Genomic DNA, 144179 nt, shown 5'->3' with positions numbered 1-144179 from the left:
TTCATAGGTAGAGGCCATTTTAGTTATGTCCATTGGGTCTTTTCTACCTTAATAACCCTCACTCTGAGGGTCAGGTAACAAGTGTGTAGATTTTGCCAGTTACTGAGTAGGTCTACTTTAATTACGTGTTCTGGAACTGGTTGGGTTTGGGGAAGCACTGGGTCCGCCATCAGACTGATCTGAACTAAATCTCTATGTATGGCCTGACCTCCAGAAGCCCCTGTTCTGATTGCTGGGCCACAGTGACATTTTGGCTCCTCAGGAATTAGTTCAGTTCAAAGCCAGTGTCAACTAATCTCTGAAAAGTCTAATTATATCCCTTTCCCCAGTTCACAGTCACAGTAGGCCCCTTTGGAGAAGATTGAGAAAAAGACTAAGAGTAAATTTTGGGCAGTTTAGTGTGTTGCTTCCTCAAAGGGAGTCATCCCTCAGCTTCATCCAAGGTTCTGGGTCTTAAGACGAGAAGACTTGGAATTAAATGAGGGGCTGTGACTATTCTGGTGATTCAGGTCAGACTTCTATTTACTAGGCCGAGAACTCCTTCGCTTACACAGATCAAACAGGAATTTAGTAGGCTGCCCATCGATTCCTTTTCTAGAGACTCTGAGATCAATTGGCCAATGCTATAGGTCTCAGCCAGCTGGACTATTTTGATTACTGCTTTGGTCCCTCTGCCCAGTACAGTAACCATGCCCACATTGTCATTGGCAATTAAGTGCCATCTCTTGGCCCCTGCCACTCTGGGATCCCATGATCACATCGTATTACATTTCCCACTGTAAGTTCTGAGCTACAGAGAAGAGCAACCACAGAGCTCTCCAAGGATGCTGCGGCTCTCCACCCAAATTGATCTCTCACTATCATGGTAAAAAGTATGTTCTCTGGTCCCTTCCAAGGTGGGTGAGCAGGATTTTTATGGTAAATCCACTTTAACATCCCAATATTGCTAAACCTTTGAATACTTTCCTCTACAGTGTAGCAAGGCAGCTCTGGCATTTGGCCACCTTTGGTCCATATTTCAGTCAATGAACCAAATGGAGCTCTTCCTAACCCCTCAAGCTAAAACAGTGAGTCCAGAATTGTGCTTAGTGAGCCCGTCTTAATAATTTCCACCTGATCCAGCTTTGTGTTCCTTCCATTTTGATCCCACACTCTTAAATCCCTTCCCACACACATTCCCCAGTTTTCTGTCTATATAAATTGGAAAGATCACACAGTTCTTTTGGTATGTATCACACCTCCTCACATATTGGACCCCAGATAGGGGGAAAATAGCTATAAAGGACTTCATTAGGATATTGATGGAATTTGACTATGAACTCTGGGTTAGCTAATAGAATTCTGTATTACATTTTTTGAGTTTGATCCTTGTGCTGCAATTATTTGTGTTCCTTTTCTCAGAAATACATACAAATCTGGGCAAAAATAGCCTACCGATCCTTTAAAACATAGCTAAAAATAAATTTCACATTTACACTTCAATCATAGCATTACTGTTCATGTGGCCTCTAAAAGAATTTTGAAAAATTATGTTTCTCTTCCTACCTTTTTAAGTTGACATTTAAAGTGTTTCATCCTAAGTTTTACTGAGGAGAATTATCCAAAACTTGAAAATAAGATGATGATTATGTGATTTTTTAATGTTACTAAGAGCATTTTCTAACAAGCCAGTTTTAGGATATTCTCTTTCTGGGAATGTAAATTTGACTTCATCTTGTACTTGATTAGGGCCGAGTCTGTTAAGTTAGAGGTTAGTTTGTAGAAAAATGATAAAGTGTGTTGATTTTTCTTCTCTGTCTGCTAAAGCAGATAACCTTGAGGGTTATGATTTTATTGCCCCTTAGCACATTAACCAGTTTTGCTTCTAATTTAGCAATCTTGTTTTAACATTCCTTCTTTCACTGACTACATACAACCCAATTTCTCACATCCTTTTTAAACTGCCTTTATCTCATGTGGGTTCCTTCAAGGGGTTAACTAAAACGTTGACTCATCTATTTGTATAATATTTAACTTCTATTTGTATGATAATTATGTATTTAACATTTTGTGAGTTATGCTTTGAGAGCTCAAATAGTCATAAAGCATGTAATTATAGTGTATTGTAAAAATTTAAAATAAAACAACTAAATCACTCTTCTGATGTATCCAGATGAATCCAAAAACCATGATGATTTAATACCTACCATCACTCATTTAAAAAATACAGGAACACGCAGTCAGAAACTTTAAATCACTGCTTTTCCTCCCTAAACTCATGCCCAGCATTCTCAAAAGTCATTTATTAATAATCCATTATACTTCTTGGCAAAAAAGTCTATGTGTTCACATACATATATGTAGAAAATGTTGTTTTAAAAAATTTCCTCTGACTCTGAGGCTTTAAATGTTAAAAAATTTTGGGTTGATTTATCATTATAATCGTTATGAAGGCACAGTTGATCAAAACAACAGTTATATATTAGATTTTTGATAATTATTAAGTATAGGAAAGTATTTTATTGGAAACGCAACTCAATAAGATTAGTGGAGCTATATACAATTTTTATATATTCATGGATGAATATTATTTATTGCTATTTTAATTTTTATTTATGTAATCACATCAATAAGTAGTTGGAAATGGAATGAATATTATTACAGTATTGTCCTTTAATTCTTTGAAATCCTTTGAGTTATATGCCAAAAATTACGTAGTAATTTATTCATCCAAAATAATGTTTAGTGACCTAAGAGCTAATGACTTCATTACGTCATCCTTCAATTTGGTTGACAGTAAAGAATTGGAAACCACCTAGCTTACATAAGGATTTTTACTTAGTCATTTCCCTTTGCTGATGGGAAGATTTTGAATGGATCCTTTGATTTGCACCCAGAGGTTTGTCTACACGAACCAATATATCCTAGTGAGATTAGGGACGGGAGAGCAATAGGCCTTTCTTTTATAGAGTGGGGAGGGAGATAGCGAAAGGGGAGATGGGAAAGGAGAACCCATACCTGCAGTACCAAGCTCAGAGTACGTATGCAGGTGCAGGTCCGGAAATGGATTCTGTTAAACATCCATGACCACTTACACGGCTTGAAGGCTGCTTCTCTAGAGAATTTAGCTCATGATTTTGTGATGCTGCAAAGTAGGATCCTTTTAGCTACCAGTGCAACTGTTCAATGGGTTTAAATGACTTCCCAGTACAGGTCCCTGAACCCACCATATTAGCTGTGTAATTGACCCAAACATATCTGCCAAGGTAATTCCAAAGAGAGATTCATAAAATGAAGAAAATACAATGTAGAAATTTGTATCAGCATTTGACAAAATTTTTTTGAGGTTAAAGTACTTGAAGAAAGATGAAAAATACCCCCATATCATCAGAAGCTAAAGGTAATATTTTATTCTCATGTATCAATACAGGAAGTTGCACTGAGTCACTTGCCTGGAATTAAGATGCAGAAACATCACATCATGTCCCCAGTGATATGAAGAAAGGCGATCAACCGAAGAAAGTGAGCAGAACATGCCAACGTGTGAATAGTCTAATCAGAGATATCGTCAGTTACTGGATAATCACTTCAAACAACACAAAAGGGGAAAAATATGTTTTCTCCTTTGTCTCCTTCTTTTTCTAATAAGCTTTCAAGGAGTTTATACTTAAATTTCAATAAGTGATCAGAGTGTAATCCTTTCTTCAAAAACGTAAAAGAAATAGGGTTTGATATTCTCTTGTCACAATTCATTTCCAAATAGTTTCATTCTATAAGCTCACTTGGAAGTCAGGGCTAATTTAATTAATTGGAAAAAAGCAAGTACATACAAAAACCATATAAAGCTCCCTAAACTCATCCTAAGGCACGCTATGTTAACTTGTAGACTAGCCCTTGCTAATGAGGCAATGCATATATGCCAATATTTCAGATTCTAAGACTTATCTGCTCACTGATTTTATGAAGGTTATTTTAATCAAGAAGACTAAGAGGTTTCCCCAGCACGGAACAGGGTTCACTGCCAGCTACAGACAGCAGCCTCCAGCGATGAGGGATTAGTGGTCAACATTCTCTCACGCTCTTCCTTCTCTTGTTGGGACTCCCTGGTCATCACATCAGCCCGGTTGCGAGAGAAAAGAGGCGATGCTCCCCCTGCTGCCTCTGTGATGGGAACTGGTGTGAGGTGCAGATGCAGGGGCCTGGTGAAGGCTTCACGTGCCCTGTGGCAGAGGTGAGGCAGAGCCATCGTCATGGCTGGGACTCCACAGCGAACACCCACTCGTCCATGCCTTTGACCCCGGGAGCAAGGAAGGAGGGAGGCGAGCATTTAACTTTTCAAGTCTGTCAGAGTGGGTTCAGAGGGAGAGGAGGACAGACGGTTCTCGTAATTCTTGTTTTTCACCACTTCCAAATGGACTATTAAGGCAAATGATCCATTATCCCCAACCTTTCATTTTCCCAACTAAGTGAACGGCTTGGCTTGGGAAGAGGGTGGAGGATAAAAAAAAACCACAACCAAACAATTTGCCTCAAAATATTTTTCCAAATGCTTTGGAAATACAATGTTTAAAATAAGGGTTCAGGTGAGGAAAAGCAAGGTTTCTCTTTTTCTCAGTTAAATGTTTTTGTTTGCTTCATCTGGCGTTCTGAAGCAGACCGCTCAGAGCGGAGGAGAAGAGGTGATGTGAGAAGAGCAGAAGCAGTTGACAAGTGTAGAGTTTCAGCTCGAAGAATACCTTCCTTTATTAGTTAACAGATTATTTTTTCGTGCTTCTTCAGTTTAGAACTTTATGTCCTCTACTCAATGATCATAAAGGTTTCCTGAGTGGCTTTGAAGAAATACAGAAGCCCAGGCTCATCCTTGGAGAATCTCAGACAACAGGTGTGGGATGGGCTCTGGGCCACTGTTGCAAAGGGAATTCTCTCTATTTGGCAGAGACTGACTTCTGGAGATGTACTAAGTCCCTTTGGTGCTTTTCTAGATGTGACCTGGATGGCAGGTAGGGGTACCTGCTGTCCGCTCCTGGAAACTTGAGTCCATGACCTGACATCATATCAGGCGTCCAGTTTGTGTTGGGGACTTTTGCCAAGCTTAATAGTAAGAACGTCTTTCTCCTTCCCTTCTGGAGTAGCTCCCAGTTATGCTGGGAATAGCAATTATTTCTCCTAAGGTCATAACTTAGGAAATACTTTGCTTCCTGTTTTTCATAAATAAGAAACATCTTGTATTATTTTCTGATTATAAATGTACATATTCATTATTAAAAATTCATTAAAACTATGAATTAAATGAAATTAAATGAATTAAAATTATTTTAATGAATTAAAATTAAAAAATTATTAAGAATGATAAAGTACATAAAGATGAAAAAATATGAAAAAGGTAAAAGATAAAATCACATGTCATACTTGTAGAAACCTGGAGAAACTACAGTTCATATGTGTTGTGCAAGACATTATTTTATGTTTGATTGAAAATCAGGATCACATGGTTCGCAGTACTCACAGGTTTATTACTTGATCCCTTCACCTAATAAAATATCAGGGAAACGTTTAAGGTCAGCAAATGCATACATACACACAGGTGTGTGTGTGCTTACTTTAATGATGGCATAATATTCCACCATATAAATAACTATAACTTATTCAACCCACATCCTGTTGGACATTTTGATTATTTTCAATGATTAACATCCTTGCGCAAATAGTTTTGCACAGCTTTCTCATTATTTTCTCAGGGGAAATTTATAGTTGTTAGGGAGGCTTGTGATTTATATGGCTAGATTGACCTCGAGAAAGTATACCAATTGGGACCTCTAGTTGCATTTTTTAAGTGAACTCATTTTCCCAGAGATCGCCTGATTTGAGCATTGATTGGTGAAATTTGTGGTTCTGTTTATTTACTGATTATTTATATTTCTTGTTTGTGAATTGCCTGTTCATGACCTTTGCCATTTTTCCATTGGAGTATATATTCTTATTAATTTTTTATTAATAACAACTCTTTGTTCTGGATGTGAATTGTCTATCGTATATGTTGTAAGTATTTTTAGCAGTTTAATGTTTAATATAAGTTATGGGATTCCAATTTTGTAACAAAATTTTCTGTCTTTTCCTGTATCTTCCAGATCATCTGTTTTTATTGCTTGTTTTATCTTTTGATAATCAGTTATTTTTCCTGTCTCCTACCATGCCTGGTATTTTTTGATTGAATGCCAGACATTTTGTATGAAATATTATATCAGCTGTGGGTGATTTTATCTTTCCCAGAAATGACTGAATTTCTCTCTAGATAGTAGTTAGACTAGGGGCAAAAAAATTTGGTCCAATCAGGGTTTAAGATGATTCAAAGGGGATTTCAGGCTTTCTGAGGGCTGGTCTTTCCTCTCTCTGTCCTCACATCTGGGGCCTGGCACTTTAGGGTTCTAATCTGAAAACCTGAAATATTTACCAGGGTCCCTCCTCCTTGTCTCATCCAGAAGAGTAATTTTATTTCCCCCAGCTCTGTTAGGTTGTGAAAACTCTGCTCCATCATGTAGCCACTTAGAAACTATTTTCTCCTTAATTTCTTGACCTCTTGACCTAGAGGAGTTTATGTTGTGGCAAATTCCTTGAGGACAAATGCAGTAAGAAAGAATGCAGAATGTTGGGCTCACTTCTCTGTGGTTTCCTTTACTTGAGGATCTTGGTACCTCAGGTCCTGTCTGCCTTATTAGCCATATGTTCATTTTTGCCTCCCAACTGGAAAAGTCTCTCAGTGGCTATTTTCTGCTCAGCCTCAGTCTGAAAAATTCCCTGAGGAAAAGGGGGACAAAGAAGGTCCAGCTCACCCCAATACATTATCCTTCACTCTGGGCTCTTAACTCTTCATATTAGTGTTCTTGCTGTGTAACAAATTATCATAAACTTAGAGGCTTAAAACAACACACATTTATTATTTCACAGGTTCTTAGGGTCAGGAATCCAGACAAGGCCTAGCTGGGTCCTTTGCTTCCAGCTCGCTCATAAGACTGCCATCAAGGTGTTAGCTACAGCTAGGATCTCATTTCAAGGTTAGACCAGGGAAAGATCCACTTCCAAGCTCACTTGGTGGTTGTGGGCAGGATTCAGTTCCCTGTGGGCTGTTGGCCTGAGGGCCTCACTTCCTAGCCAGATTTTGCCCATAGGCTGTCCTCAGTTCCTTGCCCTGTGGGCTACTCCAATATGGCTGCTGGCTTCGTCAAAAGTGTACGAGCTGAGAAGGCAAGAGAGAGAGTCTGCCAGCAAGATGGAAGGTGCAGTCTTATGTAATGGAATCAAAGAAGGACAGCCATCACCTTTGTGATATACTGGCTAGAAGCAAGTCACAGGTCACGCCTACACTCGAGAGGAGGAGATTACACAGAGGCATGAGTACCATGAGGCGAGGACTGGGGCCCCTCGTGTCCTGCTTCCTTGGCCAATTGTTCATGATTGGATTCAAAAGCTCTTTTTTTTACCTAAATTTTATTCTGTTTTAATAGTTTTCCTTGGTGGAAAGTTTGGTTTAATATAAGCTACGCCAACAGTGCTGCAAGCAGAAAAACAGTACCCGTGTACTTTTTTTATTGTGGCAAAATATGCATAACATAAAATTTACCATTTTAACGATTTTAAAGTGTACAATTCAGTGGGATTTAGTACATTCACAGTATTGCGCAACCATCACCACTAATTCTAGAACATTTTCATCACCCCACACGGAAACCCCACACCCTTTCAGCAGTCACTTCCATTCTCTTCTCCCCCAGGCCCTGGAAACCACAATCCACTTTCTGTCTCTATGAATTTCCTTATTCTGAATATTTCGTATAAATTGAATCATACACTATGTGGCCTTTTGCGTCTGGCTTCTTTCACTGAGCATAACTGAAAACAAGGCTAATCCATGTAGTAGCATGTGTCAGTATTTCTTTCCTATTTATGGCTGAGTAATATTCAATTGTGTGGATATGCTGCAATTTTAATTTTCACAAACATGTTCTGCTATGGATCTCATTATTCTTATTACTGTTCTGACTCAGCTCTTTTTTAAAGTTATTTTCCTTGAGGTATAATGTACATACAAAAGAATTTTCCAATCTTACATGTACATTTGGATGAGCTTTGACAAGCATATACATTTATGAAACTACCACCATGATGGTAATATAGCATATTTTTGTCTCTCAAAATGTGGCCTCGTGTCCCCTTATTGCCAATTCCATCTGCCCGCCAGAAGCCCTGGGCAGCCACTGATCTGCCTTCTGTTGTGAAAGGTTCGCTTTTCCTAGAATTTCATATAAATGAAACCGTTAAGTACAACATCTAGTGAATGGGATTTCCATGGATAATATAGAAATTGGAGGGGAGAAATTATCAAAGAAATAATTTTTAAAAATCTTGCAGGGCTGAAAAGAGACTTGAATCTTCCAATTAAAAGGTCCTATTGTGTGTCCACCAGCCTGGGGTCTAGTGGGAAAGATTCAGCACTCTCACCACCGGGGCCAAGGTTCATTTCCCCGTCAGGGAACCACACCACCCATCTGTTGGTTGTCACGCCGTGGTGGCTGCATGTTGCTGTGATGCTGAAAGCTGTGCCACCGGTATCTCAAATACGAGCAGAGTCACTCAGTGTGGACAGGTTTCAGTGGAGCTTCCAGACCATACAGACTAGGAAGAAGGACCTGACCCCTTCTGAAGAAATTGGCCATGAAACCCTGTGAATAGTAGGAGAGCACTGTCTGATGTAGCGCCGGAGGGTGAGAGGATGGTGCAGAAAAGACCAGGCAGGGTTCCGCTCTGCTGTCCACAGGGACTGGAAGTCAGAATTGACTCAAAAGCACTAGCAAATTCTGTGTCTAGGACAATAAATAATAAACAGAACATAATAAAGCAAAACATAAAAACCTCCCACACTTAGACAGAGCAGTGTGAAATTTAATAGAACCAAAGATAAAGATCTAAAAGATCCATGAAGAAAACCACAGGACTCATATTAAAGGGAGTGTCAACTTAGAAGAAAGAGGCAATTGCAAAGAAAAGGAGAGCATTTATTTGGGTTCTTAGAATCGCAACCCAGGGAACACAGTTTATAGTGACAACTGGAAAAGTGCCCCCCAGAGAAGTAAAGGTCAGGAGTTTTTGTTAGCAAAAAGGAGATCCTAGAATAATTACCTCAGTTGTTTATTAGGGAGGATAAATTTGTGTTACAGTTCGTTGGCTTACTCAGGGACATCTTGTTGCTACCAGAAAAAGCATATTTTTTGCACAGTCCTTCAGAAAGTCCTTTCTCAGCAAATAAGTCCCTTTTAGCAAGTCAGCAAGGTCAGCACAGTTTCTTATTTTTTTAACAAGATGGAGTTCAGCGTACAAAATAGAGGCTCTGTTGTAACTTGTTTCACATTTTCTCCTTTTGCTCGTGATTTTTCTGGAAGAAAACATCAACAGAGCAACATTAGTCTCTTGAGGCCGGATGGCTGGATTACCTGCTCTGGTTCCGTCCAGTCCCTTGGTGGGGGTCTTGTGAAAGAATCAGCAGCGATTTCCTCTAAACCTTCTGGTCCACTAAATCCATCTCGATGAAGAGCATCTCACATGGTCATCAGGGCAAACAAGCTGGTAAACAATGACCCAAATACTTCAATCCAACGATCCTTCATGTCCAGCCTCCCAAAAGACCTGTGGGATGCTTTCTAGGCTAAGATGCCAAACATAAACCCATTCTTGGAATTCTTCACTTCCCATAAAGAGATCCACAAGAAGGAGTAGGAAGATACAAATTACAAATAGATGTCTTGTGCTTTCTGTACGTGGAAGAACAGACAAAACAGTCTCCCAATAGGATGATTGAGGTTAAAGTACGAAAGGAATAATAAATTATTCAGTGAGAAAGGACATGAAAAACATACAGGGCTGGTCCAGAATCTTGGGAAAGCTGTCTGCTCCGCTATCGCCTGCTTCACTTCCTGGAAATCCTACTTTCAGGTCGCCAGTTGGTGTGCAGGTCTAGTCAGGGTTTGGCGCTTTCTTTAGATGTAACACGTGAATCTAGAGTATTTTTTGGAGAAGATATTTTCAAACCATATATCAGATAAGGAGTTAATATCCAAAATATACAAAGAACTCATACAGCTCAACAAAAAAAACAACAATCCAATTAAAAAATGGGCAAAGGATCTGAACAGAGATTTCTCCAAAGAAGATATACTGATGGCCAACAGGCATGTGAAAAGATGCTCAACATCATTAGCTATCAGGGAAATACAAATCAAAACTACCATGAGGTATCACCTCACTCTGCTCAGAATGGCTATAATTAACAAGACAGGAAACAACAAGTGTTGGAGAGGATGTGGAGAGAAGGGAACCCTCGTACACTGCTGGGGGGAGTGCAAACTGGTGCAGCCACTATGGAAAACAGTATGGCGTATCCTCAGAAAATTAAGAGTAGATCTACCATATGATCCAGCTATCCCATTGCTGGGTATTTATCCAAAGAACTTGAAAACCCAAAGGCATAAAGACACTCGCACCCCTACGTTCATTGCAGCATTAATCACAATAGGCAAGACTTGGAAGCAAACTAGGTGCCCAGCAAGGGATGAATGGATAAAGAAGATGTGGTATTTATACACGATGGAATGCTACTCAGCCGTAAGAAATGATGAAATCTGGCCATTTGTGACAACATGGATGGACCTTGACGGTATCATGATAAGTGAAATAAGTCAGAGGGAGAAAGTCGAATACCACATGATCTCACTCATAAGTAGAAGATAAAAACAATGACAAACATATAGCAGTGGAGATTGGATTGGTGGTTACCACAGCAGAATGGGGGAGGGCAAAAGGGGTGATCAGGCTCACATGTGAGGGGATAGGCTATAATTAGTTTTTGGGTGGTGAACATGATGTAATCTACACAGAATTCGAAATATATTATGACGTACATCCAAAAGCTATATAATGTTATAATCCAATGTTACTGCAATTACAAAAAAAAAAAGTGTATTTTTTGGAGTTTAGCAATGCAAGGGTTTGTTAACAGTGCCTGATAAGTGCCTCACCTTCCGGTGAGAGTGGAGGGAGTGTTTCTAAAGGTGTCTTTTCAGCAGACGAAAACTCTGGGCTGCATATTATGATGACCGGCGTTTTTGTCTCTGGAATGCGCGCTGTGGAAAGATTGTTCTACCAGAGTACAATCATTCTCTGTGGATTTGATTAGGCCTTTGCAAAACCGAAGTACGTCCTCTTTTATCACCTGCAAATCAAAGGAAGCTGGGGCCAGGTGCTTTGGGAATCCTATTATAAAGAGAACAGATCCTCATTGAATTTATGCAAATACATATATTGTCATAAAAATAAGAATATTTAATAAGAGCTGCATAATTCTGGAGAGATCAGGTAGTGAGAAAAAGATAAATGCTTCAACCTTTGTTGCAAAGGTACAATTTACCAAATTGCTGTAAGTTTTAGAGAGCTCAAAGAAGAGGAGAAAAAGAGCTCCTTTGAATATGAAAAACAAAATGTCAAAGCAATCAGTTTCCCATTAGGATTTTAGAAATTCCCAGCCAGTTCAGTGTTATGATCCTAAAGTTATCAAAAACCTGTGTTCTGGAGTACTTGTCAAAGTCTTTTCTATTGGCCCTGAGCTAACGTCTGTTGCCAATCTTCATCTTTTTCTTTTTCTCCCCAAAGTTCCAGTACATAGTTGTATATCCTAGTTGTAGGTCCTTCTAGTTATTCTGTGTAAGACGCTGCCACACCACGGCGTGACGAATGGTGCGTAGGCCCTCGCCCAGGATCCAAACCTCAGGCCTCTGAAGTGGAATGCGCGAACTTAACCACTGTGCCACCAGGCTGCCCCCAATGAAGTACTTTTATAGGCACAAGTTTTGCCAAAGCATCAGTGTAAAATAATTGTCTGTAAATGACAAAAGACTTAAAAATGCCCATTATTAAAAATCTGATGAGAATTCACTATAATGCCACTGACAAGGGAACTATGTTGTTTTTGTGACATATAATATTTTAAAATAATAATTGGAGTTATGATCAATAACATTATATTAGGATATATCAAATTTTCAGGAACTTTAGATAATTTCTGAAACATTTATAACATACACCTATACAGACACGATATAAAGAATGCTTAGTATTAGTTCTTATTTGATGATGCTTTTCATTTAATTTAACATATCAAATAAGCCTTATTAATTTAATATCTCTAAGGTCAAAAATACTTTATTTAGAATTTGATTTTTGGGAAGTTTGTCAAAAATATGAAAAAGGTTTTAAAATATTTGATAAAAAAGAATCGCATATTTTTATGAAAAATACTTAATTATCCATTTTGCGAAAGTGACAAAGAGATTGTAAAGGCAAATACAGAAGGTCACATAGTTCTAAGTAAAATCCAGCTAATTTAATATACTTAATATTGAGAAAACTCAGCTTTTCAAAGTAAAGACTTAAAGACAAAACACAGAATCTTTGTTTTCTAGGCTGATTACGTTAAAGGTAAAGAGACTTTGTTTATAATTTCTTATTACGAGCAGAACAATAATCTGAGAAGACTTTGTCCTTTTAATAGAGAGGAAAACTAAATTCTAATTTTGCACCACTGTAATTTGATGTTAAAATTTATTATTATGTTTTTAAGATTTTATTTTTCCTTTTTCTCCCCAAAGCCCCGCAGTACATAGTTGTAAATATATATTTTTTTAGTTGTGGGCCCCTCTAGTTGTGGCATGTGGGACGCTGCCTCAGTATGGCCTGGTGAGTGGTGCCACATCCGTGCCCAGGATTTGAACCGGCAAAACCCTGGGACGCTGAAGTGGAGCATGCGAACTTAACCACTTGGCCACGGGGCAGGCCCCTAAAATTCATTTTGAAATAAATTGATTTTACTCTTAACCAGCTTGACCACACATTAAAATTTCTGTTTAAAGATTTTTTTTTTCACAAACCTCCCAAAATTTTCTCTATTTAGATTTTGTCCTCTTTTTTCTTTCTTATTTCAGAAAAATCATTTTATTTTAGGACAAAATTACTTTCTTGTTTTCCTTTAACAAAAATACATTATCATCTTCATTCTTTCTCATACTGAAAACATATATCCTATTCTCCTTGTCTGTTTTTCGTGTACAGTTGTTTTCTTAATTTCAAAAACTTACAAAGTTTGTCTAGAAAAGAAATAATGGAAGGCAGTTGTAACAGAATAATGACAGATTTACTCTCAGAAGATAGCGTAATTGCCTATGCATTACATTAAATGTATATAATCTCATTCTACATAATACAGTTAAAATAAACCATATGCTTTGTGGAAATTACCGTATGAGATTCATTTGCTCTGCCAAACTGGGGATGATAGAACAGGCAGAGGCAGCAAGGTCCCCACATTGTCTGTGAACAGGGCTGCTCTAAGTGGAGTAGGCAGAACAAAGATTCGAAAGATGGAACAACTTCTAAACTGATGGCAGAGCTATAAAGATCTGGGAAGCCACCACCAGAATTCTCAGCCTTGCAAGTAGTTATAAGAAATGGGGAAAGTTTTTTTAAACAAAAATTGCTGCCTGGCTGTAAGCCTGAAAAGACAAGGCAAATAAAGCATGAGCCAATCAGAGAGTGAGTACAGCCTGGCCTTGAGGAGTTGGCATTGTGTGTATACTTGACAGAAGGGATGGTGGTTCTTGTGTTGGCCTCTCCATCTAGCTGCATAGACCTTTCTATCACTCAATTTACTGTGCTATAAGAGCAGTGGCTTTCAAAATATGTTGGATCATTCCACAGCGAGAAATATAGTGTACATTATGGTCTAGCATATACCCACATATATAAGACCATATAAATAACTGAGAGAAAAATTTAATAAAGACACATTTTTTATTTTTAGTATATGCCATATGTGCATTCTATTTTTCATTTTATAAGATTATTTTCTTTTGTTTACACATACAATAAATTTATCTATGAATTACAAATAAAATTAAAGATATATTATCCATTTATCTATATTGATAAATGTAGGCATCATGTACATTTTCTATTTAAGGAAATGTTAATTTTGATTTATCAATAGTCTGTAGCCATAGTTTGAGAAGTAAGAAGTTACAGTAAATCCTTCCACAGGAGAAAGCTCTCATGAGAGCTCCGTTGCGTCTCATTTTTCACAGGGGCACCTGCTGCTTTGCCTGTGTTCTCAGCATCAAGCACACAGTTTGGATAGAGGTAATTTACGTTTATTGCTTTAAGTATTCCGACATTTTCTCTTGGTTCATTTTGTATTCTCAGCTCTTCTTTCAACTTTTTAAACTATTTGTAATCTTTGCTTTCCAATGAAAACTAGGAAACAGGCAATCGTGAACTGTCTATCATCTATCAGCATCCTATAGTAGATTAGCAAACCTATAAAACACATTCTATAATTTCTAGAAGAATATTTCTCTTTGCAGTAAACGTTTCATAGTGGCACAAAACCTGTCAAAGATTTTTTTTCACTTATTTGCATGCTGTAAGTACCCTTTTTAGAGCTGTTTCTGAAGTCATTTTGTCTTTCAGAAGCTTCTGTATACCAATCAAAGAATGCATTCCATTGTCTCTGGGAGGTTTGGAATCCTCTCTTTTAAGGATGCCCCTTAAGGTGGACTTACCTGAAACAAAGTTTCCTCAGAATGGCCATTACAATTCCAAAGTATCCAAAAGTTCACTCGTTTCACTTGCTTAGTTTTAGAACTCTTGTTTTCTAACCATGCATGCAAATAAACTAATTTAGGTATTTCAGATGAGCCCCACTGGGGCCAAGCAAGTTTTAAATCATCCTTGGTATACCAGTGCCATTTATCTAAAAATCTATATGCAGAGGGCCCATAATTTTTAAACATCATTCCAGCAGGAGCCCCAAATGGGGGTTGAATTCCTGCAGCAGCCCTAGACCAGGCACTTCCCACTACAAGTAGGTACTCATCCAAAGAGGAAGGAAATTCCCTTAAACTGGTTTCAAAAGACACCCAGAATAAAAGCTGGAACCTCACCCAAGGTGGGAAGTTTGGAACCAAGATGCCTCACCACCTGGGCCCTGGGCCACTGGGGAGACAACAGAGCACAAGAGGCCCACACAGATGCCTTGCTTAAAACCAACGGTGGCACCAGAAACAGGCAGAAAGTTGCTTTGAATCTTATGTCCCTGATGCCAAATATGTCAACTTAGAAAAAAGAGGCAACTGCAAACAAAAGGAGGGGTGTTTATTTGGGGTCTTAGAATTGCAATTTGGGGAATACAGTTCCAGCAGCAGCCAGAAGTTTCCCCCTCAGGAGCAAAAGTCAGGAGTTTTTATTAGCAAAAAGGAGAGCCCAGAAAAGCTACCCTAGTTGTTTGTTAGGGAAGGTAAAGTTATTGTAACCACAGGCCCCCTAGGACCAGTTCGAATGACCCCATCTTATCAACCGGAGGTTTTTCAGGGGCAAGCCAAAAATTTGTAAGTCTTGTAGCTAGAGCATGCACAGAGGAGAAAATCTTGACCTGAAATGATCCCAGAACCAAAGATTCTCCCCTCCATGGAACCAAAGCACTGGGCCATGACTGGAACTTGAAAGTCAGACTCTTATTAGAAGCGAGAGGTTCATTGTCTAGGAAGCCCCTTCCACACCTTACCGTGAATGTTTGAAGGCCTCCACTGAAAGCTGCCCTGTCAGCATTCTACATACCACCCTGTTCTCCCCAACTTCTTAAATTGTTCCCCAAACCCTGACCTGGGGAGACAGATCTGAGAGCTTATGCCTCCCGTCTCCTTGCAGATCCATCTCACAATAAAGCCTTTTCTTTTCTCAAAAACTGATGCTGTAATAATTAAATCTTAACGTACATCAGGCAAGAGAACTGCAATTTTGTGCCATAACATTATGTTACAGTTCATTAGCTCACTTAAGGATATCTTGTTGCTACTGGAAAATGTATATTTTTGCACAGTCCTTCAGAAAGTCCTTTCTCAGCAAATAACTCCCTTTTGACAAGTCAGCAAGGTCAGTACAGTTTCATATTTTTTTAACAAGATGGAGTCCAGGGTGCAAAATAGAGGCACTGTTGTCAACTTGTTACCCTGACCCCTAACTTCATAAGACGTTAATCATGCCCTGCTCAGAACAAGCCTAAAATGTTGCCTTTAGCCTATGGGAAACCACAAAGAGAGGAAAGGGGAGAGGAGATGGTTGAGACATATAGTTGAAACCAGTTAAAACCAGTGGACGGCAACATGGCAGTCTGACTTGAATTGACATAGACCCCACGGCTCATTACATGCTCACTGTAATACGTTACCATGCTACATAACACACCCACTGGTGCCATGACAGTTTATGACTGCTGTGGCAATGGTAGGACATAACCAAATAAGGAAAGAAAAGATGTGCCACCTTTGTTCCCCTGAAAAGCCTGACCAGTTCCCCAAATAACTATGAATATTCCTCCCCTTCATTACCTTGACCCCTTATAACAGCTACTCAGCTGCCTCAAGAGCTGAAAGTTGATTTGTGAGCTTAGTTCCTGCCTATCCATTCTTTGGCCATTGAATAAACCTTGTGGTATCAAATGCTCAGCTTCGGTCTCCTTTCAAAGTTACCACACCAAACAGAGAAAGAACCCCCAAGAGGAAGGGCAAGAGCCTCTTCCTCAGGTCTCTCCCCAGCTGGGGAGAGTGTTCAATTGGTAACAAACTCATTTCACAGGAGAATAAAATGGGCATTAAGCTATACTAGATGTTGGAATCAAATGGATCAATACCTTTAATGTGCTGAGAGTAAGTGATTTAGAACTTGGAATGTTCTGCAAGCCAAGTTATCAATCAAGTGTGAAGAGCCAATAAATATATTATTAAATATGCCAAGATGCAGAACTTTTATTGCTTATGCACTATTCACTACTTCTTAGGAAGTTACTCATGTTCTGGCCAAATGTGACAGTAAACAAAGAAAGGGACCCAGAAAACAATGGCTCCTACTCAGTTGAACAGTATGAGCCCCAGAGTGACAGAATGCAGGGGCTCTAGAGAACAGCCAGACCAGACTGCAGCAGGAAGATGGACACTCCAAGAGGGAGCTTTCTTGGAGAAAAAGAGGATTCATAGACCATATAGTGCCACCGAGACGCTGGATGAATTTAAGAATATGATAAATGGAGGAAATGCTAGAAAGAAGAAAGGCAGTTAGATATTTCAGACAACAAAAGCTTTAAAGGGAAGAAACATCAGCATGACACATACTAGCTCTGCAATGAACAATTTTTACATAGGCATAATGATGTACGTTATTGATATTTAAAACTTTAAGAATCTACCTACAGCAAAGAACAGAAAAATTAATTATTTCTACAGAATAGCATTTAAAGATTATAAAAGTAGAAGGGTGTATGACAAAAGTTGGGAGGGGTGTAGAGTGTGGCAGAGAGGCAAAGGAAAGGGCAGGAAGGCCGTTATCGCCGTGTTACCATCTGAAGCATCGAAAGGTAATATCTAGAGTTGATGCAACAAGAAACAGAAATTTAACTATATTATTTGAAGTTAAAAAAGGTAACCAGGGGAGAGATAAATAGGTGATATAACTATATCGGGAGGAAGTGGAGAATGCCGGTAAGGGGATCCCTATAGTTGCTAAATAAAAAATGATCGTAAAGGCATATTGTCTAGAAAGATGCTGGTAAACACCAGGATAATTAGAAACACGTGATGAAAAGTGCTTACCCTGGGCACCTGGACTAGGGGAAGAAGGGACTGGGAAAGAAGTTTCACTTTTAATTATAGGCCCTCTGTATTACTTGATTTTTAAAACCATGTATATGCATTATTTTGATAAAATATGAAAGCACAAATATCTCAAAAGTGGTGAAATTAAGATGGTACTGATTTGAGAACTAAGATCCCGATTTATGAAGAACTTGGTGGATTGTAAAAAGTAGTTAGATTTTGTCCTGGGTGATGGTAACACCTAGAAGAATTTTTATCAGGGGAAAGGCATGTATAATTTGCATATTAGAAAAAGATTTTGAGGGATTGACTGATGTGGTTTAAGACCAGAGAGAGATAACAGTAAGGATGTTGTTGCCCTGGATTGAGTAAGAGGTAATGAGGGCCTCCACCAGAGCAGTGGGAACAGGTGCTGAGGAAGCAGGATGGCTTGGACAATGGGACTGTGGTGGAGCCATCACCTGGGGGAAAGAATAAAGGAAGCCAAGCTGGTTTAGGGAGGAGGAAGATAAAGCGTTTAGATTTGGTCACATTGCGTTCGAAGTCCTGAAGGATGTCCAAGTGGAGACCTCCGGAACACCATTGGGCCAGTTGGAACTATGGGTGTGGAGCTCTGGAGAGATGTTTGGGGCAAAAACACAAATCCCCCTGGTGTTTGTTGAAGCCTTGATTGTGGGTTAAATCAGCCAGACAAAGACTACAGGAGGAGGAGCCATGGGCCAAGAGAGCATCCCCCTAAAATCAAAGTTAGTATGGTGGGCAGGGGCGCATCCTGGGGCCTGGGTGCCCTCAGAAGACACCTGGCCCGCCCTGATTCGGGCGCAGCTCTCCAGGCCTAACTGCCTCTTTCAAGGTTAAGGTTTACTCTTTGTTTCAGAACTCTTGGCTCAGACACTGTTTGAAACACTTTATTTTTACATTCTGTGTCACAATCTTGTTAAGTGGCACAAAATTACCATTATTGAGTGAGAAACAGAATACACAGGCTGTGGAAAATAAGCAGAAAAACAAATGAATTTTTTCTTTCCTTTAATTGTTATAGAGTATAGAATTTTAGTTGGATAAATAAGTGTAGTTGCTCTCAGTCAGTACATTTACCGGTACTTACCTTCCATGCGGTACTGGGCCGTATTGTCTTAGCTATCTATTTCAATTTAGGGCAAGTGTGTCCTTTCTTCTTACATAATAACTTTAAAAGGAACTCGATATTTGGAAAAAGTAACAGTCTAGACAGAAAATCCACCTGGGAAGTTTATTGATACATTTATTGAACAATGTATTGATACATTGAAACATGAAAACAAGTAGAATTAAAGTGTTCACCACACCACAACATGCAAAGAGTGGTAACGTCTCCATGGAAAGCAATGCTGCTCCACTTTCTTGTCCCACCAAGATGGGAAGAACTGGGAACATGAAACCCAAAGTAAACTTTGAGTTGACAGATGGGTCATGAGTATCAAGTGTGTCCTCTCAAGGGAGGCATGAAGTCTCCTGTAAGTTGATCTATCTCACAAACACATGGGCCCATGGCTTCCGTATGTCAGATATGCTCTAAGACGGCTTTACTTCTCTGAACCCAAGCTCAGCATCCAGCCTCATTACTGCAGGCTAGCAGTTTGATGAATGATGTTTCCTTCATTATTTCATAGCACTTGATTTGTGTGTTTTTATATGTTTTTCCTTTTAAATGGGCCCACAGAAATTGTGGTTTAAGTCATTTTGTTGACCTGAGGTTGAATATGTCATTCAAATCTACACACACTCACACACACAGGTGCGTGCGAACACAAACTGATAAACAGCAAGCTCAAAATCCATCCGTAGCTAGCGCAACCATCAGCAAAGAACCCTAGCAGAAGCTCATTTGGCGTTAAGGAAGCCAAATTTTCCTAGACGGGAACAACCATTTTTCAAATCGATATATATTGAAAAAAATAAACATTCTGACTTTGTGGTTTTGAGTGGCAAAACTAAAAGAAAAAGCCCATGAAAGAGGCAGTTGGAAGTACAATGTTGGTCGAGAATTTTGGTCTTCAGTACTGATCCAGGAATCTCTTTCGGGCTGACTGGGTTGCCAATGAATTTTGAAGAACGTAGAATATGTAGCGTAAGAGTGCTTTTAAGACTGAACTTTAAACATTTTATAATTTCACAATTAAAGGGGACATTGATCTGTCATGGTCTGGATAATGAGTCACAACTTTGTATAGTTTAGATAGTGGAACAACTAGAAATCAAAGAATTCATTTTAGAAATCCCCAAATATTGAGCTTATTTCCTCATGAAACCAGGAACCATTTCAGACATATGAAAGATGTATTTGGAAAAGAAGATGCAATCAGATTCAGTGAGATCATCGGGTTCTGCATTTTCTGTTAATATCTATTTGCTATGGATTCGTTGGATTTGATCACCATTGGCTTTTGTTCACAGGTAAGCAGCGGCAGCTTCCACATGCATGAACACGATTAATGGGAGAAAAATCTTAAAGAAAATATTTCAATTCATCTATTTTTTCCAGTTAATTGGGAAAAGGCTGCTGTTAAAATTTGAGCATTTGAACGCATTAACCCATCTCATTGGGAAACTCTTTGGTAGGAGCATGGTCTGAGAATCACCATTTCAGCTGGTACAGAAAGCAGCGCAAGGCGTCAGAAGTGTGGAACTTACTCTTGCCCTTCTTCACTCAAGTAAACATTTGCTTAACTCACTTCAAAAAATTATTGAGACCTCAATTTGTCATGTTGACTCAAAAGCCAGCAAATTCTTCTGACTGTATTAAACGGTTGAATTAATAGAACAATGCATCACCTTACTCTAGAAATTCAAAATCTTTTGAACTATTGCTGCAACTTAAAGTAAGTAAGTAAAAATTGCCATCGTTATGCTCAAGCCTGTTTGCAATATCTGAAATTCAGTTAAGAAAAGAGGTATTGCAAATGTCAGCATATAAAGGTTAACATAGTGGATTTCAGGTGAAATCCCAAAGAAAGCTGGCAGTGGGAGAGCAGAAGGAGTAGAGGATGGGAAGAGGACTAAAAGGGTAGGAGAGAGCAAAATTAAACAGGGGACCCCCAAGCTTTAGAAAGAGATAATGGGAAATTAGAAAAAGACATTTTCACACAAACATGACCCCATTTTGTCTCCCCTCCAAATCTGGCAGGACGACGAGAGGTGGGCGCGTGAGTTTGGATCTAAAAATTATGGAGTCACTGGATCAGAAATCAAGCCCCAGAAAGTGCAGGCTGAGAGAAGCTTACAAAATCCATGCTAAGAGAGAGATGCAAATTAAAGACAAGCCGTCTGCCGTGTCCTCCCTCCCCTCAAGCCCTGGGCAGCGCTGACACCCAGGCCTTCCCCTTGCTCTGTCAGCACTGGCTTTGCAGTGCACGGTGAGCGACTCCAGCAAACTCAGCCCAGGTCAGCCAAGATCTACCCCCATTCCTGTCTCTTCGAGGGAGAAGCTTCTAGCTCTCTCCGGGGATGCACTTTGGCATAGGAATAGGTCCAGTGTTCTTGTTCCTGATGGGAAAAAGATCTCCAAGCCTGGTTGATTCTCACTGGCTAACCTCTCCTAAAAGCTTAGCCATCCCTTTGGTCAACCCCTTTGAGTGCACTTAAAACTCCGGAGCTGTTCAGAAGAACTCAGGCCAGCTGTGGGCTGGGAACACCCACGCTGATTTTTCCTTCCTCTCTCTCTTCCTTCAACATAGCTATTTTGAGTCCCTGATATGTGCCAGACCGCAGTTTCTGGCACTGAAGATGGTGATGGGAGCTTTCAAGGAGCTTACATTCAAGAGGAGGGAAATGGAAAATTAACAATTCATTTTTCAGATTTTCCCAATTTCTGTGAAGGAAATAGGATGATGTGGTACAGAATTACTTGCAGGGAAGTGGTCAGGAAAGACCTTTCTGATGAAGTGACAAGAATGAAAGTGGCCCCACTGTTATAACAGCCCCATGAGAGTGGGAACCTTCTTTGTCTCGAGACTTAGCCTGCTGCACTTTCATGGATACTGACAGAAGACACAAGATGCCAGGTCAGAGACAAAGGACTTTATTTCTCATGGCTCAGAAAGTAGCAGGAACTTCATATTCATGTCAATTCCCCCTCTCCCCGGATCCCACAGGGGTGATGTATGGGTTTGCATCACAGGTGAGGAACTTGGAGCTTAGGGAACCCCTATCTTTTTAATGGGGTCCAAGCAAGCTGGCCCATCTGTTACCTCAGAAAGACATAATCTCTATTATATTGGACAGTAAACAAGCCTGCCCCATGCTCCAGAATGAAGCATAATTTCTATCCGTCAGGGCTCTTTGCTGTACAGACATCCTTGAAAAGATGGCCTGGAACGAAAGCTCTCAGTGCCTCTGCTTGTAAGACATGCAGAAACAGGAGAGCCCTGGAGAACTGTCTCCCAACATCATGGTTCTGATTAGTGACGTTCATCAGTGGAGCTAAGCTTCCTGGCTCCCTCATGGTTGGGTGGGCCATGTGACTACTCCCACCAATGAGTTGTGAGCAACCATTGCTCATATGGAACATTCCAGAGCCCTCTTTTCACTCTGGCACAATGACTGTCATGTTTGAAATGGTGGTTCTTCAGTAGGCCCGAGTCTTGAGTTGCTATGATGAGTAGAACTCTCAGCTCAACCTGTGATTAACACAAGTTAACAAGTAGGAGTTTAAGCCTTTATTGTGTAAGCCAGGGATGGGCAAACCACAGTCCACAGGAAAAATCTGGCCTGCTGTCTGTTTTTGTGTGGCCCACGAGCTTGGCATGTTTTTTTATGTTTTTAAAGTGTTGTTAAAAAAAAGCATAGAAGAATGAGGGACAGAGTCCTATGTGGCCTACAAAGGCTAAAATATTTTCTATATGGCAGTTAACAGAAATGTTCCCCAGTCCATGGTTTACCTAGCCAATCTGCCTGATATGTAGGAAAATAAAGAAAATATGTTATTGGAGAACCAAAATAGGAAGTGTTTGAAAAAGCAGTCAGTGTCAAAAGCCACCAAATTAATTGGGTAAGGTTCTGAGAAAAAGCCATTGGATTTGAAAACATGGAAGTTACTGAGGACTTAATAAGTCCAGTTTCATTTGGAGAGTCAGGGACAAAAGCCAGCTGGAGGGGATGAGGAAGTTAGAAAATGAATGCGACCATTTCAAGAAGATTGCTGTGGATGAGGACAGAGAAATGAGAAGATGGCTGGAATGGGCTGTGGGGTCAAGGGAGGTCTCTTTTTTTAAGATGGGAGCCACTAGAGCCTATGAATGCACCAATGGGATCAATCAAGTGGAGAGGGAGCACTGATACCGGAGAGCAGGAAGGAGAGGAGATAATTGAAGGAGTGAACTCCTGGAAGAGAGTGGACATGATCTGAGTACAGTGGAAGGACTCACCAGTGTTAGAAGAGAGGGCCTTTCTCCCACTGCAACAGGAGAAAAGTACGTCTTCAAATGCAGGAGGACCTGTGGATTTGATTGCAGGAAGATGAGAAAGTTCTTGTCTGATGACTTCTATTTTTCAGTAAAATACAAGGCAAGTAAGGGAGGGAAAGGGCTGCCAAGAGGAGGGCATGGAAGGTTTGAGAGGGGAAGAGAAAGTTGAACTGCCTCCGAGTGAGGGAAAGTGAGCTTATGATAAGGGAAACAGTAGAGTCGGTGGGGGAGAGTTGAGTATCCCTTTGAGATGAATGATCATGAGTTTAAACTCAGTATGACAGTCTGGGTTTGTGACATCCCAAGTGGAGAAAGTGACTCTTTGGGTGTAAACAGATTTGGAGTGTAGCCATTTGAATGTGATGGGAAACAGGGTGGCTAGGCTACTGTGGGAGTTTTTAAGCGCTGCCTTGAGGATCCCGTCCAAAGACACTCTGAGCTTGACCACCATATACCTGACTTTATCAGTGATTAAGAGTGTGTGTTCTGGAGCCAGAATGCCCAGGTTGAAATCCAAGCTCTGCCACTTGTAGACCTCAACCAAGTTATTTAACCTCATTGAGAACAAGGCTAATAGTTGGATCGACCTCCTATGGTGGTGGTGAGAATTAAATGAGCTTCATTCTAGTAAGGTCTTTAGGACAGTGCCTGATACATAGAAAGTGTTCCCAAATGATCTTCGCATCCGGATGTATGCCAGAAGTTTCAGGTAATCTAAGAGCCAGATTAATAGTCCATTTGCCAAGGTCTGCTTAGGGAGCACGTACTGCCCTGCCTTAATTTCTCCCAGCTTTTCTTCCTCTGGGGAATAAGAATGGTGCAAATATGTTGAGAAATGTAGGTGTTCCCTAAGGCTTATCTCTATTTTTATATTCTTAAGCCATTTGCAGAATCTATTGCTGGATGAAAATGTTCACACTGAGTGCTGTAAGTTTGGCACTAGAAAATGAGAATTTGCTAGCATTTTACTGGAAAGCAGACTCTGAAGGTGCTAAGGGGAGTGAACTAGGGGCAGCTTGTGATGGTGAGGTGGCCCGTCAGAGGCATTCTGCTGCACAGCTTCCTGTGGTAGGTGGTGAGGGAAGATGCCCACTGGAAGGTGCCGCATGTTGCTGACCCATCTGGCACAGCAGAAAAAGACCATTTGCATGTAGCTGTCTAATGAGATGAATATATTGGAACCAGGAAGAGAAGGCCCTTCCTCCTGCAATGCCTCTCTAAAGCACTTGACTGACAATGCTTAACATCACACTTGCTGCAAAGGGGAAATGCTTAAATGGTCCAGCTCCAACATTGCAGAACAGGTAATGAAGGGTGGATTGGAGCTGAAAGGTGATCAACTGATAACCAGCACTGTTTCCAAAGGCTTTTGGACACCAGAAAACATTGATAGCACCAGTCCAATTAAGGCCTAGAAATGACCCTCTAAGAAGTGTCTAGCTGCTTTTTCTGCTCTATCTGCCCTGTAAGAGGAGAGGTAGGAAACCAAACTTAAGCAGCCTACTCTACAGTTCAACGGTCAAGATGAAGCTGAGAGGCTGTTTACAGAGGAAGAAGCAAGCACACGTGAGATCAGTGCTGAGGGGCTCCACATTCAGTCATTAATGTTAGGCCTTGAGATTCAATTTCATTTATCGTTCTGTTATATAAAAGAAACAAAGATATATAAAGGTCCAAAATTGCTCTTCTTTTTTCCGAAGATTGAGCAATATTCTAGCTGCCAGGATTTCCTCTTCTGGCAACCTGCCCACCATTACTTCTTATCTCCTTTGATTCCTCTAATCTCTTAGCCAGATATGGCTTCAGACAAAATATAAAGTAGGTATGCCTCTTTCTAGGGCAACTCCTAAGGTGTCTGGGGCTATGGGAAAATCTTTTTCCAAGGCACTCATCTATATAAACAATTTGATTAAACAATATATTACAAAGTTCACGGACCCATGTGAGTTACAGTGATTTATTGATGAAGACTTAGGATGATGGGTAGAGAAGAGCTTTGTTTATCTTCCAATCAGTGCATGTGAAGATCTTTTGTCCTGTGTCCTACATGAGTGAGAGTCACCCAAATCAGTGTCTCAGCACTATTCTGGTGGCCTGATTTCATGTGATCCTGTGAAAGAACTACTGTGCAGGCTAGTGGGAGGAACTGCCTCTAGGCTGCCCTCCTGGGACTAGGTCCTTCTATGTGGCTGGGGCTGACTCCACAAGCATGGGTTCTAGAGCTTTTGCTCTACCCCACGTATGAGGTAGAGGGCTGGAGAGTCCTCTCGAGAGAGGAAATGAGGACTGGGACCCATGTAGGCCATGATCTGGGCTTGGGACACCAAGTGCAGATGGAAAGGTTGGCCCCAGCAAGTGCCAGGCTTCAGAGAGGGACTTCCTTCATGGAAGGCACTCCAGAGCACTGGATCCTGAAGCATGGGACCAGTGGCAGGGATCTGCTTCCTTGATCTAAGGGCCATGCTGCCTCTTTCGATAGCTGCCTCATTATATTTTTGATCGTAGAGATCACTCACTAACTCTTTTCCTTTTAACTGAACACATGCAAAGTGATTGAGCCATAGCCCATCACACAGTAAGTTGGTGATAGTGCCTGGGCCAGAACCCTGGTCCCCAAGCCAGGGACCATTCTTTTATGCCACATGCCTTCTGTATGATTTTCTCTTGCTCCTTCTCTTCAACATTCAAAATCTCATGTATTCCCTGGTTGTGGGGTCCCTGGTGTTATGGAATGAATGTTTTTGTCTCCCCAATATTCATATGTTGAAGCCCTAACCCCTTATGCAGCTGTTTTTGGAGAAGAGACCTCTAAAGAAGTAACTAAGTTTGAAGGAGCTCATTAGGGTGAGGCCCTGATCCTATAGGAGTAGTGTCCTTATAAGAAGAGACACCAGGGAGATTGCTTCTCCAATGCACCAGCACCAAGCAAGGGCCAAGTGAGGACATGGTGAGAAGGCTGCCGTCTAAAAACCAGGAAGAAAGGTCTCACCAGAAACAATCTGCTAGCACTTTAATCATGGACTTCCAGCCTCCATAACTCTGAGCAAATAAGTTTCTGTTGCTGCGGCTTTTGTTATGGCAGCCTGAAGACATAAAAATACTTGACTTCCCAGGAAATGTTCTTCCCCTTCCAAAACTGCCTTCCAATCTCTCTTTGCAAACCTCCTTCAAATTCTACGCCTTTGTCATCTAAATCCTTCAGAGATTTGCTTTCAGCTAGGACCCTGGCACACAAAATCTTTAATGACGATTATTAATGTTACACATTCATGCTAAGATATTTGCTTTAACCAGGACCACTTCTGGATAATTCCCTAATTCCAAAGAATGATTTTAACAGTGGGCTTTCAAAACACTGGGACAGGCAGGCTGAGGAATTCAGCTTCACTTATACAGGTCTTTAAGTGGCCCTTAAATCCTTCCATGAAAGCAGCTGTCTTCTCACTTGTGAATAGTACTAACCTTAATCTTCAGGTTAAATGAGTCCTTTCACTTTCAATATCCAGGCAGGGAATACTTATTTTCACATAAGGAATAGGGAAAATAATTACATTTAGAAATATCAGTTGTCCATTATTGTATCATTTATTTGAAATGGGACTATTACGCATCATGTGTTCATATTTTAATATTTCCTGATATATTTCTCTATTTAATTTGAAAGATAGTATAGATCTTCTGAGTAGGAATCATCCTGTGAACTTCTTTTAATACTGTGTTAAACAAAAGCTTAATAAAACCATCGTGTATACTACAGGTATTCAACAAATCTGTGTTGGTTATTGAATTACTGAAACAGAATTGAAGTATCTGTTAGCAATGCATTGAGTTACAAGTAAATAATTAAACTCACAGACTCTTAATAAGGGATATTTTTCTCACTTATAAAGTGTTCTTGAAGTACGTTTCTGGCTTTAGTTTAGCTGCTCAAAAATGCCGTCAGAGACTCACTCTCTTTATGTATTTTTACCCTGTCATGCTTAGTCTGTTGCCTTTTGTTCTCGTGCTTGTGCTTCATGATCAAAAATGACTGCCACAAACACAGATATAATGTCTGCATTCAAGGCGAGAAGGGGGATGCATCAGAACGGTGTCCAGTGACCACTAGTTGCTAAGGAAACTTGGAAAGTGGGTATTTAGTTTAGTTTTTTAACCCAATAGTGGTGATGAAAGGGGAAGAGAATTAGAAATAGTTGTTAGGTGAGCCACAACTGGAAGAAATTACTTTGTGTTTACAACTACTGATATTTTCAAAATGAATCTTTAATGCCAAAATGTTTGCAGAAATTTTTGTACATGATGTATCTTGGAAATTTTATGTAAATGAATACTTTTTTTCTTTTGAGGAAGATTAGCCCTGAGCTAACATCTGCTGCCAATCCTCCTCTTTTTGCTGAGGAAGACTGGCCCTGAGCTAACATGCGTGCCCATCTTCTTCTGCTTTATGTGTGGGACGCCTGCCACAGCATGGCTTGCCAACCGCTGCCATGTCCACACCCAGGATCCGAACTGGTGAACCCTGGGCACCAAAGCGGAATGTGAGAACTGAACCACTGTGCCACTGGGCCGGCCTCATAAATTAATACTTTTGATTGAGAATTACTTTCTTTTCTCTGATCATAAAACTAATGCACATTTGACTTTTGCTTCTGGTTAAGATATAGAAAGTGGCAGCAGACCATTGTTCCTACCACAACAAACAGAAGAAACTAGATGAATTATAAAATGACATATTTTAAAAATGGCTGTGGATACTGTGGATAAGAAAGGGTATAGAGCAACTGAATTCCAGAGTAGAAAGATCTTTTTCTACATGAATGTAGATCTGTAGCTGTTTTCCTCTTTGAGGCATTTGACAATGTGTACATGAGCTGAGAACTGGACTCATCATCGCAGAGGAACTCTGTTAGGATAAAGAAAAACGGTAGGACTTTTGAGGTCTGTTGTGAAAGATTCAAATCTGGGGGATTCCTAAGGACAAAGACAGTTTTCTCTGCTGGTTTCTTCACATGGCTTTTTAATGAGTGCATTGGTAATGAGAGGGGTGCAAGCTGGACTTGAAAGGGAGAATAAAGTGTGTTGTAGTCTCATGGAGCTTAGTAGCCAAGATCATGTCAGAGAGAGGAGCCTGCAATAAACCAAGCACGCGTCTCATCTTTGAGACATTGAAACTGGAGGTCGATGGAGTCTAACAAAATCTACAGCCTTATCCCAGCTCAATTGTTCGTTGGATCATGGTGATCAGTAGTATCCTACCCTGTCTGCCTGATGAAGGAAAGGGCAAACCATCTCTGGGAAAAAAAGCACCTACTTCAGTCTTTACACAACTCTTTTTCACAATTTCTGGGATACAAGAAAAAAGTTAGAATGCATTTTAAAAAGCAAGAAAATGTGACCATAATTAAGAGAAAAAACCCAGTAGAGACAGATTGATGACCCAAATATTGTATTGAACAGACAAGGTTTTACTATGAACAAAACTGATGAAAAGATGAGAATTGCAACAGAGAAATGGAATCTCTCTCTCTCCAAAATGGACATTCTAAACTTGAAAATTTCAAACAGGTTATTGAATGAGTTTAATAGAACACTAAACAAATGAGGAGACAGGATTAGCGAACCGAAAATCAGATCAATAGTAATTATCCGAATCTAAGCACAGAGAGACAGAGGAATTTAAAATTAAAAACCAGTGGGTAAGAATTGTGAAGAACACTGTCAAATGATCTAACATATGTATGTGAGGTCCTAGAGGAGAGAGAAAATGGGACAAAAGCCATAGTTGAATTTTCTAAATCTGATGAAAGACATCAATGCACAGATTTAAGAGTCTCTGCATCCCAAGCAGTAAAAATACCAGAAGTCAAGTCTAGATACATCACAGTGCAAATGCTGAAAACTAAAGATAGAAAAAAAATCTTTAAGGTAGCCAGAGGAATAAAAAACACATTAACTTCAAAGGAACAACAATTACCTTGATAGAAAACTTTTCAATAAAACTCTGGAATCCACATGACAATGAAGTATCTTTAAGGTGCTAAAGGGAAAGAAAGAAGGAGAGGAAAAACCCTACCAACCTAGAATTCTTAATCCAGTGAAAATATTCATTAGAAATGAAGGTAAAATAGACACTTGAAAACAAATAAAGATCTAGATAAATCATTGCCAGCAGACCTACAATTAAGAAGTACTAAAGAAAATTCTTCTGGCTGAAAGGAACAATCTGTGAAGGAAACAGGACTGAAGAAAGGGATGAGGAACACTGGAAAATGTGGCTGAATATAAAAGAGCATTGACTACTTAAACCAACAATAACAATGGTGTCTTGTAGGATTAAAAGCCTGTATAGAAATGAAATATATGACAGCAAAAGTACAGAGGGTAGAAGGGAGTAAATGAAGTTATACTGTCATAAGTTTCTTGAGTTATTCACGAAGAAGTAAAGTAGTAATTTATGGTAGATGTAAATAAATTAAGAATGCATACTGTAATTTCTAGAGTCATCACTAAAAATAAAACAAAACTAAAAATCTAGTAGAAGAGAGAAAATGGAACATTAAAATACTTCATTAACGGCAAAAGGAATTGGAAAAGGAAGAAAATATAACAAAGAACAGATGTGACAAGTAGAGAGTAAACAAATAGACCTAACTCCAACCATATCAGTAATTATCTTAAATGTAAATTGACTAAAAATTTCTATTAAATAGCAGAGATTGTTTTACTGGGTTAAAAATTAACACCTAACTTTATGGTTTTTAAAAGAACACACTTTAAATAAAAGGAAACATAATCAACATAGTATCAACATAATCAACTTGCTATATTAATACCAACAAAATAAATTTTGAGGCAAAAATATTACTTGAATAGTGGGAAACATTTCACGATTACAAAAGAGGAAATTTAACAGGAAGACATAACCATTCTTAATTTGAATGTATCTAATAGTAGGTTTAAAATATACAGCAAAAATCAAAAGAACCAAATAAAAAGTCCGTAGCCAAAGCTGAAAATTTTAACACAACTCTTTCAATATTTTATAATACTAGCAGACAAGGAAATTAGTAAAAATTCTCAGAAAACTAGAAATAGAAGGCAAATTTCTTAATATAATAAAGAATATCTACAAAAAATCTACAGCTGTCATAATACTTGATGTTGCCAAATTGAATTATTTTCTAAGTTTGGGGAAAAGACTAGGATTTTAACTTGCACTACCTTCTATTCAACATTGTTTAGGAGATCCTAGTCAGGGCAAGAAGACAAGGAAAATAAACAGAATTGTATAAAGAATGGAAATAAAGAAGTTAAATTATATTTGCTGATGAAATAATTCTATACAGAGAAAATACAAACAAATTTACTAGGTATCTTATCTAATAAGTGAATTTACCAAGATCACCAGAAATAAAGTTGATAGAAAAAATTTTAATTGTATTTCTGTGTACTAGCAACAAACAATGGAAAATAAAATTAGAAAAATGTCATTTACAATAGTACACAAAATATCAAATGCCTGAAAATAAATTTAATGAATAGTTGCAAGACCTCTACACTGAAAACTATAAAATTTTGTTGAGAGATATTAAAAAGAAACTAAATAAATGAGAGATTTATTAATTCATTTACTGCAATATTCAATATTGTTAGGAGTACAATGATCTCAAATTGATCTGCAGATTCAGTTCTAATCAAAATCTCAGTAGATTTTTTTGTGTGTAAAAATTGACAAATTGTTTCTAACTATATATGGAAATGCAACGGATCTAGAGTAACCAAGCCAATCTTAATGAGAAAGTTTGATGATTTACTTTACCAGATTTCAAGATTTCCCATAAACCTACTATAATGTGTTTTATTATCATGAAGATAAATTGAACAGAATAGAGAGTCCAAAAGTAGATTCATATATATATGGGCATTTAAGACAGAATCAATAAATGCAATTCATGAGGAAAATGATGGTCTTTTCAATCAATGTTGTAGAGAAATTAGATATCCATATGGAACAATATGAAGCAGCCATACAAACTTGGGTGGAGGGCACACCATTGAAAGCTTAAACTATAAAGCATCTAAAAAACTAGTTCTCAGTTGAGGGCTTTTTGGCCCCAGGAGACATTTGACAAGGTGTTTGCTTGTAACAACTGGGGAGGAGGCGCTACTGAAATCCAGAGGCCAGGATGCTTTTAAACATGTTACAATGCACAGGAGAGCCCCCCACAACACAGAATTATCCAGCCCCAATGTCAATACTACCGACGATGACAAACCTTGGTCTAGAAGAAAACATAGGAGAGTATCTTCATTATCTTAGGTAGGCAATGAATTGCTAAACAGATCATAAGAAGCACTATCCATAATAATAAGTGGATATTTGATTTTATTTGAAATAAAACCATTTTTTTCTATCAAAGAAAAGGAAGAGGCAAGTTACAGACTGGGAGAAGATATGTGTGATATATGTGTCTGACAAGGACTCTGGCGGGCAAACTCTAAAACAGTCCCCATAATCCCTGATATTCACACCCTTGTGTAATCCTCACCCCTTGAGTTTTGTTGGGACCTGTGGCTTGTTTCTAACCAATGGACTACAGCAAAGGTGATGGGATGCATGTGATTAGTGTATGTGATCATGTTGCATGGTCCTGTAACATACATCTTGAGGAGACACTCTCCTTGCTTTGGGAGACAAGATGTCATGTTGAGAAAGCCCACATGGCGAGGAGGTAAGGGCAGCCTTGAGGAAACAGCCAGCAAGAAGCTGAGGCCCACACGCTGACAGCCCATAAGGATTTGAATGCTACCAACTGTAAGCTTGGAAGCAGATCCTCCCCCTTTGAACCACAAATGAGATCATAGTGCTGACCAACGCCTTGACTGTGGCATTGTGGGAGACTCTGAAGTGGAAGGGCCCAGCTAAACCAGGCTCAGACTCTTGATCCACAGAAACTGTCAGATAATGAATGGATGTCGTTTTATGCTACTAGGTTTGGGGTAATATTGCTATGCAGGAATAGATAATACAGATTCATAGCCAGGATGTCTCCTAAAAATCTGAGACAGACACAACACAATCAAAAATGTCCAAAATACTTGAACGAGTACTTCACAGAAATTCAAATGGCTAATAAATACATGTATAGTTGTGTTCAATATCTTAATATCATGGAATCACAAATTACAACTACAATTAGATATACCACACACCTATAACAATGGCTAAAACTAAAAAGACTGACAATTCTAAGTGTTGATGAGGATGTGAAGCAATTATCGAATTCTCGTAGAGTATTGCTTAGAGTTTTAAATGACAGGCACTTTGGAAAACGATTCAGCAATTTTTACTAAAGCAAACCAAACATCTGCACCAGGGTTCAGCAAGCTATAGCCATGGGCCAAATCTAGCCCACCATCTCTTTTTGTAAGTAAAATTTTGTTTCACAAGCACACCCATTTGTTTATGTATTTTCTATGGCAGAGTTGATTAGTTATGGCAGAATGTGTTGCTTGCAAAGCCTAAAGTATTTATCGGCCCTTTACAGAAAAAGTTTGCTGACCACTGGTCTACGCCATGTCTCAGCAACTCCTCTCCTAAATGCATAGTTCCACAAAATGAAATATTCAAGAGAGCTCAGAGAACTTTTATTGTAATAGCCCCACACTGGAAAAATCTATATTTCCACCAGGAAGAAAATGGATACATTGTGATATATCCATACAATGGAATACTTCACAGCAATTAACAGGAGCAAACTATTGGTAGATGTAACATGAATGATTCTCACAGGTACCTTGAGCAAAAGAAGCCAGACACAAAAGAGAACATATTATATAGTTCTATTTACATGAAATTCAAGAACTGGTAAAAGCAGTTGATAGAAGTTAGAATAATGGAAACTTCTGGTAGTGGAGTATAAACAGGGAAGCCACCTAAAGGAACTGGCTATGGTGTTGGAAATGTTCAACTTCTCGACCAGCGAGTATATGCAAGTAAGAAATCAAGTGGTACACTTTGTGTGCTTTATTATGATGTTCCTCAATTAGAAAATATGTGTTTATTGTAGAATATCTGGAAAGTGTAGCAAAATTTAACAAAACATTAAAAAAATTAGGCATAATCCCAGTACTCAGAGGGCACCTACTCTTCACATCATTTTGCTTTACTTTCTTCAAGCCTTTCGTTTTGTTTTGTTTTTAATGGTTTCAAACCTACTGAAAAGTTGGAAGAACAAAACAGTGAACTTCCTCATTCCTTTTACCCAGATGCCTTCTTACCACGAGATATTTTGGCATGTACTTCTCCCAAACAAGAATACTCTCCTACATTGCTAACTGTGCAACCCTCTGAACATCAGGAAATCTACATGGGTACAACATTACCATCCAGTCCATAACCCCATTCAGATTTCACCAACTGTCCCACCAGTCTCTTATTTTCCTTTCTAGTCCAGTATCCTATCTAAGAAAATGTGTTGCATTTAGTGGTCATGTCACATCAATTTCCTTCAATCTGGAACAGTTTATCAGTCTTTTCCCATCCTCATGTCCTTGCAAAGCTTAAAGAATACATGTCTGTAGCATGACTGCCAATCTGGGTTGGTCCTATACTTCCTCCTGATCAGACTCAAGCCACGTATTTTTGGCAGAAAGAGCACAGGAATGATGCTCTTCTCAATGCATTGTGTCAGGAAGCACACGACGTTGACTGGTCCCAATAAGATGTTAATCATGATCACCTGGGCAAGTTAGTGTCTCCCAGCCCCAAGTAAAGCCAGCATTTCCACTCTGTATTTGATCAGTGTTTTGCCAAGAGATGTTTGGAAATTATCCTGTTGCTCAAACCTCCATCCTCCAAACCTCACATCCATTGACAACTCCTGCATCACTTGCTGCTGTGATGCTTGCCAAGTGGTGATTATTTTCATCATTCCTTCTACACATTTTGTTTGGCATTCTATTTTAAATAAAAGTTTCCCTTCTCCCTTTTGTATTTGTTATTTATATTAATATGGAGTTGGGGTCCTATTTTATTAAATGGGTTGTAATCCCATATTGTGTGCGTATTTAAAAACAGGAAGGTAGTTGTGAACTCAATCCATTTGGACAACTTCAAAAGGTGCAGTACTTTTCTTCATTTACCAGTGAAAGAAGTTAGAAAATAACTTAAAAAATAGCAAATGGCAAACAAATTTCCTTGAAAGTCGTAGTCACATTTTTGGTACATCCTAGAAAAGAGGGGCATGAAAGTTTCATCCACTTTCCTAAGTTTCCTCAAATACTGGACCCACTGAAGAGTGGAGAGAGAAGGCAACTTTCATAAAAGAATATGTTATTAAGTGAGACATTGACTATGCTGCTTCTTAATAGCACCAGATGGGGAATATGGTTTCCAAATTAGATCGAGGCAGTGGAATGAGCAATCAATCCAGCCTCCTCTGCCAAGGGCTGTCCACTGGTTAATTAAAAAACAAGACCAAATAAAAAATGCTTCATACATCCCCTCAAAGGGAAAAGCAAAAACAAAAAAAGCCCACTAATATGTCCCAAATTACTCTCCGTAGTATAACCAGGAAGCATTTTCAACAATTTGAGTCAAGAATTTATCTATCATGGAGTCATCACAAGTGTGCCTTCCTTTTAAACAAACAAAATTTCAAAGTAAACAAAACAAAAATCGGTACTGATCACTTCTCTTACAATGCACAGTTACTCAACATTAACTAGTATTTAAATTGAAGTAAGAAGGGAAGGGGGCCTTGTCTCAACAAGAGTACACATGGGTGGGTGCAGGACATTTGTCATCATTGCAAAAGTGAGTTTTAATTTTTAATCTTCAGTTTGATGTACACATTGCTTTTAGTAGCATGCCAACACCGTTGGACCAGAAAGGGCTCTGGAGGGATGTTCATGGCAGCGTACACCTGTCACTCTTCTGTTCTGGAGGCTACAGGGCAGCTAATGAATAGCATTTTGTCAAATGCACTCTTCAGACCTTCCTGGATGAGTGCAAAGTGCTCCATACTCTTGATAGCCTTTAGGCCATGGACCTGCTTTTCAGCAGTCTTCAGGATGACAGGTTTTTTGTTTGTTTTTAGCAAGTGTCTCAGTAGTAGAGGGATCATCTGGGGTCATGTTGGTCCCAACAGGCAAGAAAGGAGTCTTTGGACAGTGGTGTCACAAGTACCCACTTTTCATATTTCTGCATGAAGACAGAGGGCACTGAAAAACAGACTAGGGATGCCTCTGTTTGTGGACTGGTGAGAGGTCATAATTTCATAATCTTGCCCCATAGTATTAAAAAGTCCGAGAGCATATGGCTCTCTACCAACACTTACTGTGCCTGCAGACCTGTAGGGTATGGCTGGCACATATTCAGATGGGAATTTACTTGTTGAAAAGACTGTTGGATGACCCTTCCTACCAATGGCTCTTTCACAGACAACACAATTCTTTGCATTGCTAAAGTATTTTTCACCTATTTTAGTTTACAAATTCAGTATTGGCCTCAAATTCTCCACCAGGGCATTGGCAGCACTTGTGTGGGGTCTCTGCAGCTGCTAGACAGTGATGCCCATTATATATTTAGATGCTCAAATTGTTCTTGATTTGGCCAGTGGGGGCCCCTTCAAGCTGGTCTTATTCTTTTTGTTCTTGTAATTCTTTGAGCATTTTTGTATTTTCTGGCAAAAAAAGTTGTGCCCTTCCTGACCCAGTGATGGAATCAGCTATTTCTCTGAGGAGTTCTGGTTCCTTTTAGTGAAGGATGACATTTAAAAACCAAGTTTGATTTGAGTACTCAGCATGCTCATTGCTACTGGGCTGTCATTGCTTCTAGGCTCCGTCAACAGATGGAGCTGAAAATATTAATATACACACATATACAACATCTATAGCTATTTCTATGTCTGTGTATACATGTAGTGAAAGTTCCTGAGTTAATACCAATACATTTAATGCCAGTTCAATATTAAAGTTATTTCAAGTCTTTCCCTTTTCCATGTTGGTAAATCCCTTCTCAGATCTGATAAGAAGGTGTTTTCAACTGAGATTTAAGCTGGAGGTAGAAAAGTCAAAATTGCAAGCTTGGATATCAGAGATGCAATAAATATCACATGGAAAAAAATCATTATTGGCTTTCTGTAACTTGTTTCTGTAAAGGTCACCTTCTCTAAGTGTAAGTACTTACTGAGACCACAATGACTCAGAGTTGCATTGTTGTACAGAATAAAGTGGGGTATGCTAGAACTTGGATGTGGGGCAGAGCTCGGCAATAGCATGCTGAGATCCAGGAGGTGATGAGACATAGAGGTGCCCCTGAGGAAGAGATTCTTCATACCCAATCTCTGGCCTAACCTGGAATGCTCTAGACTGCAGGCAGCTAGAAGAAGCATCTTGTTTCTAGCACTTTTGGGCATCATCCAGCATTTGGTAACTTGTTTCAAGGTCGGGTTTATCAGAGGTGCTTATTGGGGTGCATTTCCCCCTGCCCCAGTTCCCTCCATCCTTATAGCGTTGGCTATTCAGGAAGTGCCAAAGCCTGAGCTCCTCTGACCTCTATGAGGAGCATAATGGCCAGGAGGTCAGAGTCCCTGGAGTCATGTTACAGAATCTAAGCTAGAGATAGAAGATGGTTAGCCTGTTGGTTGAACTTGGCCCACAGATACTTTGAGTCAAGTTAAAAAATTATGTTTTCAAATAAAAATCCAGATTTCTGACTTTTCTTGAAAAATGTGAAGATCTGGCAACAAGGGGCCCATATTCTTGTGCACTGATACTCAGGTAGAAGTTTAGGAGGGGCGAGTATCCTCCAGGGATCCTGTTGATGGCTGCCTGCCCTACTCATTGGCATTCACTATGCAATAGCCTTCCCTGGAGTTGGAATTGTCATTGGAAAAGCCTCATCAGAGGACATGGGATTTTCTTTTGCAGTGTATTTGCTTTGATCCCGCAATCACTTCTTTTATTTCAGGGCTGGCTTAGGACCACCAGTCTCCTTGGAAGCAGAAGTCCAGCAACGCAGGTAGAGGCCAATTCTTGGCTAGTCAGTGGAGATGAAGCAGAGTAAGATGGCAGCCTATACCAAGACTGGACTTCAAATTCATTGAGACAAAAGTAGGAAAAAATCCAGGGTCTCTGAACCAAGCATCTGAATATCTTCCCTCTACCATATACGTAGTGAGCAAAGGAAGAACAACGAGTCATGGCAGAGGGGCTCAAAGATAAAGGCTAAAGATGTGTTGCTTGCTTTTCTTCCTGGGCCCACACTTAAACCACATTTCCCAGATAGCCCTCTGGTCAGAGCTGGGTCATGTGAATGTGTTATAGCCAGACACATGTGGATGGAAGTGATGTACACTACTTTTTTTTTTTTATTGAGTTATTGATAGGTTACAATCTTGTGAAATTTCAGTTGTACATTAATGTTTGTCAGTCATGTTGTAGGTGCACCACTTCACTCTTTGTGCCCACCCCCCACCCCACCTTTCCCCTGGTATCTACTAAACTGTTCTTAGTCCATAATTTTAAATTCCTCATATGAGTGGAGTCATACACAGATTATCCTTCTCTCGCTGGCTTATTTCACTTAACATAATTCCTCAAGGTCCATCCATGTTATTGCAAATGGAATGATTTTGTTCTGTTTTGCAGCTGAGTAGTATTCCATTGTATATATGTACCACATCTTCTTTATCCATTCGTCTGTTGCTGGGTACTTAGGTTGCCTCCGTGTCTTGGCTATTGTAAATAATGCTGCAATGAACATTGGGGTGCATAGGACTTTTGGGATTGCTGACTTCAAGCTCTTTGGATAAATACCCAGTAGTGGGATGGCTGGATCGTATGGTAGTTCTATTTTTAATTTTTTGAGGAATCTCCATACTGTTTTCCATAGTGGCTGCACCAGTTTGCATTCCCACCAGCAGTGTATGAGGGTTCCTTTTTCTCCACAACCTCTCCAACATTTGTTACTATTAGTTTTAGATATTTTTGTCATTCTAATGGGTGTAAGGTGATATCTTAGTGTAGTTTTGATTTGCATTTCCCTGATGATCAGCGATGATGAGCATCTTTTCATGTGCCTATTGGCCATCAGTATATCTTCTTTGGAGAAATGTCTGTTCATGTCTCCAGCCCATTTTTTGATTGGGCTGTTTGATGTTTTGTTGTTGAGTTGCGAGAGTTCTTTATATATTATGGATATTAAGCCTTTGTCAGATATATGACTTGCAAATATTTTTTCCCAGTTAGTGGGTTGTTTTTTTGTTTCAATCCTGTTTTCATTTGCCTTGAAGAAGCTCTTTAGTCTGATGAAGTCCCATTTGTTTATTCTTTCTATTGTTTCCCTTCTCTGAGAAGGCATGGTGTCCGAAAAGATCCTTTTAATACTGATGTCACAGAGTGTACTGCCTACATTTTCTTCCAGAAGCCTTATGGTTTCAGGTCTCACCTTTAGGTCTTTGATCCATTTTGAGTTTATTTTGGTGAATGGTGAAAAAGAATGGTCAATTTTCATTCTTTTACATGTGGCTTTCCAGTTTTCCCAGCACCATTTGTTGAAAAGACTTTCTTTTCTCCATTGTAGGCCCTCAGCTCCTTTGTCAAAGATAAGCTGTCCATAGATGTGTGGTTTTATTTCTGGCCTTTCAATTCTGTTCCATTGATCAGTGCACCTGTTTTTGTACCAGTACCATGCTGTTTTGATTACTGTAGCTTTGTAGTATGTTTTGAAGTTAGGGATTGTGATGCCTCCCGTTTTGTCCTTTTTTCTCAGGATTGCTTTAGAAATTCGGGGTCTTTTGTTGCCCCATATGAATTTTAGGATTCTTTGTTCTAATTCTGTAAAGAATGTCATTGGGATTCTGATTGGGATGGCATTGAATCTGTAGATTGCTTTAGGTAGAACGGACATTTTAACTATATTTATTCTTCCAATCCATGTACATGGAATGTCTTTCCATCTCCTTATGTCGTCATCCAATTCTCTCAGAAAGGCCTTGTAATTTTCATTATATAGGTCCTTCACTTCCTTAGTTAAATTTACCCCAAGGTATTTTATTCTTTTTGTTGTGATTGTGAATGGTATTGTGTTCTTGAGTTCTTTTTCTGTTGGTTCATTACTGGAGTATAGAAATGCTACTGATTTATACAAATTGATTTTATACCCTGCAACTTTGCTGTAGTTGTTGATTACTTCTAACAGTTTTCCAGTGGATTCTTTGGGGTTTTCTATATATAAGATCATGTCGTCTGCAAAGAGTGAGAGTTTCACTTCTTCCCTCCCTATTTGGATTCCTTTTATTCCTTTTTCTTGCCTGATTGCTCTGGCCAGAACCTCCAGTACCACGTTAAGTAAGAGTGATGATAGAGGGCATCCTTGTCTCATTCCTGTTTTCAGGGGGATGGCATTCGGTTTTTGCCCATTGAGTATGATGTTGGCTATGGGTTTGTCATATATGGCCTTTATCATGTTGAGGTAGTTTCCTTCTATGCCCATTTTGTTCAGAGTTTTTATCATAAATGGCTGTTGGATCTTGTCAAATGCCTTCTCTGCATCTATTGAGATGATCATGCGGTTTTTATTCCTCAGTTTGTTGATGTGGTGTATCACGTTGATTGATTTGCGGATGTTGAACCATCCCTGTGTCCCTGGTATGAATCCCACCTGATCATGATGTATGATCCTTTTGATGAATTGCTGAATTCTGGTTGCCAAAATTTTGTTTAGAATTTTTGCATCTGTGTTCATCAGTGATATTGGCCTGTAGTTCTCTTTTTTCGTGGTGTCCTTGTCAGGTTTTGGTATCAGCGTGATGTTGGCCTCATAGAATGTGTTAGGAAGTGTTCCATCTTCCCTAATTTTTTGGAATAGCTTGAAAAGGATAGGTATTAAAGCCTCTCTGAAAGTTTGGTAGAATTCCCCAGGAAAGCCATCTGGTCCTGGAGTTTTATTCTTTGGGATGTTTTTCATTGCTGTTTCAATCTCTTTCCTTGTGATTGGTCTATTCAAATTGTCTGCCTCTTCTTGAGTGAGCTTCGGGAGATTGTAGGAGTCCAAGAATTTATCCATTTCCTCTAGGTTATCCATTCTGTTGGCATATAGTTTTTTGTAGTATTCTCTTATAATCCATTGTATTTCTGCAGAGTCTGTTATTTCTCCTCGCTCATTTCTGATTTTGTTTATTTGAGCTTTCTCCCTTTTTTTCTTTGTAAGTCTGGCTAGTGGTTTGTCAATTTTATTTATGTTCTCAAAAAAACCAGCTCTTTGTTTCATTGATCCTTTCTCCTGCCTTTTTCGTTTCAATAGTATTTATTTCTGCTCTGATTTTTATTATTTCTCTCCTTCTGCTGACTTTGGGCTTCATTTGTTTTTTTTTTTCTCTAGTTCAGTTAGGTGTACTTTAAAGTTGCTTATTTGGGATTTTTCTCGTTTGTTAAGATGTGCCTGTATTGCGATGAATTTTCCTCTTAATACAGCTTTTGCTGTATCCCATATGAGTTGGTATGGCATGCTATCATTTTCATTTGTTTCCATGTATTTTTTTATTTCTTCTTTAATTTCTTCAATGATCCATTGCTTGTTCAGTAGTGTGTTGTTTAGTCTCCACATCTTTGTGCCTTTCTCAGCTTTTTTCTTGTAATTAATTTCTAGCCTTATAGCACTATGATCGGAGAAGATGCTTGTTATTATTTCAATTTTTTTAAATTTGTAGAGACTTGCCTTGTTTCCCAACTTATGGTCTATCCTTGAGAATGTTCCACGTTGATGTACACTACTTTTAAGCCTATCCTTTACTCCTTACTCTTCCCTCCTTCTCTCCGTCTTCTACTCACAATCTCTTTCTTTGCCCAAAGACTCACAGATTCAGTAGAAGAGTCTGAGCTCTTAGAAGACGGATAAGCCTCAAGCTGGGAGGAGGCTTGGTCACTGAGTGACGACGTGGAGCAAGTGCTCCTCCTCCACAAACCCCACTGGATTCTAATGAGAGCAAGAAATAAACTTCTATGGTTTTAAGCCACTGAGATTTTGGGGTTGTTAAAGCAAGGAGTGTATCTTGACTAGTACTCTGGCCTTGACTAGTACACAAATTAAGGGTTTAGTAAGGTACTTCCAGAAAGTTCAGTTTCTTTTGAGATCAAATTTTTCAACAAATGTTACATATCCAACTACTTCTAAGTTCTTTCCATCCAATCTCTGGCTCATGACCAATAATCTGGTTTCTGTTTCTGTGACTCAACCTGAAGTGCACTTTTCCAAAATTTTTAACTGCCAAATCCAAAATACTTCTCAGTTCTCATTTTATTTGGGTTCTTGTGGTATTTGACACTGTTAACTATACTCTTCTTCCAGAAGATCTTCCTCCACTTTGGGGGAAAGAACGTCCTCCACCTCCACACGTGGGCTCTAGAGGTAGACGCTTTCATATTTCAACTCCACCACCACTTACTAGCTGTGCGACCTTGGGCAATTTCTTAACTTCACTGAGCTCATTTAGGGGCGCTTGTGAGGACTCAATAAGATAATGTCAAGGTCACTGAATGAATGCGATGAATAAATGCAAGAGCTCACTGAATGTTAGCCACTGGTATTCTTACTAATAGTTCAGTGTCTTGATTTTCTTTTTTCTTCTCTGGCTTCTCCTCTGTAATATTTTTTTAAGTTCTTCTTTCTCTCTCAGCTCACCAATCGTTGGTTTTTCCAAAAGTTATTGTTTTGGATCTTTTCACATCTTATTTCTCCTCTGTGACTAACAAACTTTTATGTCAGATTCTGACTGTTCCATCAAGCTTTATTTCCATCCTCTGTCTCTTCCCCTACATGTCATCAAAGCAATCATACACGCACAAGAATAGATTGACTGAGCTCCTTGTGCTGGGGCTTTGGGGCAGACCCAGTCAGAGACTGGATCAACACGGAATAATTCCACAAGGACATGAATTATGTCATGTGTTCTATTCACTGGAGCTAAGTGACTCAGCCACAGCACATCCCAATGACTTAGTAGAGATTTTTTGAAGGGATCGTGACTGCTCCCTAACTTCTGAGGCTTTTATATATTTTAAGATCAAAAAGTGTGGTTCTTCACTTATAGTCCTTTTAGACTTTTCTCCCAAAAACATCCTGATCTAGGACTATTTCAGTTGGCTTATTTTTCTTTAGAATGAGTTTCCCAGGGTGTGATCCACGGAATATTTGACCTTTAACATGCTTCTCAAAAGGAGACTTTCAAGTTAAGTAATTTTTAAAAACTCTTGGAAATTCTCAGAGCATGTTAATATGCTTAAGGCCCTGGCAAGCCCTGCCGTAAAGAGATGTGGAACTTAGGTCAACCCAGCATATTCCAAGCTTATTTCACCACAGAACCCTATTGACATTGCTCTTTGGGGTGAGCCCAGTTTGTGGAGGTCCTTCAGCTGCCATGGGAGGGCTCAGCAAGGACAGAGAGAGAAGAGCCTTGATTGCTTAGGAGCCACCTGAGGGGTAATTAAGAGCAAATAGGCTAGAGAGGGAGGAGCCAGCATTGTGAGAAACAAGGAGATAAGTGCAGTGCCCCAGGGGTCGAGGAGCCTGAGAGATTAAAAAAAGATGGTATGGTCAACTACAGAAAATGACAACATGTCAAAGAGAATTTGTTCACTCCTACATCAAATCATTCTAAAAACTTTTTTTTGATTATTGGCACCCAACTAGGGATTTGTGTTGGACACCTGGCCAAGGTTAGTTTAGCAACAGTGAACAAGACAGACATGGTTCTAGCTCTTGTGACAAAAGGGATTGGAGGGACTGTGGGTACCCACAGCAAACTGAGACCCAGGTGGACAGCCAAGGCTGAGGTGGACGGACACTGGGCTGAGTAGCACTTGGAGCTCCAGGGGCGGAGCATAGTGGAGCAGAAGCTAGTGGGAAATTAGGTTGTTCTGAGTTTTTTATGATAGTCCTCAAAACAGAAGAAGAATGCCAGAGAAATTGGTGAAGAGGGAGATCCAGGCACATCGGATGCCCTTGAACTAATTAGAGAAATCTCGGAGCAATCTTGCGTTTTGATTATTGGTTCAAGGGGTGGATTCTGGGAAAAAATTATGCAGTGTACTGTTTATTTCCTCTCACTCAGATTCCGCAAGAATAAATAAGCCTGGTACCTTTAAAGAAGAACTTTCAAAATGTTTTGAAAGAAATTCCAGAGAAGAAAAAAAAATCTCTGTGTCCATTGCAGCTCAGTGGAAGGAGCATGACTCACACATGGGTTGGAGCCCTTCATAGGCTTCTCAGTTTTTTATAAAGATTCCACATGTGGCCCTGGTGCAAAGGCCACGGAGCAGAGATTGTACAGCGGACGCCCAAGATCCAGGGGAGACTAGCAGACTTGCTTTGTTTAACCTAAGTAGTGTTATAAGAAATTTAGTTAGCTGCCAACATTTAAAAATAGGGAGACTTAGCATAAAATATGGATTTCTAGCTTCTCTTGAAAAAAAATAGAGTGTTTGAGCAAATTGGCTGTATTGGTCCCTTACAAGCGGTGGGCACTGTATTTCTACAACAGGGTAGATTGACCCCCTTATGTTACCTGCCTGGCCCTTGCAGAGATCTGAGCTGGTGACTTTGCTCTGAAACATTGTTGGAATCTATACTAAGATAATATTTTTAATTGTGTTTTCAGGCAACGTTACAAAATCTGTGTTTCTTAATCCCTAGAAAAAGTAATATAAATGAATGGGCCAATCTAGCCCCTTAAAATTCTTCCCAGATATACTTGGGATCCCTTTGGAGGTGTGGAGGGGTATTCACTTTTCCTCTCACTTTTGTTCCAACCTGGAGGACCCAGTGTTGCAGAAGCTACTAATACCCAATGAAATGGGTATTATGGATTTTATGAAATGGCTGAAGGTCCCCATCCAAAGTGGAGATTAATATCCATTCCATAGAGTCATTATGACAGTTAAATGAGTAAATATTTGTGAAGTGCTACAAACAGGGCCTGGTAAATGGTAAGTACTATTCCTGTACTTATTAAATAAAAAAATTTAAATGCCGTCAATATTTAAGGAGGTTGCCAACTCATATTTACTGGTTCTTATTGTTCTCTCTCTAGTCTGGGTTCAAGCTGAAAAATGGCTTATTTCTCAGGTCACTGTGTCTGTTTTTGGTCCTAGTAAGAAAAGGACCTGTCAGTCTTGTATATTTTATTCTCTGTATTCATAAGTTTCAGAAGACTACACTTCTGAGTCCTCAATGCCTCGTAGGGATTTTTAGCGTAAGAGATCTTTAGTCTTCATTTGCTCTTGATTGTACCCTCTCCCTCTGCCCTGCCTACCCTAGACACAAGACGTGGTGCCTAGATGGAAAGAACCTAAATGTCAGAGACTGGATGACATTCAAATTCGCATAGCTTCTCCCCATGTATAAACTTTATGCCCTACCTTTTTCTCCCCATAGGAAAGGTTCTATGGCTTTGCACTGGGACCTGTAGCTGAGCTCCCAGGGTACTTTGGAAAGCCTGGCTCCTCAGAATCCAGTGATGAGCACACTTTAGGGACCCAGGCTGGCTCCAGGCTGCAGCACTCTTGGTTCTGCCAGTGGCTTCTGTGCCCTAGTCATCATCACAGCCAAAGCGGTGCATATTTCTGATTTTCAGGGCAGTAATTCTCTGCAGGATAGTGGCTATTTCTATCTTTGAGTGCCAGTCATCAAAGTTGGGAGAATCTTCAGGAAGGAAATTTAGTACAGTCTCTATTTTCTGTCAAGCCCCTCCTTGCCAGCCCCACTCCCAAATTACAACCAACTAATGACCAAATACAAAAATAAACTTTTGTTAGTACTCATCAATAATTGTTTGAAGAAGTGATACTAGTGTTGAAAAGGCCATGCAAAATATTAATCATTCAAGTGGGTACCCCACTTTCAGGCCCTAAATAATTTTTTTTTTGCCTAACAATGAGATTTTCTTTCTTATCTCTTTTCTTTCTCTTTTTCACATTCTTGATAGAATTTCTTGAGAGATTATTCATTGCTTTCCTTGAAGAATTATATTTGATTATGACTTTAGACATCACCACCATAAGAGGATATATATGTACTATATGATAAAACATTATGTATATAATACTGTTTTATGTAAAACAGTATGTACATATGATGCTTTTAAAAAAATGGTATCTGTAACCTTGTGTACCTGCACTGGTGGTGCTTGTGTCAACACCAATCATCTTAAACACAGCCAGAAGGAAATGAGTGCCCTCTAGGCACTTTATTTAATTGGGATACACCCGCTATGAGATAGATAACAATATTTCCCTTCTACAGATGAAGAAACTGTTCTCCAGTAAACTCAATTGCTTGCTCAAGGTCACACTGTTGATCAGTGGCAGAGTTCAGATCCAACCTCTGGTTAGTCAGGTCCCAAATCCTTGAGCTTCCTCACTGGTCTGTGGCTAGCTCTTTAGCTCTCAAACCTGAGGGGACGAAAGGCCCTGAGACATAAGACACTGTTTGCAAAGCACACTTGGGTTGACTCTACACAATAAACCCTAGGTTTACGGGCTGGGTCTCTGCCTTAACTCCGGACAATTATGGGTAAACTGCATTGTCAGATTATGAGAAAGGTGTGCTGACAGCAGTGAAATACAGCAGTTACTATCAGAGGGAAAAAATAAACTCACTAGTTCTTTTGGGATTTGAGAAATGGAATTTTGTAGAAGTTGACATAGAATAAAGCATTTTCCAAAAGGACCTGGAATCTAGGCCAGTGGTGTTCTCCTTTAAAAAATTCCGTTCTACAGATTGAGTTTCAGTACGTTGTTTGAGTGGTTTGTGTGGAAGCTGCCTGGATGGTTAAGGGCACTGTTACAGACCCTCTGGACAGGATGGGCCAAGGGTTCCAGCCACTGATAGAAAGGCAGTTGGGTGGTCCTGACCAGGGAAGAAACTTAACCACCTTTAGGGCATTATGGAGATCGTGGTCTCCAAGATGTCCTAATGATGTTAGAACACACTATTCTAACTCAAATATCAGGAGACTGCTCAGAAATCCTCAGAAATAAGTATCTGAAACAAAATGGCCCATGAACTACTTGCCTACTTCAGTCTGTGACATCTTTGAGCTATTTTGACTTTGGTTTTCTACATAGGTCTTATACAGGGGACAACAAACTAAATAATGCCCTTGATATTAGTGATGTATACTTTTAATAACAAATATATTAGTGGTGTTCATATTGTTGTTTCTTCTAATGACTGATAATAACAAGTCATAACATTAAATGAATCCTTAAAGAAGACAGTTTCGGAGGAGAGCTAATCTAAGATGGTATAAATGTGTAAATTTCTGGAGGCCTGGCTGGATCACATTTCAGAACATTTATCATATTAATCTCCTTTAAATCAAAGTGATTCTTATTTAGCCCTCTCCTATAGGGCTGACAGAAAATTTAAAGTTCATAATTATTGGGATTCCCTGCAGGATGGTGCAAGGGTTCTCCCACTCCCTTACATAGAACAGAATTCTCAGAGTGGGCCTCCATCTTAAACCACACTGGTTCCTTGAGATATCCAGAGCCTCTGTTGTTTCCTGTGATGGCATTGCCATGTGCTCACTTGACCAGGCTGAACTACATTTCCCAGAATTCCCTTTTCTTGTATGTTTCCTGTTAGTGTGAGCTAAGAGGGAGAGCCTCTCTTGACAGTTCGAGGATGGAAGGAAGGCAGCAGCCATTTTGTAGCACACAGGCATTGTTTCTGGTCTATTGATTCATCTCACTGGTGTGAAGCAGCAACTTGGCCTGCAATTGCTGTCCCTTCCCTCTAGATCTTCTTTCCATTTCTCTGACCCCTGGGTCAGATGTGTTTAGGTCCTTGATGAAGGGTCTTGGCCTCTGCAGGATACTCTAGTTATCAAGATCAGAGTCAACAAGAACTGACATGAGTCAGTCCGGCCTCATGGGGTTCCAGCTCATGCTTGTGGGATTCCAGCCTGCTCACGACCTTCCGTCCTGACTACCAGCCTCTGGGCTCTGGGCTCCAGCATTAGATTTGGAGACAGCTTTGCAGAGACTGCTTAGTGAACCCTAGTGAATGCTTAAGCCAGTTCCCTTTAATAAATCCATATGTGTCTATCTCCTGCTGGTTCTGCATCTCTGAGCAGACCCTAATACACTTCGACACTGCTCTCTGAAGGCACAGGCCTTTGTCAAGGCTGGAATCCCAGGGTCTAGGATGGAGCCTGCCTATGTGTGTATCTGCAGCCTCTCTTCATTGAGGCCCTGTCACTCTTCCAGAGATGTGCCATACAGTTCAACAGAGTTCTCTGCCATGTTAGGACCTGTGACTTCTGCCCCTTGCTTAGTCTAAGAGAAATCCCACTACACACCCTGCTCCATCATCTTCACTCTCGAGTAGTCACTCTCAGTGGGTTGAGGCTTTCACAAAAGATAGGAAGAGAGTTTGACTTCAGGCCACTTCTGCTTTCAACCCCAGTAGCAACTTACAGTGAAAGAAGCCAGTACAACCTCTTACTATTTTTGGAGTTGGAGAGGTCAGTATGGAGAAAAAAATAAGGGAAACAAGCATAATCACTTCAATAACTATCCTGCCATGGGAGAGCATAGCTAAAGATGCAGATAGAGATATGCTCCTAGGCAGTGGTTCCAAAAGCCAGCTAAATTGATCCCAAATTCTCTGCCTACCAAATCAGAAACTTCTAGGGTGGCATGCAGGGAACCTATATTTTAGTTAGAACTCTCTCAAGTGGTTCTTATACACAGCTGAATTAAGAATAACGATCTTACACCATCTTCTCTATATTGATTGTCAACTCACTGAGTGGAGCATTTGATGGCAGTGGATAACAAATAATAATAATCCTCCTATACAAGGATCTGGTGTGTTGGCTACTCCATACGGTTAAATATGTATTTGTGTGTTCTGGAAGCCGGAAGACACAGGAATAGGGTTTATATTCTATTATGAATGTTGAAAAAATTTCTTCTGTAGTATTATGCAGTTGGGAGACAGCCCCATCTGTGGGAGAACATGAGTGGTGGGGATTATAATCAAATAAAAACATGCATTTTGGGGTCAAGACTGGACAGTCACTGTTGCTTGCTGCTCACAGACTAGGGGATGCGTGGGCCAGGGATGGGTGCAGACTATACATTTGCCGGAGTGTCCTCCTGAGGCAGATGGGCTGAGATGTCCTCATGGCTGTGGGTCAGGCTGCCTTGAGCTGCCCAGGCAAGATTCTAGAGGTTAGAGGAGTTTCAGTTCACCGAGGAAAGAAACACAAGCAAAAGCATGATGATGATGGAGATTGTCCAGTAAGAAAGCAAAGCCTGATTCGAGCAGTGCTCTGTGCTGGGTTACAGCAGCAGCATTCCTGATGGACATCAGAGTGTAAGGGCTCTGTGCACTGGTGGCCTTTCTGCATTTGGCACGAGAGATCTTCTTTGTGAAGCAATGGATCAGGAGGTTGGAGAGTCGCCTTGCGAGGCTGCCCAGAGGAGATTGCAGGAGACTGAAGTCAGAGTAATTGATGAAGATGAAAAAGTTGAAGCTGACAGGAGTATTAATACCCCAGACTTGTCCTAAAGCAGCTTTGAAGAAGGAATTTGGTGAAGTCTTTGCAAAGGAAATGATTGAGTCTGTCAACTGTTCTTCCATGGAGTTATATTCTGGGAACTTTTCCCTGAACTTATTTTTGATAAGCCAAAGCTGTCACCTAGTGCTAAGAACTCCATAGGAGACAGCCCAGTGAACACGCGGCTGCTGGAACCTCAGCAAAGATGGATGCCTTCACGATGGTTTGCAGGGAACTGCTAGCATAGAAGCGATGGAACTCAAGAAACTAGTTTCCAAACTAGTGGTGTCAGATTTTAGAGGGCTTCTGTGGCTATGAGCCTACTAGCATGACAGAGGGACTGGAGAGCTTTGTGAAAAGGGTGGGATAATAGCTCTGCCTGTGATTTGGGGTGGGCATCTCATTTTGGGCCGTCAATTTATTGGATTCAACTTCTTGTCAACAAAGCTTGTCTCAAAAGGAAAGCCATTTTCTAGGGGGCTTATTAAAGACATGTTAGATTATGGCCTCTGCAATGGCAAGTGTAGAAACTGTGTGTAAGGATGAGTGACGTTGCTGGCCACACTGTCTAAACCATCAAGACTCGTGGAGAATGTTCTCTTTAAAGAGATGTCCTGAGGAGGAAGCCTGCTCCTGCTCTAACGGTAGCCTGACAACTGAATCTCAGAGTAGTTCAGAGTCAGGGGCTCTGTTTACAGTGGCGACCATTAATGTAACTGATGAGAAGGTGGGAAGAAATCAAGACCGTAATCTATAATATAGTTGTATATTAGTTGTCTATTAATATAGCTCTGTTGATTAAATAGCCAGTAGAATATGATTCACCTCTTTATCTCTGAAGATGCGGTGAAAATACAAAGAAAATATTCTTTTCACAGTGTTTTACTTCATCTAGTGCTGTCCATCAGTTTCCCTTGCATAATTGACAAGCCCAGCTCCTCAGCATGTTTACAAGTTAATGTTGCGTGATCGGTACAAAGATTGGGAGATGAATCAGGTGCAGATTGGCTGTGGGACAGCAGCCCAGTGAATCCTGGGTCACCCAAATGCAGCATGAACACCTTTGGTAGGTAACAAAAAGTAACACCTCTATTAGCAAGTTGAGTTTTTGTTGAGGGTTAGTTTAGAAAATGGTGAATGGATTCTTGACTGAGAATGTCCTGGCAAGTGGCATTGAGATTTACTGAACTAGTTAACTTGCCTGATGCTTAAATATTGTGCGGTAAGCCTAGACATCAGTGGAGAGTAGCTTCCCGCTTAGCGGGGAGTCATCGTGGGTACCTACACCAGACTCAAAGCTGTCCTTGAGGGCTATACAGAATGGAAGTTTTTAATTTCTCAGGAAGTGCTCTTCTGTGTGGAAAGAAATTGTAGTGAAAGCGAAATGACAATTCCTTTACTGCTACAGAATATCTACTATTACTTTGAAAAGTGTACACAGCTGGCCCTCGTATCATACGACAGAAGACCATCCCAATTTTTTTGTTCTATTTTTTCTCCTTAGTGAGAATCAAATATTTGTGCAGAAAAAAATGATTTATGCCAAGTAAAGATAAATTTTTAGTAATCATCCCCCAGGCCTTTTTGAAACCCATGCTGAAATCTGTTCCCTTGTTGCAGACAGTGTAGATGAGGCACAAGTCTATTAATTCCACTGTTTTCGAGCCTGTCCCGATGTCCTTGCTCTCTCTATTTCTGTCTTCATAGTCAAGAAAACCTTTCTCATCTTTAATATTTAAATATAATATTTAATGTTTACACAGTAAAACTATTCAAACTTCAAACCAGTATTGAAACCAGGTGTAAAGCAGCTAATGGTTTCTTAATCCCAGATTTGGAGGTGAATGTAAACTGTATTTTTCTGAAGTGCATTGAAAAACTCCTGACTCAAGATCATCATTTAACGGGATTAACTTTCACAGTTGTTTCTGAGCTAAAGAATTTATTCTAGGGCAAGACAAAAAAATGAAGAGTCTGTCCAGAGTTAGGGGAGAAGCTGTGATGCTGGCTTTTGAAAACATGACAAAAGTTGTGTTTTATATTAAGCTATCTGATATTATTCCTATAGAATCAATAGGAATTGCTGGGCAGGCCTCCAGACAAAGGTCTGTACAATGAAGAGAAGGAAAGAAGGGCCTCGAAACAAGGCTCTCAAATTGTTGGTAAAGATAGGGGAGAATTAAGATCCCATTAAGATCCAAACACCTTGTTTCAGGAGTCTTTATTTGACGTGATACTTATTTTCTGCAAAAAAATGAATATTCAATGTTCATTTCTGAACTCTATCTTCTTGCATATATTTTTACAAAAATTACTTCCTTTAGCCTTGTGATGGTTTAATATTTCTGTTTCATTTAGTCTGACTTCCGCAGCCTGCACCAGCTGCTAGCTTACTGTGTTAATGTGTGAAGAGAAAACAAAGTTACCTAAAGGAGGTGAACTTTAATCAACAAATGTCTACATTTTTTAAGTTTTGGAGTAGAATTTTGTTTTGTGTTTTTTGGTGGTGGTTGTCAGTATGAAGAAAATTGAGTCTAGTTCTCATAAATATTAAAGAAAAAACTGCTACCTATTCATGAAATGGTACAGATTCAAACTCTAGAAAAATAACTAGGGTGGGGCCAGAATCGCAAGAAGAACGCTTTCTGGAAAGGTATATTTGTTAATTGGACTCTGAAATTTAGATTTTTTTCTTTGCTGTTTTTTTTTAATAGTGACAAGAATTGTGCAGTGCTAAGGAACTTTGGGAAGATAGAAGTTGTCAGTTTTACCTTAAAATGAGAATGTGATGTTTCTGTATGTTATCTTTTTTGGTGTAACAAATGATTTTGGGGGGAAAAAATCTAGTTTCAGTTCCCATTATATTTAACAGTCGTTGTGGGCACACATGAGGGATAGCTGGGGTCATGGTCCAAATTTAAGTCAAGGCCAGAGTATTCTGGTTCAACACTCAGAATTGTGGCTCAAATTGAGACATTAGTCAGAGACACTGCCTCAGCTGTGTCTGAGCCACTTCCGCATCTTCAAGTCATCTAGGATTTTTTTTTAAAGACTTTAATTTTTCCTTTTTCTCCCCAAAGCCCCCCGGTACATAGTTGTATATTTAAGTTGTGGGTCCTTCTAGCTGTGGCATGTGGGATGCCGCCTCAGTGTGGCTTGATGAGTGGTGCCATGTCTGTGCCCAGGATCCGAACCAGCAAAACCCTGCGCCGCTGAAGCAAAGCGCATGAACTTAACCACTCGGCCACGGGGCCGGCCCCCATCTAGGATTTTTTATTTTTTGAGTATTATTATTGAGTAATATAGATTTACATATTCATTGTGTTTTGAGCAATTCCAGTCATTCTTTTTGATGCTCAAAGTGTCCCAATTTGACCAGTGGGGGCCCCTTAAGTTGGGTATTGTGTTCTTTTGACAGGACCCATTAGTATCTGGGTGCTTCTGTGCTTTCTAGAACTAGGCTTACCTTTATTCCCCATCCCAGCCCCGGAATCAGTCAAATTTTGTTTAGTAGCGTGACAGTAGGACAGTTATTTTGAAACCAAAATCTTGACACTGATAGGATGTGATACAGGTGACATGGCATCACCAACAACACGTGTGTTAAAATGTTAAACTCAAATCTGGTCGAGCCTTTAGAACTTTCTTCCAGTCTACTGGAAATGCAGGGAGTAGAGGAAGAAGTTAAACGACATGGTGACAAAGCCTGCAGGCAAATCCAGACTATGAGGCATTCTACTGACACCTGGCTTGGTTTCTTTAACAAGTCAATGTCGTAAAGGATGTGGGGAGGAGTGTTGTAGATTTGGAGAAACTTAGAAAACATAATAAAAGAAATATGGGGTCATTACTTGAATCCTGTTTTGAAAAAACCTGTAAATAATTCTGGAAGTTGTTAGGGAAATTCTAATATAGATTCATTAATAGATGATGTTAGCTAATTATTAATTTTTTGAAGTGTGACAATGGTATTGCGATTGTTGTGCTAAATATTTTTTGGTGATATGGGCTAAAGTGTTTAAGGGTAGTGTAATGATGCCTGTAGTTTATTTAAAATGACCTTCAGGGGTAAAAATTAAAATAAAATATTATATAACTGTACAAAACATACAAATATCATATATATTATATATATATATATATGAGCCAGATGCGGCAAACTCCTAACAATTGTTGAATCTGGTTGACGGTATTTATTGCACTATTCCTTCTCCTTTTCTATGTGTTTAACGTTTTTTTATTATAAAGGAAAATTTTAAAAAAAGGGGATGGGGAACTCCCTGACTTTGGGACACAGGAAGCTTCTTGCTCCTGAGAGATTTAAGCCAACGTTTCTTTCTACATTTCCTACCCAGGAGATGGTACCACTGTCCTCCCAGCCTCCAAGACAGAGTCTGAGAGTCTTCCTTGTCCCCTCTTTCTCTTTCAGCTTTTTCAGTCAACAAGCACCATTTTTTCCCAATTATATCTTCTAAATATGCCATAAATCTGCCCTATCTTTGGCCACTATCCTGGGGGACCCTGGCAGCAGCCTTCTGACTGACGTCCCTCCTCCATGATCATCTTCCTCACATCCATTCAGCCCCCAGAGTAATCTTTCTAAAGTGCAATTCTGATCATGCTGCTTCCCCCCACGACTCCCCATTGCTTAGAGGATAAAGTCCAAACCCCTAGCATGGTGTGCGATGCTGCATGACATGCGTCACCCATCCCAGCTCCAGGAATATGGAGCCCTACTCATGTTGTCTTCTCTGTGATGCTCTTTACCTCCTCTTCCCTTGACTGACTCCTCCTGGTCATCCTGCAATTCCCAAATGCACGTCCTCCTTCTCCAGGACGGTTCCTCAGCCATACTGCTGCCTTACTGGGCTGCAAGTCCCCCGTAATAGCACGTGCACATTGCTGTTACTGCATTTGCTTAGACTTGTACCAGGCAGTAGATTGTAGCGATTGGAGCCAAAGTGCCTGAGTTTGAATCCTTGTGTGACATTGGGCCTGTTACTTTACCCTTCCACATCTGTAGTTCTCATCTGTGCAGTCGGGATAAACATAACAGAACCTAACTCATGAAGTGCTAAGGATGAAGTGAGTCCACACGTGTAAAGTTTAGAATAGCGCCTGGCAACTTATAAGCATTCAGTAAGTGTTAACTATTGATATTGTCTGAACTGTGCTCCTATTTTCTCACTAGATGCTGAGTTCCCTGAAATGAGGGACAGTATTTATAGATGTTACCATGTGCCAGGCATTGTGTTGAGTGCTCGTATTTCACTTAATCCTCACAAATGAGGTAAGTGCCAATTCTTCCTCCCTTTCTCCCTCTCGATTCCCCCTCTCTCCTCTTCCTCCCCCTTCCCTCCTTCCCTGTGCCCTTCTTTCCTTCCACAGGTATTTTAGTGCCGAGCCTATTTTACAGATGAGGAAACTGAGGTATGGAAAGCATGAGCAGTTTGTCCAGATGCACATAGCCAGTTCAATGGAAGCCCCTGGGCTGGAGCTCCCAATGCCTAACTCTAAAGTTGTTACAGGAAATACTGTGCTCTGCATTCTTTGTACCTATAGCATGTAGTATCTTGACTGCCATTTAGTGCTCACTAAGTGTTTGTGAAATGAATGAATGAATGAAAGTAAGTTAAAATGAGGGAAAGAGGGACACATGGTTTGGGGTACGATGAACTCAGGTTTGGACATAGGCATCATATGCTCTGAACATCCTGGCAAGTAGCCTGTGCAGGAGACATTTGGGAAGTGCAGGCTCAATGGCAAGCCATGGGCAGGCTAAGTGGACAGACGGAAACCTTGCGGGCACATACATCAGTTCTGTGAAAGTTAGTCTTGCATTTTGCTGAGAATTCACACTACACTGAGCATTCTGGGCCAAAATCTTCATCTCCTTCCCTTGTGCTAAATAATCTTTTTTTTTTTTTTTTTTTTTTTGTGGCTCTCCTCTTATCCTCCATAATTCCTCAAAGATCGCTCAGTTTCCAGGATTATGTCTACAAATTTCCTCATGATAGCTCTTCTGAGCAGGGATTTAAAATATTTAGCTGCTAGGAGTTCTTCTATCACTTCCATAGTTGAATATCTTCTTTACTACTTTCTCTGGGATTTTCCACTTTGAAATTCATTCTCTTTGTTGGTACTGCCTGGGCAAGGCCAATTTCCATTTTGGTGGTGGCCAGAAGGCCAATGTCACTTCATTAGAGAAGTCTTCTTTGACTGCTGTATCTGAATTAGTTCAATCCTCATACCTGTCATACCATCCAATGCTACGGCCCTAATAGCATTTATTATCCTGGAAATTGTCTTAAGCCCCAAACACTGTGTGTCTCCAGTCCCTCCCTATGGGAATGTAGACTCTGTGATGGCAGAGCCTGGCATATCCCACTCCCTACTGGTGTGTGTACTGTAGGTGCCCAATAAGTACTTGTTGAATGAATGAAATGGGGGTGCAACTGGCATGGAGAAAAGAAGAAGATTCTAGAAAGAAGGGGAAAAGCAGGGAAGATCCCTCATGTGCCTCCAGTATGCTGCACTTACTATTACCAAAGCATGTTTCCTTCAGTACTTTATTTTCAATTTTAACAGAAAATAGAATAATTTTCTATTCTATTATTCTATTATTTTTATTCTATTATGTCTATTCTAGTCTATGTTTTCTATTGTATTATTTCTATTATTCTATTATTCTATTGTATGCCATTCTGTCTCCACTGTTGACCTGTGGGCTCTGAGAGCTTGGTAATGCTTGATAACTTTTCTATTCATTTCATTCATTCATTCATTCCTTGCATTCACTCATTAATTAATTCCTTGAATTAATTGAGTGTGACTACAGGCTAGGCAGCGTTCTGGGAGCTGGAGGTCCCTGTGTGGTTGACAAAGGAAGAAAGACCAGATAGTGCAAGACGCTTGACTTCATAATTTTGCTTGTGGCTAAAGTTGCAGCATCAAAGAAATGCTTCCCTTCTCTCGCTGCTCAGGAAGGCTTTATCTAGAAGCTGTTAGCTACAGGAGAGCCATTTGCTCTCTGGAATCCAAACTCAGTTCCTGAGGAGACCTTAATCAACCTGCTTATGGGCTGACAGGATTAGGATTTTTAATTTATTTAACCACTTTCAAAAACATCACACTGATTCAGGCTGATTTTTTTTTTAATGAGGTTAGCAGTTCGTATTCCTTTGCATTATAAGTACAGTAACTTACATGTCTCAAACTTGAATATAGGCAACAGTCTAAATTCAATTATGACAACAACATAATTTCAATTTTTCATTTTTGTTGGTGGTAAATACTTCATTAAAATATTAATATTGTTTTGTTTAAAATATTATTTTTTGGTTCAAAAAGACCTGCCATGCTCAGGTTATGTGAAATATGGACAAAAAAATTTTACTTCTTCTAGGAAAGCAACTGTTAGTATAAAGCAATACTCTCCCCTATTACCCAGATGCAAGAACATCAGGAGCTTACTTCAAAGATGATATTCACGCATGTTATTGAGAATGCTAGGGCTGAATTGTCTATGAAGAATATTCATGTAATTTATGAGGTTATTTTTAGAATTTATCTTATATATCCACCATCACCTCCATCTCCTGCACATGAAACTCCATAATAATCCCCACTTCTGCCATAGCCTCCTCTTCCTTGGAAATCTCATCCTTTCCTATCGCTCTCCTCCACCTCTCCCCACCTCCCAAGCCACTACTTTTCCTTCGCATCACCTCCCCCACTCCTGCCACCACTATCAAGCACTCTCCTACCCCCATCTCTACCCAGCTCCACCCCCTCCTCCCCACCCGCCCCTTGCATTTCCTGCCATGTGGACATTTCCTCAGGTGGTGAATCAGTGTCACTCCACCTTCCTCCTCTGTCAGGCCTGCTTCCTATTAACTCTTTGTTAATGGTGCATGGAAATTCTGGCTTGTGTCACTACATGTATTAGTGATCGTCACAAGGAGCACATAGAGGGGCCAGCAGAATAGGTGTCTTACTTAGCAAAGCTTAGGCTGGGAAATTCTTTCCACGCCATTTGTTTTTACCTTGCCCTGGTCCAAAAGACGGTACAGTCACATCTAATTGTTTCATTAATATCTGAATATAGTGTTCATTTTTATAGACAAAGAGAATCATTGATTTCCTCCACTTGTTTCACCTGTCTTGGATTTGAATAATTTTTTTTGCAATTGTTTTTCTAAATAGCGTTCTTGGACTTTTGAGAGATAACTCTTTACCTTTGATTCCACGTGATTTAGCATGAGAGGAATGTCAGAAATCAGTGATTTGGGTACACCGAACATATCACAGATAGCTGGAATATTTTGTTGCATTTTATTATTTTTATCAAATTGAGAATTTTTGTTTCTTATTCTGTAACATTTGTAAGGGTTAAAGCTTTGTTCTTAAAAACAATAGAAGTTTGAAACATCATTCTTTAAAAAAAAAATGGTCATTAATATCTTCTGGTATGAGAGCAGAATATGGACATGCCGTTTCTTTGCAAAAACCACTTTAGCTCGAGCTTGGAGCTTTCTGTATCATCTCTTCCACTTCACACAATAGGTTTGTTTGGGAGACTAACCAAGTGTGTACTTGAACATTCAGAGGACAGGCCCCCTCTGCTGCTCTGACAAGAATATGTTCTTTGACAGTGGCCCCTTACATGCTGGCACCTCTAGTGTCTCCAGCATGATACCGTCCATCATAGGTTCAGCATCCAGCCCTACCATCCATCTTGTGGTCCTTTTGAGGGGACATTTTTCAGACCACCACATACATGCACCAATGCACACAGCTGGAATTCAAGTTGAATTGAGATTTATGAATAGTCTTCTGTTCCTGGGCACTGCTCCTACTGCAGTGTAAGATGGATTTATTCTAATCCATCTGAGGCCTGAGTCCAAGTCAAAAACTTGAAAATTTCAAAGTAAGAAATTAATGAATGTTAGATTTCCGTAATGAGGACGCACAGAGGGTTTCTTGAGTGATGCACATAAATGTTTCAAAATGAAGGACAGTGAGCATGAAGTGACTAGCAGAAATAAATCTGAACTCATGCCTTTTTGGACTAGAAGAATGAAAAGTAGTTCTTTTAATTTCAAGTGTAAGATCCAAAAGCTAATCCCTTCTCAATGTGCAGGTAAATTTCTTTTTTAAATAGCGTCAATGCTGTGACATCCCAGAGATGATTTCACAGTCCTCCTCCGCAGCATGCTCTTCCCTGCCCGTGCCTCTGGACGAAAGCAAATCAGGGCCTTCCAAAGATCTTTTGAAACAAAACTTATCCTGTTATTCCACCGATAAATCCTTTCCACAGTTCCTCATTGCCTACTGGATAAAGTCCAAGCTCCTTCTCCTGACAGACCCAGCCTTTTACGGTCGCCCCTGCTCACTGCTCTGACCCTGTAATACCTCACATGACCTAGAACTCAGGCACTTCTGATGGATCACACTGACTTCCTCTATCTGGTGCCTATTCCTTTTGGAATTCCACTCCCTGCTTCCTCTCCCCCTTCCACCTTACTCATTCTTCACTATTCAACTTAGACCTCCCTCAGGAAACCTTTCTTGACTTCCAGTGTTGGTTATGCACCTTTTCCACTACCTGGGAGCATTGATGACAGCATCATTATGTCTGTTCTTTCGTCTGTCTACATCATGAGGCTGCAAGTCCCATGAGGCAAGGGTTGTGTTTTAACTCCTTATGTCCCAGTACCTGGCATGAAAATATTTGTGGAATGGATAAACTGTTAGATGCTACATGGGAAAGGCATGCTGGGTTCAAAGCTACTTGAGGGTCTTGAGAATAAAAAGGGGGAGGCTACGGATAGATGAGGTCTTGGGACAAAGTGAGTATGAGTTTAGTTGATAAGAGTTTCCATCCTAGTGTGGCAAATTGTACCCCAATAAGGAAAATAAGACTCAGACTAGTCACAATGCTGGGATTCAAGAAAGATTCTGTGGACCAACGGGTATCCCAGAATGCTCTGGAGACCTATCCGATACCATGCTTAGTGGGGTGAAGAGATCAGGAATGGCATGGAGCTGAGCTGACAGCTTAGGGGTCTTTAGTCCCAAACCTGAGTGGGGCTGGAGGAGACCAGGAGGGAGGACGGAAATCTTGGAGACACTTCTGCACACACACCCTCTGAGGAGGATTGCTCAGAGGAGAGTTGATTAACCCATTTTGTTTCCATTTGTGACTGAAAAACAAAGTGCTTGGGCATATTTAGAGTGGCCCATGTAGTGGGATAAAAAGGGGGCCGAAATTTAAACAGGTCTAGAAACCAAAATAAGGTTGGCACTGAGTGCTAGCCAACTCCCAAGGAGACAAATGGCCATGAAAACCGTTTGAAAGCAATTCAAAGCATGGATGCATCCTGTGTGGGGGGCACTCTATAAGGAAAGGGCACGCTATGGCCCTGGCATAGTCCTCAGGGTACTTAGTTTGTATGTTGGCAATATTGCTGTAAAGTGCTTTAGAGACTTGGAGATTCCAGCTTCTGTTTCTCCGGGGAGGCGCTAAAAAGGGGAAAGTCTCACAGAAGCTGCAGGGCTGGAGTCTGCTCAGAAGGTGGCCCCCAACATAGTTCTTGCCTTTCTATTCTTTCTTAGCTAAATCAGGGGAGCAGCGGGAGAAAAACGGAAACAAAACCCCATCCTGGCCGGCGTTTCAGTCAGGCAATCTACAGACACCCCAAGCTTAACTATACTCGTGCAACCGTAGAAGAGAAAAGAAATGTAGAAACATTCTAACTTAGAGCCTTTGACTCCAAAATTGCCAGCTTGCCAGCCTCCGCTGGGAACTGGACCTAATGGCCCACTTCCTCTTGAAACCTTCCATTCACATCCCTGAACCTGCTCTCTCGGTTCACTTCCCAACCCCCTGGCTGCTCATCACCGCAGCTCATCATGGGCTCTTCTTACTCTGCCCAGGGTCCATCCTTCCCACATCTCTGCCCCTGGGCCCTTATTCGTCTCTTCATTCTATGCTCCGCTGCTGGGCAATCTCACACACAGTATGACTTCAGCTACCATCTGTATGTTGATGACTCTCAAATATTTGTTCCTTTCTAGATCTCTGTTCTGAATTCCTGGCTGGCAGAACTATCCAGCTGAATGTGCCACAGGTGCCTCAAATCCAGCATCTCCTTAATTTCCTCCCACGCACCCAAACTGCTGTCCTCTCAGCCCCTGCCTTTCCTGGTGAAACTAGTGAATGACAGTCCCTTGCACTCAGTTGTCCAAAGGAGCTGGCTACAAGTTACCCTGAATCCTTCATCCTCCACTGCCCTCTCTTTAGTCAAGCATCAAACAGTAAATTCTCTTGCTTTTACTTCCTAAATCTCTCTGAAATCCATCCTTTCTTCTCAACCTTGCTACTCCTATCTCCTGGACTGGTAAAAGCCAGCTTCCTTTTTGGTTTCATACCTCCAATATCATTCTCTGTTCTATCTTTATTGCTACCTTTGTGAGTTTTCTAATGTGAAATTTATTTTAAGTGGGCTTTCTAGCCTAAGTGCAATGTTTCCCCACTATAAATCCCTCCTTGCAGGGACAACATCTCCTTGCCTATGGACTCCCATGACTATAATTGTCTGCTGCTTTCCCACTTTTTTTTTTCTAGAATTCTCCTGCAGTACTATTTTTCCTGTCCCTCCCTAGGCATGTATTGCAAGTCTATATCAGACCATCATGAACTTGAATGTGAGCAAGTGTGACATTATTTTTGGATACTGAACTCAACTTTGCTTCTGAGAACAGAAAACTCAATCTTTCCCATTTGGGCATATTCAATCTAATCCAGGGATTTTTTTTCAGCTACACTCAAATGTTATTTTCTCAATCACTGTCAAGTTCAAAGCTTATCATTCTGGGGTAAATGTTCTATTTCCCAGGGTTGCTTTTCTCTCCACTTTCACCTGCCTTTCTTTTTTGGAGGTGGCATCAAGTGCCTGGGGGGAAGGGGACTAATGTACTTTCCGGCACTGGGAAAGGGGTGTCTGGTCCCCACTGGGCTTGGCCCTCTGTCCCTGCAGTACTGCTGAGCATGGCTCAGTGGCCTGGGCGTCAAATGTCTGATGCTGGGATCCATCAGGTTATGGCTCTCCTGCCCCCTGCTAATGACCAAAGTCCTTACCATTGTCCTCTGTAACTCCTTCTTTCAGACCTTGGATGCCCTCTAGGTTACTCTTCCTCTCAGAATTCCAAAATCTCTTTGAAGATCTGAGAATGTTAGTCAACTTCCTCCACCACCCTGGGAAGCAGTGGGCCTTGTGAGCTGTCTCAGCTTGGCGGTAGCTGTGGCTACTCCCCACGCTCCTACCATCATCTGGGCAGTGCCACACCAAATGTGGAACAAGCCCTCAGAATAATCAACCCTCAACAAATTTTACTTATTTTCTGTAGGCTTACAAATCTTTCATCTGAAGAGATGTCTTCAGCAGTGATTAACCGGGATCAAAGGTTTGCACACTATTTTGTAGCCTTTTAGGGTGCATGTGTATCTAAATGGCCACACATCTCAGAAATACATCTTTCAATTTCGATTTATCTTCGAAGCTGTCAATCCGATAGGGCGCTGGGAAAATAATCCCAGTCACATCAGGGATTCTCATGCTTTTGGCTCAGGGTCTTGGTCAAGTCCCAGGGGCTTTAAAAAGGGTCAGGAGGGCTAACAGGTCCTCCGTGTCACCTGTCTGCATAGTGTCCACTGTGATGTCCATTGTTGCGTTGGGCCCACAGTTGTTGGAGCACACAGGGGACTGCAGGGATGTCCCTGGGTCCCATCTTCTGGTACCGTTTCAGTTCTACTGATACACCATGTCTCAGGCTCAAAAGAACCAGTTTTGGATTTTCAACTAGTCTGAGCTGTGTGGAAGTTTTTGGAGGCCATCTAAGGCCCCATCTTTCTAGAAAGGCCCTTTATCCATCTATTTTTTGGAGTCCGGCCACTTCTCTAGTGATTTCCCTGGGAAATAGGGCACAGGTTCCCTCTTTGTATGGCCCTACAGACCTCCCAGGGCTTGACCTGGAGAGTAGGCTCTCTTCCTGGGACCCACAAACATCGTCCCTTGTACCCCTTCCTCTCTCCTCCACTCAGGCGAGAGGGGTCTTCTTCTATTGTTGGGGGTATAGTATGGAGGAGAGTGGGGCGTCGTGCTCTTACCTACCAGGCTTCCTCCCAAATCCTTTAAAGCCAAAGGCTTTTCTATTTCCATAAAGGTCTAGGCTTTTGAAACTCAAAAGGCAGGAAGACACTCTTTTCCCCTCAGCTCTCCGTGGTCGCTCCCATTTGCCGAGGGCTTTGGGTCACACGAATCTCACTGCGGAGGCAATGGCCCAACGGCCTGAGGTGAGGGAGGGCCCCAACACTGCCCACCGGAAGCCCCAGCAGGCCAGTGTTGCCCAGAGGCCTGGGCCTCTAAGGCTTCTGCAGGCTGACACTGACACATTAAATGAGGAGTGTGCTTGAAAAGCACTTGTAAAATCGTATCTTGGGAGGAAGATATATTCCACTCTTGCCCTTTAGTGTTTGGTTAGGCTGTTGAACCAGGACTGTGTAGCCTGCAGCATCTAAGGAAACCATTTCAAGATCCAATCAAAAAGCGGGGTCTGTTTTCTCTCTTTCTCTCTCTTTTTCCTATTTCCTATTGAAAAGCCTCTGAGGTGTAGATCTGGATGAAACAGAACGCAATGAAAACAAGATCAAGGGACCTCCAGAGGCCAGGTTTTCCCCTTTCAGCTGACAGACTTGGACGTCATGTCCTTCCCTGAGGAGGAGAAAGGAGAAGCAGTTATACCACCGTACGGCCCAGGGGAGCGGATCAGCGTTTCTCTCAGGAAGGCCCCGCAATTGCTCATGGACTTAAAAACATGGATGCTAATGCCACAGACCACTGAAGGCAAACAGAGGACAGATTAGAGAGGAGAACTTCCAACAGGAGAGTGAGGGGCTTCCCCGAGGACCAGGCTGAGGTTTCTGGAAAGGATGGCTGCGTTTCCTCCATCACACTCCTCCTTCTCCTTCTTCTGCCTCTATGCCTCCTGCCGCGGCGACAAGCTAACGTTTACTGAGTGCTCGCTCTATGCCAGCCACTGTCAATTAACCCGTTTAATCTTCACAACAGCTCTCTGAGGTAGGTGCTAGTATCATCATCTGCATTTTCTCAGATGAGGAAGATAAAATGCTGAAAAGCACTTCTCCTGAGGTGGCACAGGAGGTGGCAGAGCTGGGACACACACTCAGGCAGGGGGAGCCAGTAGTTCCTGGTCTGAACTCAAGGACAGCACCATCCATGCCTTTCGTTTGTGCGCAGCTTAGAGTCTGCAAAGATCATTTATTCCTGAGAGGCAGCCGTCAGCTTGGACTGGGGGCATCTGCTCTTCAGGCTTTCGCACCAGAATTTTCCTAAGGGCAGAGGAGAATGAATTTATACCATCCTGCCATTCCTGGTACCAACCACACTCTTCCAAATCTCACTCTAGGCCAGCCCATAGCTGCCCCAAAGCATTCATTCTGTTTTTGAAATTTTGTGTATTGTCCTAAAATTCAGGCCATTTTGTAACACAGTATATCCGTGTTTCTTTTTGTACTCCCCCCATATTGACAAGTGGCAATAGGTTCAGGTTGATAGACTGGGCCTAACAAACAGGACCTGCTTCTCTGAGGGATAAAGAAGTCTGGGGCAATGGGGCAGACAGCAGAGAGAACAGCTACATCCACCAGTGACAGATGGAGGTCTGAGCTTCCAGGGCCCAAATGGAGGCGTGTAGCAGCAGATACAGAGCACTTCAACACCGTTCCCCTCAAGCCTGGCCTTGTAGCCTGGGAGCATGTGCTGGGGACCCTCCCCTGTGCAAAGTGCATGCCATCACTCTCAGTGTTACACCAGATAATATGAGGGGCCAACACAGCACACATGGGCATGAACATGCTCCCGACTTATCTCCCTCAGCCCAAATACTGCCTGAAACCTTTCCCCATCTTGGAGCTGTGATCCGAACAAGGCTCAGACACCCAGGAGTCTCTTAGAAGCAGGCTATAGGAACAAGCCTGCAATTTTAACAATATTTAATTGACTACTTCAGGAAAACATACACATTTTACCTAGTAGATTGGGTACCCCCAAACCTTCTGCCACTTATATCCAGACCTAAGTACCCTCTTTTTTGGGAACCATGGGAATGGCATTATAGTACCAGGGTTATGAGCATAGGGGTTTTTGGGAACCAGATGGGACACTTTGTAGTAACAAATTCCGCAGGACCCATGGACTTGCTTCAAGCACAGAGCCACTGGCAGTCACCCACATCCCTGAAGTCCTGGACCTCAACTCCATGCACAACTGTACTGCTTTTGTGTGTGGCAGGAGCCAGAGATTAGAGAAATGGTTCAACAATCCTCGGTCCCCATGTGCAGAGTCATTTTTCCAGATCAGGAGAAGCTGCGCCCTGCCAGCTGTGGCTCTCCAGGGTAACCAGAACTTAGGGACTGTCCAAGTTACTGCTCCTTAGGGACAGAGGGAAGATTGTACCGGGACTTGAAGGATTGACTGTTCACTTACTTAGCGCCAGAGGCCAAACCAGGAACTCCCAGGGAGAGTCAGTAATGTCTTTCAGGTATTTTCCTTTACACGACCCAGCAGAAACATTAATTACGTTGAATCAAAACACACTCTTATAAGCAATTAAAATCATCCATTTAATTATGCATCTCTTGCCAGCACATTCTTTAAAGTGCACTGTCAAGACCACATCTTCAGATTACAATCTTATAAAATGACCTTTCTCTAAACTCATCTCCAGGGATAGCAAGACAGTGTAGTTTTGTTTGAGTGGCCATACCAGTAGCCAGCTGGCTTTGGAGGGCATGTCCTCTTGCTGCTGTAGGATGGCAGGCTCAGTGCAGAACTGAGAGGACCTTGTGTCCTAACTTGGCCCTGCCTCTCAATGGTGAGCGATTTGGGGCCGACTCCTTCATCTTGCTAAGGCGGTTTCTTCATCTGTAGAATGGGCAGAATAATACCTAACCTATGGAAGTGTTGCATAATACAAGTTTAGTTGAGGGTCACAGCCAGCATTCAATAGCTTTTACTCTTATTTTTACTGACTGAAGTCCTACAGTTGCTAAGATGCACGGAAGGGGCTTCGCTTATGCTCTTGCACTCTGTTCTTTTTTCTTTTTTAATGTTGTAAAACAAAACAACATTCAGAAAACGGCGTAAATCTGTGTGGTTTAACCAATATTTGTAAAACCACTACTTCTGTAACCCCTGCTGAGGTCAAGGAAAGAAATGATATCCTAGGACCATCTTGTAGGTCCCATCCCCTTCCTTCCCTCCCAGCAGCTCCCCTGCTTCGCAGGAGCCCTTCCTCCCAGTGGTCAGCCTTTCTTTCACACAGCTCCCAAACAGAGCTGGTGTGATTCTTTCAAAATAAAACCTCCTCTGGCAGAGTGCCACTAGCTCTCCTGTGGCACAAAATACTGAGCTTTGGAGGATTACAAAGGATCCAACAGCTGAGCCTACTGGCTCTCCCATCCCCACATCCCAGACAGGTGGTGGGTGAGTCAGCTCCCCACAGCCTGCTGCTCCTTTTCAGGACAAAGGGACCACTGCCCACACTGAGAGTAATGAGCATGCTTGGGAAGTCATAGTCTAATTATTTATTTCTATGTCTTCCGCCCACCTTTCCTAATCAGAGATCAAGTTCTCTTGATTCTTTTTCTCCTAACGTCCCTAGGCTCTTCCCTGTGGCCCCAGCATGGTACTTCTAGAGAGACATTGGTGACTCATGTCTTGGCAGATTGCCTAAGTTTTAGATATTAGGTTTGGTAAGAATTTTATTTCTATCAAATATTAATGCTCTTGTTTACTCTTCTCAGTGTATTCGTTCTTGAGTTTGGTTTAATCTTACTTTTGACTTTCTTCTCAAGCACTAAATAGGAACTGGTTTGATTGGGATAGACTTGTCTAATTTGAAAAACTTCTTGTTTCATTCTCTAATTCACTATTAATGGAGTGCCTCTGCGAAGACCTGGGCCGAGTAGGAGGCATGAGGCCCGGTCTCTGCCATTTGGATGTAAGCTTTTCTGGGTGGGGCAAAGGTGGTGGGTGATCTCTCAAGGCCAGCCCAGCCCCTGGCCCAGTGTGCTGCTCCGGGCAGTCACTTATATGAACACTTGTTGAACTCAACTACAGGAGTTCTTGGGCTGCTGGAAACTGGGATCCTAGGTAATGTCTGGCTGGATCATAAACTTGGTTATACGATTCTTGCTTTAGGGAGTTCTTTAAGAAGTAACCTTGAGAACTTGATATCACAAATTCCTTGTTTTCATGACCCTTCCTGGTAGTATTTCTGTGAAAGCATTGCAAGGCAGATGATGTCGGCTTTCTGGGCACAACCATGCAGGCTCTGAGGGAAGCACCAGGAGGGAGTGCCAGCATTACACAAAGCGTGAGGAGGCATGGAGAAAGCTTGCCTTTTAGAGCCCCGGTCACCCAGGGGAGTCCCGGAGTCAAGGTCAATGTTTGAGCGTTCACTCCTCTATATCCTGGACACACCTAATAATCAGTCAGATAGGTCCATATAAATAAGGACTTTCAAGGAGCAAAGCCTTGAAATACAGCAAATGTTTAGTAAAAGCTTACTGGATTAAAGTTGAGTTATATAAGACTATGTTTTCTTGGCATTAAAACAACTAAAAATTGAAGAATTCAGACCATTAACTGCAAAAGTTTTGAATTCTTACTATGTAAGATCCTGAATTTCAATAGTTGAAAGCAAAAGCTTAGAAGAAGATAGAGAGACTGTGTCCAGATGCAAAATTATTTTCCTATGGAACTATAGAAAGTACTATGATACTTTTTCTAAGGATCTGTGGGAATTGTAAAATCTACTAAAAATTGGGCAGGTGAATTGTTTTTCATTATCCCCCTGGATTATCTTCCTGTTAATTTAGCAAGTGAGAAAATTAAATGACCTCTTTGGCGAATTAAATATCTTGTTAATGTTACTGTATAATCTTTTACATAGTCAAGACCAAGCCAAATCAAACACAGACAGATGGAGCTATCACATCTAATCTCATCAGTGTACAATTAAAGACTTCAAGAGAGATGGCCAGAACAGCCTACATATTAGAGTTGCTTTCAATTTGAAACACAGCTTATTTCATAATATGTCAAACATTCAAACTGACTTGGTGGAGTGGGGGTGGTAATCAAGACAGAAAATGACGGTGTTTAGAGTTACAAGTTACATGTTGGCCTGTAAAATCACTACAGAATTTGTAGTATGTAGTAGTTAAGAGTTAAATCTTATTCTTCACACCACTCTATGCATTCATTCTTACACGTGTCTGTGCAAACATATGTATATGAAGTCAAGTCTAAATTAAAGGAGGATGTAGGATAGAACAGGAGTAGGAGGGAACAAGATGCTGAAGACGTGGAGACAAGAGACCATAGAGGAGAAAGGGTTTTCAGTGTAGTTGGAAAGCACAGGAGATGTGTGGTGACGGTAGGCAGTGATAGGTGGTAAAGATAGAAAATTGGAGAGAGAAGCCAGGGCCGGATCCAGCAGGGTCTGTAAGCCAAGATAAGGAATTTGGACTTCATCCTAGAAGCAATGGAGGACCTTTGAGGGATTCTAAAGAGGGAAGTGACGTGATCAGATATGCACTTGAGAGAGATGCTTTGGCTTGCGTTGTGGAGAATCGATTAGAGGGCAAGAGACAGGGGGTTAGGGAGAGGAGTTAGCAGAGCTTTACAGGTAAAAATGTAAGAAAACATATGCTATCCTTCCATGTCCTCATTTCTGGAAACCATATACTAACAAGGTGAAAAATCAGATGATACTATAAATTGTCTTCTTGGTGACTTAAATTTCATCCAGTTGAACTTGACTTTAGCATTAAAAACCCATGGTCATGGACTATTTCTGCAATGCTCTTCAGTGTCTGTCTAGAATAAAAAAGATTTAGGATGTGATTATCATGTGCATGACTACCTTTCAGGGTTTTTGAATCAAATAGGTTTAATCATGTTAAGGATAACAAAAACTGATGTCTTTTGATGTTTCTGGGAAATAAGCAATAGCCGAAGAGCCGGGAATCTTCATAATCCCCAGACCTTGATGAGTGGTTGAACTCATGGCTTATTTTTACTTTGGAAAAATTTGTATTTCTCAGCAGGATGAATTTATCCTAACTAAGGTAGTTTTTTTTTTTTTTGTCTAATCTTGAAAGCTTGAAGAATGCAGGAAAGGATATGAGTAGACGTCATCCAGTACAGTGTTAATGATTTTGCAGAATTTCGTAGCTTGGTATTGAAGGTATTCTCAAGTCAAGAAAAGTACAGCATTCATTTCAAGTCTATTTTTTCCAATTTAAGGGCATACACTGTGTGTTCGTGTTCTGATGCACATTAGTACCTACGTTATGCAAATGTATGTTCTGGGAATAGTCGGGAAGAATGATCTGAAATGCTATCAGTAGCTTCCTTAGTACTTTAAAAATCATTCTGCTTTCAATTCTCCAATTACCCTTCAATTACCCATAATAAATCTTTCTCATCTCTTACTCCTGAGGGAAATCACTGAGAGGGGATCAGCTGGATTTCTTTTGAGAAGGTAGATAAACCAAGACGTCTGAGATTTAATTTGTCACTTAAAAGACATCCAGAGAATTAAGAGCTGTATTAAGCTATCTACTTTGTCAATTTTCTCAAAAACTCTATTTTAAACTTTGAATAATACAATTTGTCTATCTAAAATAAGATTAACTGGATAGATGCTCATTCTTGACCTCATTCTCTATAGGCATAGTTTCAGGCCACTCCTTGTTTTTTCTTTTCTTGATGTTTTAGTCTAACCTCAGTGTGACTCATTCAGGCATCCTGAAAACAATGTTGAGAAGATTTTGGCTCTCCTTGGTTTATAACTGGAAAACTGGATTAAGTTGCCTCCTGCCTATGAAGTGGACATGTAATTATATCATCCGTGTTGATCAACTGACTTGACTGCCAAAGGCAGTGAGGACATGCAAGGATGGAAAAGTACTCGGTCAAGATATAGATATGGCAGGTTTAGAAAGAAAACTTAAGGTTGGCACATCTTCAAATGGATTGGTCGGTATGCTTTCTTTTCCTGTATTTCAACATTTATGGAACAGCTACATAAGTTTACAGTGTCAAGCAACATGGGGGGTATAAAAGAAATGTAAGAACCATCTCTATTGCCCTAAACCTTTTAATAGTTGGGAAGATGAGACACACAGAAAAGTTAAATAAGATTGTATACAAAAATGAGAATAAGTGAAGTAGACTTCCAGGAGTGCGGAGCAGAGGGGACAGGTGCCTTTCAAGAAGGAAAGAGGTAGGAGGGGTAGCAAGGTAACATTGAAGAAATTATGGTAGAGGCATGCTTTATAGGCAGAGGAGAGGGAAGAAACAGCAACATAAGCAACAATACAGAGGCAAGAGAGTATTTCACATGTTCAAAGCTCTCTGAAGGAGCCAGAGTAATTAGAGTGGGAGAAAGTGACAGGAGATTACACTGGAAAGGAAAGTTTGGGCCAGATCATGAAGAATCGTGAATTTCATGCCTAGTTTAACTTGTTGACGATGAGGGATTATCTAAGGTTTTAAGTGGGAGAGTGCCATTTACCTCGTAAAGTATGCATTTTTCAATTAAAAATGCTTTTTAAATTAAAAATAAAAATAATCAAAAGAGAGAAAAATAACAAAATGAGGCTGCTCTTGCCTCAGACTTTAAGATCTTTTTTCTACAGCTGGGAAGGTTTCTACTCAATGCTGTTCAACATGCTAGGGGAGATGAAGGTAAAGAAAACAGATATGGAGAAGTGCCCTTCGCTGGATAGAGTAGCCTCAGGATTCTTTTAGGACTCCCGAGAGTCTTGGAAGCCAGCAGCTTAATGAGCTCCAGAAGTCAAGAGACACAGAAAAATGTCAGCATCAAGAGCTTTCAACGGCCACACAGATGTGGCAGATTGAGTAAAACAGCGCACAGAGCTGATGCCCTCAGCCTGAGCCATCTCAGCACCTCCTGCCGGTCCCTCTCACCCCTGCCTTTGGATCTTCAGACTCACAGCTCCCAGGTGATCCCCCTCTCCAGCTTTTCCCCAGCCTCCTCGAATTCTGGATAAATAACCAAGGCTAGAAAGTCAGTGACCTGCCCAAATTCACCCAACCAATCCGGCAGAATAAGAACCGGAAGCTGTGTGCTTTTCTTAAGCACATGGGGCCTTTGCCAAAGGTGTCAACTTCCACCCCAGAGGGCCCTATGGCTCCAGAAACCTGGATTTCCAAACTCTGAATGTGTCTATGTAGACTTCTAGAGTTCAATGTCTAGACTATGCCACCTTCCAGACCCTTCCTCTTGTGAAGCTAGACTCCTGTTATCTGGGTCCTCCTGCTCCTCTGAAGGGAACAACAAGGAAGGGCAGCAAGAGTCTAGACAAGGTTGGTAACCAGGCTACCCACAGGTTAGGTATCAATGTACCAGGTGGCAAGTTAAGAAACAAAGAAGCAAAATGACCAGAACTGGGCAGGGAAGTCTGACGACCTGCCCTGTGGAGGTTTGCATTAACTACAGGCACAAAATTGGCGAAATATATTTGCTGTCAGTTACTATGGCAAGGGGATGGGGTGGGAGGCTAGAGAGGGGTTTACTGCCTACGGCTGCATAAGGAATGGATTGGTTTCCATGTTTTGGACTAGAGGGGAACACTTTTCACCTCAAATTTCAAGCAGGAACTGACATTTTATGTTAAAATTTTAACCCCATCCCCATGTTTTATCCAATAGGAACACTTTTATGCTGATATTCAACAGCTGAGCTGGATTTAAAACACCTCTCTGATTACCACAACATGTAGGAAGAAGCTGGGTCCCAAAGTGAGAATGCAGTTGCCAAAGAGAACACAGAAACAGACACAGCCAACATAGGCTGGAGAGGGAGGGCCCCCCCTTGGCCACAGCAAACCTCACAGAGCACAGCACAGGGAAGCAGAGCCTGCCATGAAATAAATGGGAAGGGCATTATACTTCCAAGCTTTTCTGTGAGCAACTGCCTAAGCCAAGTTCAGGTCTCAGAAATAAAGGCACCAAAGCGAGGAGGTCTACTCAATGAGGATCTCACCCATAGCACACAGACACGCAGGACACGAGGAGGAGGATCCAGACTGGATCAGGATGGTTTCATAACCCCCCCAGGCTAGGGGTTATCATCCATCCCTTAATGGGGAAGAGTTCCAGATTCATACCACCGCCCATTAGACACCCTTTTTGATTTACAGCCACTGAGCGCACACACTCCCCGCTTGTGGTGGACCCGCCCTTCTCCCTGCTCTGGCCTCCCAGCAACAATTCTATCTTTCCCCTTTCATGATCCCTCTTCCAAAATGTTCTTCAGGATTTCTAAACATGCTTTCATTGTAATCTGAATATTCCTACTTCTAGGAAGGAATGTTCACTTTTCTTCCAAAAGTACCTGGAAGGAGACTCGGTGACTTCTATCCCAAAAGCAAAGCCCACAGGCTTTGCACTCCCTCTGCCCCATCTCCACGCTCCAGTCAGTCTCCTCTCACAGAGGCCACTCCCCACACTGCTGCCCATCTCTGGATCACCACTCCACTGGTATTGGAGCTCAGCTTCCTCTGGACCACAGCCCTCCCCTCTCTGGAGCCTACTCTTTCCCTGAGGAAGAGGAGAAGGGGAGGGGTAGGTGGGCAGAGAAGCTGGCTCAGGGATGCAGAGGACATCTCTGCTATCTGGCTGACGTTCTCTGCTGCTCCGTCACATCCAATCGACGAAACATGTTTAATCACAGGGATTTTCTCTAAGGACTCCTAGACTTCTTCCCTTCAGTCTGGTTCCCTTTGGGGACACTCAGTCTAGCAGAAATGCCTGAATACATCAGTTTCAAATGTCCCTACAGGGTTCCTGCTCCATCAGGTGCACCAAGAGATATGACTGGGCAGTGCTGTCGGTGACAGTTAAGAACGTCCCCAGTGTTCTATGACAGTTAAGAAGCGGTCTACCTGAAGCATCCCAGCTGACCTCTGGGTCAAAGTTCATGAGTTCTAAGATTCCTCAGCTGTGGCCTGGATAAAAATGCCCTTTCACATGTGTGTAACAAACTATGTATAGTTTTCATTTCACAGTACGTGTTCAATCATATTTAAGTATATTGTTTCACTATTTTCACATAAAATCCTAAAGGAAAGAATTCTATGTATTTCTCTATGCCCGTAGTCGGATTGGGTGGATGTCAAGACTAGGTGCCCAGAGTTTACAAGCCCAAGTGGGCAGCACTCCAGAGAGCCTCATTTCTGCAGAGGGTAGAATGTTGACACAGGGCCAGGTGGAAAGGTCATGGGCAGAGAGGGAGGCTGACTGGACATGGCTCAGGAACCTGGGCAAAGACTCGGGTGATGAAGGAATCAAAATTCATGACCCGCTAACAGATAAGGGACAGAAAAGGATGTAATTTTATTTAAAAAGTTTTTTTCACAAGGAACATTGCTCTATAGTTTTCTTTTTGTTCTATTTTTGCCTGGTTTTGGTATCAGGTTAATATCAGTGTCATAAAATGAATTGGGAAGTGTTTCCTCATCTTCATTTTCTGGAAAAGATTGTGTAGAATGGTGTTAATTCTTCAAGCATTTGTTTTAATTCTGCTGTAAAATCATCAAGCTTGGAGATTTCTTTTTTCCGAAGTTTTTAATATTACAAATTCAATTTCTTTATTAGTTACAAGGCTATTCAAATTATCCATTTCATATTGGGCAAGATTTGGTAGTTTGTGCTTTTATGTATTAGTCTAGTTATTTTATTGAGGTATCATTGACATATTATATTAGTTTCAAGTGTACAACATAATAATTCGATCTTTGTATATATTGCAAAATGATCACCATAACAAAGTGGTTAGCATCCATCGCCACACAGTTACAGTTTTTTTTCTTGTGATGAGAAATTGTAAGATTCTCTTTCTTAGCTACTTTCAAATATGCAACGCAATATTATTAACTACAGTCATCATGCTGTAAATTACATCTCCAGGACTTGTTTTATAAATGGAAGTTTGTACCTTTTGACTCATTTCATTCCTTTCACTTACTCCCCAACCCCCACCTCTAGCAACTACCAATCTATTCTCTGTATCTATGAGCTTGGGGTTTTTTTGTTTTGTTTTGTTTTTGTTTTTAGGTTCCACATATAAGTGAGAGCATATAGTATTTGTCTTTCCCTGTCTGACTTATTTCACTTAGCATAATGCCCTCAAATTCCATCCATGTTGTCACAAAGGCAGATTTCATTCTTTTTTATGGCTGAATAATATTCCTAAATATATATATATATACACACACACACATACACCTCATTTTCTTTATCCATTCACCCACTGATGGGCACTTAGGTGGTACACGTATCTTGGCTATTGTAAATAATGTTGCAGCGAACACAGAGGAGCATGTATCTTTTTAAGTTAGTGTTTTCTGTTTTCTTTGGGTCAATACTCAGAAGTGGAATTGCTAGATCATATGGTAGTTCTATTTTTACTTTTTTTGAGGACACTCCATACTGTTTTCCATAGTGGCTGCACCAATTTACAGTCCTCTCAACAGCACACAGGGTTTCCTTTTTTTTCCCACATCCTTGCCAACACTTGTTATCTCTTGTCTTTTGGAAAACAGCCATTGTAACAGGTGTGAGGTGATATCTCATTGTGGTTTTTGTTTGCATTTCCCTGATGATTAGTGCTATTGAGCACCTTTTCATGTACCCACTGGCCATCTGTATATCCTCTTTGGAAAAATATCTACTCAGGTCCTCTGCCCATTTTTTAATCAGATTTTTTTTGCTATTGAGTTGGATGAGTTATATATATATTTTGGATGTTAACCACTTATCAGATATATAATTTCAAATATTTTCTCCCATTCAGTAGATTGCCTTTTCATTTTGTTGATGGAGGACATAACTTTAAAAAATACCAACAGTTAACTATTTTCCTCATCATCTTTATTTTTACTTTGTTTTTAGAGATACAATGCAAAATACATAATACCATCTGTATGGTTGAAATAATAATTATTAAACAAACACCTGTGTAACCGAAACATGTGTTTTCTATAAAGGCAGAATCTAGGTCTTGAACTTGACTGATGTGGAGCTTGCAGGGCAGAGTGGAAAGGGTTTCTGGAACATGTGAATGAACAGTGGTGTGGGGTTAGGGTGGGCAGAGAAAAGGGGGTGGGGTGATGGGCTGCGATTGCTTTGGGGTGCGTGTCTTCAAAGGCCAGAAAAGACATTCAGCAGCAAGGCATGCTGCCAAGAGCAAACAAGGAGCAGCAGACCTGGCTTTCTGCCCTGGCATCTTCTCAGAAATGGGCCTGAATAAGGCACTTAATCTCTTTGAGCCATGCTTTCTTCACCTGTAAAACAGAGCAACCATAGCGCCTCTTCCTATTCTGTAGGAAAACGAGAAATGTAATTTGCTTAAGCTCTCTGAAAATGGAAGTAGTGTTAAATTTAAATTCTACTGTTTAGTCTTATTTTCTCCCTATGTGATATACTGTTGTTTAATGCTGTATAAAGCTGACTTTTAGAATGCAATAGGTCTTAATTCTTTTGGGGAATTAGGATGGATTTGGGGAAATTTTGTCCACCTCTCCAAATATCTGGTGTGTATTAGCTGGGGAGCAGCCGTGGTGGTGATTCGTGAGAGGCAAAACAGCTGTCAAGACGGAAGTCTGGCTTTGAACTTTTCAACAGACTGCAAACACACCCCTCGCTTGCTTTAGAAAGGGCTCCACTTACTCTAACATCGCAGTTTCTATTTTAAACACAGTCGTGAGACACTTGGTTGGTTTTGCTATTGAAGAGCTGTTTGTTCTTATCCCACCAGGCGTCTTGGATGTGCGTCTCCATGGTCTCTGCCTTCAGCTGAAGGGAGGGAGATCCCAGCTCACCTCTTTGGCAGCCATTTTGTTGGGTTTAACACGCCCCTTAATTATATTCCCAGTTTCACAATTAAAAAGGGAGTATCTATAAAAGAAAAAGAAGACATTGCAACTCTAGCTTGTTGTTTTTTACATTCTAGGAACAAGTTAGTGACACATATATAGTTTTAGTGCCTTTCTGAGCCAAGATTTAGAGTAACTTCCATGGGTTTCCATCTCAGTCTAGCTGAGCGCAGCCATACCTGGTAGTTTAGCAGAGTGGCTAAGACCCTGAGCTTTGGAGTCAGGCTAACCAGGGTAAAATATTGGTATATATCTTTCTGGTTATTTTTCAGAGTGCAAACCCACATAGGCAAAATTAATCCATTTTTTATTTTTATAAAAGTAGCACCGTATTTCATAATTTGTTTAGTAATCTACACTTTTCACTTGCTTTATAATGAAGATTTCTGTATTACTAAATACTAATCTGCAGTTTATGATGTCTGCATAGTATTTTATTGTATGTATTTAACCAGCTCTCTACTGTTTATTTAGATTGATTTCAATTGTTTGCTTTCATAAATACTGCTGCAATTAATAACCTCCTAGATACTACTTAGTGCTTATTTCTGATTATTTCATTAGTATTAAGGACAGACAAAGGAATATTTCCCAAAATGTATGAATATTTTAAAGAGTTTTACTTAAAACTGCAAAGTAACCTTCAGTAGGTTGTCAAGAAAGGAGAAAGAATGATATTTTCTTTTTTCTTTTTCTGAGGAAGATTGGCCCTGAGCTAACATCTGTTGCCAATCTTCCTCTTTTTTTGGCTCGAGGAAGATTCAGCCTCAGCTAACATATGTGCCAATCTTCCTCTATTTTGTATGTGGGTTGCCACCACAGCATGGATGCTGACAAGTGGTGTAGGTCTGAGCCTGGCAACTGAACCTGGGTCGCTGAAGCAGAGTGTGACAAACTTAGCCATTAGGCCATGGGACCAACCCTGAGAATGATATTTTTATGCTTATGGAAATGACATAGGAGAGAGAAAAACTGATGTCTGGTAGAAAGGGCAGAATAATGACAGCAATATCCTTGAGAGGTGGGAGGGTATGGGATCTTAGTGCGCAGACAGGCAAGGGGGGCTGATTTTAAATAGGAACAAGGAGAATCCATCTCTGGTAGTGAGCAGGAAGGTGGAGTATGTGGGAGAAGATGCTGGAAGGTTGGTAGGGTGGTAGTGAGAGTCAGAAGTTCTCTCCTGATTACTTCAATTTTCTTAGAGAAGTAGGAAACGAGGTCATGAGTTTGAGTGAGAGTAGAGGAGAAGATGTTGAAGATTTGAGATGAGAAGATGTAAAATATAACTGATTCTCTTTATTTGTGGATTTCATATTTGTAAATTCATCTGCTTGCTAAAATTAATTGGTAACCCCTAAACCAGTGCTCTCAGTGCTTTCATGGTCATTGGCAGACATGCAATGCTCAGAGCTGTGAAAAATATGAGTTGCCCAACATGCACGTCCCCAGCTGAGGCAGAACAAAGTGATGCTCTTCTTTTCTGTTTCAGCTCTCATACTGTAAACAAGTATCTTTTTTGTGGTCTATTTAGTGCCTCATTTTTGTGCTTTTTATTGGTGATTTTGACATTTAAAATGTCACCTGAGCATAGCGCTAAAGTGCTGTCAAGTGTTCCTAAGTGCGAGAAGACTGTTATGTGCCTTGTGGAGAAAATATGTATGTTAGACAAGTTTCATTCAGGCATGAGTTATAGTGCTATTGTCTGTGCATTCAATGCTAATGAATCCATAATAAGTGTTAAATAAGACGTCTTCAAACAAACACACATAAAACAAGGTTATATACTGATTGGTTGATGCAAATATTGTGGCCAGAGGCTCCCGGTAACCTAACTCTGTATTTCCCCTAGGAGCATGGGTTCAGAATTCATTAATTCACTGTTCGTGCCGACTTTATAGAACATAACTGCAGCAAATAACAAGAGTCAGCTGTACTTGCCTAGAAGAATAGGAGAATGAGTGAACTGGGGAAGTATAATACGATTGTTGGGCAGTCATAAGGTAACGGTCCACCTGACTTTTTAGATCATGAATTTAAAGTAGGATCAATCGGTGTAATTGCTTTCCTCCAGCTCCATTAGCTGCACAGGTACAGGTAGGGAGGATGCAGAGACTTGGTTTTAACTAGGATCGTGATTTTGCCAAGTGAGGATGGTGAAGATAGGGAGATTGAGACTGTGTGCAAGGAAGTGGTTATGATATTGCCCTTATCGTTTATGTCTTAGTGTGTATGTGTGTGTGTGTGTATAATATAAATTTATATATGTGTATATATATAAATAAATTTTTTGTTAGTGTAGAGGGAGACAAGCATGTCTTTTTTTTGATATTTAAATGAGTTTTTAAACCTTATTTCTCTGGCATCCCTCCATAAGAATAAGTCTCCTAAGACGCATAAACTATAACCCATGTCATTGATTAATAGAGATTAGAATTTGATGGCATCTACTGATGGGCAACCAACTTTCATTGCTTACTTTGTACTCACTGAGCACTTCCCAGAAAATGAGGCCCCATTTATCTCTTTTTCAATGTGGAATTCAAGATTTTAAGGCTTCTGTCGTCAGTTTATCAGGATTAGAATCCACACTCCACCAAATAGTAGCAAGATAACCTCTTTAAACATCAGTTTTCTTATCTAGAGATAATGTTAGTATTTTCCTCATTGGGTTGTGTAAATTTAATGGATGATATTTGTAAAGTGCTTTAGAATTAGTGCCAAATACATAGTATGTACCCACAAAACTATTTGTTGTTGTGATTATTATCATAACATTAGGAGGGTGGTCAATAGTTTGGGATGTAGGAAGTGGTGGCTGCCAGGTTTTACTTTGGACAATAAGGATTACACTCAACTGGAGAAGAATGAGTCTTGGTTCAGATTTTGGACACATCTCACCAGGTTCACAAATGAGGCCACGCAGTATCTCAGTATCACAAAGAAACGAGATACCAGAAGAAGGGATATCTTCATAGTGCATGTACATGTGGCTGTTGGCCTAGGACCCTGGGACAGGTCCCAGGCTATTTGTTGGGTCAGTCTGTGGAAGAGATACAGAAAGGGAAGAAAAGAGAGTCTCAGTAGCTGGATGGAGGGGCTAGTCTGTGGAACAAGTGTCCACTGAAATCTTTTGCTAGAAGGGAGGTGATAAGTCACAAATTAAGGTAGGGCAATTGAAGCTAGAAAACTAGGACACGACACGTCACTAAACCAAGATTACCAAGAAGCTAAAGAGAGCTGAGTGGGTTGGGGAAAGACAGATGATCAGTATGAGTCAGTGGAAATGGAATGCGATGTGGATAAGGATAAGGACTGGTTGCAATCAATCTCATGAGCTCCGAGATTCGGTGGAGAAGGACTTCCCTTCCTCTTGCTTGGGATTTGGTACTATCACCACTGGACTGGAGGTAGGTGGTTAAAATGGAGGGACCTAGTTGGGTGCTAGCAGGTACTGGTCCAAGATGTTAGGGGGCAGCCTTGATTTAAAATCCACCCTCTCTTCTGCAGAGTAGCTTGGCAATACTTTATAGACTGTATCTCCCAAGTTTTGTTACTGAAAACAATAATGTTTTTAATATACCCTTGGGATGATCAGCAAAATTAAGGTGAAGAGATTTTAAATCTCCTTCTAGCTAGTCAGGAAGAGTTTCATGGAGAAAGTGAGAGGCGGAAAGAATTTAGTAAAGAAAAGGGAGATAGATCGGTTTCTGAAAGAGAACTCTGGTCCAGGTATGAAGAAAGGTCTCGGAGAAGATTGGGGACAAGAATTGAGGGAAGAGAATAAAGATGGAGCCAGGTGGTGATTGGCAGCCCAAAAGTTGTCAAATTGGGATTAGGAACTACCAAGGGAAGACAGGGAGGGGCTGGCAGCCCACAGGGGACATTAAGAACTGTAATGCTGGGATTGGATCTGTGGGGTGGAGGTAGAGGAAGCTGTGAGACGGAGAGAAATTTGACCCATGCCATAGGCTGGAGTATGTGAGACTGTTAATAAATAGTATCTTTCTTAATCTCATGAACAAATGAAGGCAAAGAGGGGCAGCTCTCCCAGCGGGGCCACCAGGAGTCTGATTGAGGCCTGAGCCTCAGGGTGCAGTTGAAGAGTCTCTGACCTGTCCAGCAGAAACACTGTTCATTGTTAAGACAATGTACTCTACAGAATGCAGATTCTTAGATGGCCAAAGAGAAATCCTCTCCTTTATTTTGTCATTAACTTTGCATTATACAATATTTGAAGTGTACAAAACAATATATGTAAGTTATGAAGAAAAATGCATACACGAATAATGGTGTGATGATAACTATAAGATTACTAACACCATTTAAATTGCCTAGGCTCCTCTTGGAGTCCATTCATCTTCGCGCTGAGGCATTGGCTCTGCTCCTCTCAACATGACGCTTCCTCCATCAAGTCCAAAGCAGCCGCTCCAGTTTTCTGTGTCCCAGCCATGGCGTAGGGGGAAGAGAATCTGAAGTCTTTTAAGAGATGGCTTGGAAGTTGCACAAATCACTTTATCTCACATTCTGCTGCCAGAATTTAGTCATCTAGACACACCTATCTGCAAAGACTAGGGAAATCTACTCTAGCTGGGTAGCCATGTGTCCAGCTAATACTTGGGGAGGTTTTATTAGTAAAAGGAAGAACAGGCATATGGACACTGGAGGACCATCCTCAGCCAGTTACTGACATATGGTGTATTCACACGTTCAGCTTTACAAGGCAATGCCAAATTGTTTTTCAGAGTCATTAAATCAATTTACACTGACCAGCAGGGGATAAAATTTCCATTAATTCACATCCTCAACAATAGTTGTTATTGTCAGATGTCTTATTTTTTCAATCAGTTTAACAGGTGTAAAATGATATTTCATTATGATCTTAAGTTGCATTTCCTTGATCAATAATGATGTTGAGCATCTAATGTCCGTTAGTATTTTCTTTTCAGTGAAATAAATACCCGTTCAAATCTTTTGTCCATTCCACCCCCCACTGGATTGATTATCCCTTTTATTCATTTTTGAGAGGTTTGTAGATTTTTGTATAAAATTCTGAATACTGACGATTTGTCAATTATATGTATTGTAAATAATCTTTTTGCTTTTCTGGCCTGACTTCTCACTTTATGATGTCTTTTGTTTAACATGAGTTCTTAATTTTTTTTCAGTTTTTTAATTGAGCTCATAATAGTTTACATCAATATGAGATTTCAGTTGTACATTGTTTCTTGACTGTCACCACATAAGTGCTCCCCTTCCCCACCTGTGCCCAACCCCCACTGACCTTCCCCTGCTAACCACTGAACTGTTTTCTTTGTCCATGTGTTTGTTTATATTCCACGTATGAGTGAAATCACCTGGGGTTTGTCTTTCCCAGACTGGCTTATTTCACTTAGCATAATTCTCTTCCACGTTATTGCAAATGGGATGAATTTTTTGTTTTTTCTGGCTGAGTAGTATTCCATTGTATGTGTATATATACTACATCTTCTTTATCCATTCATCAGTCAATGGGCACTTGGATTGTTTACATGTCTTGGCTATTGTGAATCATGCTGCAATAAACATAGGGGAGTATATGTTACTTTGGATTGTTAGTTTCAAATTGTTTGGGTAGATACTGTGTCATATGGTGTTTCTATTTTTAGGTTTTTGAGGAATCTCCATACTGTTTCCCATAGTGGCTGCACCAGTTTGCATTTCCACTAGCAGTCTACAAGGGTTCCCTTCTCTCCACACCCTCTCCAACATTTGTTATTTTTAGTCTTAGTGATTATAGCCATTTTAACATGTGTAAGGTGGTATCTTAGTGTAGTTTTGATTTGTATAGCCCTGATGATTAGTGATGTTGAACATCTTTTCATGTGTTTGTTGGCCATCTGTATATCTTCTTTGGAAAAATGTCTGTTCATCTCCTCTGCCCATTTTTTGACCAGGTTGTTAGTTTTTTTACTGTCAGTTGTGCGAGCTCCTTAAATATTATGAAGATTAACCTCTTGTCAGATATATGATTTGCAAATATTTTCTCGCAGTTGGTGGGTTGTCTCTTTGTTTTGATTCTGGTTTCTTTTGCCTTGCAGAAGCTCTTTAGTCTGATGAATTCCTACTTGCTTATTTTTTCTTTTGTTTCCCTTGTCTGAGAGGACCTGGTATTTGAAAAGATCCTTTTTAGTTCGATATCAAAGAGTGCACTACCGATATTGTCTTCCAGGAGTTTTATAGTTTCAGGATGTATCTTCAAGTCTTTGATCCATTTTGAGTTTATTTTTCTGTATGGCGTGAAATAGTGGTCTACCTTCATTCTTTTGCCTGTGGCTGTCCAGTTTTCCCAACACCATTTCTTGAAGAGACTCTCTTTACTCCATTGTATGTTCTTGGCACCTTTGTCGAAGATTAGCTGTCTGCAGATGTGTGGTTTTATTTATGGGCTTTCAGTTCTGTTCCATTGATCTATGTGCCTGTTTTTGTATCAGTACCATGCCGTTTTGAACACTATGGATTTTCAGTACATTTTGAAGTCAGGGATTGTGATACCTCCCGCTTTGTTCTTTTTTTTCTCAGGATTGCCTTAGCAATCCGGGGTCTTTGGTTGCCCCATATGAATTTTAGGGTTCTTTGCTCTATTTCCGTGAAGAATGTTGTTGGTATTCTGATTGGGATTGCATTCTGATCTGTAGATTGCTTTGGGTAGTATGGACATTTTAACTAAGTTTATTCTTCCAATCTATGAGAAAGGAATCTCTTTCCATCTCTTTATGTCATTATCAATTTCTTTCAGTAATGTCTTATAGTTTTCATTGGATAAGTCCTTCACTTCCTTGGTTAAATTTATTCCTCTTATTCTTTTAGTTGTGATTGCAAATGGAATTGTGTTCTTGAGTTCTCTTTCTTTAAGTTCGTTATTGGAGTATAGAAAAGCAGCTGATTTTTCTAAGTTGATTCTGTACCCTGAAACTTTACTGTAGTTGTTAATTATTTCTGTTCGTTTTCTGGTGGATTTTTTATGGTTTTCTATATGTAAGATCATGTCATCTGCAAACAGCGAGAGTTTCACTTCTTCACTCCCTACTTGGATTCGTTTTATTCCTTTCTCTTGCCTAATTTCTCTGGCCAAAACCTCCAGTACTATGTTGTATAAGAGTGGTGATAGTGGGCACCCAGTCTTGTTCCTGTTCTCAGGGGGATGGTGTTCAGTTTTTGCCCATTGAGTATGATGTTGGCTATGGGTTTGTCGTATATGGCCTTTATTATGTTGAGGTAGTTTCCTTCTATCCCCATTTTGTTAAGAGTTTTTATCATAAATGGCTGTTGGATCTTGTCAAATGCCTTCTCTGCATCTATTGAGATGATCATGTGGTTTTTATCCTCAATTTGTTGATGTGGTGTATCACGTTGATTGATTTGCGGATATTGAACCATCCCTGTGTCCCTGGTATGAATCCCACTTGATCATGATGTATGATCCTTTTGATGTATTGCTGAATTCAGGTTGCCAAAATTTTGTTGAGGATTTTTGCGTCTACGTTCATCAGCGATGTTGGCCTGTAGTTCTCCTTTTTTGTACTGTCCTTGTCAGGCTTTGGTATCAGAGTGATGTTGGCTTCATAGAATGTATTAGGAAGTGTTCTATCCTCCCTAATTTTTTGCAATAGCTTGAGAAGGATGAGTATTAATTCCTCTCTGAAAGTTTGCTAAAATTCCCCAGGAAAGCCGTCTGGTCCTGGGGTTTTATTCTTTGGGATGCTTTTGATTACTGTTAATTACTGAATCTATTCAGATTGTCTGTTTCTTCTTGACTCAGCTTTGGGAGGTTGTAAGAGTCTAAGAATTTATCCATTTCCTCTAGGTTATCCATTTTGTTGGCATATAGTTTTTTTGTAGTATTCTCTTATAATCCATTATATTTCTGTGGAGTCTGTTGTTATTTCTCCTCTTTCATTTCTGATTTTCTTTATCTGAGCTTTCTCTCTTTTTTTTTTCTTTTCAAGTCTGGCTAGGGGTTTGTCAATTTTTTTTATCTTCTCAAAGAACCAGCTGTTTGTTTCATTGATCCCTTCTACTGCCTTTTTTGTTTCAATAGCATTTATTTCTGCTCTGATTTTTATTATTTCTCTCCTTCTGACTTTGGGCTTTGTTTGTTCTTATTTTTATAATTGGGTTAGGAGTAATTTGAGATTGCTTATTTGGTATTTTTCTTGTTTGTTAAGGTGTGCCTATATTGTGATGAATTTCCCTCTTAATACAGCTTTCGCTGCATCCCATATGAGTTGATGTGGTATGTTATCATTTTCATTTGTCTCCAGATATTTTTTGATTTCTCCTTTAATTTCTTCAATGATCCATTTCTTGTTCAATAGCATGTTGTTTAGTCTCCACATCTTTGTCCCTTTCTCCACTTTTTTTCTTGTAATTAATTTCTAGCTCTATAGCATTATGATAGGAAAAGATACTTGTTATTATTTCAATTTTTAAAAATGTACTGAGGCTTGCCTTGTTTCCCAACATATGGTCTATCCTTGAGAATGTTCCGTGTGCACTTGAGAAGAATGTGTACTCTGCTGTTTTTGGATGGAGTGTTCTAAATATGCCTAATAAGTCTAACTGGTTTAGCTTTTCATTTAATTCACTGTTTCCTTCTTGATTTTCTGTCTGGATGATCTATCCTTTATGTGAGTGGGGTGTTGAGGTCCCCTACTGTTATTGTGTTATTTTTAATACCTTCTTTTAGATTTGTTAATAATTGCTTTGTGAACTTTGGTAGCTCCTGTGTTGGGTGAATAGCTGTTTATAAGCATTATTTTCTCCTTGATGGAGTGTCCCTTTGATCATTATATACTGCCCCTCTTTGTCTCTATTTGCCTGTCTTATCTTGAAGTCTACTTTGTCTGATATAAGTATTACAACACCTGCTTTCTTTTGTTTGCCATTAACTTAGAGTATCATCTTCCACCCCTTCACTCTGAGCCTGTGTTTGTCACTGGAGCTGAGATGTGTTTCCTGGAGGCAGCAAATTGTTGGGTCTTGTCTTTAATCCATCTCTCCACCCTGTGTCTTTTCATTGTAGAATTCAATCCATTTACGTTTAGGGTGATTATTGATGTATGAGGGCTTAATGCTGTCCTTGTATCACTCATTTTCCGATTTTCCTGCATTTCCTTTGTTTCTTGTCCTGTGTGTTTTGGTCTACCAATTGAGTTATGTAGTTTTTTATGGTGTGTTTCTTTGTTTTTTCCTTATTCATTTTTTGTGTCTCTGTTCTGCTTTTTTGTTTAGTGGTTACCCTGAGGTTTGTATTCAGAATCTTCTGTATAAGATAGTCTATTTACTGATGGTCTCTTATTTCCTTAGTCTAAACCGATTCAGTCCCTTTCCTCCTCCCCTCCTAAGTTGTTTTTCTCACATCTTATTCCAACTTGTGTTGTGAGTTTGTGGTTAAAGTGACAAGATTGTCTTTGTTTTTCGTGTTTTCCTTCCCTTTAGCCTAATGCTATAGTTGCATATTTGCTATCCTATTCTGATTCTGTCTATCTATTTATCTCCTTACTTTATGTTTTGTGTCCCCTTTCTCCCTTTTTTTCTTCTTTCAGGTATGAGGGTCTTCTTGAGTAGTACTTGTAGGGGGGTTCTTGGGGCTACGAGCCCCTTAGCTTTTGTTTGTCTGGGAAAGACTTAATTTCTCCCTCATATCTGAAGGATATTTTTTGCTGGATAGAGTATTCTTGGCTGAAGATTCTTATCTTTTAAAGTTTTGAATATGTCGTTCCATTCTCTCCTAGCTTGTAAGGTTTCTGCAGAGAAATCCGCTGAAAGCCTGATTGGGGTTCCTTTGTAGGTTATTTTCTTCTGCCTTGCTGCCCTGAGTATTCTTTCTTTGTCATTAATTTTTGCCAGTTTTACTACTATGCGCCTTGCAGTAGGTCTTTTTACATTGACAAATCTAGGAGATCTGGAAGCTTCTTCCACACATATTTCCCTCTCTTTCCCTAGATTTGTGAAGTTCTCTGCTATTATTTCTTTGAACCTATTTTCTGCTCCATTCTGCTTCTCTTCACCTTCTTGAATACCTATAATTCTTATGTTGCATATTTCTTGGAGACTTTCTTCATTTCTTTTTAGTCTTAGTTCTCTCTCCTCCTCTGTCTGGAGCATTTCAACATCTCTATCTTTGACTATGCTGATACACTCCTCTCTGATGTCCACTCGAGCATCCAGGGAATCTGTACTTTGTTTTATCTCTTCCATTGTTTCTTTCATCTCTAATATTTCTGATTGATTCTTCTTTATAGTTTCAGTGTCTTTTGTGAAGTAGCTCCTGAACTCATTGAATTGTTTCTCTACATTCTCTTTTACCTCATTGAGTTTTTTGGTGATAGCTATTTTGAATTCATTGTCATTTAGTTTATGTATTTCTGTATCCTCAGGACTGAGTTCTGGGTGCTTGAATTTTCTCTCTAGTCTGGAGGTTTGATGTAGTGTCTGATGCTGGAAGGACGGGTCTTTCCCACTGTGATATTATTCAGTTGCAGTTGCCAGCTATCACCACTGGGTGGGGGTCAAGAGCCACGTATTCCGAGCCCTCTGCCTTCAGCCGAGATGGCGCGGGGTGGGTGGGGGGAGGGGCAGTTTCTCCTGTGTACACTCCAGGGTTTCTTGATCAGCTCTCACTATCTTGTCTCCTGGGGTGTTGGCTTGATGAGGTCACCCTCCATGAAAGCTTTCACCCCGTTAGAGGGCTTCCCTCTAGGCTGCAAGGGCCCATGGGAGTCCTGGGTGATCCCACAACCAAGTGACCCCTGCCCTGCTCCTTCCCTCATGGAGTCTCCTGCAGCAGCGACTGCAGTTTTTAGGGGAGGGAGAGAAGTTCTCTCTTACCCCATTCCAGCTCCTCCGAGGGGGGCTCCAGCCTCTCCGCCCTCCATTGTGTGGCTGCATGTTTCTCTGAGGGTTTTGTGTTGTTAGAATGTCTTCTGTTGGAGTATGGATGTCCCTTTTTGTTGTATGTTGGAGGGGAAGTTCACTCCACCATGGTGCTGATGTCAACTCCATGAGTTCTTAATTTTAACATCAGAATTTTGAATCTTTTATACTTAGAGCTTTACTGTCTTGTTTAAGATGCATCCCCCTACTCCAGGGTTGTAAAAATCCTCTTTTGTTTTCTTCTAAAAGTTTTAAAGTTTTATTTTACATAGTTAAATTTTAAAAATACCTAGACTCTATTTCATGTATCATGTGAGGCAGGGATCCAGTTTGGCCTGTCTTTTCCTACAGATGTGTAACGCCACCTTTATTACTTAAGTTTCTGTATAGATGTGTGTCTTTCTATGTGCTCTTCTTAGCTCCACTGAACAATCTGCTTTTTTTTTTCTTTTTGTGAGGAAGATTGGCCCTGAGCTAACATCTGTTGCCAATCTTCCTCTTTTTTTTTCTTCCCAAAGCCCCAGTACACAGTTGTGTATCCTATTTGTAAGTCATTCTGGTTCTTCTATGTGGGATGCCGCCACAGCACGGCTTGACGAGCAGTGTGTAGGTCCGCACCCAGGATCCCAACTGGCAAGGCCCAGGCCACTGAAGTGGAGCATGTGAACTAAAGCACTTGGCCATGGGGCTGGCCCCTGAAGAATGTTTTAATTACTAAAGGCTTATAATAAGTTTTGAGATTTGATAGTTCAAGTCCCCTCATCATCTTCTTCTGCCCATTTTCTTGTTTTTTTTCCTTTCAATATAGATTTTTAACTAAATTGTCGAATTCCTCTAAGAAAATGCCAGTTTGGATTTTGACAAGCATTGTAAATAATGTATAGGTAAATTGATGCAAATTGATATCTTTATAATATTTACAAATTTAGAATCTTTTCAATAATACTGTTGTCTTTACAACATTGAGTCTTTCTATCCATTAACAATGGTGTATCTTTCTGTTTATTTCATTCATCTTTAATGTCTTTCAATAACATTTTAAAATGTTCTCTAAGAAGGTCTTGAACATAGTTTGCAAAATTTATTCCAAGTTACCCTTTCTTTGCCATTAAATTGGTTTCTCTCTTGAAACTACAATTTCTAACATGTTTTATAGAAATTGTGTGTAGAAATGACTTTTGAATAGTAATTTTACATCTCAAACTTGGTTGCTTCTATTATTGATTATTATAATTTGTAGGTTATTTGGGGTTTACTATGTAGACAATCTGGTGTGAATAATGACAATTTTATTTCCCCCTTTCTAATCGTTATATTCTTTATTTCTTTTTCTTGATTTACTGCTCTGTCCAGGACCACCAGAACAATGTGGAACGGACACAGTGGTAGCGGGTAACATTCTTTCACACTTGATTTTTAAGGGCATGCTTCCAATATTTCACCTTTATGTTTTTTGGTGTAGGTTTTGGATAGATAACCTTAATCATATTAAGAGAGTTCCCTTCTATTTTTTACTGTGCCTTTGCCACGAGGGTTTTTAAAATTATAAATGGGTGTGGAATTTTATCAATGCTCTTTGTGCTCTTATTGAGGTGTTTGTACATTTTCCTTCTATGTTAATGTGATGAATTACATTTAGAGATTTTTCTAATGGTAACCACTCCTGCATGTCTAGAATAAGCCCAATGTGGTCAGAGTGTAGTTTTTGTTCTGTACATGTTACTGGATTTAGTATGCTTTTATCATGTCTAGGATTTCTTTTTCATGTAGATAAATGAGTGATATTGTTCTATAATTTGTTTTAATTTTATGGTCCTTGTCTGATTTTGGTGTTACAGTGGTACTGGCTTCAGAAATGAATTGAAGAGTGTCCTTCTACTTTTCTGCTCTCTGGAAAATTTTATACCATAAACCACAAGAAATTACTGTTCTTGTAGATAATAATGAAAGTTGTGGAGCTTTGGGAGAAAATAAGTTTTAGCCAATACATATGTACCATTACATTGACATATTAAGTACTATATTCAACTTTTTAAAATTGGATGGTTTTAGGTAGCATAAACTGTTCCAAAGTCCTCCAACTTACTATTTCTTAATTGGGAAAGGTTTTGTTTTTTAGAGCTCCAGATAAGGAAAGTGGTAGTAGTCCACTGGAGAAAGTTCCAATGAGTATGCTAAGGGCAACATAACGATGTTGTTAGTTGTTTTACCTGGATTTACAGACCACGTCAGTCACCAGAATCTTCTCTAGTTGCAGTGATGTTCTGTGCATATTTGTGTACTTTAACAGTATCCAGCTCCTGTCCAGATTGCTTTTGACTGTCGTACAGTTTCTATTTTCTTTGTCAAAGACTTTGGTCCTTTCCAAAATGGGTCTCAGTTTTTGATCACCCATCAGTGTGCCCACTTCTCCAATTTTTTCACATTTTCTGTTGTAGCCGAGTGTTAATATACTACTGAGATACTTACTGTCCTTAAGTTTGCTACAAATCTTTGAATTATTGTTTCTGGGTTAGCTTTTAATTAATTGATTTTTATTTAAAACACATTTGGATCTCTCTTGAGATTCAATTTTGAAAATCAGATTCCCAGAACAAAATTTTCGAACTATCATTCAGTAATCCTTTTACTAGAGAACTTTTCTACTGGCCTGATGATGCTTCTGTTTGCTTCAGGTGTATGATGTTCCAATGTAAACTGATATAAAAAATGATTTCCATTTGTTTCACAGATGTTATTGTTTACTTCTGTGGAAAAGTAAAATAAAAAATCAACTCAATAACCAAACAAAATTAAGGAGCACAGTACCATTGTAAATTCTGAGTAGCACAAACGGAATCATATTTACAACCAATTTACAACTTTGTAGTTTACAAATTTACAACTGACCTAATATTGACATTTCATGTGGTACACTCTATTATATGATTGGAATAATCTGTTTCTTAAAAGTTTGGTAGAACTTGCCCATAACACCATAGTAGGTTATACACACACACAATGAGTGAAAGTTAAATAAGGTCTGTAACCTCATTAATAGTATTGTGCCAATGTGAATTTACTGGTTTTGATTTTGTACTACAGTTATAAAAGGCGCCACCATTAGGGAAAGATGGGTTCTAGTCTATTCTTTTGTGCACCTTCTTGTAAGTCTACAATTATTTCATAATAAGAAGTTAAAAAGGAAACATACAAGCCTGTTGTTTACTACTTTTATTCATTTTACAATTTTTTGTCAAACAGACAGAGAGCATGTAGCATGTACTTTTCAGTCCATCTCATTGTTGCTCACCTTAACTAGAAATGGAAGTCCTTACAAGGCCTCTGTCAATGAAGCAGTTTTCACACCTTTCTCAGACTTTGCTCTACAGAATTTGACCTCTGAGATAGTAAGAATCATGGGTATTAATGTCTGTTGGCTAAAACAAAAATCCCAGGGAGGTTACCTACAGTTCTCTGTCATCCATCTTAACTCTGTGTTAGCATAAATAATCTAGGTTATTAAAGTGACCACGATGGATGGTGTCGTCTACTTAGTGATGTCCAGAGAACATCATAAAGATGACAGTTTAACCCATTGGCAAGAGGTAATAATTGGAGCGTTATTGTAGCAAATTCTCTTACAAGCTTTGCATTCTTAGGTTTCTAATACTAATTTAAAATCGCTTTGATTCGTTTGGCCTCATAGCTTCACAATTCCATTTCCAGTCCTTGGAGTTTCAAAGATTATTCTGTGCTTTACCTTGAAAGTACTCCCTCTGCTCCCGGTTGTAGAGGCATCTTTGTAACTTGCTGGAGGAAACCTTTTTGTCATCTCTCCTTTCAGTGTTACACTAAGTGCTCTCAGCCCACCATGTGGCCCTTCGCTTGTCACTTTAATGGATCACTGGGCAGCTGCTATAAAGGGAGTCTATCCAGAAACACCATGATCAGAGACCACATTCAAGAGAAGCTCAAATAGGAGTGAATAATGTGAGGCTTTTAGCTCTTACTGAATGTCATCCTTTTTAAAGTTGATAGTCAAAGGCTTTGGAAAAAAGTCACCTTGTGAAATGACACAGTTCTATCCATCTGTTTTGTTTTGGAGGGATTAAAGGTCCAGTTTCATTTCTGCAGTTTATTAGGAAAACTAATAACTAGATATTTAAACTCATTGGACTACTTTCAATTTGAAAAGTCTATTTCTAATATTCTAAAGTTAAAATGGCAGAAATATTCATACATGCTTTGTAATTTCCTTTTCTGCTATAGGCTTTCATGGATGCCTCAGGCTGCTCAACCATATGTATGTGCCTGTGAAATCTTTGCCCTGAAGAGATCCGCCACAATCAATGGAGAAGACATCCAAGCAACAGTGGGTATTTTATGTTGCCAGAGGTCTCTGAGGCAGAGAGAATGAGCATGCTTTCCTGTGCCTTTGTGCAGGGGAAAGCGGTAAGAGGAAGAGTAAACACGGGAACAGCACTGTGTTCTGAGATAGTCTCTGCCCCTCTGGTCTCAAGCCTTTTCCGTACAAAGCAGGCGCTAACCTAATCTTTGTTTCTTCAATCGTCCACCAAGTTTTTTTGAATTTTTCCTTTTCTTCATATAGACACTGTCTCCTTAGGTTCCTAGGAAGCAGGCTGCTTGGTGGAAGAAAATTGAGTCATTTCCTCCTGTAGGGAGCATTTCAAATAAATTATTATTTTTTTTAGTGCTGTCATTTACTTCATTAAACATTGATTTTGTCTAAGTTAATATTAGGAAAAAGAAATCTACTTGTTTTCAAATATTCCCTACCTTTATCCTGTAAATACATTATTGTATTTCCAGTGACTCAACCTTGAGAAATAGGTGACATTTCATAGACAGGTAAACCAGTGCTCACAGAAGAGCAGGGTCCTTACTTTAAATTGACAAAGCACTAGGTTCTTGGGTCCCATTCCCCCCCTTGAATCGACCTGCATCATCTCTAGCCTCTCAACTTTGAGGTTAAAGGGATTTCTAATGACCTTTCTTCCTGAATCTCTTACTTGAGAGGGCAGTCATTTGAAGTTGAGAAAGTATAGAGTAGAATCCTGGCTGACTTTTAAGAGTGACGAGCAGAAATCAACTTTGCTGGCTCTTATGTTTACTGGACTTCAGTTTAATAAAGTGAAGGTGTCTTTCTCACCATTTGAGGATCCCCTTAACAATGATGTGTGCATCTCTCACAATTATTATTGTACTTTGATGGTTGGACGCATAGTAGTGAGTAAGGAGCTGGGCCACTGGGATGGAAGTAAGTGTGACCCTATGGCCATGACTCCCCTAGTCCCCTGGAGATGACGCTCCACATGATGAAGCCAGATGCCAGCCTCAGAACTCTTCTATCCATTGCTCCAAGAGAGACACAATTGTCCAGAGTTGACACTCCAGATGAAACTCACTCCAGATGAATCCCTGAGCTGACGGTCTATAGAACCTGGAGTAGACCCTGCTTTGGTTTCAAAGAGCTTACTGAATAAAAATGAGTTACAGACTCATAAATTCTGAAAGAGTAAAATGATTTCAGAACTGGAGAAAATAATATTTTTAAGGAGAGAAAGAGAAAATTTACTGACATCTTGCAGAATGTCTGAGGGACAATTTAGTAAATATGTTAGGGACAGTATGTTTAGGAAGGGGGATTGCAGACAAATATCCTCTCCGCCTTGCTCTGGCATATTAGATATTCACAGGCCAAACATAAATGCTTTGCTATCACTTGCTTGATCTCTGTGTTTTGTCAGTTTGGCTAATTGAGACTAGACTGTGTGATGAGTCAACTAATCAATGTGTATGTGCCTAGTGTGTGCTGGAAACTTTGGTAGGTAGTAAAAATAATTAAGCACAAGTATTATTTAATGTTGTATAATGCAAACTGTTGCCTCAACACAAGTGACTATCATTTTTAGTGAGTTACATGAAGTTTTTTCCTCTTAGAACTACTTTACACTTAATCCCAAATATAAGGCAGCAATGCCTAGTGCTTAAGAACACAGACTCTGTAGGCAGACTGTGCTCTTTGGTTCGAATCCCAGTTCTGTCATATTACGGCTTTGTGACATTGGTTAAGTTATCCAACCTTCAAAAATGAGGAAAACAATACCTATATCACATGATTGTTATTAAAATTAAATGAATTCATATTTGTACATTGCTTAGAACAATGGCTGGCAATAGTACAATGCCCAAGTTTATTACATAAACAAAAAAAAATTCTTCTTAAAGTGTGTTCACATGAAATAACTGTAGATGTTATCAAATCTGGTTAAATTGCAATAGATATGATTGCCTCTATCTTTCAGTTAAAGAAGCTAAGACCCAGAAAAATAAAATATCTTGCCTAAGGATCCAATAATGGGCAAAACTGATACACAAATCTATTTATATAGAACACCGCCTAGGAGGAACGTGCAAATCTATTCTCTCACTTCTCCAATATTTAAGAAAAAAATGAATCACCAAAAGAACAAAAAAAGGCAGGGAAACGAGTTGGGGTTCCATTATTTCTGCCCTGACAATGTGGGTCAGTGCCTGGCTACATAGTTGGATCAAAGCATTTGATACAGCTGCTCCCTTCTGCTGACACTCTCTGCCTTACTAACAGCAACTAGAGGGAACAGGAAACATGGAAGGGTTCCCACTAGGTAAGGGGCCGAGAGGGCTTGGAGTCCACTACATTAACAGAAAGAGCGCAACTGACATGATGATGCAGCTAGAGGGGAGAACGACTGGTGCCTTTCTTCTGGGTAATGATACCCAACATTGCCAGTAATGGGGTTATTTCTCTGTGTGGTTTCATTCTACCGACTTTGAATTTGATTGTTTTGTCTCTAAGTCATTTTGTCTGCATGATGACATCACAATCATCACAATAAAAATAGCAAACATATTCACCACCTCTGAAAGTTTCCACATACCCCCGTCCTCAGGCAATCACTGATCTGCCTTCTGTAAAGAAAGTAGAGTTTATAGATTAGTTTACATTTTCTGTAATTTTATATAAATGGAACTATATAGCATGTGCTATTTCTTTTTTGGTCTGGCTTCTTTTACTCATAAATATTTTCAGATTCATTCATGTGCTTGCTTTTTATTACAGAATAGTAACCATTGTATGGTGTTATGGATTGAATTGTGTCCCCCCAAAAAAGACACGTTGAAGTCCTAACCCCCCAGTGCTTCAGAATGTGACATTGTTTGGAAATAGGGTCGTTACAGAGGTAATCAAGTTAAAATGAGGTCATTAGCATGGTTCCTAGTCCAAGATGACTGGTGTCTTTCTAAAACACAGAAATTTGGACACAGAAAAATGCACAGAGGGAAGATGATGTAAAGACACAGGGAGACCATCACATACAAGTCCAGGAATGTCTGAGGCTGCCAGCAGCTGGGAGAGAGGCATGGAGTGTATCTCCCTCACAGCCCACAGAAGGAACCAGTCCTGATAACACTTTGATTTTGGATTTCTAGCCTCCAGAACTGTGAGACAATAAATATCTGTTGTTAAAGCCACAATTTTGTTATGGCAGCCCTAGGAAACTAATATATATGGATATACAAAATGTGTCTGTCCCTTCATCTATTAATGAGCACTTGGGTTGTTTCCAGTTTTTGGCTATTACCAAAAGCTGCTGTGAACATTCATAGGAGCTTTGTACGGACATATGCTTTCATTTGTCTTGGGTAAATATCCAGGAGTGAAAGAATGGATCACATAGTAGGTGTATGCTTAACTTTTTCAAGAAACTACCAAACTGTTTTTCAAAGTAATTGTACAAATCTGACCTGCGGCCTATGAAAATTCTATTTCCTCCACATCCTTGCCAATACTTTGTTTGACCAAAGTTTGACCAGTCTTTTTAATTTCAGCCATTCTAATAGTTGAGTAGTAGTATTTCACTGTGGTTTTAATTTGCATTTTCTTAGTAACTAATAACATTGAGCATCTTTTCATATGCTTACTTGCCATCTGGATATCTTCTTTGATGAAGCATCTGTTTATTGACTTTGCTTATTTCACTGGGTTGTGTGTTTTCTCATTTTGGGAGTTTATTCTTTATACATTCTAGATACAAATCCTTCATTGACTTATAAATATTTTCAAACTTAAAAAAATCTTTTTGACTTTCATTTAAACCTTGGACTATATAGTAACTCAAAATGGATTATAATCCTAAATGTAAAACCTGGAAATATAAAACTTCTAGGAGAAAACATTTGTGACTATGGGTTAGACAAAGATTTCTTCAATATGATACCAAAAGCATGATCCATAAAGGAACTAATTGATAAAATGGACTTTATCAAACTTAAAAATGCCTGATCTATAAAAGACTCTGTTTAAAGAATAAGAATACAAACAAAAAACTGAATAAAAACATTTCCAAAACATACATCTGATACAGGACTTTTATCTATAATACTCTTGAAACCCAATAATAAAGAAATCATCAACTCAATATTAAGAATGGTCAAAGTATTTTCTCCCAGTCTGTAGCTTGTCTTTTCCTTTTCTTATATTTCCTTCCAGAAGTTTAATAGCTTTAGATTTTGTCTTTAAGTCTATAAATCATTTTGAGTTAATTTTTGTATATGGCATGAGATATGCATTGAAGTTCTTTCTTTTTGCATATGGATATCCATTTTTCCAACCATTTGTTGAAAAGAATATTCTTTTTCCTCTGAACTGTCTTTGCACCTTTGTCAAAAACCGCTTGTCCATATGTGTTGGTCTGTCTGTAATTTTTGGAATCTTTGTCTGTTCTATTGCTCTATTTATCTATCTTTGTGCCATTTCCAGAGTCTTGATTACTTTTGCATTTATAATAGCCTTGAAGTCAGGAAGAGTTAATTCTCCAACTTTGTTTTTCTTTTTAAAGTTGTTTTGGCTAATTTAGATCTTTTGCATTTCAATATAAATTTTAGAATTAGTTTGTCAATTTCTACAAAAAAAGTGAGCGAGGATTTTAGTTGGGATTGCATTGGATATTGTAGGGAAGGAATACCTTTCCTCTGCATTACCTGGGTTCGTCTGGCCGGAGAACGAATTAAATTCACATGCGACAGAATAACAGGAGAAAATTAAACAAAGCTTTATGAGGACCATGGCCCGGGGCCTTTCTTCCCGAAGGAAGAAAGGGCACCGAAGAATTGGGGTACACAGAGTGGTTATGTACCCCCAAACAGGATGTTTCACATATGATTGAAATGTCCCTCCCACAATAGTCACAAGATTGCCTTGTCGGCACAGCGCTTGATGGACACAGCAGATAGTGGGTCTTCTGTCTCATAGGGCGTAGCAGGAGACAAGTCTATTGTCTTGAGCTGGGTGGTCACAGGTGAGCGCAGCAATCAGTTCCTAGCCTAAGGAAAGATGCTTAATCCTTAAAGAAATGCCAATGTTGGGAGGGGGAGGGAAGTCACTTACAGGAGGTTACCAGACAAGCACAATAAACGAATGCAGATTCAAGTCCTTGCCTTCCTCATTGATTAAGAGTTTCTAGAGACAAGGTCATCTCCCCTTCTTCCTGGTAGAGAGGGAGATATCTTTACAGATGGAGAATTCCTTTACAATGTAAATGTCTCTCAACAAAGGGCAAGCAAGTTCCACTCCTCAGAGCCCCCTTCTCTGTCCCAGTTTATCAAAAGCAATCAGCCTCAAATAATCCTCATGCCAAAGAGGCATATCTTGGCATGGCCAAGACCAGTCCCCCACAATATATAGGTCAATTTGGAAAGCACCAACATCTTAACAACATTGAGTCTTTAGAGCCAGGAGCATATCATACCTCTCTATTTAGGTCTTCTTTAATTTCTCTCATTACCATTTTATAGCTTGCAGCATGCACACTTTTTGTCAGATTTTTCCCTAAGTATATCATATTTTGGGATATTATTATATGGTGTTGTTTGTATGGCATTGTCATCTGCAAATAAAGACAATTTTACTTCTTCTTTTCCAATCTGGATTATTTGTATTCCTTCTTCTTGGCTGATTGCACTGACTGGAACCTCTCGTACAGCACTGAATAGAAGTGGTGAGAGCAGACATCCCTATCTTTTTCCTGGCCTTTGGGAGAAGTATTTAGTCTTTCACCATTGTGTATGATGTTTGCTACAGGTTTTAGTAGATGTCCTTTATCAGATGGAGGAGACTTTCTTCTATTCCTCATTGTTGAAAGTTTTTATCAGGAATGGATGTTGCATTTTGTTAAATGCTTTTTCTCCATCTATTGAGATGACTACATGGTTTTTTAAATGTATAGTTTGTTAATACAATGAATCACATTGATTTTTCTAATGTTAAACCAACTCTTTATTCCTAGAATAAATCCTACATGGCCTTGTTGTAGTTTCCTTTTAACATATTGTTGGATTCACTTTACTAAAGGTTCATTTAGACTTTTTGTCTACATGTTCTACCAATTTTTGAAAAAAGAGTATAGATATCTCTGAATATAATTTTGGTTTTGTCTATTTCTCCTTTTAACTCTATTAATTTTTGCTTCATATGTTTTGAAGCTCTATTATTAGGTACATAAATAGGATTTTTGTGTCCTCTTTATAAGTTCATCCCTTTATCATTATTAAACTTTTTAATTGCTGGTAATATTCTTTGCTGTGAAATATACTTTTTATGATATTACTATGATCACAACAGATTTCTCATAACTCATATTAGCATGGTAGAACTTTTTCTGTTATGTGTGTATTTATAGGTATAAATAAAAGCCTCATACACACATACATAGTCCTGAATGGCAGCAGCATACACTTGGATCCTGCTTTCTTATCCAATATGTATAAACAATTATCTTTTAAAGATATTTAAATAATAAAAGAAATCTTATCTACCTGATGTTCTCTATTCCTTTTTTTTTTTTTTTAAGGATTGGCACCTGGGCTAACAACTGTTGCCAATCTTCTTTTTGTTTTTTTTTCTGCTTTATCTCCCCCAACCCCCCCTGTATACAGTTGTATATCTTAGTTGCAGGTCCTTCTAGTTGTGGGATGCGGGACGCCGCCTCAACGTGGCCTGATGAGCGGTGCCATGTCTGCGCCCAGGACCCGAACCCTCGGCCGCCGCAGTGGAGTGCGCAAACTTAACCACTCGCCCCTCTATTCCTTTTTTCAATACATATATTTCATCTGATAATCAGTTAACTTGTGCCTGGAGGACTTCCTTTAACATTTCTATCATATGCTGGTGATGAATTATTTCAGCTTTTGTCTGTCTGAAAAATGGCTCATTTTGCCATAATTTAAAAAAATATTTTCATTAGGTATATATTTCTTGGTGTGTATACATTTCTATATGATAATTTTTTAGTACTTTTAGCATATTGTCCACCGTCTTCTCGCTTGCCTTGTTTCCAACAAGAAATCTGCTGTCATCCTTAGTTTAGTTTTTCCATGCATAATGAATCTTTTTCTCTGACAGGTTTTAAGATTTTTCTCTTTATCATTGTTTTTGAGCAAGTTGATGTTCATTGAGCTTGGTTGTGGGGATTTATAGCATTCATCAAATATGGGAGACTTTTTTTCTATCATTTCAAATATTTTAATTTTCCTCCTGCCTCCTCTAGTTTAGGGATCGCAATTGCACTAATATTAGGCTCATTGAGGTTGGCCCACAGTTAACTGATGCTCTTTTCTTTTTTGGATTCTTTTTTCCTCTGTGTTTCAGTTTGGATACCTTCTATTGCTCTGTCTTCAAGTTCATTAATATTTATTTCTGTGATGTCTAATCTGTTAATCCCATCCAATGTATTTTTTTCTTTATCTCAGACATTGTAGTTTTCATCTCTAGAAATTTGATCTGGATCTTTTTTATATCTCCTTGTGTCTCTACTTAAGTTTTTGAATGTACATAATATGATTATATTAACTTTTTCTTTTCTTTTTTTTGTTTTGAGGAAGATTAGCCCTGAGCTAACATCTGCTGCCAATCCTCCTCTTATTGTTGAGGAAGACTGGCCCTGAGCTAACATCCCTGCCCATCTTCCTCTACTTTGTATGTGGGACACCTGCCACAACATGGCTTGCCAAGTGGTGCCATGTCTGCACCTGGGATCTGAACTGGCGAACCCCGGGCCACCAAAGTGGAATATGAGAACTTAATTACTGCACCACTGGCTGGCCCTGATTATATTAACTTTAAATGCCCTTGTTTGCTAATTCTAACATCTGTGTCAGTTCTGGATTGTTTCAATCAATTGATTTTTATTCTCACTATGGGTCATATTTTCCTGCTTCTTTACATGGCTGGTGATTTTTAAATCGGATTCCAGGTATTGTGAATTTTACCTTGTTAGGTGCTGAACATCTTTTGTTTTCCTGTAAACATTCTTAATTTTTTTCTGGAATGCAATTAAAATATTTGGAAACAGTTTGATCTTTTTGTGTCTTGCTTCTAAGATCTGTTTAAGCACGATCAGAGCAGCATTAACCTAAGGCTAATTATTTCCCACTATTGAAATAAGGTATTCTGAGTATTCTACTAGATGCTTCAAGGGTTACGATGTTGTCTGCTCTGGCTGGTGGGAACAGGCCCTATTCCTGTTCCTGTGTAAACTCCAAAGAATGTTTCCTCTCATCCTGTAGGGTGGTTATTTTCTAGCATCAGATAGTTCCCTCACACCCTTGCACTGATCAGTACTCATCATAATACTCAAAGGGGGTCTTCTGAAGATCTCCAGAGTCTCTTCTTTGGGCAGTTCTCTCACCTCTGTTATTTGTAGTGTAAATTCTAGGCACTTTGGTATCTCTGGATGCTCAGCTTAATCTCAACTCAGGGAATCCACTGGACTTTGTCTGGCTCCCACTCTCTACATCATGGCCTGATAACTCTCTCAAGGAATTAAAAGGGGGAGATTAATAGGGCTTGCCTCATTTGTTTCCTATCCCTCATGGATTACTGTCCCTCATTGCCAAATATCCAGTGTCTTGCAAACCATTGTTGCATATATTTTGTCCACTTTTTAAACTGTTTCAAAGGAACACTGAGACTTGTCTCTGTTACTCCAACTTGGCTGGAACTGGAAGTCCCGCTTCCCAGAGGATTTTAACAGGACCCATAATATTATATTCAAAAAGTCTAGGATACAATTTAAACTTACTTGATATACAAGGAACAGGGAAAATCTCAAGAACTTATAAGGAAAATGACACTCAATGGCTGCCTACCCTGAGGTGATCTGAATCTTGGTGATCTAAATCCAACGAAACATTAAAGCAACTGTAATAACTATGTTCCATGAAGTACGGTTGAATGCTCTTGAAACAAATGGAAAGATAATAGTTCTCAGTTGAGAAAAAGAAGCTATAAAAAAGAACAAAATGGACATTTAGAACTAAAGAGTAAAGAAACTATTGATGACAGAGGAAAGAAGTATGAACTTGAATAGAGTAATACAAATTATCCAGTGTGAAAAACAGAGAACATGTATATGGGGAAAAAAAGTTAACAGAGTCTCAGGGACCTTCAGAATAGTATAAAAATGTATAACATTCATGCCAATTGAGTCCTAGGAGAGGGGAATGTGATTGGTACAGAATAAATATTTGAAGAAATAATGGCTGAAAACTTACCAAATTTGGTAAAAGATAAATTTACGGATTCAAGAAGCTTAGAGAACCCCTAGCTAGATAAACTCAAAGGAAACCGTGATCAGATACTTCTTAGTCAAACTGCTGAAAACCAATATTTTAAAAAATCTTGAAAGCTGCCATAGGAAAAAAAATGACACATTACATTTGAATGATTGTGGATTTCTCATGAGAAACAATGGAGCCCAGAAGGGAGTGGTACAACAATTTAAAAGTAGGATAAGAAAAAAACTGTCAGGGCCAGTCCCACGGCCAAGTGGTTCATGCACCCCACTTTGGCGGCCCAGGGTTTTGCTGGTTTGGATCCCGGGCACGGACATGGCACCACTCATCAGGCCATGCTGAGGCGGCATCCCACATGCCACAGCTAGAAGGACTCACAACTAAAATACACAACCGTGAACTGGGGGATTTCATGAGAAAAAGCAGAAAAAAAAAAAGAAATTTGGCAACAGTTGTTAGCTCAGGTGCCAATCTTAAAAAAAAGAAAAATGTCAACCCAGGATTCTCTATCCAGTAAGAATATCTTTCAAGAATGAAGAAATAACAATAGTCTCAGATGAAAGAAAACTAAGAGAATGAATCAAAAGCAGGCCTTTAAAAGAAATGTTAGCGAAAGTAATGCAGGAAGAAAGAAGATTATACTATAGGGAAACTGGGAATTTTGACGGAAGAGCAACATAAACGGTAAATAGCTAGGTAAATATGACAAATTATTTTCTCCTCTAAAGTTCTTTGAAATATGTATGATGATGGAAAGCCAAAATTATAAAATTGTATGGTAGAGTTTTTAATGTATGTGGATGTAATACATATGAAAACTACAATACAGCAGAAAAGGAAGAGGATAAAATTTCTACATTTCACTTGAAGAGGTGAAATATTAATTTTAATAGACTGTAAAAAGTGACATATGTATATAGTAATGCCTAGAACAACCACTAAAAAACTACACAAAGAGATAAAGACAAAAAGCCGATAGATACATTAAAACAGAGTACAAACATATATTCAAATATTTCAAAAGAATGCACAAAAGGAGAAAAGAAGAATGCAAAATAGAGGGGAGAAAAAGAAAACAAATAAAATAGTCATAAACCAAAAGACCACCTTATCAATAATTAAATACAAATGGTCTAAGCACTCCAAATAAAAAACAGTCATCATTAAATCAGACAAAAAAACCCCTAAGACTCAAATATATACTGTTAAGAAATCCACTTGACATATCCTGATATAGATAAGTTAAAATTAAAAAGATAAGGGCTGCCCTGGTGGCATAGTGGTTAAGTTCACATGCTCCACTTTGGTGGCCAGGGGTTCGCCAGTTCAGATCCTGGGCACAGACGTACACACTGTTTATCCCCCATGCTGTGGAGCCATCCCACATAGAAGAACTAGAAGGACTTACAACTATCATATACAACTATGTACTGGGGCTTTGGGGAGAAAAAAATGGGGAAGGTTGGCAACAGATGTCAGCTTAAGACCAATCTTCCTCACCAAAAAAGGAAAAAGATGGAAAAATATATACCATGCAAACACTTATCAAAGGAAAGCTGCATTGTCTCTGTTAATGTTAGACAAAGTGGACTTTAGAACAAGGAAAATTACAAGGAACAAAGAGGAACCACTTTTTAATGATAAGAGGGTCAGTACACTGAGAAGACACACAATCTTTAATATGTATGCACACACAGTAAAACCAAAACCAAAAAAAGTGTTAAGATACAACTGGAAGAAGTGCAGGGAGAAATAAACAAATGCGCAATTACAGTTGGAGGCTTTGAGTCTCCTCTTTCAGCAGTGGAGCCAGCGGACAAAAAGTCCACAAGGCCGTGGGAGACCTGAACAACACCTCTTCACTAAAGAACAGCAGAACACACATTCTTTTCTAGTGCACTTAGCAAGACAGACAGTATACTGGGCAATAGAACAACACTAGCACGTTTAAAAGTATTGAAATCATCTCAAGTGTATCCTCTGATCTTAATGGAATTAATCTAGAAATTGATAACAGAAAACTATCTGGAAAACCCCCCGAATTCCTGGAAATTAGATAACATGCTTCTAAATAATCCATGGGCCAAAGAGCAAGACTCAAAGGAAATGAGAAAACATTTTGAACCGAGTTAAAATGAAAATACAACATATCAAAACTTGTGAGGTAAAGCTAAGGCAGTGCTTAGGAGGAAATATGCCATTAAATGCGTATATTAGGAAAGAAGAGAGGCCTCAGTTTAATACTAAGATCCCACCTTAGGGAACTAGAAAAAGAAGAGCAAAATAGACCAAAGTTATCAGAAAGAATGAAACAATAACGTAAGAGCAGCAATCCATAAAATCAAAAACAGAAAAACAATAGAGAAATCAATAAAAGCAGAAATTGGTTCTTTGAAAAGATCAGTAAAACTGATAAACCTCTATACAGATTGATCAAGAACATATGAGAATAGAAACAAATTACAATATCAAGAATAAAAAAGGTGGTATCAATACACAACCAACATACACTAAAAGTACAATAAAGGGATACGATGAAAACTCTGTTCACGTACACACAGCAACTTAGATGAAATGCAATAATTCCTCTGAAGACACAAACTACCAAAACTCACTGAAGAAGAAATAAAGAAAGAAATTGAATTCACAGTTAAATGGCACAGGTCAGTATGGACGGAGACAAATAACCGAGATTAACTTGCTGATGGAGGGCACCTTATTTTGCCTCTGCTGGGAAATAGAGTGTTCCCCAAATCTGAAATTTGGTTGTGAATTTATTTGATTAAAGGTGTTGAGTAGTCGGTTAAGAACTATAGGTTTTGAGCAAATTTCTTGAAATAGGAGAATGATATGACAAATTGTTGTTAAGGTTTTAACCTCCTTAAATTAAGGAGATTTTGGCAAATGTGTTTGGGAACAGATATCTATTGGAACAGATGGTCTCTAGAGACAGGTACTAACCAGGAGGATGTCACTGAAATATAATGGTAAAGATCTGATGTAGGCAGGCAGTTTTCAAAAATGAGCATAAGGGATAAATCTAAGGATTGGTATAGTTTATACATAACCACATGTTTATTTTCATTTTTCTCCAAGTAAGATATTTTTCTAGATAAGATAATATATAGCTATGCTTTTTGAGTAGAAGGTGATACATATTAAACTTTTCTAAAGCATCTGGAAAAAGCTGCCTAGTTCGATACCCCTTTACCCAATCTGTTCTAGACAGTTAAACACGCTTTGGACCAGTCTCATTTTCCGCAATAGTTTTTTTGGACACCAAAATGACTGAATTCTCCAAGCAGAAAATGAAAACCCTGAAATAGAGGCAGAATAACAAGTATTACTTCTGTTCAATCAAATATAGAATTTAAATCCACAATTAAGCTGCCTCTGTGTATGTGCTTTAACATTTAAATCTTCTTACCCCACACAATAGTTGAAATTACCGAAGGAAAATAACCAACTTGAGACTGAATAAAATGAGCCTGGTGGTCTTAGGGACAAACTCATTTAGCCAAGCAGTGTTGGCAAAATCCATTTTCGTGTGTAATTTTGAGAGTAAGCCTTTAGGTCAGCATTGAGTTTGTGCTTGTGCTCAGAGCTAAAACAATGTGGCCACTAAGAGCAGCTCTAGCATGATGTCCTCACTATTTCTCACTTTAGCCCCATCTGTCTGGAAATTTATGCAGCGGTGCCCAGAACAGCTTGTTGGTAGCACCGAGGCATTTTCAAGTGGCATTTTTTTCTAAGGGCCAAATAATCTTCAAAGTATTTAAAAGAAAAACAGAAGAGTCTTCTAAACTCTTGCTTCTCGAAGTGTGGTTCACAAATCAGCGGCGTTGACAAATCCTGGGAGCATGCTAGAAATGGAGAATCTCAACCCCAACCCCGACCTACTGAATCAGAATGTCATTTCATCGAGACCTCCAGGTGATTGACATCAAAATTCAAGACACTGCGTTTTAAGCTCTTTGAACAGAAGCTCTTTCTGGGAGGGTAGGTTAGGGGACGAGAGGGTTACATATTTCAGAGATAAGTGTTGATTCCTTAGGCAAAAGTGATAGGGAGGAGTTGGCATTGCAGCTGTGTGGTTGAACAGCATGCAGGGAAAATACAGAAATGCAAAAGGCCCGTTTGAGAACTCAGCCTCTGCTGAGAACCATGCTCAGAGGACGAACATCTACCATGGCACAGCAGGGTTCCTGGAGACCCTGGGATGCTCATCAAGTTCAAAGGCAAGAGTTTTCATATGAGGCATGTGGTAGTAATGCTTTCTTTATGTGTACACAAATCCACCTGATGTTATAAGCATTTGTTTACGAATTAATAACCATCTTCAAGGGGCCAACCCTTCAGCACTTTATCAGACCACAAGACAATGATTAAATCTGTAAACAGTCTGACTTTTTTATCACACAAAAACATCTTCTTCCCACATGAGGGATACAGAAGGAAAAGGTTCCCTTCGTAATCCATGAACTGGAGAGATGCTAACTGAGAGATGTACTGGGTCTGAATTCGATCTTTTTCCAATTTCCAAAGTGCGATCCTGGCCCAAACCTTTGGACACACAGAGAAGTCTGCCAGTAACACTCTGTGCAGGACAAGGACATCCTTCCCATTTTAGCCTCTGGCAGTCAGGATCCCTCTATTTTGTTTCAAGGTTAATTTTCTAGCTAAATCCTAGCACTTTTTGTTCTCAAAGATCTCTGTAGGGAGAACAGACAGATCTGGATGATCTAGATGGGCTTGGCCAAGTGTCTTCACACTGTGGCTGGAGCACCACGCTGGGCTTGGGGAGGAGGAGGAGATTCTTTCCCTTGTTTCTCCTCTTGGGTCTCTGTGCCTCCTCCCAACCCTTCATGTTCTCATCCCTGTAGCAGCTATTTTCATGACCTTTAGTTGGCTCATCAAATGTGATTCCATTTAGAGATTACTAAAGTGATATCTAAATGTTGAATAATAATTGTGGTTTAACCATCTGCTTTTATTGATTGCTCACCGTGTCATGTTAGGACTCTCTTATAATACTCTACTTGGATATTTAAAATGTTCTTCATTGAATCATCTTCAAAGCTTCTGAAGACTCCACCAGTGAAGTACCACATGGAAGCTTCATAGAAACCCTAGGCCCCCAATGTCCTGAGAGTAGAAACAGTAAGGAACAGTAGGATGAATACTGGCTCTGAAGCAGGCCACGCTGGAGTAAGTATCTTAGCTCTGTCACTGCTAGCTGTGCCCTCTTGGGTAAGTTACTTAGGCCTCCATGAGCCTCAGTTCCTCACTGAAATAAGGGAAAAATAATACCTATTGTTTAGTTCTCTGAGAGGATTAAAAGAGGTAACAAATGTAAATCACTCAGCAAAAACACAGGCACTTAGCAGGGAATCAAAATGCTTGTGCTCCCTTTCTTTTTCATGGTGAATATTTTAGCCTGGTTCCCCTATAAAACTGAGCCTAAGTCAAAAGTTATGTGCTAAAGCTTTGTTGAGGGGGTGCAGTCCAGGGAAGTGAAAGTGAAGGAACCAGGCAAGTGAGGTCAGGGAAGAGAGAAAGCAAGTGGAACAGAGTACATTCCAAGTTGTCCAGACTTTACCAGGAAACACACTGGTTGCTCTGTCACACAGGACATCTCCAGGGAGGGCATCTGGAAACGCTGGCTCCCAGAAAGGTCTCAGGGAGGAGGAAGAGGGAAGAATCTGTCTGTTGGCTCCTTTCTGTCTCCCGTTGCTCATTGGCTGAAGCTTCCGCCTTTCTCCACCACTAGGGTGTTAAGTCCCCCACATTTCTGGGTTATTTTGCTATAAGAGCAGTGGCATTGAGCCAGTGAAAGAGCATGAGCCAGAAACATTTTATGCCTCCCTCTCTGCAACGTGCAGCCTCAAAGCCTATCGTGGAAATCCAGTGGGGTGGGTGGCTTGGGGAAGCTTAGTAAGCTGCTGACATCTGCACTTTAGCAGTGACAGGAAAGCACAAGGACGGAAAGGGAGAGCCCTGCAGTGTGAGGTTGGAGGTGTGAGATGAGGCACAGTTTGGTCCTGCTTCTAGCAACATGGGAGATTAGGAACAGCTGCTTACTGCAGCAGGGCCATCTGCTAGGCATCCGGTGCAAGGACAAAGCAGTCTCCATCATGAGGGCAGGGACCGAGCTCAGTGAGTCTCTCTCTAGTAAAGATGGACATCTCATCTCTGTACCAACAAGAAGCCATTGGTACCAAGTGATTTTCCTTGAGGATCATCTGTAGCACTAAGTGGAAAACCATGGCCAAGCAAATCTGAGAATTGCATCAACTGGGTCCGGTATTATGAGAACAGGAGACGGGCTTTCAACAACTTGTGAATGTGGAGGGATGCAAAACGGGCTCATGACAGAGTTATGACCTGGGCCAAGTTTATGTTTAGTGCCCCTCTGATTAAAGCTCAGGAGAAAGGTTGGGGCTAGAGAATTTGAGTTGCAGAGTTAGTTTGTCATCTGGTCCATGCTCAATCATCTCCCTGTACCTACTTCCTCAGCAAGGAGATGGAACTGAAGCCGTGAGACTAAATACCATCACCCAACACGAGCAGAGACGAACCTGCTATGACAAACAAACGGCTGTGAAAGGCGCTGGAAAAAACACTTAACAATGGGAAGAGAACCAAGAGAAAAATCAAAAAATTAAGAAAGAAGACATTTTCAGGTTGAAGGGAGTGACCATCAGTGTTAGATGATGCTGAGAAGCCAACTTTGTAGAATAGGAATAAGAAACAAGGTCCTAATAGAGTTTTGTAATTGCTGCCCTGACCGGAACAATTTCTGTGGCAAGACGGGGGCCGGAAGTATTGCGTAAGATAGAGCAGTGCAATAGAAGTGAGAAAATAGAGCTGGTATTTTTTTCCAAAAATATTTTTACTTAAACTTGGTTGATAGGAACATAAAGAAAAGTTTTGGTAGCTTGAGGGGGAAGCAGAGTTGAGGCAGAGTATTTTTTTTTTAATATCACAATTCATTTATTTGATCTGCCTTCATATCATTGGGTTGTTTCCAATTTTTGACAATTATAAATGGTACTGCTATACACATTCTTGTGAATGTCTTTGGGTGTGTATGTGTGCCTGTTTTGGTTGAGCATATCTCTAGGAATAGTCATAGCGAGTTTCTATATTCAAGTGATAGGCCCATTTATTCATATGTCACATTGTGTATCAAACCCTTTGAAATCTTGATTATTTTTTTGGGGTGTGTGTGTGTATGCTTGCTCTATAGGTTACTGTTATAGGTGGAAGTGTGTTAAAACCCACAGTACATTATTGATATATATTTCTTCTTTTACTTTCATCAATTTTTTGATGTCTGTATTTAGAATATACAAGTTTAAAATTGTATATTTAAGCATTTACAGATTTAAATTTTTTATATCTCTCTTGTAAGTTGAAATGTTTATCACTATGCAACTTCCTTCTTTATCTCTAATAATATTTTCGTCTCAAAGTTTTCTTTGTCTGATATTCATTTCTTTTGCTTAGGGTTTGGAAGGAATATCATTTTTCTATCCTTTTACTTTCAGTCTCTTTATATCCTCACATTTAAGATGTGTCTTTTGAAATCAGAACATAGCTGCTGTTGTCTTTAAATCCCATCTGCTCTGATCAAACTTCCCCATTTGTAAAGCATTTTAGTCATTTATGTTTTTTACTATTATCTAGAAGCAAGGTATTTTTTAGAGTGGTGGAAGCATTTGTTCTACTCGTAGGCAGAGGGGAAAGGAAAAACTAAAAAGACTGAAAATATAAACAAGAGAAAGGAAAGTGCTGGGGCCGGCCCCGTGGTGCAGCCCTAAGTGCGCATGTTCCGCTTTGGCGGCCCAGGGTTTGAGATCCCGGGTGCGGACATGGCACTGCTTGGCACACCATGCTGTGGTAGGCACTCCACATATAAAGTAGAGGAAGATGGGCATGGATGTTAGCCCAGGGCCAGTCTTCCTCAGCAAAAGGAGGAGGATTGGTGGTGGATGTTAGCTGGTCTTCCTCGAACAAAAAAAAGAAAGGGAAGTGCTGACTGATGGGGCAAGCTCTAGAGGTAGTGGCTGGTGCTGTTTCCAGACTCCAGAGTACAAGACAGGAAGTAGTCTTGCAGAGGGAGTCGGGGAGGATTGGCACAGATCTATGTTTGGTGGGGGTGTAAAGAGATGTTCAGGAAGGTTGTCTCTGCTGGCCCCTATTTTTCTCCTAAGGTGGGCATAAAGTCTGCTAAAATATCTGCAAGCAGAGCTGAGGGCTTTAGCGACATGGAAAAGTTTTGCAAGTGCCACCATGGAGTATGGGAAAGGAAGGGTGACAGTGGGAGAGATGCATTTGTTTGAGAGGTGAGGGAGAGCCTTCTGGCAACTATAAAATCTCCCCTCAGCTAGCTGTCAACCTACCTCTCAATGGAATTCCCAAACCCCACATCCTTGTGTGTCCACATTGCCACGGCTCTGAGCGGGCGGCTTTCCTAGCTGCTGCTAATGCAGCCATTCTGGTTGGTGTGGACATTGGGAAGGAGTCTATTTGGAGTGGCAGAAAGCAGGACTTCTTCATTCATCCATTTGATCCCTGTCTTAACGTGTAACCCAATTTGATGTGATTTTATTTTTCACTCAAGCTAGTACCCGCCATATCCACTACGTTGTAACCTTCCCTCCATTTATAGAGTGGCTCATTTAATAAGTCCTCAATTTGTGTTCATTTCCCAGGGAGAGGGCCATGGAGTCTATGACAATGGAAAGCTCATGATTCTCTGATGCACAAGAGCTAATGCTGAGCTCGCATCACTTTACCTTTTGCTGGCTTTTCCCTACTCGGCCCTCACATGAGAGAATCCTTAGCAGAAAATCTTTGCACCTTGGTGAGACAGAAGAACTCAGTGGCTAAATTCACAGCCTCTGAAGTTAAACTCCCAGGTTTCAAAGGATGGCTCCATCCTTCCAAACTGTGATCCTGAACAAATTCTTTATCTTCTTGAACCTCTCTTTCTTCACCTGTAAAATGGGGATAAAATGGTACTATCCTAATGGATTTTTCATGAAGAAAAAATGGCATATGTTGCGATGGTTAGTTTTACCTGTGAACTTGGCTAGACCATAGTACCCAGTTATTCAATTAAACCTGAATCTAGGTGTTGCTCTGAAGGTCTTTTGTAGATGTGGGAATATCTATAATCAGTTGACTTTAAGTAAAGGAGGTTATCCTCTATAGTCTGAGTTAGCATTATCCAACCAGTTGAAAAGTCTTAACAGCAAAACTAAGGTTTCTTGAGGAGGAAGAAATTCTCCGTCAAGATGGCAGCATCAGCTCCTGCCTGAGAGTTTCCAGCTTGTCGGCCTGTCCTAGGCCTTTGGAACTTGCCAGCCTCACCATTGTGTAAGGCAATTCCTTGAGTAGCTCTCAATGGACTGTACATATATCCCACTGGTTCTGCTGCTCTGGGGAATCCTCTCTGGTACATACATGAAGGCAGGTAGCACAGTGCCTTGCCTGTCACAGTCCTCAGGAAGTGTCGACCTATCATTATCATTTTATGCATATCTGTTTAATACAGAGATGCTTTCTGGAAACATGGGCTGCCAGAGGATAATCCCTATGAAGAGCCAATCTTGACAGTCACTTGTTCTTGTCCCATCTCCTGAAGTTGTGACATGTCTCTGTTTTGTTTTGCTTTTCCAGTGCAAAGATGAGGCTTATGATGCTATTCATACTGTCTTAGGCTTGCATCCCTACCTTCTTGGCAGCTGACTTTCACCCGGTGCTTCTTTGACATTCCTTGGGAAGGCCACTAGCCACCAAGCCTGCACTTCGACATCACCCTCCACCTCTTCCATCATGCTTTACAGCACCTGAGTCACTGTCACCTGCTCACCCTTTGTTATTTGTGAGTCCAAATTGAACCCCAAGAATATACGATATTGAGAGAGAGGCCACAGAGTGTTGAACCTCCTTCTAATTGAGCAAAGCACCCTATGAGAAGTCGGTTCATTGGCTGAAAGCTTATGATAGTACTTTATTTACAGTATCCACTCTGTAGAAGAAAACACTTTTTGTAGGTCAAAAAGCTTGAATGTTGGTAATTTCATATGCTTCATCCTAATAATTGTACTCTTCCTCACTATTTTGGATTTATATAGTCTCTAAATATTTTTAATAAAAAATATTTCTGTGATGAGAGTATTATAACAAATCAGTGCTATATAGGCAGTGCCAAGGAGCCTGTGTATATTATTTTTAAATTATTTTTTATTGAAGTGTAGTTGACATACAATATCATATTAGTTTCAGGTGTATGTCGTAGTGATTCAATATTTATACACATTATGAAATGATTACCATGGTAAGTCTAGTTACCGTCTGTCATCTATAAAGTTATTACAGTATTATTGACTATATTCCCTATGTTGTACCTTAAGTCCCCGCAACCTATTTGTTTTATAACTAGAAGTTGGTGTCTTTTAATCCCCCTCACCCATTTCACCTGCCCCCCAACCACCCTTCCCTCTGGCAACTACCAATTTGTTTTGTGTACCTATGAGTCTGTTTCTGTTTTGTTTTGTTTGTTTGTTTCTTAGATTCCACGTATGAGTGAAGCCATACTGTAATTGTCTTTGTCTGACATTTCAATTAGCATAATACCCTCTAGGTCCACCCATATTGTCGCAAATGACACAATTTCATTCTTTTTTTATAGCCCAATAATAACATTCCATTGTGTGTATATATGTACCACATCTTCTTTATCCATTCCTCTATTGATGGCCACTAAGATTGCTTCCATATCTTGGATTATTCTACTTTAGTTATAACAAAAGGTAATTCAACGGCAACTCAGATGAGTCTTGTCCTTAACAGGCCACCTCCCTGGTGTTGATCTCTTGGAGATGCGGGGGTGGGTTAAGCATGGATGCTTGGGGAGCTCTCTCAGTGTTGACATCACAGACATCGTAGGCCTTTTAGCATAGGCCTCTGGTCCAGAGAGCTGTTACTGAGCCATTTGTTTACTCCATGCATTGCTCTTTACAGGTGGTCCGTACGTTACTCTGGGGATAGATGAGATTTAGGTGTCATATTATCAGCTCCTCTTTGCCAGTGAGATATTTTTACTGTTTTGGGGATTTTCAGTAGAGATGGCACCAAAGGCTATGTGGCAAACTGCTAGGTGTATATGTGCATGAGCTTTTGGAAAGTAGAAAAATACTGAGTATTACTTAATAAAAATTAAAAGAAAATCCTGTCTTATACTTCACATAATCTACAGAAACTAGCAAAGTGCCATGTCCATAATAGATCCTCAATAAAATATAAGGTGCAGTGTGTGGTATGGCAGTCTAAAGGCCTTGACATTTAAGCTGGGTTAACCGGGTTTGAATCTGAGTTCTGTCACTGAATAATTGTATAACCTTGGGCAAGTCAAGCTCTCTGTGACTCAGTTTTCTCTTCTGTAAAATGGGGATGAAAACAAGCTCCTAGCCTAAAGGGTTGTGGTGGGATAGTATCTGTAAACTCTGATGCCCGGTATATAAAAAGCATAGTATGTGTTGACTATTATTATTATTAAATGAATGATTTTTAGTATATAGAAGAAGTTTCAGAGGTCAAATTGTGTTACAAAGCAGAAATAAAACCCTAAAAATCAATGATCCACAAAATGCCCAAACTCTAAAAACTATACAATGTTTTCTTTTATTAGAATGGTTTTGTCTTGTTTACTGTGCACTATTACATAGGTCATGGGCCAGATTATATCTCTTGGTCTCCCAAGTACTTTTGTTGTAATTGTTTTTGCTCTATCTCATTTCTTCCTCCTGCTACTCGATATATCTTTGCCAAATGCCTGAAATGGCTGATGCAATCATTTCCCTGCCTAGTAACTGATGGCCATGGCATTGGTAATGATCATTAAGATCAGTAAACAAGATAACCTGATTGGTACATCAGGGTCCACCTCCTTAGCCTCAAATGCGTCTATGCATTTTGTCCACAATGAGTTAAAAACGAATGTTTTTCTCTTATACTGCTGCATGGCGTTTTAGAATTTAGCAGTATGTAATCACAGGAAAGTGTTGTTCAAACCACCAGCTTCTGTGAATGCTGTACCTCGCAAGGCCTCAGAGGAACCCTAAGCTTCTTTATCAATTATTTTCAAAATATTTCTTGGAGGAAGCTTGCCATCTCAACACTGTATGATTTTTCTTGCTGCTCTGAAAACTGCATTCAGATTCACTCTAAAGCTACTGAACTTGCATCAAAGAATTCAGCCTTAGAGCAAAGAAATGGCCTTTTCAATAAAAGTGATAAAAATAACTTAAATTCCCAGGGTGCTTTTCTTCTGAAAAACTCATGAAGCCCTTACATGATTTGGTGGAGGGATTTTTATCTGGAAGGATTTCTCTTCATGGGTGGCATTTGATTGATAAAGTTTCTCAGAGTTTAAACGTATTTTTGAACATCTTTCTCATCTTTTGTTGTTGTGTTTCCAGATTCAACACAATTGAATTTAACCTACCATGGACACATTCCCTTCTTAAAAAAATCAGCACAAGAGCTGAGTCGCTTTTCTTAGTTCCCTTACCATTCCGTTTCTCTGGATAGAGCTTTGTTCCCAAAGCTTTTCTTCTTGCTCAGTCACTTCTAACTTCATCCATCCATTTCACTTGAGATGTTCCCAGCTGGGGCTGACGAGCTGATACAGCGCTGATGCTCCGGGGCCCTGGGCCCCAATTAACAGCCTTATTTTTCAGTTAGATGTCATATTCCATTCTCCAGTGTTCAGACCTGTGGGTTTGGCTCTCGCAGGAAGCTGAATCTCTTATTTCTTCCATCATGGGATGGCTAATCCTGTTATCTGTCCTTTTGTCTCTCTGTCTGCCCTGCATATACGTTTGTTTATGATGTTAGGAGAATTGACTTACATTCCTACACCACTGAGTTCTCGATTTCCTAATGTTTTTCAGTATTTCTTTACTTCCATCCATGTTATACAAAACCTCCAACTCTGCTTTAATTGCATACAATAAAAATAAGTATTTCTATTTTTCAGAATCTTTATTTTTTCTTATTATAAGAGCAATATATGTTCATTGTAAATAAAAGCCAGACATTCTGTATGTAATTCCATCTCAAGGAGATGAACAATGTTCTTCTGTTCCAGTTTTGTTTTTGACTAAAAGAAAAATATCAAAATTGGGATCATACCTAATTGGAATGAAGTTTAAGAAAAACCAGAACCAAAAGAACCGGTGTACTGGGCAGGATCACCAAGTACTTATAGATTTTTCTATGATTTAAAAAATCTTGTATAATTTTGTGAACATTTTCCCAGGTCTTATTACTTTTTTCTTTAATATTCTCTAAAAACTGCATACATTTATTGTTTGAAAGCCCCTGAGGGTTTAGATACTCCTAAGTGCTTATAAAACTTTAGCTATTGAATGATGGATTGTGTTGCCCAGGACTTCAAAGAAAGGAAAATAATAACAGATCATGGTCCCTGGAGAGAGAAGGGGCAGTCATAAATGAAGCAAACTTTGGGATAGGTGTATCAGTCAGGGTTCTCCAGAATAGAACCCACAGGATATATATATTTGTATTTATATATATATATAAAGAGATTTATTTTAAGAAATTGGCTCGCACAGCCAGAGACACTCACGACTAGAATATACAGCTATGCACTGGGGGGCTTTGGGGAGAAAAAGAAAGGAAGAAAAAAAAAACAAGATTGGCAACAATTGTTAGCTCAGGTGCCAATCTTTGAAAAAAAAAAAAGAAATTGGCTCATGTAATTGTAGGGGCTGGCAAGTTTTAAATTTACAGGCAGGCTGGAAACTCAGGCAAGGTTTACATGTTATAGTCTTGAGATGAGGAAAATGGAGTTCTGTGCCCAACTAAGTCACTCAGCAATCTATTAAATAATTGTTTTCATGTATAGTCTGCAACAGGCGATTCAATACCAAAGGTCCAGAAGATACTGTCTTGACCAACAGTAAAGAGTTGAAGAACAGTCCAGAACTCAAAGACATGGTTAAAGTCAAGTGTTCCTTCCTGGTTCTATTACTGAATCCCTGCCAATTTAAATAACATCCATTTCTTAATGATTCTCATCTTCAAAGGCCAAAACCCTACATTAAAATCAACATTAATCATTATCAAACTTTTAAGGGATAGGTTAATTTTTGTTCTCTTAAAACTCTTCAACAGTATAAAAAGATAAAAATCTTCCCAATTTATTTTACAGACCTACAGTCACAGTTTTAGTCTTCAAGAAGCCTATGGCCATGTCAGTGTCTTCGCTGCTATCAGAGTTTGGAGCAAACCAGATCTGCTGTAAATACTCACTGCTTTGAATAATATATCACAGAAAGAAACTTCAAAATGATCTATCTCATGAAGTGCATGAAAAAAACTCCTGTATAAACATTAGCAAGTTGAGTCCATGGCTTACCTGCTCAGGTGCTGGCACAGAGAAAGCAAAATTGATACCATCCAGGGAAGAGATTTGTTCGAGGAGATCATAAAAAATGAGAGACAGACAAGAGAGTTTAGGTTTTGGGTAAGAGTCGGGTGGAGATGCCACACCATGAAATTGAAATTGCAGAGGCAAGGAAGTGAAATGGGGTGGGGCTGGTACATGGGGACAAGACAAAGCAACTATGAGCCGGAGACTCTGTTGACAGTTCCAGGGCGGAGGCAAGGGTGATGTGCCCAGGTAGCATGCACTCCACAGGGCAAGGGTCTTCACAGAAGGTGGAGGAGGATAGTCTAGAAATACTTTGGGGGAGTGGAAGGACAGTGACCTCACCTCCTGACCTTGGGAGTAATAACAATGATAATTATAACAATGGAATATTAACAGCTCCCATTTCAGGAGGCCTTATGGGGTACCACACTATGGGCTGAGTATTGTATATATCATATCTCATTTAACAAGGGCATGGGAAAATGAGCAGTTTCTTGGGACAGTAGGAGAACTGTTGCCTTTAGGGGAGAGCTAGTGACAGTTAAGGTGGAGACAGGGGAAGAGGTTCAAAGAGGGGTCTGAGGGAACAGGAAGTTCGTCGATAATGGAGAGAACAAGAGGGTAGAGTGCACGGGTTTGGGAGGAATGGGGCTGAGTGGGAGAGCTGCAAAGCATTACAAGGATGACAATAGTGGAGAGTGTGAATAACTAGAGGGACGAGGTATCATGTACCCCATGCAGGGATGGAGGGAAAATAGATGTAGCATGGGGGATTTGATCGTGATCATTGTTGGAGCCGATGGATTCTAACGTGGCGGAAAGGAAAGGGCAGTGAAAGATCAAGGGTTAAACTGTTGACCCAGATAAGAAGTCTAGCTGTATGGAGTGGAAAGAGGGCAGAGCAGGGGCCGTTTGGAGAATCTCTCCTCCTGGGCCTCTTTCAGGTGTCATCAGAGGCTGTGGGGAGAGGAAGGGCTTGAGCCTGCACATGGAACTCATGCAATGAGGAGAGCTGGCTTTTTTCTGTTTCTCCAGAAAGTTAGCATCACTGAATACATATTTTCTGTCTCTCAGAGGATAAGGCTTCTGGAGGTTCTTGAGCTATTTTGTTCTTTTGTGTTATTAACAAATATGTATTGAGTCCCTACTGTGTGCTATGCTAGGCACCATGGGATACAAAGATGTAGAAAACAGGGCCCATGCTCTCAAGAAACTTAGGGTCTAGTTGTAAAGAAAGGTCATGACAAGTCAATAATATGAGAAGTTAATGATAAGACACAACAAAGTCATAACGAAGTACATGACATTTGGGAAATAAACAGTGTGGATAAATAGGTCTCTGAGTTCAGAGAAGAGAGGTAGACCCAAGTGGTGCAGAAAGGTTTTAGAGGGGATGAAGAGCAGATTTCAAAGGGGGTGGAAAGGCATTTGGCCAGGTCAGGAGGATGGTGCACTCCAAGTAAGGAGCAAGACATCGGCAAAGTCAGAGAGCAGGCAGCAAAGGGCTCATGTTGAAGCACTTTTGGGAGGGGGCTAGGGAGGCAGGAAGTTCTCAGTGAGGAGGCCTCAAATGCCAGGACAGAGAGCCAAAGAGGCAGGATGTATCCTGTGGGCAGTGAGAAGCCATGAGGGTGTGAGTCTTCACTCTCTGTAAATTGATTTCTCCTTAGAGAATGGTTCTTTGAAACAATTCCTTGTGCTTAGTCCAGGATGCTCACAAACATCTAATAAATAAGAGTCTTCGATTTGGGACCACGTAGTAGGCTTTTTAAGGCCAGAATTTGGTAGTTCCTGGCAACTGCCCTCTTTTATGGGTTGGGGTGAAAGGACAAAAAAAGCATAACCAAAGGAATGCCTAACTTGGATGTGTTTGTTTTAGTATGTTAACTGAGCAGTTTTGGAATAGTGTTACCAGGAAAAAAATGCAGTGAGTAAAGCCTGGAGTGTAGGGACTCATGAGAAGAAACTGAACAGGGCACATGCTGACAGCTGAAAGGTTTAAACAAGCACGGGTGGATGGACATGTTTCACAGATCTGGCCTTCAGATTTCTTGTGGTGTGAGGACAGGCAGGCCTAGTGTGTCTGTCTTCAAGTTCATCATGAGACCACATGAATATGCTAACCCAACCTGGGGATGATAAAATCCTTCTCATGCATCCAGCTTGCATTTATGGACACACAGCCACAAAGATAAGGAATTGTTATGTGCATATTTGTGTGTGAAAACACATTATTTGATAATAGCTAATGCTCGACCTTACCTTGGACTGCACAAATAAAGGCAAACCACTGGAGGAGCAGAGGAATATTTGGTGAAAATAAAATGGAATACTCACTTAAGGTGTGCACAGTTTAATTTGTAAAGTTAATTACAGGAAAAAGAATGTACATCAACACTCATGCATACTTAAATTCCCTAAAGTCTTTACGTTGTCACCATGTTCTATATCCATGTTTTTGAACTTCTTAGTATTCTGATTTTTAAAGGATGGTGTAAATTATGCATCCAGAGCAAAAGTCTTCAAACCCCACCCCACTTCTACACACTATCAGAATGTGTAGAATCTCTCTTTGTTCTTCTATTACTTTTAGCAGCCAAGTCAATGTATCTTTTAACTAATTCTAAATGTTTGACTAATAATGAGATCAGTCAATTAGATGGGAGGAAAAAATATATATGTAAAATTGGGGAAAATAATTCATAGAGATGGAAAAGGAGAGAAAATACACAGATCAACGTTGCTTACTTAGTAAAGTCTTTTTTCCCCCTACAGATGACATAAAAGTACATCTCAGTTCTGTGCCCTTCCAAAAGATTCCAAAAGATTAAATCAATGGAGATTGTTTTGAAAATTATTGGAGCTTTAATCAATAAGGTTTCCTGGCTATTTTGGACAATTTCATAATACACCCTTTGGAAATGGACACACAGATAGAAGGACCATGTCTTTTCAGCATTCTCATCCTTGCTCTGGGAACGTTGGATGATTGCCAATCTGGAGAAAGCCATTTGTCCATGTCTTACTGATTTATCTTCAGCCCTGGTAGGAGAGGCATCTAAAGAAGTAACAAATTCTCATATCACTCAAAGTCTTGTCACTTGACGAGGGCCAGGGAATTAACAGCAAACCACCAATGAATGAATCCATCACTGGACGCCACATCTCAGATCACCCCTGAGCTATTTCTCAAAACAGTTTGTGAACGGAGGTTCAGATTTCTATCAGTGTGTTAGGTTTTAACCATAAAAAGCATCTGTCATGCACTTAATAGAGTACCTGCCCCAGCCCTGGAGTTGTTCCTGAGCTCCGTTTCCAGCCACACAATAGCAGTGATCCCTGTCATATGGAAAACCACAGCACGCACGCCTCACACAGCGTCCCTGGGGATGGAAATGGGCAGAACCAAGTTTTAACAATCACAGCTTAACACAAAGAATGAGCAAAATGTCAGATAGGGATGGAAGGTGGGAGATCTGGAGGCTGTGGGGAGAGTAGGAGGTGAGCTCTGACGGACAGCTTGGGATGATACATTTAGTGATTAAAGGTGAAATTACTACCACTCTTCTAGGAAGTGAATCAAGGTTTGGAAGAAAGGGTGGAAATTTTATGAGGTGTTAGAGCAGAGGGAAAGAACTTAATGAACTGTGGTGGGGGACATGAAGAGATATTCCAAGTCAACTTTAATGAAGTGAATCTCTAGGGACCCAAGAGCTCCATCCAGCACAAACTCGCCCAGTGGAAATGCTACAGTTTAAGCATTGCTCAATACTTGATGTGTCAGAACATATTGTTCCTTTTGTTTGGGAAGGCTAGTTTCATTTGTCCCCTTTCTGAATCTCAGGAAGCCATGTGGCTGACCACCCCCTTCACCCTTTCCAGAATTCCATTTCTCCATTCTTCAACCACACTGGGCCATTCCACAAATCTAGACGTACTTTCAGTGCTTTCTCTGCACGTGCTCTTGAGGGTGTCATTTTCTTTCTTGGAAACTCTCTTCTCTTTGATCTCTTTTAGTGTTTATTAAATGCCAACTCCTTTACAAAGATTCCCAAGATCCTTCTAATTTGATTGCAATCTCTTCCTCCTCTGGATACCTGTAGCATTTTCTACTTATGATGAAGTTCAACCTATTTCATCATATATTAAGATTATCTTTCCCTAATCTGTCCCCATTTCCAATATATTATTAAACCTTATGAATATATGGATCTTTATTTTAATTTTATTTGGCTCCTTGCCTGTACCTAGCACAACTCTTGAACATAGAATGTGCATAGTAAATTTTTGTTGAATGAAATTGAATCAGTATTTGTTGAATGACATTGAATCGATGATGTGAAAATGGCTCTCTTTCTGTGGGAACCTTTTTACTGAAATGTAGGACCAGGGCTCCACACACCATGGGATTCCGGGGTCTGGATTAGAAGTAGGGTGGGGTGGATTTGATGCTAGGGTTGTAGAATATGGTGCTAAGGGCATTCACCAGCCAGTATCTCAGGGTGAAGCCAGAGTTTAGAATAAAACAGATAGTCCAAAAGAAATATCAGCTGAAGAGGCAGCAGACAACAGTTCACCAAGACAGAATAGGCTGGTTGGGTAGAGGAATGGCTGGGAGGTATGACTGAAGACTCTTCTCATAGTTACTGCAGTAGAAAGATTGGAACTTGGTTGAAGAAATGTTAAGTTCAGTAAGCTCTTTCCCCCTCACTTTTCCTCCAGCGAGATTTCAAACTAGTGTTTGCCATTGTCTTAGCTCAGGTACCATCACTGTAGCTTGGTAGAAGTTCTAACCAGCTAGTCTGTGGTGGGTCATCTTAATGACCTAGTTAGAATCAGTTTTTCTTAACCTTTCCTTTTTTCTTTAAAGATATATTTTGTAACAGGATTATTAAGAAGTAGCAGTGATAGAGTCCAGAATGAAGGTAGAGGGTTTAGTTTTAGCTGGAAATATTAGGGAAGGTTTTATCTATTTGTTTATTTCCTGAGGAAGATTCATCCTGAGCTAACATCTATGCCAATCTTCCTCCATTTTACATGGGAGTCACCACCTCAACATGGCTGCTGAAGAGTGGTGTATTTCTGTGCCTTGGATCCGAACCTGTGAACCAGGGCCGCCAAAGCAGGGCACGCCGAACTTAACCAATACGGTAGGGGACTGGCCCCTAACCTTTCCTTTTTAATAGTAAGGCTTCAAAGTGTTCTTCCCATGCCTTGTTGTTACCTATAACTTGCTACAACTCTGTGAACAGGGTGAGGTGAGCAGCTGTCTCTAAAGCTGGTCAGATTGAGTGAGCTGGACATACCATAGATGACTCGTCCTATCAGTGACAGATGGCCTGAACTTCCCCAGCCTCCTAGAATCTGGCGGTTGGGTTACATCTCTTTTGACTTTGATTTTTTTTTGATCTTCTGTGGGTTCTGGATCTAGATTATGGTGAAGTATGGTAAAAAGAGCTCTGAAAGTAAACACTAATCCAAGTCCCACTTTTTTCACTGAAAAACTTTGTGGTTTAAGGTTAGTCTCTCGGAGTTTCGGATACTCTCCTTTTAAAATGGGATAATAATGCCCAGTAGCCCTATTTGTAAAATCTTGAAGACAGTGAACTTGATAGGGTAGGTTCTTGAGGTTCTTTTCTTTACTTAGCTGATTAATATTTCTTGAGCACTTGTTTGCTAGGAGCCCAGGACTGAACAAGACAGGGCTGTTCCCTCTATCTAAGTGTCTACACTCTCCCTTTGGGCTGCTTATCCCATCGGACCAATTTGTTTTGAGGGATCAATGCTTTCCATGGTTCTAACAACTCTCTACAATCTAGAAAAATATTGATAGTGAGATCTTTGGCATCTGTCTCTTTTTATAAGTGCTTCTGTAAAGTGAAGATGATAAAAAACATTATTTGATGAGGCTGTGCCAATGATGAAATGAAATGTGATTTAGAAGGGACTTGTGAACTGTGAAGGGCTGTGTAAATGTACGTGGTAATTATTATCACTTATTCTGAAGCCCCAGATGTACCTCTTCCAGTCCTGGTCTGAATGAGACCAAGGGAGAAAATAGGCAGGACCCAGTTCCTCAATGCTCTGGTGACTTTTTAGGCCATGTCTGCCCTCTAGTGGCCGCGATCTGAAGCGCTTTATGGAGGGGGCACTCAGGGTTGGAGGAGGCAGGTCTGGGTGGATAAAGAAGTGTTCAACAGGGAAGTCAGCCTTGTCCTCAGCCTCCTTCTCTGTAGGAGACATTGCCCACACCCCTTTTACTTGTCTTCAGTGTCTGATGTAGTGGAAGGCACAACGCTTTGGGGATGAATAGGTCTGACGCTGTCATTTACCACCGACCTGAGCCAATTTACCTAATCTCTCTTAGCCTTAGTCCCCACATTTGCATAATAGCAAGAATAATACCTAATTTGAGAGTTGTTGTGAAGGTTAAATGAACTCATTTATGTAAAATAGTCTGCACAGTATCTGGCACATTTTAAGCACTTTAAAAAGGCTTTTATTGCCTTCAAATTTTATTTATATTTCTGGGTTCATAAAGGCAGGTTATTTGGGGCTGGGAATATATATTTAGTCCTTATTCGAACCATCTTAGATGGTTCCCCAAAAAAGCAAATGTTCCCTCTCTAACCCTTACAAAGGGAAAGCAGTTGTCCTGGAATTGTAAGTTCTACCATCACAGGATTAGCTAGATCTGCCCGTCTAAGACTGTTCTCACTTTCCTTTTCAGATTTGTAGGTCTACTTTCTGCTTTACCTGGGGACTGCCTCCCGCCCGGCATGGCTTTTGAATGGAACATCTTATGAGCACCTGAGGTAAGGCATTGTCTTGTTATCTAGGCATTTGCCAGGAAGAGGCAGGTTGTCTTCAAAAGCTGAGCATGAGTGAAATTCACTGAGTAACCATTCTCTCCACTTTCTGTCTGTTTCACCCTCTGCATCCCAAACCAAAGGACTGTGTGGCAAATCATGTCACCTTCTCTGTGCTTTGCTGGGAAGAAGCCTGTTGGAGGAAGGAAACATAATTTGGTATTCCCAAGGTGGATTTTTTAGTGCTATCAGAATCGTTCAGGCATTTGAAGGGATGGGTCTTTAAATCTCACAGAGATGGACAGTTAGCAAATTGACTTTAGGCAAGTTACTCAGCCTCCCAGAGGTGTGCTGTAGCCTGCTGGTACTGGTTCACAAGAGCAAATTTTGCCTCTCATCTCAGCTTTACGTTTGAGTGAAGATCTGAAGGAGACGAAAGAATCAGACATTCAGCTCTCTAGTCAAAAACTGTTCCCGGCAGAAGGAACAAACAAGTGTCTGGCATGTTTCAGAAACATCAAGGATGGTATGACTGGGGAAGAGTGACCAAGGGTAGGATCTGAGGTCTGAGAGGTAAACAGGCCTTGAAAGGACACTGGCTTTTCTCTGAGCGAGATGGAAAGCAGGGCTTGAGTGGCAGAGTGATCTAACATGTTTAACAGGATCATCTGGTCTCTGTGTTAAAACTAGGCCGTAGGAAGGCAGGTATAGATGCAGGGAGAACAGTTAGTTGTAATTGTCCAAGTAGGAGATGGCCATGGCATGGACAAGTTTGGTAGTGGTGGAGGAGATGAGGTCCTCCATGTAGTGTGACAATAAAGCCTAAAGATTTTCCAATTGATTTGCTGTGGGTGTGAGAGAAAGAGGGAAATCAAAGATGAGTTCAAGTATTTTGGCCAGAGTGACTAGGAGGATCAAGTTGCCATTATTAAGATGAGAAGACCATGGGAAGAGCTGCTTTTGGAGGGATGGTCAGGAGTTGGATTTTGGACATGCTAGGTTTGACATGCCTAATAGACATCCAAGAGGACATGTCAGTTTGGCGTTTGGTTACATGACCAGGAAACTAGGGAAAAAGTTCAGGCTTGAGATAAAAATATAAAAGTCTTCAGCATACAGATGGTATTTTAAAGCCAAGACATTAGATGAGATCACTGAGGAGTTGAGTATGGATAGAGAAGAGGTCCAAGTACCAACCTCTAAGGCAATCCAATGTTTAGAAGTCATGGAGGTGAGGAAGAATCATCCAAAGAGACTAAAGAGGAGTAGTTAGTAAGGTAGAAATCAAACCAGGGCCAAGGGAAGAAAGCATTACAAGAATAGAGCGTGATCAACTGTTTCAAATGTTGTTGATAGGTCAAGTAAGACAAGGACATAGAGTTGACTATTTAGTATGGCAACATGGAGATCATTACTGACCTCGACAAAACAATTTTGATAGAGTGTTCTATATCCAGAATATAAAATCAATGTTGTAGCTTTATTTGTTTAAATTTCTTACTATAACACTGATACAATATACCTGTCTCTCTTAGAGACAGTATGATGTCTCACTCATTTCCATGTCCTGACATACAGCAGGTGCTCAATGAATGTTTGTGGAATGAGTGTGTAAATACATGAAAAGGAATATTTTAGGTATTGGCTTAGGATGCCCATTGTAAGGCTCCCATCACCCCAGAACTATTGGACCAAAAAGTGATCTGTCAACAGACAGGACTATACTTGAATCACCCGGGGATATAGATGACCCTTTATCCTGTTCTCAATGACACTATCATTCTGTAAGTCTCATTTTTGCATATCATCTTCTATCATCATCGTCCAATAACCACGTCCTGTCAATTCTTCCCTCATAGCTCATCTTAGAGTGATTATTCTACTTTTAGTTACCAACTTCTCATGTATCCCATTATTACAAACTCCTTAACACCATCTGCATACTGCTACAATATTAATTGTCTTCATGCTGGACTTTCAAGGACCTTTGGTGGCTTCTTTCTGCTATACATTATACTTATTATCCTTTTTTGGCTTTGAAGGATGCCTGTAACTTAATCATTCAACTGGAGATACTTATTGAGTGGAGTTGTACGTCAGCTCAATGTTACTCTTTGGAGAGATAATGGTGAGCAAGTTAGACATGCTCACCCCCCTCAGGGAGCTGGCAGTCTGATGGGGTTGTTAAACAAGAATTACAATCAAGGGTGATAGATGCCATGAGAAGGAAAGCTCAAGTCTTCTCCATCCATATCTTCCTGAGGTCTGTCTTCCTCACTTTATGTGTGTTCCTGGGTGATCTCATTCACTCTGTTGGATTCAATTAATGACTCCCAAATAGAGATCTCCAGCTCAAATGTTTCTAAACATATCCAACCAATGTCTACCAGATCTCTCTTCTTGAGAGTCTCACAACCACCTCCAAACTCAAGATTTTTGTGTGTGTGTGTGTGTGAGGAAGATTGGCCCTGAGCTAAGATCTGTTGGCAATCTTCCTCTATTTTATGGGGATACTGCGGCAGTGGGGCCTGACTAGTGGTGCTAGGTCTGTGCCCGGGATCTGAACCTGAAAACCCTGGGCTGCTGAAGTGGAGTGCACGAACTTAACCACTAAGCAACCGGGCCAGCCCCCCAACTCAACATTTTGAAAATAGGACCAGTCACCGCCCCCACCCCACTCCCCGCATGTGCACATCTTAGTTCTTTCCCTGTGTTCTGAGCCACCATTGTCTGCAGCACCACTGAGTCAACCGCCTGCCCAGATACCAGAGCATCAGCCTTGGCTTCCTGGTCTACCTCACCTCACTTTAGCAACCTGTCAGTAGTCCTAGTCATTCTTTCTCCTAAGTATCTCTTACATCCCCTCAGCTGTCTCCATTCATGCTGAAATGACCATTAAATAACAACTGTTAACCTTAACTGGACTTTTATTGTGTACCAGGTTCTGTACCAAGTGCTTTAAGTGACTCTCTTTGTTTATTCCTCAGAACAACACTGCTGGGTAAGCTCCAGTGAGCTCTACTGTTATTCTCATTTTTACAGATAAGGTAAATGTGATACAAAGAGGTTAAGCACTTTGCAGAGGTCACGTAGATGGTGGGTGAAGGAGCCTTGTAGTGTGAACCAATAAGGGTTATTAACCACCCAACCCTTAGTTCAGGCAGCTATATTATCTCTTCTTGGGATTTCTACAACAGCCTCCAACCATGCTCTTTTCCAGGCTTCACACCACAGTGAAATGATATTTCTACTTAAACTTCTTTAGTTGCTCCCTGTTACCCTTAGGATACATTCTAAGTCCATAATACAGGTTTTGGCATTGTTCTCTGTGCTCTGACCACTGATTACTTTCTACAGCCTTCTCATCCCTTCCCTCCCCCACCCTCCACCCAGCCCTAAAGCACTTTCTTTAGTTCCATAAACATGCTTCCTTTCACCTCTGAGTCTTCTCACATTTTCTCTGTTTGGGAAATCTTCCTCTGCCTATGACTGATCCGCCTCCTTCACTTATTCCACCTTTTTTTCCCCAGAAATGTATTTTATCAGTTAAATTTCAGTTCAGATATCTCTTCTTCTAGGAAGTCTTCTGATTCCCCAAGGCTGGGTGAGATGGTGTGGTGATAGGATAATGACTCCCCAGACATGTCCGTGTCTTACTGCCAAAATCTGTCAACATGTTACCTTACACAGCAAAAGCTACGATGAAGTCAAGCTGTGATGAAGTCAAGAATAATGAGGTGGGGAGATGATATTGGATTATCCAGATGGACCTAATTTAATCATGAGGGTCCTAATAAGAAGGTATCTGGAGAGTCAGAATCAGAGAAAGAGATGTGAGAACGGAAGCCGAGGTCACAGTGGTGAAGCCATGAGCCGAGGAACTCAGGGACCCTCCATAAGCTGAAAAAGGCAAGAAGGCAGATTCCTCCCTAGCACTTCCAAAGGAGCATAGCTCTGTGGACTCCAGGATTTAGCCGCTAAGATCCCTTTTGGACTTCTAAACTCAAAACTGTAAGATAATAAACTTAGGTTGTTTTAAGTTACTAAGTGTGGCAATTTGTTGCAGCAGTGACAGGAAAGTACTACAGATGGCTCTCCACATGCTTCCACACCTTCCTCTCTTTTCTATGTCTTAACACTCAGATTCTACTTTAATGCCTGATTACTTGATCATCTCCCCAGTAGCCCATGAGATCTGTAAGAGAATATACCGAATCAATATTGTTCAACTTATATCCTCAAGGACCGACATGGTTCTTGGAATGTACCTGGTGCTAAATTAATATTTGTTGGATGAATGCTTGTTAAATGTATAGAAACACTACAATTGACTTTCTTTGTTTCCCAGAGAATGAATTGTGATGAGAAGATAAGTGTAGTGCTTCCTTGTAGGCTTGCCTTAGTCTCTCTCTCTCTCTTTCCATGGAAAGAGCTAACGTTGCTGATTTTTCTCTGTGGGACCATTCTTAGTTTGGGCTAGGTTTGCTTGACTTTGAACCCTGGAAATCCACTCTTTTGTAAAATACTTTCTTACCTTTGTTCCCTTGTAGGCACAAACCTCTTTTTATGAAAAGCTTAAAATAAAGACCTTTCTCACCTACCGGCCTCTCTCTGAACCCTCAGGTTAGTGACCTCAAACTACCTATGGCTGGAAGGTGGTTCAGAACCATTTTGGAGAGCTCTTCAGTCGACACCTTCCCTGGCCTTGGTCAGGAACTGCAATATCAGGTTCTTTAGGAGAGGAGCCTGGTTCTCCAGGTGGTTCTGACGCAGATTCAAATTGGAAACGCCTGAGACTAAACCATGCCACAAGGCGTGGTGCAACTGTCACTCCCACCACTAGATGTCAGGCTTTTACTCTCCACTCAATGGTTACAGCACAGAGAACTTGTTAGCCCTTCCCCCCATGCTCCCCCAATCTCAGGAGAAATTCAGTATGTTTGGGGCCACGTGCTAAGATAGGTATTTTCATATGCATTATCCCACTGAACCTTACAACCACATTGTGAGTTGGGCATTATCCCCAATTTACAGATGAAGAAACTGAGGCCCAGTGGGAAAAGGCAGTAACTGGTTGAACTGGGATAACTCCAAAGACCACGTCCTTTCCGTTTCACCACACTGCCCTAGCCTGGTTGGTTCAGACAATTAACTGTCTTGCGTGTACAAGGAGTTTGGTAAGTATTTGTTTAACACATTAACTTAAACAAAAAAGCCTAAGAGTAGATCCAGGTGAAATCTCTAGGTTCCTTCAAATCACCTTAATTACCGTAATTTATTTTTATTTCTGTTTTCATAAAAGGGTGATGAGAAATAAAAGAAGAATTAAATGTGGTGCCTTTTAAATTTCCTGGATTGTCTTTGGAGATGAATAAGCAAAAGTCTAATGTTGGACGTGCCAAAAGGCTAATCACATTCAGGATAACCAATGTGGCCACCTATAAAGTGTGGTATCGTGGGGTTAGAAAGAATGAGGCCCATCGAGATCTGTGGCTCTAAAATTGTGTCCCTTAGGGCTTTCCATAAGGGGGAGGCACGTCAGGGGCCTCCTCAGAGCGTGGTGTGTGTCTCCCACGAGCGTGGGGAGAGTATGTGAGGTGTGTGTTTGAGAAAGGAGGGGAGCTGGGGAAAGATTAAAGGGAGAGGACATTTAGGCCTTAACCCTCATTTCAATGAGAACACCCAAATTTTATTGACTTTACGTGTTGGTACTTCACACAAGATTCAGTTTTTAATAATGATTTCCACCACCATTAAAAAGTGCAAACTGTTGACCTAGGGTCATCCCACAGATTAATCAGCAGTCTTAATTTTGTGCAGAATTTTCATCTGCATTAGCAACATGTTAAATCAAGTACTTTGTATTTATTCTTAAGATTTTTCAGTTAAAGAAAGAATGTTTAAGGTTCTCAAGAAAAAAAAAATAAGGCATCAAAACAATTGCCTTAAAAACTCCTTAAGAAGAAAAGTCCAGATAGATGTATTCTCTTACCTATTCTGCTCTTTTTTTCTTTCCTTTAAAAGCCAATAGGATGTATTAACACAAAGGATGGGACTGAAAATGAAAACCTCTTCCTTTTTAGCAACTCTGTCCTGAATCAGGGAAGTGGTTATGTGACAGAGGACCTGTGAGCGTCTGTGAAGTGCCCTGTGCTGAGGGGACTGGTGGCTTGTGTGCTGGTTGTTGAATGTTTCCTAAACCTCCCTCCCCCTGCTCAGACCAGATTTTAAAGACTTAGGAAGGAGATGCCATGAAGACTGGGATTAGCACGTTAAGCTTGTATGATTAGTACCATATTTCCCTTTCTGAGCTGCTTATGATCAAAAAGGAAAAAAAACAAGTTAGAAAAAAACCAACGTCAAATATAACATAAGATAGGAAACACAGCAATGGTTGGAACAAATAAGAACCACGTTTCCATTGTCAGGGTCCAATAACCAAAGGAAATGACCTTTCTCCTCTTGAGGAACTATATTTCTCTTCAGAGTTTTGGGAAAGCCAAGGGGAACATTCAGACCCTTTGGCCTCAGGCCAGACTCTGACTAGATCCCACGGAGGCTCTGACAGCCCTTCTGTGCCTATCTCCCCTTGAACTACAGCCCATCTCATTCCTTCACAGGCGCCATGACTTTGAGGGGCAGAAGGTGATAGCAGCATTTCCTGGAGATTTGCAAAGAATAGCGACCTCCCCTGGTAAGTTGGCAGCGACCTTCTTGGCCCTTAGGGACAAAGGAGCAGAACCCAGGCTCTTAGGTTTTAAGGAATGGAGGCCATTTACAACACTGGTTTACAGAACCAGATAGTTTTCTTTAGAATAGTTATTCTTATTTTCCAGCTTCCTTATGTTATCTAGTGTTTATCATTTCCAGTGTACATACTTGCTTATTCTTGCATATTTGACTCTTCTTTAAAAAAGTTTCTCATTCCTTCAGACAGGGATGAAGACCTATTTTCTGAGCTGTAGCTTCACAGAGAAAAGGCAGCTGACAAGTAAAAGCAAATGGTCTGAGGGGCCTTTCCTGGCTGCCCCTTTGATACCCAGTGAGGTCACTCTCTGTCTTTCCCAACATCTTCTTCTTATTTCTTTATTTGTAGCACTTAACTCTTGGGGCAAGGAGATGTTATTGTTTCCCCTTTCTCCCTATTTATTGGAATGTACATTCCATGAAGGCAGAAACCTACAACAGTGCCTGGGACGTAATAGTTGCTCAATAAATATTTGTTGAAAATATTTTTCAACATTTTGAAAGAAGAAAGGGCTTATTCAGACAGTGAGGAGCTTGGAGTCAGGTGGCAGGAGGTCAGAGGGAGGCAGGGTCTTCTAGGACAGAGGATTCCCAACATCACAGCCTTGACATCTGAATGCCTCCAGAACATTTGATAACTGGCTCACCTGTTCCTCCAGTTCCCATCTAGCAGCCAATCCAGGAAAATGAGCAGGCACATTAATCAGCACCCTTCTCTGAGCATCAAAGCTGTTCAGAGTAACTGAAAACAGTTTGTTACAGTTGTGGATGCGGAAGCCTAGAGTAATGAAAACTGCGATCTGAGTTTTACTTCAGCCTCTAATTGTTAAATCTTTTTTCTTCTTCCCCTTCCTTTTTCTCAGGCCTTTGGAAAAGAAAGGAAAATTGTAAGTACATGTAGATAGGATGAAGAGGAAAGGCAAAGATTTAGGTCTTTTGAAAGTAAAGCGGAGTTTTTGAGTGTGAAAAAAAACAAGTGATAGGTTTCCAGTTTAAAAAGACTAGTGCAAAGACAATTAAGCAGATAAAAGTCTCACTTTTTGAACTCAGAAAGTGATAGCTCATTGACTTAGTAGATTTTCAACTCAACCAAATTGCCTTTTAAAAAACAACTAATGTGGTCTTTCTCATGACAAGTGCTTTATTTGCCCTCAGTTTTTGCATAAGCCCCAAAGTTTCTTTACACTTAGGTAGGTTTCTATATATGGATTTTGGTGTGAATGTAGATCATCTTCAATTCCTTCCTATGTCCGAACTGCTATTTGGCATTTCTTTCATAAGCATGCTTTAAGCTGGACCACTGATTTACTTGTAATATCTCATTAAGCTAAAGAAACTTCACTGATTCTTCAAAGCTTGCCTTATAATAGTGGGAATACAGAAGGTCACCAAATCACCAAAGGGCAAAAGGTGCACAATGTGGTAGAAACAACTTTTACTGGTGACAACTTTGGCTGCAGCTGGCCCTGACTGGCGTTACACGTAAATTGGAGGGTGGTTGTTACCTAAGTAGCTGTGTTTCTTTTGTGAGGTATCGGGTATGAGATTGTCGTGTGCAAACTTCAGAAGGTCCCTTGTACCAAAGTTTTGCACAGACTGCACTGGCACCTTCCCAGCAATGCTGTATTCTCACTAGGAGCTGGCAGTGACCGCCACGGAAACACAGAAGGACACCTGGGGAAACTGAGGCAGGACCCTTGAGGTCTGGTTGACCAGATAGGTGTGCTGTGTCATGGCTCATGGGACGGGAAAGAGAACAGCACGTGCACATCTATACACTGTTTTGGACTGGGAAAACATCTTGATGGTAGACATCTTGCGTGCACTTTATAAAAAAGAAATCCCATATGTATTTTGTGTACATATTTGCAACACTGTTGGAAAGGTTCATAATCACAGCTGCAGGGAGACTGAAGAAGATGTTTAAATTCTATACCTTGCCAATCTGAGTGTTCAGGAAGCAAAAGAGATTAGTTCTGAATTCATGTATTTCTGCATTCCATATTTCATATCTGGATGTTAACCATTTTGTGGTTAAGCAAACCATATCTGATTCTTATTAATACTTTATGTTTATTTTTGGATATTTTCCCTTGAGGAGTTAGAATGATTATATTTGAAATGTTTGTGCAACCCTCATAATATTCCAGAAAATGGACAAGCAGTATCCAGCTTCCCTCCCATCACCCAATCGACTCCCTTGCTCCAAAACAGCAAAAATAGCCTTCAATGCACATTATCATCAATAAGAAAAGGAAGTGTGTGTGTGTTTGGGGGGTGGGGAGTAGTATTTTACGCAGTGAGACAAGCACCGGGCTGGAGCTGGGAGAGGGGATGTGACACCTTATTGCTCCCAGCCAGCAGTGCAATGTTGAAAAAAGTTAGTTAACACTTTGGGGTCGTACTTTCCTCACCTATGAAATAAGGAGAGGAGGCCAGATGCTTTGCATGGTCTCTTCAGGTTCGGATTCTAGGGTTGGGGTTCGGAAGGCAGCAGAGCGCAGTGAGAATGTAGCACAGCGCGGAGGCTGCTTTCCTTCCTCAGAGAGACAATACACACAGTGACGTGTAATAAGGAACATTCAACAGGTAGGCATTTTGTCTGCACTGTGACTATAACTTCCAAAAGGAAAGGGAGAGAGAAAGAGAGGAGAGAGACTAAAATAAAGAAAAGAGTCTGTGATAACCAAAAAAAAGATAAGGGAAATTTATGCCGAGTTGAAAAATCACGTTTGTGCATCGAAAGAAAAGCTCATGGTGTGTGGATAGCAGGTGAAGAGGTGAAGGAGGAGAAGTGATTTTTAAAAAGGAGATGATATTTACATACCACCCAAATCAACCTACACAGAATTTTATTTAAAGTATTCCACCATCCAGAGTGCATAGGAAGTGAGAATTTCTGGATGGCCAAATACACTCAGATACCTTTCAACATTTTAAATTGTGTAATTCATTTTTAGTGGGAACCTTTCTACAATATACATTTCCATGTTTTATGAGGCAGAGCAGACTAAATGGAATACATAGTTTCAGTATAACTAGTCCTTGAGAACGTGCAAATCAGTCGTTACCCAACTGGTGTTCCGTTTGCTCACTGTACTCATTTCGTAGCTGCAGACTCGGATGTCGATGTCGATTGTAGCAGATTGGAGGCTGCAGAGTATAGACACAGTTGTGGTCCTGAAATGTGTGAGGGTTTTTTTTGTGTGTCATTGTTGTTGCTTTAGAAATTCCCCGTATGAATTTGCATCATATCGTTTGTCTCTTTTTCATAGAGGTGGCCCGAGGCTGTGACAGCTAAATGAATTCCTGAGGAGTTTAGCGTAGTTGCTTCTCAGAACGTTAATAATCAAATTAAGGCGAATCAAAATAATCTAATTATTGCTAGGAGGCCCTTTTACTGGTCAGCAATGCTCAATACACTGTTACATCCTGGACCACAGGCTCCGTGTCAGCAGGGGCCACCCCTTCTTTCTCAATGTGACTAGCAGTGCCTCCTTATAGTCACTTCTGCCAGGGCTTTTCGCTTTGGGGTATGAAACTGCGCTAATATAAAAGCCAGTCAGGGTCCTCTTTTTCTTCTGGCCAGCAAATCAACCAATTGTACTGTGTTAATATAATCTTCAGATATTTGACAAAACAATTGAGTTTATTGACAGCTGGGTATTCAAGAGCTGGTGCCGTTTTGCTAAAGAGAAAATTAAAATGATTAACAAAACACATCAATATGTCAGCCATTACTGCCATTACCCAAATATACCGGATTTGTTGGTTATGGCACGTATGCTCCAACCCCCTCCAAATATAACAAGTTTTCCCTATATCCAGTGAGCTCCTACTTCACTTGTCCAGCCAGGCCCCCAGGATTCAGGGGTGGTGGACAACAGGACAAGAGTGAAATTACCACTCCTTATGGTGGAACCTGGCATCCAGGGGAGGCGTTTGTTAAACAAAAAAACAACAAGCCCAAAGCCACACAACTGATAAGAAGCAGATTTAGGGTTATTTCACTAACAATTTAGATATATGTTTGTCTCAAAATAAGTTATGACTTAAAACCAATAAACTCATTATAAGAACAAGTTCAAGGTATTATCTATCAGAACTCGTAGCGCTTTTCCTTGTTTCCTATCATTTACTCACAGTGAGAGTAGTATTTGGTTTTGTTGCATACATAAGCATGATATTGGAGGAGGAGGAGGACGGAGAAGGAGGAAGACGGGGCTGGAAGAAGGAAGGGCCGCAGCAGACGATTGTGTTGCGTCTCATTAGGTGAGTGGCTGACCACACATTGGTTGGGTTGACAGATGGCTGGTGGCTCTTTTCCAACAGCGTGGTCTGGATGTTTGGGCACAGCAATCTCCTTTGGCAAAGTGAAAAAGTAGTTGCACCTGTCCTCCCAACCTCTCCAGCTACACAGGTCATTATGGACGGATCTGCTCTCCCTTGGGAATAGGCTGTCTGTGTCTGTGAATAAATTCTTTCAAATTTATTACGTAGTTTAAAGCTTTCTATCAGTTATCAGTTTTTGTTTATGTGCCCTTTGGCTCTATATCTATGAATTAATTTCAAGTTTATTGTATCTTGCCATTTGCTTTTTTCAATTTTGACTGATATATTTACTTTGTCCAGAGTGCTGTATAAAAATCCATTTAAATATATTTTATATTATGACTGGCTTTTCAGGGACCAGCATGCCCTGCAAAGCAAAATTGTTATTTGCATTTAAAGTATCACATAAAAAGTGTAGGATATTATTCATCAGTAAATTTGTTGCATTTTATACTTATTGATGTCAATATACTTGTTTTTAGCCATATGATTTTATACCTTTGCCCAGAACTGTTGGAATATTGCTGCATCTATAGATTATGATTTTTGTGTTGGTTCTAATAAGTGGTATATGATATTTTTATGAATAAAATATTTCTCCTACAAAACCACAATAAAATCACTTCCAATGCTTAAGCATGATAAAAGGTACTTAATTTCCCCCTCAAAAGTTCTTCATAAACTCTAGAGGTATCCTGTAGTTAGGCGGGTCTGCTAAGTGTGTACTTAGTTTGTATAGGGGGGAATGCTTCTAGCTTGACTTTCATTTGTTGAACATTTATTTAGTATCTTCTGGCTGGTCATCTACTTGAAAAGCAGCGTAGCTCAGACCTCCTTCTGGAGCATCTTAAGAACCGCCCCTTGCGATGCATGTGTGGGGGGCATTTTTCAAGCCCACACAGGGCTGCTCCTCATATTTGATCATCAGGGCTTCCATCATTGTTTTCTCTTAACCAGATATCTTGTTACAGGACTGATAGTCCTGTAACTTTAACATTTTAAGTAAATCAATGTGTGAAATATTATCCAACAAAGTGGAAGAGGGTCATTTATCCAGGAAAATTTTGTCATTGTGTGATTGGTATTCTGAAGTAGTTGCATTCTGTGACGATGACTTTCATTTAGTGAGTTTTAAAAAAAATTCCCAGTTTAAATTCACTTTCATTTAGTCTGTTTTTGTGTTTCTTTAAAACCATTTTTACTTCTGGTTCAAGTTCAGGCACACTCAGAGGGGAAAAACAGTGGTTTGTTTTTCCATGTTAGTATAACATAGTGCAGAAACGTCTTATTTATAACTTGAAATTTATACTACCATCTAACTCCAAAAGAGATTTGAGGTGGTACATGGAGATGTTGACTTTGCTCTTATCTGGACGCCTTAAAATGTAATTTATGCTGGTTGTTTTGTCCCATATATTTGGCACTTCTTGGCATTTGGTGATTAATGTCTATAAATGGAACAAAACTTACACTGAAGGTATAAAATATCCTGTCATCTGTGAGGTCTTGGCAAGTGCTGGGAAAACTGCTAGAGGGAATAATTTGAAATTGTACATTAGGCACCAAAGAGCTAAATGGTTATTTTAATTTTAAAGAGGGATTCAGACTGAAAGATAAAAATCACTTTTTTAAAGACATTTCCACTAGAAAGGCGTTAATGCCTCCCCCTTTGCACTCTCTGTTTATGTGGCACTCAACCATTGTCGTCCCTTCGAGAAAAGAAACTGCAACACACCTTAAGAAACCCAGCTGTGCTGTTGCAGCGTTATTCGTGGACTTTAGGAATGGTGACACCTTCACATATTTGCGTTTGCATGATGTCATGTCTAAAAACTCTTGAGAAAAATAACTCAAACGAGCTTGACTTTGTGTAAATAATGCAACTTTTGTATTATATTAATCTCTCTTTCCAACTTGATATACCACGTTACGCATAGGGAAGTAAAATCAGGAAGAAGAGGAGGAGGAGGACGGAGAAGGAGGAAGACGGGGCTGGAAGAAGGAAGAGCTGCAGCAGACGATTGTGTTCCGTCTCATTAGGTGAGTGGCTGACCACACACTGGTTGGGTTGACAGTTAGCTGGTGGCTCTTTTCCAACAGCGTGGACTGGATGTTTGGGCACAGCAATCTCCTTTGGCAAAGTGAAAAAGTAGTTGCACCTGTCCTCCCAACCTCTCCAGTTCCCTTTCTGTGCATCCTCCTTCATGCCTTGTGCTTTCCTGTTCCTCCAGTTACTCTTCTGGGAGCACAGCCCACCTGTCATAGAGTCAGGGCAAGAGTCAGAGACACAAAAGGAGAACCAAGGACCGAGGGGTGGTAGACTCTGGGTCCGGCCCTCAGCTTCCTTATTTGCAGCATCAGGAAGTGTGCATATTGAGGGCTTCCAAATCAGAATGACTTGTGCTTATTAAAAAGTTGCTTTCCTGGGCTCTACTGTAGACCAAGTAAGTCATAATCTCTGCAGGTAAGGTCAAGGAATCTGAATTTTTAATAATCCCTCAAGATGATTCAGATGGATCATAAACCTGATACTCATTGGGCTCTCACCTAGATTATCTCTTTCATTCAGCACTAACATTCCATGGTTCTAAGGCCACTTGAATTTGTCTTTCTTATTCGCCTTAAAGAGAAGCTGGGTCACAGATGTCCAGCAAGAACTCTCTGAGAGCCCCACCCTCATCCACTCTAAAATCTGCAGATATCTTCCTCAGCACATCATGTCCTGGCAGGCACAGTGTGCAGGTGCACATGGGTCATGTCTCAATCTGTGGAGCTGGAAGCAGAGCTGGTCCCAATGCAGCCTAGTGACTGATCCCTGCTCATGGTCACCAGGTGGCATCAAAAGACACTTAGGAGGGGCAAGTGAGGTAACATGCTGCTGGGCCAGCAGGCAAATTCCTTGGCAATGAGATTGATTCTAGACAGAGGCAATGAGATGGAGAATCAGGTCAGGCTGGAGGGGCGACATCCTGGATGACATCAGGATTGTCAGGAAGTTGGGGAAGGAGCATGCAGGGTCAGACTATGCCAAGAGTCCAAAAGGATTAGAGACACAGACAACCTATTCCCAAGGGAGAGCAGATCCGTCCATAATGACCTGTGTAGCTGGACTTCTAGGGTGTTCTGGGGGTTGCAGGAAGAGTCTGCCACTCTGAGAAATTCTATTGACGTAAATTCTTAGAAACGTAGCCAGCTCGTTGAGAGGAGCCAAATTCTTCTTTGAGGATCCTTTTTTTCCATGGCTCACTAAAAAATATAGTTATATTATATTCACTTGGCCTCAGTTTTCTCATCTGTAAGATGTGGGTATTGAACTTGATAATCCCCACACTGTCTTCTAGCTCTGTTTGTATGGAAACAAAACAAAATAAATAACAGATAGGAAAAAATGAAAAGAAATTGTTACACAAGATAGTTTTGAGGGGGGGTAGAATTTTCTGGAGAGGTAAAAGTTGCTAAAGGGCAGAAGGAAAGCTTGACCAAAGGAAATGAGTGCAGCAGATCAAGTATGGGCAGGGGTGGGAGACATGCTTCCAGAGACTGATGTACACACTTTGGATCTGGCATTGTAGGGGAGCCAGGAGGATGTGGGTGCTCAGCTTAAGACTACCTAAGGTCAAGGTACAAGCAAAACTACTCAGTACAACCACTGCTAAGTGTATCCTCCAAATAAAATGACTTAAACTCCTCAATCCACCTTCAAGCTGCCATTGGTGTTTACGTAGCTCTGTGTAAAAGATGTCCACGGATTAAAGGCTCCAGAGAATATTCACTTTCCTCAAATCCTCAAAAATGGTGAGCATCAACCTTTCAAATGGCAAGTATACTGTCCATAGGATCTTTAAAAGTCTGAATAGGTTGAAAGAAAATTCAACATACATGTTCTATTCTGCAGCCTCAAGTCCTACAGTGCCCCTCAGCTTCCCAGCGTGCTTCTAGTATCTGGGCAGAGAGCACCTTTCAGGTGAAACTATTGTCGCAGACATGCATTCCATCCTTAGCTACAAGCCTGCCTTGTCAAAAGGATGGTGGTTTCTCCAACAGGGGCTGCAGCTCTAGACTGTAGTACCTGATGAGGTGCCCTTTTTATCCCCCAAGTACCTAGAGACTCAACCAGGAATGGGGCTCCTCATAGGCACACACACAACCCTTCTTTTGGAGCTTGATTTTGCCCTGAACTGCACAAAATCCATCAGCACCGTTTCTCACTTCAGACAAGGTAACCAGCACGTCTTCTAATTCCCAAACTCTCTCCTCTGAGACTCCTGGAACAGAGATAGATGTTCCTTCAGCGAGAGATTTGTCCCTTTCCATTTTGAGACTAAAGGGACTTCCAGGTTGGGCCACTCACACTATGGACTCCATTAGAGCTAAGGAGTTTGGTCATTGAATGCAGCCCGCATCTCAGATGCTCTGCCCCTGTTTCTGTTACTGAAATGGGCTAGAGGAGAGTGGAAGGGGAAAGTCACTTCTTCTCATCGCTTTATAATCCTTATTCTAGCAGAGTGGGGCTACATACCCTTCTACAGTGACTGAATATCCTTAATGTACAGAGACAAGATATATTTATTCTTAGAAAATTTTCATCAGAAATGGCTGCTAAACCAAGATTGAAAGAGCTTAAGCAGACTCAAAGCAACATTTCTCATAGATGTTAGATGCCTTTGGGAGGAAAAGGGCAAGACCAAGTAGATATTTTCTTTGTTATGTGAACAGAAAAGCAGGCTTTGTCCTCTCTACTATTGCCCAAATAACTCAACTGTCTTCAGCTTTGTCCTGTCTGGAATTTATCCTATTTAATTTTTCCTTTGGTGTCACATTTTTCATTGCCAAGTTTACACTTGGTTCTTTTTCGTTGCTACTTGTGCCTGTTTCATTTCTCCTTGTTTTTATTTTATGAAGTCTTTTTCTTGTTAAAAGAAGTTATGCCTTACTTTTGAACACATTTAGCATACTTATTTAAAGGTTTTCCCAAAAATATTCTATAAATTTGAGCCTATGAATATTCTATAAAAAATGTTTTGTTGATTTTGTTGGCTGTCTTTTTTAACATTAGATTTCATAGTGTGTTCATCTCTCCCTCTCAGACTAGCGGATTTGCAGTTGCTTCCTCCCGGCCTTTGGGTCTCTGAGATCAAGAAGAGTAGGGGCACTTTCGGATGCCTTATCTACTGTGATATTGGAGATGGTAGTCCCCTCCCAGAGTCAGAGGCAACTTGGCTGACTGTCTCATATTCAGACGAACCGATGTGCTGCTTTCTTAGACCCTCAGCTCTCTAAAACTTGTAGCTCCAGGAGGCGTTTGCCGCATTATTTTTCCTTGTTGTTAGCCTCTTTTCGTGATGAGCGAGAGCCCCACCTCAGCCCTGGCTTTAATGCTGTGAGCCTGGCTCCCGCCCTGTGTGTGATGGAGAACTCTGAGTCCCCTTCACCCCACAGAACCTAGCCTCCTGGGAGCCAGCGCCTGTGTCCAGACCCAGAGCCTCATGGACTTTGGTTTCAGTCCGCTCACCGTTTTGCATCTCTATTCCATTGCTGGTCAAGGGTGATCTTTATCTTGTTTTAAATTCTGGCTAAGTTCTTTCATTTTTCTTTCTAAATATGTCCCTGTCATTGCTATATTTCATTTCTTATTTCCATATGTGTAAGCTCAAAGAGTGAACACTTGACTATAACTCCAAAAATGTGGTTCTATTCCCACACTGACCTATGCAAATCCTGCTCTGCCTTCCTGCGTTTTACAAACATTTGTTAGTCCCCAGTGTGTGCAGCTCACTGTTCTAACTTCTATGCAAGTGTGTATGGGGGATGCTGGGTGGGAATAAAACTTTCTGGTTTCCAAGTCCTTTTAATTAAATCTAGGATTAACTCTGGTACTCAAATAACTATAATGTGGACAATGCATGTCATCTTCTGAAATCAGGATGTACGGTCTAATTGTAAGCAAGCAACTTAATCTTCCTGATCTGTTTCCTCATCTACAAAATTGTAACCTACTACTTTGAGTCGACTCAAAGATTAAATACCATAATCCAAGGAAAGCACTTAGCTCAGTATCCGGCACAAAGAAAGTGCTCAGTGATATCATCTACCATTATCCTGACAGGCAGTGTGTCAACTTCAAGCACCATGACTTCAAATATATATATTAGTTGTAGTATCTTGGGAAAAATATTTTCATTTAAAAAATTTTCTTCTCCCTAAATTCTTGTTATTCCTCTGTAGTGTAATGGACTTTCTGTCTCCTTCACTACCTCTATGCTGATGCGTCCTCACCTCCGCCTAGGAGGGATTTTTCTAGCAGAATAACACATGCTTGTTATACGCGAGAGAAGTTTGTTCTGAAAGGGCTCTGCTTTGAAGATGGTGAGAACTCACCATTCCCTCTTTGGATGAAACCAGAAGTGGGTTTCCCAGGGCTCAGACACAGGGTCAGTGACGCAGGGGGTCTTGGGGATGGACAGATGGTAGAAAAGGAAGGGAGAAAGGAAACCAGAGAGAAGGGACTTCTAGAGGCCCATCTGAGAAGGTGCCTGTGTAGTCTAGTAAGTGACCTAATGGGAACAGTGAAGAGATATTGTAGACCCCCCTCTTGACTCCAACAAATATTTCGATTGGCTGTGAGTGTAGCGGGATTCTTTCTGGTAATAGTCTCTCCTTGGTTCCACTGCAGAAACGGCTAGGTTATGCCAATTTTTGCAAAGATGAAAGCTTGATCCAAAGCTTGATGCCCTGGGATACCAGAACTATACTATCACTATAGGCAGAGCTAATTGTGAAGATTGATGAGAAAGTAGTGCCTGTACCAAACATTTCCATAATCGTGTGGATATTTCAGTCCAAGAAGTGTCCTGGGAGTGGCCCCTTCACATCCAATGTCTTAAGGCAACACAAGGACACAATATTTAAAACTGAGACCCTTCTGGAAATCTAAGATGAGTGGACACCAGAGTAGGGTAGATGCCACATAAACCATTGGACATGAGAAAGGTATAAGGGCTATTCCTTCCTGAGCAGAAAGGGCCTATAGATGTTGTGCTCAAGAAGTCTTTTTGAGTGAATTCAGTAGTATAAAATAGGAATGATGATGCACCAAGCAGTGAGAGGAATGTTTTGTTTATTTTTTTCTGTTTTACAACCACAAAGGCAGCTGAAAAGGGAAGGATAATGTTGGCTGACGGCCTGTTTTGGTGATTAAAATGAGACGGCCGTAAAGGAAGCAAATGATTTGCGCACATGGTTAAGTGCCCCTGGGGTCATATCTAACAAGTCCAGTTCGTTTGGGTGAACATAGAAAAAAAAGTCAACCTTGAACACAGTCCAAGATTTAGGATGGATTTAAAGAAAAAAGTCAACCAGCCACACTCATTTTTCATAACCTTGATGTCATAGCCAGAGTATTTTCGATGTACTGGGACTTCTGTAAGTTAAAACAACCCTTTTGAGCAGAAACCAGACAATGTTGAGCTTCATTTTTAAATGTTCTCTTGGATTTGCTGTGGGGCGGTTGGAAAGTAATAACAGCTTTGAGTTTCACTGACTCCCTTTCTGCGAATGTTTATTAAGCTCGCTCCGTCCCCAGGTACCGGGCCATGTCCCAAGGCTTCCACGGATGTGGAGTGATTTTCTTGTTCCTCAAATGACAGATGCTGAGGTTGGAACTTCATTAACATATTTATATCAGGAGCTGGAAAACGTTTTTATTTCCTCCAGAATGTTTCTTCTCCATACTGCAAATTGGAAAATACACAGAGAGTTTACTGCTGTCTGGGATTTTGCAGAAGTAGTGCCTCTGTGCCTGGAAAGGCCTAGAACATGCCTTGCTTGCCAGGCTCCTCAGGGCTCTGAGTGGCCCTGCATATGTGGCTTTGATGTTTGGGTTCAGTTTTATGTTTCTATTCAGGTGACTTTCAAATAAGTTAAGACCCACTCAAAAGGAAGCATGGGCATTTCAGCCGGTGTGAAATGAAGGAGGGAAATCGGAAGACCGTTGATATTAGGGTTCAGAGAAGCAGATCTGAGGTCACAAAGTACCTGGCTCTGCCGAACAAAACCCAAAGCAGAGTAACGTCAAGATGCTTTTGGCCAACCTCAGGCCCAGAACATCTGCCTAGGATATCCGGGGTGGCTCAGACTCTGTCTCAAATTTGATCTATTTTCCTGAATTCCCTCGAATTCTGATACAATGTCAAAATAGAACCAAGTTCTTAAGTCAGATGACCACAGCTTCCTGTTGGAAAGAGGATAATTTTCTACTTAATAATTTTAGCTGAACGGTCTTTCATAGCATTTGGTTCAGGGTACAGAATTCATAGAATCAGTATTTAAAAACAGGTTTCTTTTCGATGTTACTTTTCCTTAAGTGCCACAATCCACTAAAAACTGTGATTTGTTAATTTTCCTCAATTTTCCTCTTTGCTCCATTTTACACCCCCTGTTCTCACTTCTGTTTTTTTCACTAATGCCTTAACTTGTTATTGCTTGCCACGTTTTGAATGTTATGGCATTTTGATGATTTTGTTCTCCTTGGTTTGATGTATTTCTTTGTTCCTGTATTTTGTCCCTGTGTTGAGTGCTCCACATTCTTCTTTCATAATATGTCATTTTGGAAAGTTAGGCTTTCATATTTTCCAATTCTTTTTTTTTTTCTTTAACATTGCTTGCTACCTTATGTTTTCAGAATAACATTTTTACTACTTCTCAAGTCTTGCCTAAAGGAATCAATTAACATTTTCTTGAGACTTTATTTTGGAAATAAAAAGATAATAAATAAATTTCCCCATGCTAAAAAATGGAACAGCGGGTCCTTGTGTTTACCATAGTCAATTCAGGTTTTGGATCTGAAAATAATGACTAAACACGAAGGAAATTTATGGACAAAAGAAGACTATTAAGAAAAATCCTCAAGAGTTACTTTTTATAATTAGTTAAGTAATGCAGGAGAACAATCATGTAGTAGCCAGATTATTAGAGAAATGCTTTTTCATTGGCTTAGACTATATACAAACTCTGACACTTCAAATAATACTGTCTTGTCTGAATGGGTGAAAGCAGAATATTCTTGAATGTATTAAAGCAAACATACAATTTTTATTTGTTGTTGGTGTCCTCGAGTCGATTCCAACTCCTAGTGACCCTGTGTACAAGAGCCTGGAACCCTGCCCTGTCTTTTTGTGCCATCCTCTCACTTCTGGTGCTTTATCAGACGACGTTCCACTGCTATTCATAGGGCTTTCATGGCCGATTTTTTCAGAAGTGGGTGGCAAGGTCCTTTTTCTTAGTGTGTCTTAGTCTGGAAGCTCCACTGAAATCTGGAAGCTCCACTGAAATTTGTCCCCCATGGGTGACCCTCCTGGCATTTGAAACACAGGTGGCAAAGCTTTCAGCATGTGAGCTGCCACAGTATGACAACTGACAGATGGGTGGTGTGGTTCCTTGATTGGGAAAGCACTTTTTATGCTTATATTTAAATATCCCATGTCTGCTTGCAAATGTCAGTAAAAGTAACTATTAAAATATATATTGAAAAAGTGGGGGTCATGTTACATGAAATTCCCACATCTTCCTCTGTGATAACATCTTCTTTGGTTTAATGTCCTTAGAAAAACCTTTGCAAATTCCCCAGGTCTTGGCATAAATGCTAAGGCAAAACTCAACTACTGCAAAATAACATCATTAATGAGACAAGATCTGCTTATTTTTTTCCTCTCAAGTGTCATCATTTTAATACCAGAAGTTTCAAATCAATTTCTTTTTCCATTATGAATATCTAGAAACTGTAAAATCAGATATTAGCAATGGGGAAGATTTATTACAAAAGTTATGTATTGAATGATCCATTACAAGAGACCTGATATAGTCAGATACTACAGTGAAGTTCTTGGACAACTATCTTGGAGATTTTTTGTTTGTTTTGTATAAAATCAACACTGTTTTGTCTATCTAAATATGTTACAGCCTGGCAAAAATAGGCTTAGAAATATTCCCATCATTAATAAATACCCATATGTACTTGAAAATCCTTAGTACCTATGAGGTTTACCACTCCAGTCTTCTCTTTATACTTAATATAAAAAATAATATGTCTCCTTTTAAATTGTATTTTTAAAGTAATATAAGAATATATTCTCTTTGTGAAAAATTCAGATATTATGAATTTAGCTGGTGTTTCTTAATCATCCACTTCTGATCCTGGTTCCCTTCCTAGAGTAAACCACTGTTATTAGTTAAATGTATATAATTCAAGACCTTTTATATCTTCTGTGCATTTCCATCTATATCTATACCTGTAGCCATGTAACCATTTGGTCCATGGGGCACTATAAGCATAATGATAAATGCCTACATATTTTTCAGAGGCCCTTGAAATATTTAAGTCCTAAAATTTTTTGTTGCCTCTAAAATATAAAAGCTACACAATTGAAAAATAATGTTTAAAATTCTACCAAATTTAATGTTACCAACTTAGTATTCATTAAAAAGTCATTACTTTTGAAAACAATAGGTAGATTAGATTTTCCTCACCTCACAAATATCCCCAAATATGAATGATAATTATTGAAAACTCATGGCTAATTGCAAATTGGATAAATTGCTTGTAACCAAATCTCTTCAAAAGCAAAAATTAGAAAAATCTTTTGTAAGTTTTGCAACAAAAACTTGTGTTTAATTTGAGAAATACGTCCCAAGTTAGTTGGAGCAGGGTCTTCAAAATTTAAGATTGTCTAGGGTCTACAAATTTCTTAAAATTGCCCTGTAGAAAGATATAGTGTTATTTAGTGTAAGAATTTTTTTTTAACTTGTTATATTCACTCAAATGGCTTAGTGATGTTTGATATGAGTAGATACATATCCACCTCCTTGTTTTGTACCTGAGTACTAATATTTTACAGTGCCAGCTGGGAAGTGGAGGGGATGGTGGAGTCTGGTTATCAACAGAAACCAGTGGATAAAGGTGGTACTTAAACATTATTGAGCATAAGCAAAATTAAGAGCTATGTTAGATTACAAAGACAGCCCTGAAGAAAGAAGCAGATATCATAGTACTAAACAGGCAGCCTGGTGGGAGGAAAATAATGGCGTGGGATATTCTCTCACTCAGTCACCCACTCTATCAGTAAGTGTCCTTGAGATTCTAGTATGTGCTCCTCACTGTGTTGGGCATGAGGGATATAATACTGTATAAAGTGGCTCCAATCTTCATGGAGCTTAGAGTCCAGTGGGAGGACAGACATTACACAATAATGTACAATGACTGTTATTGCAGAGACAGTAGAGGATGCTTTAGCCTATTTTAGGGATTCAGCAAGGTCCCCTTGAAGAAGTGAAATCTAAACTGGATCTGAGGGATGAGTAGGATTTTTCCTACTCATAAGACGGTAAACAGGAACGGAGGCAGGAGACCTGGGCAAAAGTGAGAGTCTAGACAGCTTTGAAATCCAGGTGGGGAATTGAGTCTTACATCTAAAGGCAATGGAAAGTCATGGAAGGGTTTTGAGCAGGGCTGTGGCTTGGTCGAATTTGTCCCTTAGGAAGAGAGCTAGAGTGATTGTGTGATGGATGAATTGGAGAGCAGCAGGCCTAGAGCAGGAAGACCAGTGTGGAGGTTGTTGCAATAACCCAAATAAGACATGGAGAAGATCAAGAGACAGTAAGAGGCAGAGTTGACAGGACTGGTTACAGGGAGTGAGAGATGATGTCAAAGTTTCTAACTTCAGAGATGAGGACCAGAGTGGATGAGAAATCGTCTTTTAGCCCTGCTGGTTAAGGTTATCACTCATTCCTTAGTGGGGGTAAACTAGAGAGTGATACCAGAACCCAGTTCTTTGTATACAATTACAAATGGTAAATGGTATATACTTTCAGTTGAGAGCAAAGTTGGTCATTTTCAATACAATTTTTTGTTATTTTTATCATCTTAAAGAATGCCCTGCACTATTTAGTTAGATTTGGGTCCCCCATCTTGTAATTAACAAATCAGATCTTGGAGTGAGCAAAACCAGGTGAGTACTGATATGGAATTCCAAGGGAAGGAGGTTTATTTCTATTTGGATAAGTTATATACGTACTTTGACTTGACATGAATAAACTCCTATCATTCTCATTATGGTCCTCTGAGCTTGGAAGGGCAGACACTACCTGCTTCATTTTACAATAGGGAAATCGAGGCCAAGAAAGGTTAAGTGACTTGCATAAAGTAATGTAGAACCAGGATATTTGACTCAAATTTGGAGAATTCTTTCTAGTTAACGCTCTCATATCCCCCAGCTAACTCAAAAGGTGGAAATGGGCCAGCTGGGAGATGAATGGCTTTTGTGGGTGGCTAAAGCAGAGAGGCTGGAGGAACAGCAGAAAGCACTTGGTCAGGGGAGAGAAACCGAGAAACTGGGTCCCAGCTCAGCTGTTTTACCAAAAGTGATTGTTCCCTGTGTTTGTGCTGAGGCTGCACAGGTTTCATTTGTCAAATGATGCATAAATGGGATCAGAGAAAGCATTA

The 144179-nt window shown here is 40.2% G+C and overlaps 1 pseudogene; it reads right to left on the bottom strand.

Moving 5' to 3' along the window:
• Window positions 1-35075: 35075 nt before the first annotated feature.
• LOC124240739 (cell division control protein 42 homolog) lies at window positions 35076-107965 on the bottom strand (annotated as a pseudogene).
• Between the last annotated feature and the right edge of the window lie 36214 nt (window positions 107966-144179).

Source organism: Equus quagga, chromosome 6, assembly GCF_021613505.1.
Source record: "Equus quagga isolate Etosha38 chromosome 6, UCLA_HA_Equagga_1.0, whole genome shotgun sequence".
NCBI lineage: Eukaryota > Metazoa > Chordata > Mammalia > Perissodactyla > Equidae > Equus > Equus quagga.
This window is presented reverse-complemented; position numbering and strand designations above follow the sequence as displayed.